Source organism: Mauremys reevesii, linkage group 6 (genome assembly GCF_016161935.1).
Source record: "Mauremys reevesii isolate NIE-2019 linkage group 6, ASM1616193v1, whole genome shotgun sequence".
Taxonomy (NCBI): Eukaryota; Metazoa; Chordata; order Testudines; family Geoemydidae; genus Mauremys; species Mauremys reevesii.
In genome coordinates this window covers 70,357,608-70,501,786 of record NC_052628.1, presented here as the reverse complement: position 1 = coordinate 70,501,786, position 144,179 = coordinate 70,357,608, and the positions used below count along the sequence as shown (strand labels likewise).

General features: G+C 41.0%; 3 long non-coding RNA genes across 3 annotated transcripts; all 3 read left to right on the top strand.

Moving 5' to 3' along the window:
* The first annotated feature begins 6,933 nt into the window (after positions 1-6,933).
* Positions 6,934-17,053, top strand: LOC120407665. The gene is made up of 3 exons (XR_005600171.1): positions 6,934-7,063; positions 12,035-12,119; positions 16,926-17,053. It is a non-coding gene; the product is annotated as an uncharacterized LOC120407665 (long non-coding RNA).
* An 8,013-nt stretch (positions 17,054-25,066) lies between these two features.
* Positions 25,067-39,211, top strand: LOC120408352. The gene is made up of 5 exons (XR_005600636.1): positions 25,067-25,798; positions 29,511-29,631; positions 30,121-30,192; positions 32,326-32,425; positions 39,184-39,211. It is a non-coding gene; the product is annotated as an uncharacterized LOC120408352 (long non-coding RNA).
* Positions 39,200-108,970, top strand: LOC120408353. Its single transcript, XR_005600637.1, has 4 exons — positions 39,200-39,333; positions 41,088-41,190; positions 42,045-42,151; positions 108,901-108,970. It is a non-coding gene; the product is annotated as an uncharacterized LOC120408353 (long non-coding RNA).
* Positions 108,971-144,179: the final 35,209 nt, after the last annotated feature.

The following is a 144,179-nucleotide window of genomic DNA, read 5'->3' as shown; positions in this document are numbered from 1 at the left end:
CTACTAAAAAAAAACAAAATGTAGACAGGTTGACTCATTTAGCGACCCAGCAGGATCTGATTGCTTTTCTAAGGTTAAATCCCAGAGAGATCTTTTTTCCTGTCACAAGACAAATACTATTGTAGGCATTGCTGTGATTGGAAATAACTGTTTTCTTACAAAGAAATGGATCACGGTTTGTTTGTTTGTTCTTTGCCAGTTGGGATTTTTCTTCATTTTTTTAAAACTCCTCAGAGCAATGACACGTTAATTAAAAAGATATTTACGACATCTTGTTCTTACTATGTCCTTGTTTTTCAAGAACTAAAGCCCTTAGATTTTTTAAGGAAATTAAGAGATTGCTTTATTCAGAGTTGGGGTTTTTTGGTTTGTTTTTTATTGGTCTTTCTTTTTGGTTGCTTGATTTCAGTTGCTTTGTCCCACTGGACAAACTGAACATGAACTCCATTTGAATTTGAAACATGTACAGCAGTGAACTATATGTACTTCAAATGTGCTAATAAGAAGTTACTCTTTGTTATGGTCTTTCCAGGAAACAATCGTGAAACAGAGATAGTAGGAAGTAAATCATTTTGCTTGTGGTGGTACAGTATACTCTTGTTTTCAGCAACACCTAATTAAAGCAACCACCTAATTATGAGCAACATTTCCCCTGGGAACATTGTCCCTACTGTGACTTGTCCACTCGGTAGCAGCAACATACCTGCCAATAAGAGCAACACTTGTGACGTTGTGACATCACATCTGGGGTGGAGATTGGGGGATATGTAGGGGTGTTGCCCCCCCAAACTGAATCTTTCTACTCCCCTCCTGACCCAGGCCCTTCAGCTCCAGGGCACACAACCCCATCCACTTGCCCTGCCTGACAGAGCCAGAGTGGAGACCATGTGTAGGGGGGGAGTTTGTGGGGAGGGTCTGGAAGAGAGGGATTTTTTTTGGGGGGAAAGCTGGGGTTGGGGGAGTAGCAGAGGCTTGGCAGGAAGGTTTCCTCCTCCGTTCCTCAGCATCTGGCTTGCAGACAGCAGGGGGTGGAGGGTTGCTATTTTGCAGTGTAGAGTATTGGGGAAACTGCACACTGAGCTGTTCTCTCCATCTTGGTTGCTGGTGGTGGGGTGTGGGTGTGCTGTTTTGCAGTGGGGGGTGAGATGAGGAAGCTCCCTCCCCAGAGCACTGACCTATTCCCTTCCCCCACCTCCTGTCTCTGGTCTCTGTGCTAGGAGCTGACCACCCTTCCATTGCAAGCCGTGCATGGTGCTCTTGCCAACCATCCATCCCTCGCCACAGTGGAGCATGAAGCTGCCAGCAGGAGCATCCTCAGCCTGTCCCTGGCTGTCAGGCTCGCTCAGCCATTTTGCTGACTGAGGGCTCCCCTGCCAAACCCAGAGTTCCCAAGTCCCATTACTCCCAAACTTGGGGTCCCCTCCCAGCTTCCCCTGCACAATGTGGCTTCCCAACCCTTTCCGAAACACTCTTAACTCCTTGAATGCTTTGGTCAGACAACACTCCCCATAACAGCAACAGCCGCTTAGGAGCAATACAGCAAAAGGTCACCGATATGCTGCTACTAAGGAGCATCTACTGTATTTAAACAGTGATTGAATCTCACAAAATAAAATGTTTAATTTTCTTACTTTCACTGATGTCTGAAGTGCAGAATAGAATTTCATTTGTATTTATGGGTTGCACTAATCAGCCCCCGCCATAAATCACAGAGAGGGATGGCAGACTTCACATGGCAGATTTCATAGTTTGTCACATATCAGTTGAAAAAGATAAAGAGCCACAAATAAGCTTGCTGGTGCAAAGGGTAAGGCACCTGCCCAACACGCTTAGGTTTGGGACCCTGTGGTGACTGATAATCATAGGTCTAGGAAGAAAAATACAGCCCATGTTTAGCAGATAGGGGACTGTACCTGGAAAGTAATTACTCAGAAAAAAGACTTAGGGATCATGAACTTGAGCTCCTCGTGTGATGCAGTGGCTCAAAGGGCTAAAGCAATCTGTACTGTGGAACCACTGAGACCCCTTTAACTCTGATGTCCAGGCTGTCTCTTACATGACTATGCTAGTGAACAGCAAACCCCTCCAGGCTCTGTTCACTCAGCCATCATTGTGTAGAGGCACACCCAGCAAAGTTAAATGCAGGATCTCACAGCCACTCATGAACTGTAAATAGGGAGACCCCTGCAACTTCTCCCAGCCTTGCACCCCAGAAATATGCGTCTTACACTGCTCAAGACTCCCTTGATCAGAGTAAGCTCATTAATTAGTTCACCATTCCATCAAAGAGAAATGGATATGCACCAGCCCTTGTTAACCAGAATAGATTCCCCAAGCACTTCAGCCAAAAATACACTGGTTTAGATTAAACATAAAAAAGATTTATCAACTATAGAAAGATAGATTTTTAAAGAGATTAAGTGGTATTGGCATAGAAGATCAGAATTCGTTATAAAAAGGAAATAAAAGATAAAATTACAGTGTAAGTCCTAAACTTTATCAAGCTAAGTCAAATGTGAAGTAAAAAGGTTTATCTTACCCCCAAACCTACAGCAGTTGGTGCTAACTAAAAAGCTTTTCCAGTTAGTATCACTCCCCCCAGTTCAAATGTTTCTTTGGTCACGCACTACCCGACGGATCGGTGGGTAGTAATTGATCTATTGGGGATCGATTTATCGTGTCTCGTCTAGACGCGATAAATCGATCCCCGAATCGATGCCCATACTGCACCTCGGCAGGAGGAGTAAGCGGAGTCGGCGGGGGAGCCGCGACAGTCAACTTGCCGCCGTGAGGACGGCCAGGTAAGTAGAACTAAGATACTTCGAATTCAGCTATGCGAATAGTGTAGCTGAAGTTGCATATCTTAGATTGATCCCCCCCAGTGTAGACCAGCCCTTTGTCTTTGTCTTCTAAGTGATCTTGTAGCCGTCAGTGTAGGTGGGGAAGGAGAGGTGGACTCACGATGTCACTGTCCCTTATTTTATACTGTATTCCAGATGGTGGAACAATCTTTGCTGTGTCATGGGGCTTGGCAGTTCCACTGCCTATCTGCCCAGCCAGCCATCCTTCATATGAATTGCAAATTGTGGCTTGCGCGATTTGTCTACGTGAGATTTGGCATGTAAGACCTCTGTGTGTACAGTTTCTTTGTCCTCTCTGAAAGGCTAGTCTGTGGGCATTTCCTAGACTCACAATATGTTTCAGTGACAAACATATAGCAAAATCTCATAACTACATATACAATGATGATACATTCAGGGCTTTGGAGCGGAGCCCAGAGCTGGAGCATGGAGCAGCTCCGGAGCAGTGGAGCTGCAGGTTTTTGCCTGGAGCTGGAGTGGAGCCGGAGCACAGCTCCAAAGCCCTGCATACATTTCTACAGGACAGTAATGGTCAACAGATTATGACTCTTCCAGCGATACCTCACAAGGCGTACTTTGCACAAAATTTATCATAATTTTGTAAAAGTGGTGACCATAATAATAGAGGTTGGCACACAATCCTTGGATGTATTAATGGGCATATTGAGCAGGAGTTGGAGGTGCACGCTGTACTGGGGAGAAAATTCATGTAATGATGTCCACCAATTAAAAAGGATGCTGCAAAATTGGAAAGTGTTTTAAATCATTCCTGTAGATGTTTTTTTTTATGTTAAAGAAGAGACCTAAGAAGCTCAAATCTGTTTAGCTTATCAAACAGAAGGTTAAAATATGACTTAATCATGATCTAGAAGTACCTATACAGGGAAACAATCCATACAAGTATGGACACTAAAGGTCTCTTTAATCTGGCAGAAGAGGATAAAATCTAATGATTGGAAGTTAACCCTAAAAACAGTTAAACAGGAAAGAAAAAAAATTATTAACACAGAGGGCAATTAACCATTGGAACAGCTTACTATGAGGTGTGATACATTTTCTGTCACTTGGAGTCCATAAATCTAAATGATATGTTGTAATTCAGCCACAAATAATTGTTACAGGAATTGCTATGTGAAGTTATATGAACAGTGAAGTTATATGACCAGGAGGTCAACCTAGGTTATCCTAAAAGGTTCTTTTGGTCCTTAAAATCTACAAATCTATAGAAGGCCAAAAGGCTGCAGAACTATCTATCTAATCTATGATATTGTTTGATGGTTAAAACTAGCCACTCATGTCTTACTTACCTAGATAAAGTTACTATATTCACCACAGGGAATAAATAGGAAATATTGAAGTAACCTTGGCAGGCTCTTAAGGGCATCCACTGAAAGCAAAGATTCTGCTCAGAGTGAATAGCGTTATTTTATTTATAACCTCATAAACAGAGAGGTTAAAGAGGGAATCATTGACAGACATTAACTCTGGTGGTGCTGCTGGTTTCTACCATAGTACCAACTGAGAAGCATGATTTACTAACTACATTAAGGCATAAAGGTCAGGTGAAAACATATATATTTTAAAGAATACCTGTCAGCATTTGCAAAAGATTTAGTGTTGTGAGGAGACTTGTGGCTCCAAGCTAACTCATGAAATCAAAGAGAACTGATAACAGGTTACTGTAAATTAAAGTTGATTTATAATCTATAACCTAGGTCAAAGCTAATGGGTCATACTGAAAATTGTATCCTTCAATATAGGTGCTTATTTATCTTTGAAATGAGTCGGTAAAGAATAAGAAAACATCAGGTTTACCTTGGATTTATAATGTGTAAAGCAAATTTTTAATAGTTAACAGTGAAAATATCCATAATCATACCCTATATTACTGCTGAAGAACTCAGGCTCAGGGGGAGAAAGAGACCGCAACAATAATCTGAGAGAATTGACATAGCAATTGTTTAGGAAAATGTTCAGATGCTGTAGGAAGAGTCCTGATTTGGTAACTAATATAAGATTGAGACAAATGTATGGCTCTGAGTGATTTTAACATCTGTCCCAACATCTGTGACAGTGCTGAATGTACCATCTACAGTGGGCTCCTCATACAATCTACAAGGGACTCCTTCAATAACATATGTTTTTTTTAAATTTGTGCTATATATCAGTGATCTAATCCTTTCATACTTTCTGCTGTGTTGTGTCTCTCACTGATTATTTCAGACATTTTGTGGAAAAAAAAATCTGTCAATCTCCCTTTCTCCACCTCCATAATCAGCAGCATTGTGCATGCACTTCTGGGAAGGAAAACTGGATCTGTAATCAAGAAGATTATCAGGATTCCCCTTCTGAAAAGTTCCTTGTATGGTATTGCCAACTCCAAACAATCTAAAATCATAAAGCAGGCCCCACAAAATCATAATATGGATTTAATAATCCAAAGACTTTTATAAATGTTGGGGCTTTTTAACGTGTGTTCTGGTTTTTAAATCTTTAGGATAGACTTGGTTCACATATTAAGGCTTTTCTTGACCTCCATGAAGACTGAACACTTAACAAAAAATCTGGATTATAACAAAGTCACTTGACTCCAGGAGCTGGGGCTTAAAGAAAAATTAAGGTTACTTACCTATAACTGAGGTTCTTTGAGATGCACTGGCCTGTGCAGCCAGAATGGGTAGAATTCTAGCAAGTAGTATGCTCCTTCCATGCCCTTCCTGTCAGTAAACATTGAGCATTCCAGGGGAGGGTATACTTCAGCCCATCTCAGTTTCTTCCCCTGCAACCTGAAGCCCTATGGTAAAAGTAAGACTCTGAGGTAGCAGGGAAAGGCAGGTGGGGAGTTTGTATATGCAGAATGCATCTCATAGAATTTTGGTTACAAGTAAGTAACCATCATTTTTCCTTTGAGCATCCTCTGCATATTCCCACTCATGGGCTAGATAATCCAGGATAGTGGGACTGCTGGAGGAAAGCTCTGCCAAATCTTATCTCATAGAGCTGGCAGGGACCCTGGAAAGATTATCAAGTCCAGCCCCTTGCCTTCACGAGCAGGACCAAGTACTGATTTTTGCCCCAGATTTCTAAGTGGCCCCCTCAAGGATTGAACGCCCAACCCTGGGTTTAGTAGGCCAAATGCTCAAGCCACTGAGCTATCCCTGCCACCGTCTAAGGTATAGTGTTTACTAAAGGTGTGATCAGAAATCCATATCGCTGCTTCTACATCTCTCTCTCTTAGAGGAATGTGCCTAAAAAAAAGCCATAGAAGCCACCTTCTATCTAGTAGAATATGTTCTAATTCCTTGAGGAAGGGACAACCCTTTCAATTTATAAATCTCATTAATACATAATCTAATACATCTTGAAAGCATTTACACATAAATAGCTTTTCTCTTCTTCTTTTCACAAGCAATGAACACTTTTGGGACTGTCTAAATTGCTTAGTCTTGTCTAAATTAAAGGCTAAAGTTTTTCTAATATCCAGTATGTAATTTAGTCTCTCCCTCCCGAGTAAGAGGTTTGGAGCAAAATTATAGATTGGTTTATGTGAAAATCAGAGACCAATTTTGGTAAAAACCTAGGGTGTGTACAAAGAACTTCTGTGTCTTTGTGAAAAACAGTAAATGGTAAATAGGATCTGCCATTAATGCATATATTTCACTTATACACCTTGCAGAAGTGATCATTATAAAAATACTGTCTTTATAGACAGATGAACAATTCCCCAAACATTCAAAAGGAGGTTTCATCAATTGTGATAGCACTAAATTCAGATGGCATAGGGCATTTTATTGGGAGATGGGTATAAGTTATTTAATGCCTTTTAAGACCCTCATAACTACATCATTAGTAAAAATTGATATGCCCTCCACAGGTACATGGTATGCTGATATGGTTGCTTTCTCAAGATATGCCAAATATTCTAATATATAAGCAATTGATGTTGTATATGGATCTATACAGAAATCCACAATATAAACCTTTTCCATATATGACTATAACATTTTCTTGTGAACTCTTTCCAGGAATGTAACAGTACATTCTACACCTGTAACGAACAACTTTGTTTTGTAGATGTTCTGGAATCCTATTTCCCATGCTGTTAAATGAAGAAACTGAAGATCTGAATGATAAACCATCCTGTGTTTTTGCAACAAGAAGTCTGGTACCAGTGGCAGAGGCTCCATTAGTTCTCTTGACAGGTGAATTAAGTCCGTATAGCATTGTTGTCTGGGGGGGCCATGCTGGCACTATTAAAATTACCCTGGCCTTGTCCTGTCTTACCTCATTTATCACTCTCTGAATGGGGGGAAATAGGGGAAATGCATACATTAAGCCCTGACCCCAGAATATTAGAAAGGTATCTGATACTGAATCCCTAGTTCTGCCGTCTCTCAAGCAAAATTTGTGACACTTACTGTTGTTGATGGATGCAAAAAGATCTATTATTGGATTCCCCCATAAATTGAAGAGGCATGTTACTACTTTGTCCTTCAAAAACTACTCATGCATCTGATATTTTGATTTTTTCAGATCTGCAAGGGTGTTTTATTCCTTGGCTACATAGATTACTATTGGGTGAATATTGTGTCTGTACACCAGTTCAAAAGGTTTTGTCTCCATGCATAATTTCAGGGAATCAGCCCCCCTTACTTGTTCTGATAATAGAATGCTGTTGTATTGTCTGTTACCACGTGAACTGCTCTGTGTTTGACCTGAGGTAGAAATGACTTTAGAGCCAGTCTGATTGCTCTCGGCTCTAATGTATTGATATGTAGGTTCTTTTCTTTTGGTAACCAATGAGTTGTGACGAACAAATTGTTATTCAGTATAGATGCAGAGGAGAAAAGTATTACTGATGGCAGAGGGGAATTGAAAAGTGAACCCCTCATTACACTGAGTGTTTGTTCACCTTGTTAGTGATGTTAATACTTGCTGTGGGATTACTATTTTGCGATGCATGCTGACTAAACCTGGTTTGTAATGTATGCTAACCAGTGTTGAAGATCTCTCATCTGAAGACAAGCATGTGGTGTCACTGATGTGGTTGATGCCAAAAGACACAGTGGGAGGAGAAAAAAGTGAACTGGTTGTTGTGGGGATTGAAGAAGGATATATATATATATATATACAGATGCTTTTATTTTTTATAAATCTCTCCTCCGGGAAAAAAACCTCTGGCCACAGTTGAATTGAATATGGCCCCTATAAACAGGATCCTCTGAGTTGAGTTTAGGAATGACTTTTCCTAATTTATTTGTAATCCAGTCTGGCAAATAAAGAACATATTTATTTGACATGTAATAAGATGTCTCCTCTGGACGATACTTTTATTAACCAGTGTTAACTGGAAGAGGGCTGAGACTGCAAGAGGGCTGCTGCTAGGAAAGCAGCAAGTCTTGGCTGATTGGGAAAGGCCAGGCCCCAATCAGGCCACAGCTGGTCCTATAAAAGGCCAGTGAGTCAGGAGCTGGCAGTCTCTCTCTGAGGGAGGGGCCTGGCTGCTGGGAAGCTCAGGGTGCCTAGGGTGAGGCAGGGCTGGGGAAAGGCTCCAGGCTGGCAACTCTCCAGGCTGCAGGGCCTTGTCCAAGGCCCCATAGAGGTACTGGGTTGCAGAGAGAGGCAGCAGGTCCAGACCCAACCTTGCTTATGATGAGTGGTTGACACTGTAGTCTGCCCCAGGTCATGGGGGCTAGTTGGTGACTGGCCTATGAGGTGGGGATAGGGAGTGGGGCTTTCCTTGGGTGGGAGACCCATAGAGACTGGTGGGGTATTGCCAGGGAGCAGCCCCAGGGTAAAGGGGCACCGGGGTCCAGGAGGCCTCTGATCTGCATCTCTTTCCTGATCCCAGTGACTTTATGATTCAGATGGAACTGGAGATAACAATCTCCTATGAAAAGGGAGTGTAAAGAAAACTTTGTCTGGAGATCCAGAAGGGATCTTGGGTGGTGGAAGTAGAGGAGAAATATTTACTTCTTTCTGCTGCTTCCTGGGGGAAGCAGTTATTGGGATCAGCTGTAACAAAACATCCAATAACTGAGCCAGTCATTTCTTCTGTGCAGATATCAGCTGAACTGGAGATAGAGCTAATCAATGAACCATTGCCTTAACTTATCTGTTGTGGTACTGTGCTGGTGGCAATTACAGAATCTTTATTAGTTCTTTTCATTGTCAGTTCCTGAGCTCTTGCTTTTGGAGCCCATTCATCTGGATCCAAAATGATCGGATCCAAAGAGGGATGTCTCCTGATCCTATCTTGAGGACCTGTATCCAAGCCAGGTTTCTTAAAGGTGTTTATCTTGTTAGCAGCTTTGCCCATTACTTTGGGGTATGCTCATTTATTAGGGTGGTGGTGGGGGGTCTGTACTTCTATCAATGTACTGCTTGTGTCACTTGTGTTCTCATAGGGAGCTCTACTTCTCCGTGCTGCAAGTTCCCTCTCAATGGAGCTATCCTGCAAGACCTAGGTTCCCTAGGGCTGTGTTCTTCCATCCCCAGAATCAGATGAATACACACATTAACAGAGTGAGTCTGAGAGGACCGGATTAATCAGCACTCCCCAGCTGACCCCTTATATATCACTGGAATCAGTAGGCTGGGTTGAGCAGCACCTCCAAGCTGTCACCCTCATATGCCTTGGGCACTGCACCAGAATAGAGCACGCCTGAGCAGGCTGGGTTGAGCAGCACTTCCAAGCTGCCACCCTCATAAATCCCAGGTTCAGCATGTCTCTATCCCCACTTTCATGTTACAATTGTTCTCGTAGAAACCCACTTAATGAGCAAACACCACAGGATTTTTGGGCACTGCAGGGATCTTTTAGTTTAGGTACAAGGAGCGTTGCTGCAGAGCGAATGAGGAAACCAAAAAAACACCCATGGAGGGGCGGAGGTGAGAGAGAGAGAAGCAACCAGATTAATCACGAACATTATTTATTGCCAGGTAATAACCATAGGGCAGCCAAACAAACAAAACAGTTATAATATCAAATCCAAATTAAACTTGATTATAAAAGTCAGGTTTAGAAGACTATAGCTGATCACATAAATCAGGGTCAGAAGGCTATACTTTGAGAGAGAGAGAGAGAGAGAGAGAGCTGGGTTCTCACCACTCCATGAAGCTTGAATGGATTGGGGGTCCCAGGTAGTGAGGGTAGCTGTGGGTCCGGCGTGCTGGAGACAAGCAGAGCCCCCAGCATGATCCTTCAGGAGAAGGTGAAGTCCCAATAGAACTGATGTAGATTTTGGATCCAGGCATCAGAACACTTACTTGAGCTTGGGTAGGGGTTTTTGTAGAGAAACAACAATGGTTCAAGGGAGAACACTAGATTTGTTTATGTGTAAACAAGGGAGTATACCAAAGTTGTTTTGTTCAAGCTAGACCATGGGAGCTGATCATTCCCAGTTTTGGGCGGTGTTCTTTGGAGGTTGCTCACAATGCAATTAGGGAGCTTCAGTATTTTGGATACTAATAAAGGATTTATTACTAGAATTGGTCTGATAACTACTGAACTGGCAGTGTGCAGGTGTGGGTTCATTAACATCTGGAGCAGAGACCCCCCTCCCCCAGCATGCAGTGCTTCCCTGCTTTTCTGGTCCCAGAGTTCTGTGTGAGATTCCGTTGCCTTGGAATCTCTGTTTTCCATTCTGTATGCTAGTGGAGATGCCTCCTTGTCCCATCTTTGATGCAAATGAGGCTATGGGAGTTTCCTTAATCCTGTCATTCTTATCCCAGGGGTTTAGGTGTGTCTCTCACTGCCTTTTCATTGCTTTTTGTAAGTCTATCTTCAAGCAGAGGCTAGGGGGGATCTTTCATGAGTCAGACAGGCTGGGTACTGTGCCCTGGTTCCCCCAAAAATAGAGCTGCTAGGGAACAATCTAGATGAGACTTTCTCTTGTGTACTGAGTCTTTGCAAAGAGGCTGACATCGACAATGACCAGACATTCAGAAGGCTACAGCTAGGGTCCTGAGCATGAATTGGGTTGGAAACAGGCTGATGCCATGGTCATCTTCTTCCCATTCTTACTTTTCTTGGATCCTGTAGTACTGGGCAACAAGGAGGATCTGTCCTCCTTCCTGGGTGGATCATTAGGAGCTAAAACGGGCCTCTGAGATCTGGCCAAGCTCTGTGATCTTTCCGTTGTGGATGGTGTCACTGACTGGGCCTCATGCAGTAAAATTGTCTGGAGTCTATTCTGTCTTTCGTTCTTCAGTCACATAATAAAAGTTGAGAAAATAGAGCTTTTGGAGGGAGCGTGCCCTTCTCCTAAACACGCCAGGCATCTAGCATTGTGCATCCAATGCTGGGAATGCTGCAAGATGATAAATTCTCTTTAATCCAGAATTTTTTGGTTCTGGTATCTTAATTAACTTCTGTAATTGACGCTACTAACTAACTTCTTAACATGGATTTGGAAGAATCCTGTAGCAACTTTCTAAACTGATCCACTGGTCACTGTTGACAGAACTGAGGTGGCTGGAGCATGATGCCCCTTTAATACCCTCACCCTGGGAAGCTCAATGTTCACTGATGGGAGAGGGTGGGGGGAGGCGCATGAGCACTCCATTGGCTACTAGTAGCCAGAATTCTACCATTCAGGCTGCACTGTTCGGAGCATTCCAAGAGTGGGACTATGCAGAGGTCACTCAAACGAGAACCACTAAATATTAGAAGACTTATAATGAAATTGAGAGGGTTGGCAATATTGCTTATACAGTCTCTTTCCATGGTGTTAGCTGCTCCTAAGAAAAAGAAGGATTCAATTTGGATAGGGCGAGCAGGATATTTGACTCTGATCACCTCTCCATGCTCACCGGGGTAGATGAATAAGACTTTCGAAATCATCCTCATCTGTTAGAATATGTCTAAGCTTGTTCCTGTTTTAGAAGTACTTGGCAAAAACAATAGCATATGTTATTTGAGCAGAAAGTATATAAGCATTCAGAAATCTGATATTAAGAATCAGATGTCTAGATACTGACCTCTATCACAGTAATGTTGTGAGAAGACAAATTTTATAGGCAAGAACAAATAATAGTACAATTTAAGTATTGTTTAAGGAGCAGACAAATGTAGTAATGTATAAGGAGGCTTGTGATTCATTAGTTGCTGAGCTTTTTAGAAATGCTAGCTGTGTTTATATTGGTCTTTTTTTCTTTTTTGCAAATCAAAGAAGAGAAGAGACATTCAGGAAGAAGGAGGGATCTGGTCATGACTATAACAGTGCCTTCAAGTGGTTTAGTTCTCACCATGCTCAGGTATTCTTATTTTTTCCCCTGTCCCTCTTTAAGCTACAGGACTTTTGCCTTTTGGATGCATAAGCTAGCAATTGCTCCTAGTAACTGTCCAATTCCATTTGCTTTAAACAATTATATTTTTATTAGCAATTTTACAGACATAGAAAAAAGCAGTCATTTAAAAGACTAAACACACCTGCATGTATACTATGGAAAGCATCACTAAAATGGCAAGAAACTTAATGGAATTTTAAAAAGTTACATGAATCCTGCATTTGCAGATAAATCCACTTTCTCTTGTTCTTTCAGCCTAAAACTGTTTCTCCTATTTGTATAACCCAGTGCATGTACATAATCCTTGGGTTTTATAGTCCTCTCTTTTCCATTATAGAAAGGAAGGATTAGATTTCCAAAACACCATGGAAGACAGATAGTCTAGTGGACAGAGTATTAGATTAGGAGTTGGGAGATGTGGGTGCTATTCTTAACTCTGCTAGTGGCCTGCTGGTGCCCATGGTTATGTCTCTTAACCTCTCTGTACCTCAGTTACATCTGTAAAATGGAGATAATGATACTGACCATCTTTGTAAAGTGCTTTGAGATCTACTGAAGAAAAGCTCTATATAAGAGATAGGTATTATCATTATTTCAATGGGATTTGTGTGTCAAAGCCAGTTAGACTCTTTTGAAAATTCCACCCCAAATCTTACTCTGTGTAGGATACTATTCTTTGGGCAGTAGACCCCGATATCACTAGCCCTTCTTTTCTCAGCCAAGACCAGGTAAGTTTCCAGTTAGTAATTTATTTTTTTTCCTTTTATTAGTTTATGCTAAAACTCTCCTGTTCCTTTCCTGTTTTAATGTATGTTTTTTCCTGAATGGTTTTAAAGGATTTTCATGACTTCAAACCAAGAAATAAACTTTTGATCAATTTCTAAGGGAGAAATTAATTTGCAGATTTAGCTGGATAGGGGTTTTGCATAAAAATATTAACTCCACATTTTTTTTCTTTGCCTGTCTTAAACACCAAACCAATTTATTTCCATTCAAGAGAAAAAGACCCTTATAAAGCACATACACAAAAATGGTAGAGATAATAATGGTTTATACAAAAGCCAATAGCACATACATCCAGTAATTGTCACATGAAAACTAAAATCGAAATACAATGATTTCCTTTGAGGGTTCTTTATCCAATACATTCTGCTGTCTCCCATCCTGTGATAATCTGTGGAAAGGTTGTGCAAATTATTCCAAAACACTAAATGGCCAAAAGAACCATTTGCTGATGTACAGAACCTGACATTTTGGGTAAGTTCTTAAGCTGCCTCCTATAGGAAGGTTGCCAGGTTGAGAAAGAAATGGATTTCATGGTAATCAATTCCCCCAGTTGATTTATTTGCAATCAGCCTGAAAACAGAATTTTCTTATTTTGATTTCCATTTTGAAGAAAAAAAAGAAAAATGAAGACTGAATAATATCTATAAGAAAAAGGCATGAGGGAGAATCCAGAATAAGGATAACTAGAATACTGTAGAGACATCCAAATATGCTTCAAAGTAGATACAACTTGTGTAACCCTTCTGTCAGGAGTTGTCAGTAGCAACAAGGGCTGGGTTCAAATGGTTGAGTCCTCTTAAAGTTAACTAACACTACAGGGTCAAACTCTCATCTAGAAACCTGGGAAAAACTAAATATCTTCTCTGGGTTACCTTAACAGGCAATACTTCCCCAATTGCAGCACTGCGTATGCATATAAACAAGGAAAGACTAGTAGGGGAGAAGGAAACACACCATCAACTTGGCAAAATACAGCAATTGTATAAGAAGCAAACCAAATGGAAATTAAGAAGAGTAGTCATGAGTAAAATGCCTGTAAGTTGCAGGGAAACTTTTTAAAAACACTGAAACAGAGGCTCAAACTATATATGTATGCCCCCAAATTAAAAAAAACAAACAAACCAGTAAGAGGACCAAAAAAAGCTTCCATATCTAAATAACAGTAAAAGATGCAGTTAGAGAGAGAGACGTCTTTTAAAAATTGGAAGTCAAGTCTTACTGAGGAAAATAAAAAGGAATATTAAACTGTTCTAGCAAGTTGAGTGTAAAAGTATAATTAAGCAGACCAAAAAAGAATGTGAAGAGCGACTAGTAAAAGACACAAACACTAACAGCAAAATTTTATTTAAGTTAATCAGAAGCAGGATGCCTGCCAAACGATCCGTATGACCACTGGATGACTGTGGTACTAAAGGAGCACTCAAGGAAATCAAGGCCCTTAAGGAGCAGCTAAATCAATTCTTTGCATTGGTCTTTACTGCAGAGGATTCCCACACCTCAGCCATTATTTTTAGGTAGCAAATATCCCTGACTGAGGTATCAGAGCAAGTTTTGGAACAAACTGATAAATTAAACAGTAATAAGTCACCAGGATCAGATGATATTCACCCATGAATTCTGAAGAAACTCAAATATTAAATTGTAAAACTACTAACCTTGGTATGTAACCTATCGTTTAAATCAGCCTCTATACCAGATGACTAGTGGATAGCTAATGGGAATTACAGGCTGGAAAGCCTATCTTCAGTACCAGGAAAATTGGTTGAAACTAAAGTAAAGAACAGAATCATCAGCCACATTAGATGAACATGATGTGTTGGGGAACAGTCAACAAGGCTTTTGTAAAGGGAAATCGTGCCTCACCGCTCTATTAGAATTCTTTGAAGGGGAGAAGTCAACAAACATGTGGACAAGGGTGATCCAGTTGATACAGTGTACTTGGACTTTCAGAAAGCCTTTGACATGGTCCCTCACGAAAAGCTCTTAAGAAAAGTAGGCAGTTACTGGTTTAAAATATAGGAAATAAAGGGTAGGAATAAATGGTCTGTTTTCACAGTGGGAGAAGTAACTAGTGGAGCCCCACAAGGATCTGTAATGGGACCAGTGGTGTTCAACATCTTAATAAATGATCTGGAAAAAGGTGAGGAGGCAAAATTTGCAGATGATACAAAGTTATTCAAGTCCAAAGTTGACTGCAAACAGTTACAAAGGGATCTCACAAAACTGGGTGACTGGGCAACAAAAATTAGCAGATGAAATTCAGTGTTGCAAAGTAATGCACACTGCAGAACATAATCCCAACTGTACACACAAAATGATGGGGACTAAATTAGCTGTTACCGCTAAAGAAAGATCTTGGAGTTATTGTGGATAGTTCTCTGAAAACACTCAATGTGCAGTGGCAGTCAAAAAAGCTAACAATGTTAGGAATAATTAGGAAAGGGTCTGATAATAAGGCAGAAAATATCATAATGCTGCTATATAAATCCATGGTGTGCCCACACCTTGAATATGGTGTGCAGTTCTGTTCCCCCCATCTCAGAAATGATAGAATAGGAAAAAGTACAGAAAAGAGCAATAAAATTATCAAGGATATGGAACAACTTCCATATGAGGAGAGATTAAAATGATTGAGATTGTTCACTTTAGCAAAGGGGCATCTGATAAAGGGCTATAAAATCATGAATGGTGTGGAGAAAGTGAATAAAGAAATTTATATAGCCCTTCACATAACACAAGAAGAAGGGGTCACCTAATGAAATTAAGTCAGCAGGTTTTAAAACAAACAAAAGGCAGTACTTCACACAACACACAGTCAACCTATAGAACTTGTTGATGGGACGTTGTGAAGGCCAAAAGTATAACTGGGTTTTAAAAAAAGAATTAGATAAGTTCATGGAGGATAGGTCCATCAGTGGTTGTTAGCTAAGATAGTTAGAGATGCAATGCTGGTCTCTGGGTGTCCCTACACCTCCAACTGCCAGAAGATGGGACTGGATGACATGAGATGGATCACTCGATACATTGCTCTGTTCTGTTTAATTCCTGTTGAAGCAGCTGGCAGTGGCCATAGTCAGAAGACAGGATACTGAGCTAGATAGACCATTGATCTGACCCAGTATGGCCATTCTTATGTTGTTCATCCCCACAGTGTCTTTGGCAGTAGTCTTTTAACTATTGTAAATGTTCAATAGGTGGATGAATGTCCCTTTAACACAACACTTCCCCACTCCCTCTCTCCACTATTACCCACTCATGGTTTGGTATCCATAGTTAGCATAGACCCAAGATGTCTCCAGTCCCTGTCTGATTCAAACCTGAGGCTCCATTACCAGTTCAATCATCTATAGTGATTTTAGCTTAATTGGTGCTGAGCCCTCATCAGTGGTCATTCAGCTCTGTTGCTGCCCTCTGTGACTTTATGATGAGCTGCCTTGCTGCTGCCTTTGCACCACTTCTCACCACAGTCATCTCTGCATGTTCACTTTGCAAAGTCTTCAGTGCAGGGGGGCAGTGACATATAGGATTGTTCAGCTGAGTCCTTGCCACAAAATAGGAATCCTTTCCCCCTTCTTTCAGTTCAGTTCCACTACCTTACCAATTTGGAGTTTGTATGCAGGTCTGATGACTCCCCAATTGTCTGGGTAGAAAGCTTATGCAAATAAACACTCTCTGTAGCCATATTTTCCCTGTTCACCAACAGATGGTGGCAGAGAGCTCCTTCCCCTGTGGAGTTTGTGTCCATCAACAGTAGAAGGTTTCCTACCCTCTAGAGCTTCAGGCTATATTGCTGAATTATGCTGCCCTCCACTGAGAGAATAACCTCCCACATTGTAAGTCACAGAAGTTAGAGACAGAAAATATCTTACTGTATCATTTAGACTGTACTCCTGTGAATGCTTGATTAAAGCAAGATCATGGCATACAAAAGTCTGGGGCAAATGCAGTTGCATAGAACTAACAGCCTCTTTCATGGCTTGCTGACAGGTCAGATCTCACAGGAAGCAACTAGCCAGTGACTAAACAGAGAATAGAGACTCCATTAGCATTTCAGGGATGAAACAGGTATTGAAGAGGTGAAACAAACTCTTTTGAAAGCCTGTGAGGTGAGTATGCTTCTTCAGCCTTTCTGCCACTTAATACAAGCAGTTCCAAATAAATGTAGCACATTTTTTTGCAGTACAGTGAGATCTGGCCAAATCTGAATGATTTCATATTTGTGTGGCTTATATAGGAAATGTGTAACTATTGATTGATATCATAATGTAGAGGACATCACGTCCAGGGCTGTAAGATGGCTAACTTAGCATAACTAATCAAGGCCTAGGTTATAGTGTCACAAGCTAGTGACCTTAAGACCTAAGGTTATGTATAGTAATAAATGTGTAATAAGTCAGTTTTTACTGGTATGAAGTGAGAAGCCACAAACATGGGTTACTGATATTTTAGGGTATTTTAAGGAATATGTACAACTGAAAGTCAAAAGTGTTAACCACTGTAATGCCACAGCAACTAGTTGATGTACATGCTAATGATTATGGAATAAATGATTAATTATCCTATCAGAATTGGGGATCCCAGAATAAGTGGGGGTGGCAGTTCAGATAAGGAAAAGGGGTTGGAAGCACCATGAATATTCATAAGATAAAGTGGGCATTAGTATGATGAATGTTTCCAGACATAAGTGTCTCAGGAGACATTAGGATGATGACCACTCAATCTCACCTTCTTTGGGGGACCTTGCAAAGGATTATGTGAGTAATGCAAATGCTGGATGTTCTGTATTACTTCTTTCTCCTTTGCCAGATTGCATTGCGTGTAGTTTGGCTTGGCTTGGAAATAAAGATAGTGTATAAAGACTGTATATAAACTGGTGTGTTTTTTCACCTGTGCACCCCAAGGTCATCATTGGAATGATGACCTTTTAACTGTAGCTAGTCTGGGAACTAAACCCTCTCACACCACTAAATTCTAGTTAAATTTGGGAACCATACCTTCAGGGTAATTTAAGAACTACAGATTAGGTTACATTTGTGTGAAGATGAACTTCTCTTTGTAAGTCACCCTGAAAACCAGGGTGGGTGCAAGGATGTTTTGCACCCTAGGCGAAACTTCCACCTTGCGCTCCCCCCGTTCTCCCCCTCCATCCTGAGGTGCCCCCTCCCCCTTGGCAGCTCCCCGGCCCGGGGAGCCGTGTGGCAGCTCCCTGCCCCAGCTCACCTCTACTCAGCCTCCACCCCGAGCACGCTGTCGCCGCTCCACTTCTCCTGCCTCCCAGGCTTGTGGTGCCAATCAGCTGTTTGGCACCGCAAGCCTGGGAGGGAGAGAAGCAGAGCGGGGTGGTGGCAGAGCAGAGGTGAGCTGGAGCGGGGAGCGGTTCCCCTGCGTGCCAACCCCCCCCCCTCTTACTTGCTGCAGGCGGCCCTCCCCGCGCCCCCCCTGCCCCAGGTCCCTCCGCCTAAATGCTGACGACGACCGGGGTGGCCGAAGATCCGGTCGCCACCGAAGGACCCAAAATGCCGCCCCCGAAATGCTAGTGCCCTAGGTGACTGCCTAGGTCGCCTAATGGGTTGCACCGGCCCTGCTGAAAACCAATGTATATTGTAGTCCAAAGCCATAAAAGCCTACAGTCAAATATAGGCTATTGTTTTTGGGTCTCAGTTTTTGAGTGCCCAATTTAAGAGTCTCTAAATGTCTTAAGTTAAACACCCCAAATAAAAAAATAAACAAATAAATACAATGAAAAAAAGAGAGAGAAAATTGGCCTTAATTTCTTTAAGGTGCAATCCAAGCTTTTTTCTGGATATTCAGTGCATTTCTATCAATTTATTGTGAACCATGAAAATTGCATTTATACACAGACAAACACTGAAGTCTTGCAACTAAATTTTATACTTGAACCTTATTGTTAGCCTTTGTGGCAGATGAGCTGTAGCCCATAAAATATCCTATAAAATACCCTTTATTAATAGAGTTGAGCAAAGGTAGCTTTACAAGAATATTATTAAGAAAAGCAAAGGCTTAACACCCAATTAAAAATGTTCAAGTTTTACCTCAAGTGAATAATTTATCATTTCAATAATAATCTGAGATAAAAAAAATCACATTTCTGGCAGTAGAATTTTCTCAACATAAAATCAAAGAAATCAGATGAGGAATGCATACTGCCTCCTTACAAAGATGGAGTGTCACTTCATTTTAAAGTCATTTGTTTCTCTTCCAAATAGAGCTAGTGGCTTTATTTATAGGATTGTAGCATGATTGCAAGCACATGACCCAAAGCTTCTATTTTATGTGTCTTGTATATCTTTTTTTCCCTCAAGGACTTCCTAAAAAGATATTGAATCTAATCCTACTAAATCAGAGCTTATTGGATTCATTGTTAGAATTTCATTTGAAATGTTAAAAATAAAAATCAATCAACGTGATCACAGGTAAGTGAAGATGTAGCATCAAAAAGATCTGTTTTGGCTGACAATACTCTTTATAACTTTTAGCTGATGCAAAATGCTCATTAAATGTTTTGCTTCAAGTCACATATGCTGCTTGTTTTTAATGAAGGAAATTAATCCTTATTGGTTAAATGTTGCACCATTTTGCTCTGATGATTCTTTTTTATCAAAACTGTGCCACTAAGAGAAAGTGATGAGAAAATTGGAACTGAAAGTCCTGTTTTTCAAATAAGGTTCATTTGAACCTAATTAATAAATACCACCACCATGAAGTAATTCACAGCAAACAGGGCTATACAGTTCATTTGCATCAAGTAAATTGGAACCAAGACATTTCCCCCACTCATATTCATGGAGTTTATTAATATTGGTTGGGTTAGGATATTCTTTGGCAGGAGTTGCTGAAGAGTTCCAATAGCTGCCCTGCAATGGTTGATTTATACAATAAATCAAATAAGCCTTAATTATATATGTGCACAATGAGAATTCCAGGCACGTTATGTGGTGGTCATACAGTAGCAAAAAAACTGGCAACTTTTACAGTGAAAATTTAGCAGACAATCAGTCTTTTCTTTTCTCTTTTCTTTTCTTCTTTTATTAATCTGACCAACATGAAAAATTGGAGTAGAACTTTTAAAAAATGCCAAAAGACATCTTTCTATAAATGTTTGAGTGTTTTTGTTTTTGTGTTGATACAATACACTATTTTTTGTCTCATGCTTTGCCTCTTATTTTGGCTCTTATAATGGATGAAGTTCAAAGGATCTAGTATATTGTTAGAGCACAGACTGTACTGATAGTAAAATCAGCTACATTAGATTTTTTTTTTAAAAAGGTACATGATGTCATCTTCCCTTTTAAGGTGCTCTATTAATACTAACTTTACTGGGTTTAAAGTAAAGTTAAGACTACTACAAAGAGATGTCTGTAAATGTAGTAAAACATAATGCTAGTTTTTACAAATATTCTATTCTAAACTGACATTTATTTTATTTCCTAAACTCTCTTTAAGACACAGAGCTGTAACGGGGTTGGTGACGGGATGGGCAGCACCACCCCAGTGGAAAATCTTTAGTTATTCAGCATGAGCCATGTACAGTAATGCCTCAGAGTTACGAACACCAGAGTTATGAACTGACCTGTCAACTACACACTTCCTTTTAAACTAGAAGTACACAATCAGGCAGCAGCAGAGACCAATAAACCCCCAACCAAACAAAAAACATCTCTCCCCCAATGCAGTACAGTACTGTGTTAAATCTGAACTACTAAAAAAAAGGGGAACTTTAAAAAAAATATTTGACAAGGTAAGGAAACTGTTTCTGTGCTTGTTTCATTTAAATTAAGATGATTAAAAGCAGCATTTTTCTACTGCATAGTAAAGTTTAAAAGCTGTATTAAGTCAATGTTCAATCGTTAACCTTTGAAAGAACAACCATATGTTTTGTTCAAAGTTACAAACATTTCAGAGTTATGAACAACCTCCATTTCCAAGGCGTTTGTACTTCTGGGGTTCTACTGTATTATGACTTCTACGGTGCTGGGGAGCATGAGTACTATGCTGAGCACAAAGTAGAATCCTCTGTCTGGTTCACATGGCAAGGTGGTGATTTTAACCCTTAGAAGTCTGCAACTTTATGCTTTCTAAGTATCCTCTCATTTAGGGGCAAATCCTGCTCTACCTTCCGTTGGTGCAGAAAGCCTGAACACAGAAGACACAATTGATTCCAATGCATGAAGTAGAGGACAGCAGCCTTGTAGCATGCTGCAGAACACAGGTCCATGTGAATTCCCAAGGCCCCAAAAGAGATTTGGGGATAGCCTGATGGATCTATAACTATAGTGGAGCAGTATCTTGACTTGTAATAGCAGCATGTAGTAGCTCCACTGTCTGGTCTGAGTGGATGTATGCTTTGCCTCCAGTCACTGGGACTTCCTTACTCCAGAGCCTGTTTGCTTAGATTGTACAATGGGTACAGGATTAGGCCTTTTTTTCTAGTTTTGTAATTTTCATTGACACAGTAAAGATCAAAGGGACAGCTAATACCAAATTTTCAAAACTGTTCAGGGACAAATTTAAGAGACCATTTTTGGATAAGTAATTTTGGGCAACCCCCAAACTCATATTTGCATGAGCAAATTCGATTTGTATGCTCAACTATAAGGGTTTTTGGGGTGCACAAAAGTGTACATAAGAAGAATTATGATTACAAGCTGGAGCACAGGTTGAGGCCATTTTGAAAATTTGGCTGTAGTGTGTGTCCAAAGAAAGATTAAGATTACTCTCCGAAGCTGTACTTGACATAGGCAAGGGGTTAAAGAAAGCTTCCCAACTACTACACTTTTCTACTTTTAACACCTCACCTGCACTTCTTCATTCCATGGACGAAAAATCTAATAAATCTCACTACTCCACTTTGGCAGTGCCTGAAAATCAAACTGGAGAACTGACTGGAACATGGCCAGTTCCACTCAGAGGATTACTTTAAAAATTGTGAGCATTTCCCTCTCCCCAGATTTATACAATCTACCTACTGTATGTTGTGAGATTGTGACATATTATAGTACATAAATGTAATCATTTACTAGGAATGTATGTACTTTGTCACATGGCCAGGACATAGGGTTTTTTTTTAGTCCTTAACACCCAATAATTCAGTCAATGGCACATCTTGTTCATTTTTGAAAAAGAAAATTTGGTAAGAAATCATTTTTTGTATAATACATTAGATTCACCAATCATCCGTATTTTATTCTTTAATGATGTTCAGTGGAGGAGCATGTGGTTGCAATTGGCAGCAAAAATGCAAACATAGAGTAGGAAGCAATTGCAGACCCTGCCTAAACATAACAAAAGTACATAGTATCCTAGACATGGCGCATACCACCATTCATCTTCAAATGCTAAATATACAAGGCAGTACGAGAAACATATTTATGCAGCTATGATTGCGATCACTTTTTCATTTCCCCAAATCCTGCTTGGCAAGCTCCATAAACCAGACTTTCCAGAAAAACTACAATCATCACCTGGTTTATGATCAGTGTAATGTCTAATCTGATTCTGAGCTATTGAAGTAGACTTGTACACTTGGACAAGAACGTGGACATTAAATTTCATCTACTCTGTTGTCTGATAATAATATAATGCTGCTTCATTAAGAAAAGTTAATGTCAATAGGTGAAAATTGAAGCCTTGTAATCTTATTAAGCCTCTTTACATCAAAGAGATTCCATGACAGGCATATATAGCTTGATGCTGTGCTCAATTTCCTCTGCTGGTGGATAGCAGAAGTAGGTGGAACTGGAGTGGGGTTGTGGTGGAAGAGCAGCAGTTCCACTGCACATTTCTCCCTGTTCCCGAGCCATACTTTGAGGAGCCAGGAGAAGACGTTCTGATGGTGTGTTCTAAGGGAGCAGCTGCCCTAATCAGCATGCTTACCTCATGAACTTGTACACATCTAAGTGTCAAGTTTCAGAGTAGCAGCTGTGTTAGTCTGTACCCGCAAAAAGAACAGGAGTACTTGTGGCACCTTAGAGACTAACACATTTATTTGAGCATAAGCTTTCGTGGGCTACAGCCCACTTCTTCAGGTGCATAGAGTGGAGGATATAGTAAGAAGATATATATACACATACAGAGAACATGAAAAGGTGGAAGTTGCCATACCAACTCTAAGAGGCTAATTAATTAAGATGAGCTATTATAAGCAGGGGGAAAAAAAAACTTGTGTAGTGATAATCAAGATGGCCCATTTCAGACAGTTGACAAGAAAGTGTGAGGATACTTAACATGGGGAAATAGATTCAATTTGTGTAATGACCTAACCACTCCCAGTCTCTATTCAAGCCCAAGCTAAGGTGCCACAAGTACTCCTGTTCTTTTTGCAGATCTAAGTGTGTAGCCCTGGGCCAAGTTAGCACAGTTCCAAGCAGCAATAACTCCCATTCTCTTACTTGCACCTCCTCAGGGTTAAGGTAGCTTTGCACATGCATTAGGAGGGAAGGCAGTAGGCTGCCAGATGGCAGGGAAGCACCACACTTTGGGTCCCTAATGATTTGAGGGGCTTGTTGCCTATCTGCTTGGCATCTTCCCTTCCCTTACAGGAGAACAAGAAACAGGAACTCTCCAAGGTCTTCTATGGACTTTTCCCCTCTCACATTTTTTTTCTGTGGAAGAAGAAAATTGGAATCATAATCAGGGATGATAATATTCTGTTTGTGAGTTACTGGACTTCAGAGCAGGTGAAAAATAAATAATTTAGGCTCTTGTTTTCTTCTGCAGTGGAACTCGACTGGAGCATCAGATCATGGGATGTGTAGGAGCTCACCACCTCTTGAAAATCAGACCACTTTATTTAGGAGAATAAATATGGATGTAGTAGCTTAGCTTTAGGCACCCAGGTTGAACATTTTGGCCTAAATGTTTATTTTTAGATATTTTGTTTGTTTTTTGGGAGGAGTTTACCTATAAGATAATTTCTTCAATGATCTGAAATACTGTAGCAAATTTCAAACTCGACCCACAGTCATAATGATAACACATAGCACTTCTCTGGAGTTTTCATCGGAAGCACTATGCATAGGTGGTTACATATTATTTTTATTGCAGAGATGGCGAAACTAAGGAACAGTGACTTTTGCAAAGTCACACACAGTAAAAGAACCAGACTCCAAGTCTTGCATTTTAATCACTAGCTTATTCTTCTAAAATTGCTTAATGACTGTGGTGCAAATGTACCTAGTATATTGTAATAATTTTCTGGGTGTCATAATACCAAAAAGTCACAGTTATAGGGGCTGTTGTTTGGCCACTTACTGGCTCCACTTGGCAGACATAATGGGGTTAATGAAGTTGGTTCTTTTCCCTCCTGAAATTGTTGCCAGATTATACATTAGTTCTGCTGGTCTATAGTGGGGAAGATCCCACCCCAGTCAGGAAAGCTCCTCCGGGCATAATTAACCTCAGCCTGGCGCATCTGTGAGGCATGTCAAGTCTGGAGTTGGGCAGACCCTTTAAAAGGAGGATTCTTGTTCAGTCCAGGGTGGCACTCAGAGGGAAGTGGAGGTAGAGAACAGAAAGGCGAGGGGCTGCTTACCCAGAAAGCTTTTGAAGAGGCTTTGTAGCCTGGGCCCTCTGGAGAGGTAGATGGACCATCTTTATTTTGTTTTTCTTCTCGGTAGAGAAGGACACTCAGCCTGGGCGCCTGAGGCTATATCTACACTCCAAAAAACATGCCCCCCTCTCAAAAAAAAACAAAAAACCAACAACCCTGCATCAGTTAGTCTGAGAGCCTGTATCAACTGAGGAGGGATTGTGGGGCTTGTGCTACAGAGTTAAAAGTAGATGTTCCTGCTTGGGTTGGGGCCTAGGCTTTGAAACCTGGTGAGATGAGAGGGTCTCAGAGCCTGGGAACCAGCCCAAGCAAGCACATCTACACTTCTATTTTTAGCCTTGTAGAGTGAGCTTGTGATGCATGGACTAGTCACAGAGGGCCCCGCTGGAAGCCTCAAGTTCTGCCACACCCATCCCAGGAAAGGAGCAGTAGAGGAGTCCTCCAAGCAGCCAAGAAAGGCTGTGGGGGAAGCAGCTAATCAGGGGGAGGCTGCAAGGGGCTAGCCAATCAGAGGGTTGCAGGCTTATATAAAAAAAGCTGCAGTGGAGCCCCAAATCAGTTGCTGCTTGGAACCTGAGCAATGAACCTGAGTCTAGTGGGCTGAAGGGCTGAATCAACAACTCATTTCTGGCAGGGTGCCAGAACAGACAAAAGTGGGCACAAAGTCTCCCATGAGGAAGCCGTGGGGGAATGGCCGCCTACCAGGGCCAGGAGTGCTTAAAGACTCTGGTAGACTAGCACCCTGGAAGGGGTCTGAGTTATGTTTCATAGAAATTGTGTGTGATTTGGCTGGAAGACTGAGTCACTAGAAACTGCCAGATAGGGTTACCCTAGACTGAAAGAGGTGCAGACACATGCCCAAACAAGTGTGTGCTCATGAGAAGTAGGTACCATTCCCTTCCAGAGTCACACAAACTTTAGTCAGTTGACCCAGACTCATTGCTGTGGGTTTTGTGTTTTTTGCAGTGTAGGCGTAACTTCAGACACTCGGGGATTAGGAACCAAGCTCTTCACAGAAATGACCTTTTGCCTTGTGAGGAATGGTGGGATGAGCCTGGACTGTTTTGTGTGCTGCAGGATTATTGTTTGCCTTTTCCTTTGTGTTGGATTTCATTCATGCCCAGTAGGTGGGAAAACCTCCTTAAGATGTACAGATGGGAGCCTTCACCCAGCACTCCAAACTACCACTGCAGCAACACCTACAGCCATAGTGGGATGTCTGGGGCAAGTGAGGTGCCCACCTGCACCTCAAGGGGGTGCCCTAGAGACATAACCTGAGGACATTTTTGAGGTGAGAGAACCTGGATTACATTCCCATTGAGAGCATAATGATGGATATTTGGGAAGCCAGTGTTGATTTTTTTTTCATTATTTTTGTTTTTAACCCTTTCTAAGGGACTGATATTATTTCTTCTATGTTAGAAGTGTGATTTGTAGCAGTGGATGATTAAATTTCCCTCCCTGTAATGCTTTTTAATGGCAAAATATACATTAAGATAGAGTTAAGGTTGCTTGATGGTATGTCATCCCTTTGCAGAACTTGAGCAAAACTAAAACTTCTGAAAACCAGGAAATGCAGGATTAAGGTCACCCATGCGGCGAGGTACACTAGCAGAATTGTGGGGTGCAGGAAGTTGAGGTGCTACTGGAAGAGCTTGGAGTATAAGAAAGTTGGGATTCACTGTCAGTGCTCTGGGGTGAACTTGCAGAATTGGGGCTGCAAGGTGGTTGAAGTATAGGGAGTTGGGGTGCTCTGGCAATGCTGGGGGTGCAGGAGAGTTGGGGTGCACTGGCAGGACTGGGGGTGCAGTCTGTGGGGGGCTGGGTACGCTAGGTGGCTGAGGTGCACTGGGAGGTACAGGGGGTTGAGGACAGGGTGGTTGGGGCCCACTGGCAGAGCTGTGGGGAGAAGGGGGTTGGGGTCCACTAGCAGAGCAGGCGACGTGTGGCATTATTTAGGGTACAATCTGGAGTGCTGAACAGCTGTATCCCCTCAATTCTCTAATATGGGTGCCTTTACATTGCTTTGCTCTGAGAGCAACCACTCCTGCCCTTGCTCATACACAGCTGGCATAAGTCAGAATTGGTTACAAGAAATAAAAGATAAAACACAAACTAATACCTAACTTAACAAGCAAGTGAATGTAAAGCAAAAAGCTTTCTCTCATCACATGCTTATAGCAGTCTGGATGGATTCCTTCAGCCAGGACCCCTCCCACAGTTCAATGATGCTTCCTTTGTCTTTCAAACATTGTTGATGCCATGAGTGGAAATGATTGGGGAGAGGTGATTTCAGGCCTCCATTCCTCATTTTTATATCTCTTCCTCCTCTTTGAGAATCAGCTCCAGCTGGGGTTCAGGTGAAAGCCAGTCTGTTTACATGGGAACTTGCAGGTATTCCATTGCCGAAATGTAAATTTCTGACTCGCACCCTTCTTCCTGCCAAAGAATGCCTGCTTACCCAGGTGATAGTTCATTTGATTTTGTTGACACCTGCTGAGCGTCAGTTTGCCTTTTGTCTCTGAGGAACTGGCTAGTGCCTGCTTTTCTAAATGTGGAGGATGTCTCAGTAAAGTTGTATGGTAGAATCTTATAATTTTACATACAATGTTGCCACTCATATTTTACAAGGACAATGACTAGCCAATATTGTGTTTTCAAATGATACCTCACAAGGCATACTTTCTGCAAAACTTATCATAGTCTTGTAAAAAGGTTAAACATAAGGGTACAGACTATCACAGGGGGGGTTGGGTGCAGGAGGGATGGATTGCACTGGCAGAGTTAGTTAGTACCTCTCAGTTTAACAGTACAAGGCAGCAGAATTAAACTGTTTTTTTTTGGGGGGGGCTTTTGTACTTGAGAACCCCTGGGTCAAATCACCCCAACTTTGGTTCATTAACGCTACCCCACACTTCCCTGAGGTATACCAAATTTCAAAGCAATCTAATTAACTGTTCAGATTTTAGAGTACTTACAAGAATTGAGTTTTAAAGCATATAAAATGGGAGTAATGGAAACCCACTAGCCGTTTTTCTGTATTGGCTCATGCACATTGTAAAATGTTCATTTTCTTGAATACCTTTCTCAGTTTGGGTCCTCCAAAATGTGGTGAGTGCCGTGCATACCTTGGGAAAAACTCAACAGATTGAGACCGTTTTGATCCATAGCTCATCAATAGCATGATCTCTGGGCAAGTAAATAAACCACCTAGGAACTTTAAAAAAAATCTATTTCAGGATTTATATCTCTGGAACCCATGGCATAAATGACTCCAAATTTATCTAGCCCTATCCTATGCCTGCCTGAGGCAAACCAAATTTCAAAGAAATCCTAATAAACATCTCTGTGTTAGAAGACTTAAATGTTAACCTTTAAACAGATGTCATAATGCAACCTCAACTATAGTAGCACCCCCATGCCACTATAATAAAAGTCACAAAAGTAATTATCTGTATCAAGTGGTGACAGAGCCCTCTTTAGGCAATTTAACACATTATATATTTTCTCAAGTATTGTTATGTGGTATCAAGCTGGGCTTAAAGGAAGAAGGGAATGTTTTTTTTTCCCTCCAGTTACCTTTCTTCTTTTAAACTGAGGGCATGTCTACATGATGCTATGATGTGCACTTGAGGAGTTTGATTTCTAAACCATGCTAATGTGTTGTGTATTAAGAGGTCTGTGTAGACCCTGTTGGTTTGCACTAAAAATTCCCTAGTGTGCTTTAATGTAGTACTGTTTCAAACTGCTTTGTTAAAGTGCATAGGAATTTGCAGTGCACACCAGCAGAGTCTACACAGACCAATTAATGTGCAACATGCTAGAGCACTTTAGAAATCGCACCCCCACAGCATGCATTGCAACACTGGGTAGATAAAGCCTCACTATAGAAAAATGTGTAGTTTCAGACTTTACCCCACTAAAGTGATGGGATAATATGGAGGCATTTTCTTGTTCTCTATCACTGTTGCATAACCTTCTGGCAGAGCAGTTGTAGGTGCAGTTAATGTTGCAGATAGGAGTCCTTTCCTCTTTTTTTTTTTACCTTCAGCATCTAAAGCATGACGATACAATGTTGCTGGCTTTTCATACTTTAGAATCATGCTTTGATTTACTTGCATATAAACTAGTGTGGCAGAGCTCTGACCTTGCCCCCGTGGGTCCTGCGCTTCTAGGCAGTATATGCTAGCCTCAGTGGCTCACTGTGACCCTCCACGTAGCCCTTCTCTCTCTAGGGCCAGGGTTACAGTCTACTGAGCCCTTTTCATCATAAGCCAACAAGGAGGTTGGTGAGAGAACTCCCACAGTCTCTGTTGTCCCTGGGGGCTTATTCAGAACAGTTTAGCCTCGTGTCCTGACAGGGGCCTGACTTCCCCTCCCAGGAGATGTTCCTGTAGTGGTGGGTTGGGGGGAACCCGGTCCCGCTCTCTACTCTGGGATCCGGCCCAGGGACCCTAATGGTAGCAGCTGTTGGCAGCCAACCTTTCACTGCCAGAGTTGCTACATTTCCCTGGGCCACTTCCCCACAGCTGTCCGGCTTCTCCCTTCTTCACCCTTCCCTTAGGGCTCCCTTAATGATGGTTTGAGGGTGTCTTCATTAACCAGCCCTTCAGCCGCAGTTCCTCTCCTCTGGCTCCCTGGCTCTTCTCTGCCTGGCTGGAGTGAGCCCTTTTTATAGTACCAGTGGGGCCTTAATTAGAGTCAGGTGATCATATTAGCTTAATGGCCTCACCTGACTCTTTGCAGGTTAATTAGAGTCAGGTGTTCTCATTAGCCTGGAGCAGCCCCTTCTCTGGTCAGTCAGGGAACAGAAAACTGTTAATCCAGTGGCCAGTATATCTGCCTTCTGCTATTCTGTTGTACCCAACTGGCCTGGGTCTATCACACTAGATATTGTGGTTATATTCTGTTCAACCTAGATTTTTAGGGTACGTCCAGACTACTCACCAGATGGGCAGGTAGCGATTGATCTATTGGGGATTGATCTATTGCATCTCATCTAGACGTGATAGATCGATCCCCAAATGCGCTCCCATCGGCTTTGGAACTCCACCAGGGTGAGTGGCGGTAGTGGAGTAGATGGGGAGAGCCGCGGCCGTCGATCCTGCACTGTGAGGATGGGAGGTAAGTCGAAATAAGATACGTTGACTTCAGCTATGCTATTCCGGTAGACCAGGCCTTATACTCTGCTCACCACTATAACATCTGAGCACTCGAAAGAGTAGAAAATTTCAAAAAGAAGGATATACCTGTGGCAATGGTTCTAAGATGTGATGTTTAGAAGCTGGGAGAAAAAAGCTAATGAATTTCATAGAACAGTTACAATCTGATAGCTCTAAGACTAGTACAGATGTGACGTTAGATGATAATGCTAATATCAGGGAGAATGGTAGGTTTATCTGAATGTTTAGATGGCACAGATCATCTCCTATCGTGTTAGAAGCTGTGGGAAGGGATACATGAGGAGGAAACATCCATCCACAAGACCATCTCCCCCTCAACCCTATGGGACCATACCCCAAACATATTGGATACCATAGATCTGTGAGAGGCCAGGGCTGTTTGTGTGTGCTACATGTTTGTCCCCGTCTGTCCCTTCTTTTTTCCTAGCAGACCTGCACTATCAGGGACTTCCAGCTGGCTACCATGGCCCCCAGGACCTCTGAAGATGGCTATGTGGAAAAGGTAATATAGTCTGGAGCCACATTAATTTTTGCAAGCTAATGTACGGGACCTGAGGGTGCCCCACATTTGTTTCTCTGCCCCCAATCTGTGGCCTGCTCTGTTTCCAATTCTTCCCTTAGCACAGGCTCTGGACCACATGGAGGAAATCTGCTGGGTGCAGGTAGGGAGGCAAGACAGTGCCTTGGAAGGTGCTAAGCCTCCTTCCCCATGGAATGGAAGAAGCCACGTATGAAGGACTCCTCCATGACCAGGTCTACTGAAGTACAATATAGCATATAACTGGGAAATCTTCTTTGAGGAGTGTTCATTTAAACTGTCAAATTCTCTGAAACCTTTTTCTGGTTCTGCTGTTTTATGTCATACTTTGCTATTGACTTTCATTTCAGTAATGCATAAAGATAGAGTTAATAAGTGAAGTGTGAGAGGTGAAGGTAACTTGACATATCTAAGTAAAAATACTTTACATATTTCCAGATGTATCTAAGGCAACACAGATTCACAGGAAAAAAATGGCATTGCTCATATCAGAGTTCACATCTACTATAATGGCACCTGTGCATTTTCTGGTAAGCTTAGATTGTTTGCAGGTGGGAAGCAGTTACTTTTTTTCAGTTATGATTCTACAAAAGCTTTCTCACAACACAACTGAATAATGTAGAGGAGAAGTTCAGTAAAGAAGGTTTAGATGTATCTGAGGATAACCTTCTGGCAGAACTATTCTTCCTGACATTTAGCGGTCAGTTTGTTCTATGCTGTGGTATTTTATTTTATACCAAACTTGAAAGCATTTTGCAGACACCCTCTGCTACTGTGGATTTATTCTTCTCTTTTCTCTTTGTCTGTAGACTGTCTTTTAGAATATTTGGTTTTTGTTTTCTGTTTTTATAGATGCAGTCCAAAGTGATCTGTGGACTTCATCAGGGCTAATGATTATTCATATTGTATATTTTTTCTGTTAACTTTTTTTTACTGATCAGTCTCTATAAATAAGATATTATTGGTGATAAACTTTGAAAATTAATAATGTTTTACCTTACAAAAAGAGGCCATGTTTATACTGGCAAAAGAACAGCTTAAAGTATAGTCTCAGTACAGGAACTAATTGATGAACGTTACTTATCATTTTGTGGGAGCCCTTAAACGACTCCCTTTAAAAATCTCTCTTAATAAAAAAAAATAGTCAAACTTCAGTTTTTACATCATTTGTAATGTTTTGTGAATAATTTCCAGCTCGTGAAATATACATCAAGACTTATCAAGGATGTGTTTAGACAATATCTAAATCTTTTAAAAATTGTATTCAGCAAACATGACACAGTTTATTAAGGAAAAACACTATATCTACATTGGTGGTTAAGACAAAAAAATAAAAATAAAATAAATACAAAAACAGTGGGATATTTATGCATAATGAAGAAAGGAATATTGTACAAAAGAGAGTGGAGTTGCCATGTTCAGCAGAGACCTGGAAAGTAAGAAAAACAGAAGTGGCTGGCAGGGCATTTTCCATGAGTGCCCCTCAGCTGTAGAGATCTCGCCTCCCCTTGTGTTGACTATTATGGCATGTTGCAAAAAGCATTTCCTCTCCCTAGATTTTGAAGAGGAAGGACAATTATGAGAGTGACTAGTAGTAGAAGAGGTAGAACATTATTTTACATTTGATTTTTCCTAGGTTGGGGAATAGATGGAATTCTAGAACTGTAGTAACAATGAAGGGATTTCTTTATAGTATTTATAAGTGATGGCAAGGGTGCTTAGAGGGGGGTGCTCTTATATAATGAGTAATGATACCAGTCAGTGTACTGTCCTAGCCTCTTCCTGCAGACTTGTAAACAATACCACTGAGAGAATGTATAATGGGATGAGCATAAAGCATCCTGGATACATTTAAATAAATGTCCTGATTTATGCAAAATGATCACTAACAGATTTCCAATGCTTAAGTCATACAGCTAAAAGTTCTAGATTCTCCATTTACCAGCTCTTTGTTGGATAGCTTCTCACACCTACTATTGTTATGAAGAACAAAATGTTCCAGTCACTTTTTTTTTTAATTTGGCTTTTGAAAAACAAGACAGACAATGAGATGGTCTCCTGATGGTATCTGAAAATCATATAATTTATTCTCTATAGGCAGTGGACTTCCTGAGCCCAATTCTGATCTCAGTGACACTGTATTTATATCACTGCACCTCCATTGACTTCAGTGGAGTTACTCCTGATTTAAACCAGTGTAAGTAAGTATGAACAAAATCTGGGTTCATAGATATTTTTCTTATAGTGGTCTCTTGGCTCTGTCAGTTCTTTTTTTAAGCATGTTCTATCCAATAGCGAAGAAGGCATCACAATGCTCCTTAGAAAGTACTTTTTGCTCCATAATTCTACTTTCAGAGAAAGTTTGATTGAAGAATAAGGACCTGATCCTGCCTAAACAACCTATAAAGTTCTCATTGACTTCAAAGGGAGCAGAATCACATTCACAGTCAGTAGGCTAAAAATAAATTATTTTATAAAATGCCATCCCTAGGCCCTGCTGGAATTCCCTGAGGCTGAAAGAATCTCCAGCTGCTGCCTTAAAACAGCTTGAAGTCTTCTTTGTGCTGCAGGAGTACTACAAAGGGGACATCAGAAGGACTAGAGTTTGAGCCTACTAACTGCAGACATTGACCCAGAGAGAAGCTGAAAGCTTTTCAATAAGGAAAAATGAAACCGGAATTATAATATACCTTCCAGTTGCTGTCTTTGAATTTAAACTAATGAAGCAAATTGTGGTCAAATGGTTGGGGTTTTACGTTTTTGTTATAGGACTTAAAATAATAGCAATGTAAAAATAGCCCAAGGAGGAAGAGAAAAGAGACAATTAAAATATTCTTATAATTTATGGAGCTATAATAGGTCTATTAATATTATAATATAATATTATTATCACATTATAATTAACCAATTTTTAAACAGTAAATTGCTGACCTTTATCTCGCAAAGACAGAGGCATAAACAGAAAACTTACCCTATTGGCTTTTCAGGTTGCTTTGGGCTCTAAATAAAATTTAAAAAGTATAACAATGAACCTCCCCTAGCAAAACAACAAAAAACACCCCCAGAAACAAACCCAGAAAACAGCCCCCAAACAAAGCAAGTTTAATTTTCCTGCGAGTGTGCATTTGATAATAGCATTAGCTTCTAAATGTCAGATTTGTGGCTGGTCCCTTTGTGGCCCTGCCAAATCATTAGGTCACCTGGGCTTTGCCTCTGGCTTTTTTCACATAAACAGTCTGGGAAAAACTAAAGCATCAGAAAGTTTAATATCACTAAAAACAGTGACAAACATCAATGATATAGATTTGGCTTGAAAAACAGAAATGAAGGACCAACTGTCAAGAGCAAAAGAATGATTGCTGTGCGCGCTCTGCATGCCTGTTTCATTATAAATTGGCTGACTTCGAAATGAATGATTTTTTTAAAATCCTCCACAATTAACAGTTTCTCAGCTTTCAGAACAGACCTCTTCTTTTTTTTTTATTAAGAATTTTATGGCTGAGAATATCGGTCCATTAAAGAAGAGGTAGCCAGCCTTGCTCTGCAGGTTGGCATTTTCATCTTGAAACAATTGCGATTTAATGAGCAAGAAAAGAGCACTTTGAGAGTCGGTGTTTATTTTTATGCAGTATGACTATCCTAGTGGTTGCAAGACAATGTTTTTAATGTACAATTTAAAATGTTTTATATCAAATTTAACTCAAAATGGACACATTTAATTAAATCTGCAAGACTTTCCTTCTAATCCCATTAAATTCCATTATAAAAATACCAGCCTATAGCTTAAAGTGTTAAAGTTGTGTCTCTAATAGTTGTGCAGTTTTTTTTAATGCCAAGTCCAATTTAAAACAAAACATAGCTTGTCTTCCTATTTTTAAATCCCACATCTGTGTTGGAGAATTAAAATATTAGGATTGGACCCAAGACTGCAAGCTTTCTGTCTGCAGAAGTTTCTGTTACCAGCAGTTCTCATTATTTCATCCAGCAGAAAGAGGAACAAAGCCAAAATCACATGTAAGTGGAAAGTACCAGGAAAAGGGACTGATTTTTAAGGGCACTGTACAGAATGGGCTAAATCCAGCTCACTTGATTTGTCTGAATAATCCCACTAGTCAGTTAGCCAAATCCTGATATCCCCTACTCAGACAAAAATCCAATTAAAGTCTATTAGAGTTTTGCTTAAGAAAGGGCTTTGTATACATTAAGGACCCAATTGGACCAGCAGGGCCGGCCCACAACATTTTGGCACCTGAGGCGGGGAGCTCAAATGATGCCCCCATGCTCCCTTGCTTGGGCCAAAACTTTGAAAGGTCTCAATTCTGCCTTCTTCCTGCTCTATTCCTCTCATGGTACTGCTCTGCTACCTACCCCAATACAGGAGAACTAATAACTTAAAATGCCTTGTTCAAAAATTTTAAGTAATGCCTAACTTTCAAATGCCTGAACAGCAAATGTAACTTTTCTTGTCTGCATAGTAAATACTGGCATTTTTATCTGTTTGAATAATCAAAGTGGTGCTTTCTGTGCCTTCTTGGTTGCAAAGATTTGAACTGCTTCCTGAAGGTCCACAGTCTGTGCCAGCTCATGCTCTATTGAGATGGTTGCAAGGCCGACCAGCCTCTCCTGTGTCATTGTGGAGCATAGATGTGTTTTTATTAACTTCAGCTTGGAGAATGTGCATGGTTACATCCATTTGAGATGGAGATATGGATGCTGCAGGAGCTGCCATGTCACCTGCACTCTGACTAACTGGAAGATCGGGCATCTCCTCACCACTCCCATCCTCACTGGGGCCAGAAGGTTCACTGTGAACATTTGTGTCTATGTATCTCAGGAGAGCTCCTTCCTGCTTAGATAGAAAAGCTTCCTTTGTTTTCTTTCTTTTTCTGAATGCTGCCCCAGAGGGGCATTTTCTTTTTTCACTCATGACTGCTGTTCTGTGCCAGCTATAGTGGCACTCAACACTCAGTTGAAGGGGACAAATAAGCAGGCTGGTAGCAGGGCCTGACTGAAGGAAGATATCAGCGTCTTAAGGGCCTAACTGGCTCCTACTACTTCAGCCTGGTCTCCTCAAGTGGGTTCAGGGAAGCAACAGGAAACAGTCAGCTCCCTGAGAAACTGGTGTTAATCAGTCCAAGTTCCTAGGGTGCTAGAGAGGTAAATAAGAGGCTCCTCCTCCTCTCTCTCCCTGCAGCTCCTGCTGCTTTCTGTTATTCCCTCTCACCTTTTCTCCTGCCTGCCTGTTATGTCTCTTGTGCTCTCCCTCCTCCAGCACAGCACTCCACCATCTCTGTGCATTTAGAGCAGAGAGAATACATATGCACCAGCAGCAGACACAATTTTCTACACTCTGGGTCCTAGTGGTGCCCGGCCCCCCCCAACAGTCTGGCACCTGAGGTGGCCACCTCAGTTTGCCTCATGGTAAGGCCAGTCCTGGAGACCAGTCTCATGAGAAAGACAGAGGTTCAACACATTATCTAGCAGCACTCATTCTGATACACTGACATCTTTTGGTCAATTAAAAAAAAATTACATCATGTCCATTTATTCTTCTATTTACAAAGACCAGAAATCAAGTTGCTTTTCAACAATAAAATAGTCCATACTATATTTGAAAATGAATTTTAAAATTCTTGTGAGTTGACTTATCCAAGCGGATAGTCACCATCTGGACCTCTCAATAAAAAAATATGCATTGAGCAACAAAACAAAATTCTAAATACATAGCTACATGTGTGCAATCTCAAAAGTTTGTTAGACCACAATCATCTTTTGGTTAAAAAGCATCAAGTTAAAATAATGTCATTTGTTCCTAGAGGTATGTCCAGTACTTATGTACTTTGCCATTCTTACTTGAGGTATGAAAGCTCCTTCTATCCAAACAAATAGGACGCCACAGTCCTATGCAAACCCATAAGTGACTGGGTATATTATTGCATTATTGTTCATACTCTGAAGTGAGATAATGTGGTTTCATTCATGAGACATTATCCAAATGTTAAACTCTCACAGTTGGCCTTTCTGAAAATGAAGTGTAAAATGTTCTCCAGATGTCCAACATAACTATTAGAAAAATACCCCAGTTCAGTGCTGAGATATTTTTGGCATTTTTTTAAATTAAAACTATGTTGTGACTGAGATGCAAAGAATGTGTTCCCGTTGGCCTCAGAGGGTACGTCTACATTTTAATAAAACACCCATGGCTGGACCATGCCAGCTGACCAGCGTCTGATGCTTGGGCTGAGGGGTTATAAAATTGCAGTGTAGACCAGCGGTCCCCAACGCGGTGCCCACGGGCACCATGGCGCCTGCCGGGGCATCTATGTGCACCTGCGTACTGGCCCGCGAACAAGCATCTGCCGAAAAGCGGCATCATCAAGAGGCATCGCTGCTGAAATGCCACCGAAAAGTGGCATCACCAAGAGGCATCGCTGCCGAAATGTGACTGATTTTCAGTGGCATTTAGGCGGCGACGCCTCTTGATCTTGTCGCTTCTTGGCGGCATTTCAGCAGATGCTTGTCCGCTGGCCACGGTCCTCAGTGGCTCGTTGTCCAGCGCCTGCCACCCAGAAAAGGTTGGGGACCACTGGTGTAGACATTCCAGTTCCAGAGGCTGGGCTCTAGCCCAAGCCTGAACGTCTACACTGTGATTTTATAGCCCCACATCCTGAGCCTTGTGAGCCCAAGTCAGCTGACACGGTCCAGCTGCAGGTGGTTTATTTCTGGGTAGATATACCCATACATTTTAAGGCCAGTGGGGAATTTAGATCTTCTAGTCTGACCTCCTGTATATCTGTGTGTCTGTCTATGCAGGCAAGACCAAGACATGTTGTTATATAGTCAGAGTACTACCCTGCTATAATTAGAGCTGGGTGAATTTGCTTAGGCAAATAATAAATAGTAACTGTTTCAACATTTCATCTTGAAACAATTTCATTTAGAAATTTAGTTAATTTTGAAAAAGAGTGAAAAACACCCAAAATCAACCTGAAACAAAATGAAAAAAACAAATAAAAATTGTTTTGGTTTAAACTGAATCAAATACATTTTTTTTGTTTGAATTTTTCATTTTGGTGAGAAACTGAAAAAAAATTGTTTCAGTTCAAACCAATCCATTTTTCCCCCTGAATTTTTTGGTTTGGCCCCCAAACAAAAAAATAAATTATTTGCTCAATTGTAGTTATAATACAATACTCCAATACAGTAACATTGCATGCTTCCTGGACTATTTATAATGTATTGGAAATGACCCAGCTGATTCCAGGGCGTTACTGTGAGAACTGAAGTGCATCAGTTCATTTGGTGGCATGCTACATGCACTACAAGCTTGGAGACAAGTGTTGTAGGAGTTCTAGCCACTATGCTCCACAGACTCTTGGTGGGTTCCCATGAATGGTCACACAGTCCTAGTACATAAAATAAAATTCTTTACTTGGGCTGGTAGGAAAGAGAAGGTGCAAATACCTTAGCTACAAGTTTCAGAGGTTAGAGAAGATGATCAAAGTAGTAGATCTAATTCAGCCACAAGAGGGCAATCCAATAGCTGGGTACAAGAGTAACTCTGTCCCATGAAAGCGACAAAGAGTCCTGTGGCACCTTATAGACTAACAGACTTATTGGAGCATGAGCTTTCGTGGATGAATACCCACTTCGTCAGACGCATGTAGTGGAAATTTCCAGAGGTAGGTATAAATATTCAGGCAAGAATAAGTCTAGAGATAATGAGGTTAGTTCAATCAGGGAGGATGAGGCCCTCCTTTAGCGGTTGAGGTGTGAACACCAAGGGAGGAGAAACTGCTTTTGTAGTTGGCTAACCATTCACATGGTATTTCTTAGTTTAGTTCCTGGAATGCCTCTCCATCTCATCATGAGAGGGTAATTTAAGTACTGATCTCTAGATACCCCCAGCCAGAATTCAATCCTGTGGTCTATTTGAGGACTCCCCTGTCTTGTCCTTCTGTCATCCACCAGTATGTGGCTTTCTTGCTTGCAGATTGTTCTTGTATTCTGGTATGGTTGTTTTCTTAATTTACGATAGAGGTTACTTTGAATGAATATGGCTAGTCTTTATGTACAGAAAACATAACATGTCATCCAATCAGCGAACAGAAAAAATGACCACCTGTCAATAATAATTAACCAGAACAGCATGAATTGCAAATATTCCAAATGAAATGTTTGTGAATGATCTGCAGGCAAACAAACAAACAATCCATCCTCCACCCCCCCCGCAAAAATAAATGTGGGACAATTTATGAATATTTTGAAGCAAAACCATAATGCACAAATTTTATGATCTGTTTGCAGACAATCTGCACAGAGGGTAAAAGATGACATTCTTTAACAAAATTATTTCTTGTGAATTATTTGCACAGCTGTGTCCAAGACTGGTGAAGGGATGAAGAACTACTTATCAGCACAATGCTTTTCAGGGGTGTTGGGATTCCATGTACACCTTAAAATGTATTAATGCCTCGAATGGTTTTACTCCTCAACACTGTCCAGGACAGAACACATTTTCTTTTAGATCCTCTGTGGCAAGCTGGGACCCCCACACCCACACCATATGACTATAACTGGGATAAAAAAGAACTAGATAAATTCATGGAGGATAGGTCCATCAATGGCTATTAGCCAGGATGGGCAGGGATGGTGTCCCTAACCTCTGTTTGCCAGAAGCTGGGAATGAGTGAAAGGGAATGGATCACTTGATGATTACCTGTTCTGTTCATTCCCTCTGGGGCACCTGGCATTGGCCACTGTCAGAAGACAGGCTACTGGGCTAGATGGACTTTTAGTCTGACCCAGTATGGCTGTTCTTATGAAAAAAATATCTAACTTGTTGGCAATGAACAGAAAGCTATAAATTGTTTTAATTCAATTCTGAATGTTAATGCTTTGTATAATGTGTAATGCTTAAGATTTTGGCATGGTTTTTTTTATTAAAAACCACAGGCAGGACCTGGGCAATAAATAAATCATGGAAGCCTCAGCCTGGTGGTACGGGGCTGACTGCCTGAGCCCCGTCGCAGTGCAGCGGACTGACTGCTTGAGCTAGAGCCCTGCTGCTGAATACAGCTGAAGCCAAAGCCAGAAGTCACTGAGGTCTGTTAAAGTCTCAGAATCTGTGACTTCCATGACAAAATGGTATCCTTAATAATATGGTTTTACTGCTACCACCATTCTTGGCTTTTTTTCTTTCTGTGCTCTTCACAGAACCCTCCCCCTTGGCAATGAGATGGTTGTGCCTCAAAGTGTCTTCCCTGTATTAAACCAGGATGAATCTCAAATGTAGTGTAGAGGACCAAAGCAAACCTCAGCACTCTACTTTGGACCTACATAAGCCCGAGTTCAATCAAGCACATGAGCATGTACTTTCAGCATAGGAGTAGTTCCATTGGCTTCAGGTCTTACATACGTGCTTGGCTGGAATGGGGCAATATAATCTGTGGGCAGGGACTGCACATAGACTCATAGACTTTAAAGACAAAAGACTCCATCTTGATAATCTAATCTGACCTCCTGTAAATCGCAGGCCACAGAACGTCACCCGCCTACCCTTGTAATAGACCCATAATCTCTGGCTGAGTTAATTAAGTCCCCAAATCATGATTTAAAGACTTCAAGTTACAGAGAATCCACCATTTACACTAGTTTAATCTTGCAAGTGACCACGTGACCCATGCTTCAAAGGAAGGCCAAAAAATCCGAGGCTCTCTGTCAATATGACCTGGGGGGAAATTCCTTCCTGACCCCAATGATCAGTTAGACCCTGAGCATACGGGCAAGACCTACCAGCCAGACACCTGGGAAAGAATTATCTGTAGTAAATCAGAGCCCCCCATTTAGAGTCCTATCACTGGCAGTTGAGGAAATTCGCTACTAGCAGTCACATAGTGAATGCACCTCATGGAATGTTGCAGATGACTATGATGGAGGCAGGCAAAGCAAGGCCATGGATCCATATGTATGTGGATATAGTGGTCTTGGTACTCCACTAACTGTTGTAGTGGGGCTAGAATAGCAGCAATGAGTGTGGGGTGGGGGTGGAGACCCCACAGTCTGGTCCTAGATCAAAGGAGGATTTCATCTTCCCAGACCCTCCATACTCCCTCCACAAAGAACTCAAGTTATTTCAGTTTTATGCCCGAGAAGGGAATTTCACCTTTAATAAATAAACTAATATGTTATTTCAACAAATACATTGTATGTCCACTGGATTCAAGGATTATCAATAAATGTGCTTATTTGTTGCAGGAGTGAAATTACAACACAGCACTACACTATTAATAATTGTTGTTATAAAAACTTTATGTTGTGCTGTAAAGTTATATGGTGCTTTCCCCAGGTCCAAAGAACTTGCATATGTGCTTATAATTGCCTTTCTTGACAAAACCCTCAAGGCAGGTGCTGTTCAAAGAAAGTTGTTTTTTTAAAGAGTTTAAGGAAGGCTGATTGAAATGCTTATGGAAAGAAGAATGTGCTGATACTATGTTTAAAATGAACAAAGGGAGGCAGATTTGATGGTACTGGGCAGAAAAGGCCAGTTCCCCAGGGGTATAATTAATAAAGGCCTTGATAATTTGCTGTCTCCAGTCTGAACTTAGGGATATTTAGTAAATGAGTAGCTGAGGGCCACGAAATGTGAGATGGCATATAAGGAGAATAAAGATCAGTTAAATAAGAGTGGCTTTAACCATGAAGGACCTTGTAGGTTAAAGGCAATCTTTTTTATATCATTTTGGGACTTTATGGGAATCAGTGTAATGGTTCACAAGAAATAGGTGAAATATGATAACACTTTGTGTTGGTGACTAACCTTGTCTCAGCATTTTGAACCATTTAATTTTTTTTTTCAGGACAAGTTCAGGTACACCATCTGGTATGGGTGATAATCAGTATATGGGGTGAGAAAAGCATGAACAAGCAAAGTCAGCAGGAGAAGGCAAGGATTCCAGTCAGGTAATATTTCTCAAATGACAAAAAAAGATATTTTCCCTCTCTGATTCCAGACAACAGTTGGGAATTCAAGGTGACACTGAGTCTTTCTTAGTAAATGCTGAGGCTGTTACTGGAAATTGGGCTAGGAGTGTGTCATCATGCAAGCCTTTGAGTAGAAGTACCCAGACTCAGCTTTAAAACCTGTATCACATTTTAAAAAATCGTTTTCTTTGTGTAAGAGAAGCATTGAGCACTGGCAGAATCTGTGGGCATGACTTCATAGAATCTTTCCTAGAGCTTTTCAATTAATTGCGCTATATCACCCCTCTCCAGAAGTTTCGTATCTCTCTGCATAAATACTTTACATGAAAAAGTATTACTCTAGTGTTACTACATTTCAAAAAGAAGTGGCAGGCAAACAGTCTACATTGTCTATGCCTGCATGGTAAGATGTGTGCGGGGCAATTTATAAATGCTTAAAATACTACTGATGATAGATAATTTCATTTACAGTATATTGTAAAACCAAAGCAAACCAGACACCCAAAACAGCAATGCAGATTTGTGTTTTTGTTTTTATTAACAGATTTCTGCCTGCAAATCATGTTTCTGTCCATGCTATAAAGTTAATATCCAGATTATGATCAATATTCTTGGTGTTAGAATAAAAGTTGGTGTTAGAATAAAACTCAGGGATTCAGTGTGAATTGTATGTACTTAGTACCTCTCAGGCTTTTAATCATTAGCCTGTGCATCTGTAAGTAACTAAAATAAATTGATGCTGGTACTTTTTGCTTTACCTGCATGTCCTGAAATGAGTCAAATTTTGATTACACCTCATTAATCTCTCTTCTTCTTTCTTTCTGGATCTCCAGAAGCCCATCATTTCTATTCAGCTGCAGTTTTGCATTAGTGAACACTGGATGGGCCAGTAGAAAATGAGCTTCTGCTCTGAAAAGTGGCTCCATAAGAACAGCATAGAGTGAGTTCTACATTTATTGCCTCTAAAGTGATTTTCATACCAATGTGTTCTGTTTACAAGTGAAATATATTTTTTCTGACTGCCTGTCCTGCAATCTCAACTAGGGATTTGAGATGTGTGACTGATTGGAACTTAGTAAATCATTGTGTTTGGTACTATAAAAGGAAGAACAAAATCCACCTAATTCCTTCATTGTAATATAAACTTATTTATGTCAATGGGATAAGTAGATATGACTGAATATTAACAGGAAACAGCTCTGTGGAGTACAATGGAGATATTTTTGCATTGTCATTTTTCAGTGTAATACCTGCGTAAGTTATGTTTAAACCTAACATTTCATTTTAAATTGGTACTTAATGGCAAATTAGGTGGCGGTTTGTATGAAAAGCAAGCTACATGCTGTTCTATTTTTTAAAAAAAGTCTGAATTCTCCCATTTACTTTAGTAACTTATCAGATCTAGGTATGTCAATGAAGTGGAAGACTTGCAATGCAATAAGAAAGCATGTTCTTGTAATATTTCAGGCCAATTGGAACCTGGAAATACCTGGTCTTGTGATTTTCTAGCCCTATTTTGCAGACTTAAGAAGTTGGAAGTGTTCAGATGTGGTTTGAAAAGAAACTTTGCATGCTTAGCCACTTCAAATCTTTTTGATATTGACTCAGAATGAAGCCTGAGTTTGCAGTCATCATTATTGCTTATTTATTTCTTACGCAGCACTATCAGTATAAGACATGTAAGACCATAGAAAGAGTTGGCTTGTTTGTGGCTGTCCTGCTGTCACTGTGCACCAGCCAGGATAGAGTGGCTGCCAAACAACTGCCCCGCCCTCCCACCCAGGAATCGCCCCAGCGCACAAAACCTTTCCCACTAGGGGGGAGATGTTGCGGGGAGATGGTTGGGAGATGTCCAGGTAATCTCCATGCTGGATTTTAACATTGGGAGGGAAGAAAACAAAGTAAGAAAGGATACAGCCATGGGTATGAGAATGGACATAAGGAGGAAGGGTAGTGTAGATACCAGTCTAAAAGGTGATACTGGTGGTAGAATGTCTGTGCCTAATCGGGTAAAGAACATGAGCGAAGCCAAACAGCAAAAATTAAGATGTTTGTACATGAATGTGAGGAGTCTAGGTAACAAAATGGAGGAACTAGAGTTACAGGTGCAGGAAGTGAAACCAGATATTATAGGGATAACAGAAACATGGTGGAATAGTAGTCATGACTGGAGTACAGGTATTGAAGGGTATGTGCTGTTTAGGAAAGACAGAAATAAAGGCAAAGGTGGTGGAGTCACATTGTATATCAATGATGAGGTAGATTATAAAGAAATAAGAAGTGATGGAATGGATAAGACAAAGTCTGTCTGGGCAAAAATCACATTGGGGAAGAAAGCTACTAGAGCCTCCCCTAGGATAGTGCTTGGGGTGTGCTATAGACGGCCGGGATTTGATGTGAATATGGATAGAGACCTCTTTAATGTTTTTAATGAAGTAAATACTAATGGGAATTGTGTGATCATGGGAGACTTTAACTTCTCATATATAGACTGGAGGACAAGTGCTAGTAATAATAGTAGGGCTCAGATTTTCCTGGATGCAATAGCTGATGGATTTCTTCACAAGTAGTTGCTGAAGCAACAAGAGGGGATGCCATTTTAGATTTGTTTTTGGTGTATAGTGAAGACCTCATAGAAGAAATAGTTCTAGGGGACAACCTTGGTTCAAGCGATCATGAGCTAATTCAGTTTAAACTAAATGGAAGGATAAACAAAAATAGATCTGTGACTAGGGTTTTTGATTTCAAAAGGGCTAACTTAAAAAATTAAGGAAATTAGGGAAGTGGATAGGACTGAAGAACTTGTGGATCTGAAGGTGGGCGGGGGAGGGGGAGGCCTGGAATTACTTCAAGTCAAAGTTGCAGAAACTATCAGAAGCCTGCATCCCAAGAAAGGGGAAAAAAATCATAGGCAGGAGTTGTAGACCAAGCTGTATGAGCAAGCATCTCAGAGTGGTGATTAAGAAAAAGCAGAAAGCCTACAAGGAGTGGAAGATGGTAAACCATGATTTGAGGACTTCAATGGCTCAGACATAGGTTGGGGTTTGTTGAAGGAGTGGTTGGGTGAGATTCTGTGGCCTGTGTTGTGCAGGACATCAGACTAGATGATCATAATGGTCCCTTCTGACCTTAAAGTCTATGACTCTAAGCCTATGGGCATCTCCCCAGGGAATAGCCCCATCTCCCCACAAGCATCTCTGGGAGCGTGAGATACATTCTGGAATAGAAGATGTGGTCATGGCTGTCGTATACTTACAACTTCTCCTCTGCCACAAAACCCATAAGAGCTATGGGCATTCAGGCACATGTTAAGATAGCCCAGCATTCCAAGGATTAGCAGGGAACAAGCTGCTCCACCCTGTTCCCCAACTGTTGTTGGAACTCTACACTGACTCAGGGAAACATTCCATCCTATGTCCTTGTTCTAAAGATCTGGCAAGCTAAATAATACTTCAATGGGAGTTCTATCTGAGGAAGGCCTGCAGGCTCTGACCCACTGTATAGTACACTCTGTACTATGGAATATGTAACACACATACAGGCCCACTATAATGTATGAGGGACTGCTGAGTAAACAATAAAATACTGGTAAGTCTATCTCTAATAATAATGTGTTCTTCTAACCTGCCAGTCCCTGTAAAAATATACCCAGGAATGGTGAAACTTGCTGTGACTATGTAGTACCCCTTAAATGATGCATCTTATGTGCACCAGCAGATAGTTTATTTATCAAATTAAGTAGTTTCCTCAGTCAAGTATAAAATCAGAAAATACCTGGGCTTATGCACAAAATCCAGAAAGAAACACACCTTCTGCATCTTTAAACAGAAGAGACCTTCTCCCCCAAATAAATTTCTCATCCAAATAGTACTCACACCACTCAAGCAAAAGTCTGCAAGAAGAAAGTGGACATGCCACCATGTCCCAATTATTTTTGCCATTTAACTGTCTTTCTGTCATTTGCTGCTATTTATATTCCATGGATAACAAGATCAGACAGACTATGTAGACTGTATAAGCATTAAAATAGGGGGAAAGATCAGTTTTTTTCATTACTGGTATCTTAATTCTATCTTGTAAATCTTCATTGTATGTCTGTATTGGAGAGGCAGGGTGCACAGGCTTGTCATCCCTAGGCAAGGGAGCTCAGTACTGTTCCCTGGATGGTCAGGATGGCATGGAAGTTGGCATGGAAGAGCTCCACAGCAGCTCTGTAGTCAGATCCTATTTATCATGCCTCTGCATCCTGATCCCTTAATTTCCTTAGTGCAGAGGGACTACTGTAATCTCATTGGAGAAACCTTTGGGGATGGAAGAAAACAGCTGGAGGGTTTGGGACATTTGGAAGAGCTGCAGAATGCAATGCTGTGCCCTGATGTTCCTCTGAGTACACCACAGAAGAGGACATGAGGGATGTGGTGGGGAGGAGGCACCTCGATCACTCATCACCCAGTTGCTTGCCAGTTGGGCTCCAGCAGAGATGTTTGTGAGCTCTACATGACAGAAAAAAATGTTACAAAGGGCGTAGGGAGAGGAGCAGCTTAGGACCAGTGGGGTGAAGCCTACCCAGATATGTAAGTGTGAATTTGGTCATGTGGGAATACACGTACATTATTAGTATCTATGTATGTAAAGAGTATTTCTGCAGTAACATTTCTAGGGAGGTGGAGAATTCTAAAGCTCAGAGGACGATGGATCACTTTCCACACAATTCTCCAGCTCTGGGCATGAAAGACAAAAACCACAGCAATCACAGAATGATTTTATTATGTCTTATTTTTAATACAAGTGCTTGGTGTTTATTTAAAGAACATGGATCTTGGGGCAGAGCTTGAAAGATAAAAAGAGAAAGGTGCTGCTGATTACAAACCCTGGTCTGCCTATGTAGGAGAGAAAAATGCAGTGCTGAATACTTACCATTGATTTTGGACTTAAACTCCTTTAAGCTGCACCATTTTATCTGCCAGCTGTAGAGATAATGACAACAAAGAAAGAAGATCATTCACACAGGGTATGAAATGGGCCTATGTGGAAAAACCCAGCAAATTCCTTTGATAAAGGAGTGCCATAGATCTTAGTAGTTTTACACAAGACAAATTAAAAGTGGACTTTTAATCTGAGACAAATTTATAATATGAAACTGGTGTGGTGAAGTAAATGTTACATTATAAATGAATGATGTATACAATGAATTATAAATGAATTACTCTGTTCAATTATAAAGAATTTATGTAGACTATCACAGCTAGAAAGAAGAGGAGATTGCTCACCTTCTATTTTTAAGAGCTTTTCAGTTTTCCCAGGAGTAATGAAGTAAGTAGAGCACCTGAACCACAAAAAGACTACTTAGTTTTATTGCACCGCTACTTTTTGTTCTTCATTCTCTGAAAAATACTTCATTTACGAGCTTCCTCCACTGATCATTTATCAGAACGTACTGTGCAGGCCTCATCATAACATCCAGGGGGTACTGTTAGAGCAGTCTTTGCACACGTTAGTGGTGGCTGTGGAGGTGGAGTTTACCTTCCTTTGGAGGACTAGTTGCAAGCTGCTCTGGCCTTTTAGTTAGTCCTAGGCTAATGATCAGCAAGTAGCCCTATAAGGAGCATTAGGAATTTTAAAAACATGGTTTAATTTTTATGAGCCAGAACTACTTGCTAAAATACACAGACTCAGCGTTCCTCCTTAGGAATTGATTTTGACTTCCTCCTTTAGAGGAGACTTTCTTATCTGGCCAAGAATATTGGCTTCCCCTGTATCCTCTGCTATATAGAGGGTGGATCAGTGAATCTCTATGGTGCTAGACCAAGCTTCTACTCAGCTTTAACTCCCATCTGTGTGGTGTCATAGATTAAGCGCTCTGTTTCATGCTGGGGTGCTCTCGATTACCTGTTCCTCTGTGGAGGGGAACCACAACAAAATTGCTTTCCTGTTCACAGGGGCTGGTGGGAACAACTTGATTTTGGCCTATAATTGAGAATCTAGCAAACTAGGAAAGGTTAGTTAGTTCCTCATCTCCTCCTCCTCCTCCTCAATCACCCTCAATTGCTTCAAAAAAATTTCTAGAACCTTCTTGTTGTGCTTTGCCTTATTAATGTAAATATATTATCAACACTGTAAAATGTTTGGTGTGAACAGCTCCAGAACTATATAAACAGTTCACATTGAAGCTGAAATTACAATTATTATTGTATCTTGGACTTCAGTGAAGCTAAACTGATGTCCACCAGCTGAGGATCTGGCCCTTAATTTAGTATAGAATCACATATGGAAACTATGAATGAAGCTGAAAGAGACCCAGTTCGTGATTTGAATTGGACATAGGTGTATCAGTATTATTTGCCACGTGAAAACAAACAGTAAGAAAAGGTTTAAGGTATAGATTCACAAAGTGTGCTTTCTGGGCCAGTCCACAGAGGACTTGCTGGCAGATGATGGAGAAATGGATGCTCATGCTTCTCCTTCTTACCAGTTGAAACAAAACAGGCAGAGACCACAGGAAGAGCAAAAATAGACAGTTGTGAGTAACTTGTTTCAAAACACTTTGAGCTGCATACAACTTAAATCAAACTTTCCTAATATTACTTTTCTATGTAAAATTGCTGTAGTTGCCACAGGGAAATTATGCTGTCATGAATGTGGTCCATACCTTCTTGAGGTGGTCCAGGAGATAATCTCTCTATTATTAAGTAGAGCACACTATAGTCTACGTTTTAAAGAATTGCCACGTTGATACCCAGATATCAAGCTAAAATATTTGGAGATCAAATAGTTGTGGGAATACTAGTGGTTGTAAAATTGCCATGGTCGGCAGACTAAGGGGTTAGGATTGGCCCTGTTAGACAGAAAGTGGGTGTCATTTTTCTATATAAATTGACAGAAGGTTAAATCTGTATTTAAGAAAAGTAACCTTGAAAATTTGCTCTCAAATACCATATCTTACAAACTGTAGTTCATGGCATGCAGGTAATCTTGAAAGCAAAGAAAAGTGCTACTCTTAATTTTTTCAAACAGCCATGTGCTCTAAAAGAGTAAAAAAGCAGAAGAGCTTAGAAGGCTGGATAATGTGAATGCTATACAGAAAGTATATCGTTCAGAAAAAAAAACTGCACCAGATAAATCAACCAGTAAACCAGATGAAACCTATTGCTCATGTAGTAATAATGTAATGATTGTCTAGGTCCTGGAAATACATCAGATGTTTCCAAATCAGGAAAACCATTCATGAAACTGAATGATGGACTAGTGTACCGGATAGCATTAACAAATGAAAGATCCAGAGTTTGTCACAATAAATACCCATTTAATTTTATATCACTATATGAGACTACCATGTGGGATAGCTTTGGCAACAGATGTTTTCCAGTAATTAGTGCACGCTATTTTGTTCACTGTTCTCCAAACATTTATGCAGTGTGTGTTGATTGCACCAATATTTAAGGAATTGCTTTTCTTCATGCAAATGATGGTATTTGAAACTAGGACTGAGCATGCACATACAACTACTACACTGTTTAGCATGGCAAGTTTGGTGAATAATAATAGAACATGGGAGACCAGTGAATTCAGTTTATGGATTTGGAAGATACTATAGGAAGGCCTGGTAGCAATGCTAATTATTAAATATTGCTTGACATTTCCCATTATAAGACTTGTTTTCAGTTGCTTATAACTTTGCCAAACTCTAACTATTTGGGGCTGAATATTTTACACGCTGTCTGTCTCAAGCTGAATAATTTTTGGAAAATTAAGATTTTCCAACTCAGATTTTTCAACTCAAAAGTTTCCAAGAATGGATCCATGTTAAAATACATTGTTTGACACATGCTAAAAAGATCTGGCGACCTTTTTGGGGGAAATTCTAGCTCCCCCATGCTTTGGAGAAAGGACTTGAAATTTGACAGGGTGAGGCCTTTGTGTCAGGGATGTATCTTTTTCTTGCTCTGTGAAAATATGCCGAAACCTGGCCAAGTTATGAGTACTGGCAAAACTTAATTTCAGCATTCCCTAACTTTAAGTGATTGACTTTGCAACCTTCATAATGTTGTTCCACTGTAGGATTTATGCGTATAATAATAAATATTGCATATGATATATGCCATTTAACACAGCAGTTCCTCAACCCAATCATACCAGAGCCCAGGCATTGAGGCAATTAACAGAGCTGGTCTCAGATTTTCCAATGGAAGCTTTTTCTATCTGAAAATGCTGATTTGTTAAAAAGACCTGAGCATTTTCAGCTTATGGGAGTGGAATATTTTGTTTTACCATTTCAAAACAAATTTTCATTTCATTTTTTAAAATTGTATATAATATAAAATAAAGGGTGAAATTCAAATGAAATTTCATTTAAAAATATCAAATATTTTGATCGAACCAAGATGATTTTATTCAGGAGCTTTGTTTCAGAGAAGGTTTAAATTTTTTTTGTTTTCATTCCATTTTGTAGTAGCAAAACTGTCAAAATCATGACATTTTCCAAAAAACAGAAAATCTCGACATGGCTGTTCATGTGCATGCGTGTATAATTGGTGAAAATATAAAAAGAGAATATGGATTGTTCAGAACATTAAATGTATGCCGCACTGTCTCTTTCGGTCAGGACAGAACCTATATATTTTAAAACTAGGGTCAGGTATTTAGACAAAAATAATGATTTCTTCTAAAAAAAAAAAAAAAAAAAGAGAAATTAAAAAACTTAAAATGTCCTAAAATTCTTTAGATCTCATTTACTCTTCTCTTTATCTCAATCTCTTCCCCCTTTCTTCCCACAAATGTGCTCCACCCTCTCTCTGAAGTATCAAAGCCCAAATAAATTTTCCAGGCACTGCTTTTTTTTTTTAATAGAAGTTAGGATATCCAATCAGGGAATACAAATAACATCATATGACTTAGGTGCCCAGTAAAGTAAATCAAATAGGAAAAATGAATATCAATCTCTCAAATGAACACATAGCGTAAAGAGTTTGCAAGAAAACACTAGGCTGAAATTTCTTTGCACAAAATATTATTTGTACAATTTTAAACAAGCTAACACATTAATCATAATTATGATTGGTTTCACAGGCAATTCTTTAGGGCTAAATTTGATGGATATATAGTTTGAAGCCAGTGAGCTGCAATGCTGGTATTGGTCTCGATAACATTTTTGCAGAAAAGCTCTCTGCACCGTCTAACCCTGCTCACTGTGCTATACAGGATAATTTTCTTTCACATATACAGTGGTGATATGCTTCAGCTAGTCGTCATTGGCAAAAAGCTTTAGAGTAAAAAGCATGTTCTCAAATATTTTGCAATTTTGCACTTTTCATGGGAATAACAATAATATTTTTACTATTTTTCTTGTTAAAGTTGATGGTCTGTTTTGTGCTTTTATTTCTTGCCAGATTTGCTTTATATATTACCAAGGTATTAAAAAAAACACCTGTTAGAAATTAGAAATTTTCTTTAAAAATGATAGCAGTTGGACTAGTGTACCAGATAGTATTTGATTTAGGATTGATGGGCACTAATGTTAAAGTATTTGCATTACTTGCAATCTGATAAGCATTCAAAATCTTAAAGCCAGAAGGGACCATTATGACCATCTAATCTGACCTCCTGCATAACACACGCCGTAGAACTGTCTAATCCCTGTATCAAATCCATAACTTCTGGTTGAGATACAGCATAACTTTAAGAAAAAGAAAGTCACAATTTAAAGACTTCAAATGATGGAGAATCTACCACATCCCTAGATAGCTTGCTCCAGTGGTTAATTACCCTCATTATTAAAAAATTGCCTCTTATTTCTAAATTGAATTAGTTTATCTTCAACTTCTAGACATTAGATCTTTTTATGCTTTTTTCTGATAAACTAAAGAGAGCCCTTTAATATCAGAAATCTTCTCCCCACGTAAGTACTTCTAGTTGTGATTTGAGTCATCTCTTAAACTTCTCTTGTATAAACTAAAAAGATTGAGCTCCTTTTAGTCTTTCGCTGTAAAGCAGGTTTTCGAAACATTGAATCATTCTTGTAAACCTTTTCTGGACCCTTTCTAATTTGTCTACATCCTTTTAAAAGTCTAGACACCAGAAATGGATAGAGTATTCCAGTTCTGAGTCCAGCCTCACTAATCCTACATCCTACAGATTATCACCTGTATAGTCTTATTCAACACCTCTCTGCTACTCCTGAGGGAATTGTGCAACAAAAAAATTCTGTGCAAAAAATTAAAAATTATGCGCACAATATTTTAAAATTCTGCAAGATTCTGCAAATTTTATTTATCAATAAATAAATGTGGCTCCAGCATGGCAGTGGGGAGCACAGGCCACTGGCTGTATTAAGGTGGGAGATCACCCTGAAGCCCAGTACAGTGAGGCTGCACTTGATCCTGACACATTTCAAGGTCTGGGCCTGCCCCAGAAACACCCTGGGGCCCTGCCCTTCTGCGTCAGGTGAACCAGGTGTGGGTGGCCAGGCTCAGCCCAGCAGGATCCAAATGTGGAGGGGCTTGGTGTGAGGTGAGAGGTTTCTGTTTGGGGCAATCTGGGTGTGGGCAGCTTAGTGGGAGATCTGGATGCACAGGGGACCATTGGGAAGTTCTGGGTGCAAGGGCAATGGGACTCTGCAGGAGATCCAGATTAAGGTGGTTGGGGCTGAACAGGGGGGTCTGGGTGTGGGGAGATGGGACTCAGTGGAGGGGTGGGTCTGCGTGTGCACGGCTCAGTGGGAGGGTCCAGGTGCTCGGGGAGCAGGGTTTGATGGAGTGGGGGTCCAGGTGCTGTTGGTTGGGGCTCAATGGGGTGGGGCTCTGAGTGTAGGGGGCTTGTCAGAGGGGTCCAGGTGTAGGGGGGTATTGCATGTCAGGGTGAGGTTTCAATGTGCCTGCTTAATGGGCAAGCCCCAGCTGCTGTCGAGGGGATGCTGCATGCCGGGATCCCGCTTCCTCCATGGTTCCCCTATCCCCTTTTCTTCTCCATCCCCTTCCCTTCACTCCCACATTCCCCTCCCCCTGCCCTATTACATCCTCTTCCTTCCCCAATGCCTCTTCCCCCCACCCCTTCACCCCCCTTCCCTCATTTCCCCAGCCCCACCACGGGCACTCACTGTTGCACAGAAAACAGGAAGGTTTCCCAGCACATAGAAGGGGAGCATGACTGGTACTAGGACCCAGGAGGTGGTGTTCAGCTGCAGAGTCAGCAGAGCTGAGAGGCAGCCTCCTTCAGCTGGGCAGCTCTGCACTTGCAGAAACTGGGGGTGGGGAGAGGGGTGGGCAAGCAGCATGTAACCCCAAGTGTCCACCCATACCTCGCCTCTGTTTGGGGGGGGGGAATTCCCTCCCCCAAAAAACTGCACCTATAGTCATCCCCCCCTCCCCACGTGGCTTAAAATGGCAGGCTGCCAGTGGATTACCCTGATGGGCTGCATGTGGCCCGCAGGCCACAGGTTGCCCACCACTGATCTAGAGAGACCCTACTGAGGACTGACATTGCAGAGTCACCCTGGATGGGGAGCAGTTCCTGTTCAGTATGGCTAGCCCTGTCTGTTACATTATGAGAATAAAACACAATGCTGAACACTTCACACTCATAGTGAAGTTTCTGTTGTCTTCATAATTGTGCTGTAACCGCAGAAGAGGAGCCTGGGCCAAATCTTCAGTTGGTGAGCCAGGCAAATTTATGCCAGCTGAGGACCTGGCTTACTAGCTTTTGCACTTATAATTATTGGGATAGTAACAACTATTAAAATGTAGATTGAAGGGTGAGATGCTTGTACTCTGCAGTATGGGCTAAATTGTGCCTTAAAGGTACAGCCCTGTGACAGAGGTGTATGGAGAGAGGTGTGTGTCACTGTGAGTTCCAGGAGGAATTCTGTCAGACTCAACAAGATTGTCGACCTGCTGATTCTGATAGAAATGTACACTGCAGCTGGAGCATGCAATGTGTGCTTCCCTCTGTGCTTGGTCAACTCTGCTGGGAGTCATGAAGGAAAAGGCAGATCACTGGTCCCTGTAACAGAGTCTTCGGTGATTCCTCCCTCAGAGGGTGAGAGAACCTGACCATAACCAGTTATCTACACTGGGTGGTCCCAGAACAGGCCCCACTTCCTTACTATTTGCAATGGGAGGCTCTGCCGTTTGTGGGCCTTAAATCTCTTCAGATGTGGGGTCAAAATGAAAGTCACAAACTCCAAGGCATGTGAGGATACTCCCTCCCTTTGGCCTCTGCAAAGTGGTGGTAGTAGGGAGTCTAACCAGTAAGCTGCTGAGTCAGACTCAGCCTGTCCATCTTATCCTGGGAGTCCACTGTACTCTCCTCAGGGTTGGGGTGAGGGTCTGACTAAGAGTTCCCTTTGCTGTTTCAGGAGTCACTCCTGCAGTTTGCTGCTTAGGGCAATACTGCTCCTCCCTCCCCTGCCAACTACAGCTTCCTCCCTTTTAAAGAACTCCTCCCTATCATATGTGTTTGGCAGGGTAGGGGTAGTCCTACCACCAGGGCTTCTCTGGCACCTTTCTCATCTGTGTGGAGTCCGTACATCTGTCACAATCCCCTCTGGGGAAACTGGCACTCTCAAAGGGGAGACTAGCTTATGGGCCCTTACAACACCTTTCCTTTGACTTCAGTGGACTTTGGATCAGGCCATTGGTGCAATTTCAATGCTCCTTGGCTACAGTGTGATTGGCTGCTGTGCAAATACATAGGTGAGAAGAAAATTCCTTGTGTCCTTTCTCAGCTTTGCACATCTACATAGGATTAAACAAAATCTGGTGCTAGATCTCTAGCAATCTGTCTACAAACAACAGTGGGTCTAATAAGAGGATCCAAGAACTTTCTGTTGGTCTTTTCCTTCAGTTAATGAATAGCAGACTTTGAGTTGGTCTCAGGAGCCAAGTTGACATATCCAAGCTAAGAGAACATTTCAAAGTACCAGCAAACCTAATGTAAAGAAAGAATCTCATAGCTCACCACAGCTAATATAAAGCAGGGAAGAGTCTAAGGTCTTGCTTTTTGAATGAAACATATGGTAATGCAGTCTGTTTGTCACTGGGCTTTTTGAGTTACAGTTGTCTTGATAGCAGGTGGATTTTAGCTTCCAGGTTTATTAAAAAATGTAATGATTTTTTTCACCGTAGAGAGGGATATTGCATAAATATGTTAGTAAGTGCTGTTTGGCTATCAAACACAGCACAATGTTTAGAAGAGAAGGTATAATCACAGCATGTAGTAGAATACAAACATGGAATATACGCCCACCCTTTTTGCACTTTATTTAGCCGTCAGACATCATAGCATAGTTTATTCACATGTGTAATATGTATTGTAAGACGTGACTTTCTTATCGTATGAAGCCTTGTCTGTATTCTATTAAGAAACCATTGAAAATTCTAGGGCACATCTTCAGCTGATGTACATTAGCATACCCCCACTGACATCAATAGAGCTACACCAATTTAGACCAGCTGAGGATCTGGCCCACTATATCTCAGTTTAACCTTTTGATACAATGTAGGCATTATTTAAGTTTTTTTGAAATCTAGCTTAACCAATCTATTGCAGTATGCAGTATTTACGGCACACACCAATGGCTGTAGCTCCATTGACTTAACTAGAATTGCACTAATTTACACCAGTTGGGAATTTGGACTACTATATTTAAATATAACAGTGTGCACTCTCTGTTTTATAATAAATTTAGCAAGTGATCCTCAGTAAGGTCGAGGGTACAAGCAACATTCCTGTTGTTATACCAAACAACTTGGACAGTTGGTAGTGCATAAATTAATCCACAATCACTTCACTGAGAAGTGTTTGTTGTATCCCCAAGAGTCTGAAACTTTAGCAGTTGCAGGAATACCAAATGCATAATAAAGATGTAGTGACTGAAAAGACACTGCAAGACATCCATGTATCAGATCTCTTCATATAGGAGGCTGTGGAAATTACATTGTCTGTTATGGTCTGTTGAGCTTCATTTATAAGTATTCTCTCCCTTTTGAGGATCACATTTTTGGAAAAAAGTGAACAAGGCTTGTCTCTAAAGTGTAGGGATTCCAAGTCAGGGGAAATGCAATTAGTAGTGATGTACTTACCGTTTAGAAGCAATGGAAAATATATGAGAAACAAACTACAAAATAGCACACCCCCATGACTTTTCCTGCTTAAAACTAAAATAATAACAATGTTTAGGAAAATTTATGTAATTTATGCAGCATCCAGTGAAAATAACCAGATGGCAAACAAGTATATTCTATACATATTGTCATTCAAGTATGTTGATCCCACATCTTGGCTGCCAGGGTATGCCAATGGTGGCATAAATATGTCATTGATAATTTGTCAGTTTGCCCTACTAATGACAGAAACTGTGACTATCAAAATAATTAAGATGATTTCTTAAATAATATCTGTCAATTAGGCACGTTTTGATGGATCTCTTTGATAATGAACAAATAAAGCATTGTTGGCAAATATTCTATTAAATGTTTTATTGGCGGCATCAATTAATTGAAATACAGTCTAAGCAGGTTAAATGAACTGCTCAGGAACACTCCCTCCCACTCCCACTCCCCTGTTCAGCTCCCTTCATTATCAGAATGAAATTTTGCTTTCAAAAGGACTTAAGATGCAGTACTGGTTTCTGTTTTTATTTTTATTTTTTCTGAATGCCTAAAATTCTGGGTCAGAAACCCCTCTAGTACTGTCTTTAATCTAACGAAAAAACTACAAAGATGTTATGTGACCTTGTCAGAAAACCTCCCCAGCCTTTCAGATTTACTTTCTTCTGTTAGGTGAAATGAAGTATTGTAGAATGAGCAAAGAATGAAACACATAAGACTAGATTCACCCCTGGTGTTACATGATTGGTTTCAGTTTGTCCCACGCTTTATTTCATGCTTCAAGATTGCAGAGTGAATCAAGAAAGGGAGGGTGGGGCAGGACTGAAAAGAAAACAAAGAATGTTCAGTGCACACAACAGAATAAAAGTGCTCAAAGTCACCTTGTTGTAATGAAGAAACTGAAAACATTTTACTTGATTTAGTCTTTGATCATTTTGGCAACTCTGTGAACCAATCCAATCCAACATAGTTACATTTTATGTAAGAGAACTATGGTATAACCTCTGCTGGAACCAGATTAGGAAACAAAGTTTAATACTTTTTTATTTATAGATATTATAATTTTAAGTAAAACAAACTTAACTAAGCATAATAATATGCTGAGCTGGGAAGAAAACACCCAGACTGCAAATAAATATACTTAGCAAGATATTTGTATCTTGCATCAGAAATATCAGGTTGAAATATCACTCTACTGCCCCTGTGAAAAGAATGTTTGCCTTCTTAAACTTTATTTAACTATTAGATTTTATTAGATGCAATATTACATTCTGACAGTTCTATGGTTAAACTGTTGTTCTGATGCCACTTAAGGCTGTGGAGTGGTGCTAAATTCTCAAACAACAGTATAAAACTGTTTGGAAAACATGAGCTCAAGTCAATTTTCTGCAGGTAAGATTTTAGCGTTATTTTCATTAAAAATGTAGTAGTTGCTTTCTCTAGGAAGGTCTGGGGGAACTAGTGCATTATCTTTTCATTTCTTAGAAGAGGAGTTCAAAATACTGATCAGGGTCCATCACAGGTTTGGCAGTTCAGATAAATATCCAAATGTTCATATGTGTATCCAAACTGCCACAGAAACTTCAGAATGTTTGTTTTTCTCTCCTATTCAGTTTTTTACTCCCTAACATATGTCCTTCCACCCACTACAATCACCTCCTCTTATGGACCTAGTTATCTTCCTCTCCTTCAAAAGCTCCCTCAAGCTTATTTCTTATATCCCTGGCCTTTCTGGGAGTTACCACCAGCCGTTACCTCTTAAGATGTCTACCTTTTAAGAACTACTATAGGGCCCACTATTTAGAATCCTCTCTACTGTGGCTTAGGTGTTCACACTTCAAATCTTATAATCTCTCACATTTTCTGGGGCAGAAAACTCCACAGTACTTTGAGCAAGTTAAATGACGTAAGGTTTAAAGTCAAGGCAACTGAGAGATATAAAATGGAAGTTCAGCAAAGAGGCTGAACATTGCTACTGATCTCAAAGGTATAGAGCAGTGTGGGAGATCAGTTAAGAGAGGGCATAAATATGCTGTGCAGGAAGGGAGGAGATTCTTGGGAACTAGCAGCAGGTTAGAGTGGTCTCAACATGGAAAAGTGGCAGAAGAAACCTGGAGGCCAGGCTCGAGGAACCCAGAAATGTTAAGGAACAAAAGAGGTCAAGTTATGTATGTTGTTGTAGGAGTAGAGAATCTTCATCCATGCCTTTCCAAAACTTAAAAAGCTTTTGGACACCTAGTTCAGATCCTGGCTTAGATCTCAAAGGCAAATGAGTTGGGAATTTTTTTTAATTGATTTGCAGAATGCAGTACAATAGAAAAAATACAATAGAAGGCTCCCTTAGTATGCCAGCCTCAGATACAGATAATCAATACAAATTAGTTAAGAATTAGTACTTTCCACTCATACCTGTAAATAAGCACAGTAGGGTTCATGATAGCTGTCTAGAAAGTGATATCCTCCTTGCGATGACTTGGCAATACTAGAGTTGTTAGTCAGGGTCTCCCAGTGTGGAGCCATATAGATATATCTACATTGCAATTAAAACTCCATGGCAGTTCCTAGAGCCTGGACTTCAGCCTGAGCCTGGACATCTACACCGCAGTTAAACAGACCCTTAGCCCGAGCCCTGTGAGCCTGAGTCAGCTGGCACAGGCCAGCCTCAAATTTTAATTGCAATAGAGACATACTCCAATGTAGGTTCTTCGTTGTGTGAGACGATCATATGTAAAGAAAGGGAATAGACTGAATATGAAAAGTCTAAAGGGGAAGAAATGGTATCCAGCAACAGCCTACAACTGGGGTGAAATTGGCCCCAATTGATGCCAGTGGCCAAACTCACATTTTTTTCAGTGAGTTCAAATATTTCACCTACTATGCTTAAAAGCAAGACAGAACTCCATACCCTATATACATGGTTGTAAAATACATATTGGGGGAGAAATTGATTTTTCACAAGCATTGAAAAGCCCCGATGTTCCCAGAACAGAAAATCATGATAAAAATGTCAATTTTAAATTCCCACACTGGAGAGGATGGGATTAAGGATCGGGCCCAGACATCTCTACCCTGCCACACCTGCAATGCATGCACAGGGTGGAGAGAGAGCTTAAAAGGGGAACAGTGTAGCTCATGTGGAGGCAACCAGTGTAGGTGAGCCAGACCTATACTCTGAAGCTTTGCAAAAGTAGCCCTGTAAGTGGCACAGCTGCTGGGGCCCCTGACTATTTATGGTCTGCCCGACCAACTGAGAGAAAAGGAACTCTGGACATTTGCAAGGTTGGAGATGACTTCGTTGATGTCTTTGCTGTTCCTTTTAGCTTGGGAAGGTTGGTAGGAAGTCATCTGGGGAGGCAGCTGCATATCACAGTAGGATGCAAGACTCATCTTCCTATCTCTGGGCCTTGGATTGGAAGCCAGTGGAGCGGATAGACAACTGCAGGTTATCAACAGGGAGTGGCAAGACAAAAGAGTACCTGTCATACCCTCACCTGACCACAATTCACACAATTATTCAGTCCTTTCTAAATGTCTGGTGTGAAATTAACTGAAAGCATTGTACTAGAAGGTGGGTGCACAACTGACTGAAAAACTAAAGAGTAGTTATCAATGGTTCACTATCAAACTGTGAGGATGTATCTAGTGGGGTTCCACAGAGGTATGTCCAGGGTCTAGCCAATATTTTCATTAATGACTTCAGTAAGACAGTGGGGAGTATGCTTATAAATTTGCAGATGACACCATGCTGGGAGTGGTTGCAAACACTTTGGGGGATAGGATTAGAATTCAAAGTGACATTGATAAATTGGAGCATTAGTCTGAAATCAACAAGATGAAATTCAATAAAGGCAAATGTGAGGTACTATCCCCAAAGGAAAAAAAAATAAAATGGGGAATAACTATCTATGTAGTAGTACTGATGGAAAGGATCTGGGAGTTATGGTGGATAAAAATTGAATATGAGCCAGTAATGTGATGCAATTGCAGAAAAAGCTAATATTCTGGAGTATATTAACAGAAGTATCATATGTAAAATATGGGAGGTGATTCTTCCACTTATATGGCACTGGTGAGGACTCAGCTGGTGTATTGTGTCCAGTTTTGGGCCCCAGACTTTAAGAAAGAGGAGGACAACTGGAGAGAGTGTCCAGAGGAGAGCAACAAAAATGACAAAAGGTTTAGAAAACCTGACCTGTGAGGAAAGGTTAAAACTGGGTATGTTTAGTCTTGTGAAAAGAAGACTGAGGGACGGGGGGAATCTTCAAATATGTTAAGGGCTGTTATAAAGAGGATGGTGAATCACTTGTTCTCCCTGTCCACTGAGGGTAGGACAAGTAGTAGTGGGTTTGATCTACAACAATGGAGATTTAGGTTAGATAGTGGGGAAAAAACTTTCTAGCTATAAAGATAGTTAAACTCTGGAATAGGCTTCCAAAGGAGTTTGTGGAATCCCCATCACTGGAGGTTTTTACTAACAGGTTTGACAGACACCTGTCAGGCATGGTCTAGGGCAGTGGTCCCCAACGCGGTGCCCGTGGGCGCCATGGCACCCACTGAGGTATCTTTCTGCACCCGCGTACTGGCTGGCAGACAAGCATCCGCCAAAATGCCACCAAAAAGCGGCAACGTCAAGAGGTGTCGCCGCCGAAATGCCACCGAAAAGCAGCAGGATCAAGAGGCATCGCTGCCAAAATGCCGCCGAAAAGCATCACCATCAAGAGGCATAGCTGCCAAAATGCCGCTGATTTTTGGCGGCATTTCAGTTGCGACACCTCTTGATGACGCTGCTTCTTGGCGGCATTTCGGCAAATGCTTGTCCGCTGGCCACGGTCCTTGGTGGCTAATCATCCGGCACCCGCCAGATGAAAAAGGTTGGGGACCACTGGTCTAGGGTATACTTGTTTCTGCTTCAGCATGAGGGTATGGCCTAGTTGACCTCTCAAGGTCCCTTTCAGCCCTACTTTTCTATGATTCTATAATTCTGTGAATTCTGTTATGATCTGAGATACCAGGAGAACTTCTCCAATTTAGCAGTAAACGCAGCCAAAATGGATAAAAAGAGGAAAAATCTGTATAAGACAAAATCTCAGAGAGAAAATGGAATCCCAGATTGATGAAGCAAACTTTAAAATATTTACAAACATGTAAATGAGAGATGAGTAACTCATTTTTTCTCTGATGAACAATTTTAGCTTTGGCATTTGTAACCTTAAACTACAATAGATCAATTAATCACTTGTTTTATTTGGCTGACATAATGTGGTGGTTTGCTGAAAGTTCCTATCATTCACTGTATTGTCCTCCCCCGCCCCCCACGATAAAAGCCAGTTATTTAAACTCTACTGATCCCAACAAAATCGAAAAAAAATCAGCAAATAAAACTGGAAGACATTTTACTTGGAATATTTATAATAAGCTGTATTTGGTTCCAATGAAACAGAGGCACTCAGCTTCCAAGAATCACTGGGAGGTAAGGATGAATTTTTCTATAGTGTTTTTCTGTGAACTAGGGCTGTTAAAAGGCATAGGAGTGGAAATGCACAGTGGGGAATGCAAGATGAAGAGCAAAAATGTCTATTCTAGAAAAGCATATGCAGTACATTAATCAAAGCTTACTGTGATTATCACAGTAACCTCTTTCTAAGAAAGTAAAAAAGATGAGTACAGTAGTTTGCTTTTTAAACAAAAATTCTTGGAGAGGGCAAATGTCAGGTGGTAGAGGGAAGATTAATTTTTTTGAAATATTTTAATAGAAAAAATACCTTACTAGGTTTTTTTCTTTCTTTCAAAATATGTTTTTTTTAAATTTCTTGTGTGTTGCATATTTCTTTGTTCCTATGCACATATAATTTATCTGTAGCATTGAATGTTTAAAGTATGTTGAGTGATTTCTCTCATTAATGTTTTCTGTTTACATTTTAAAGTTTTCCTTTGAACTGCAGACAAAATGAAATGGCCTTGTGTAAATACTTAAGGTATTTCATATTGCAGGAAATATCCTTGTAACTATTATTATTGTTTAAGTAAACTTGTAAGAGTTTTCACTTTTTTTAGTGTGAGATGTTCATCAACTTCACAGCAAAATCTTAGTATGTCAGCTGAAATATGCAGTCCAGGTAATACTTCATAGACCAGTGCTTGATCTGACATGATAATTGGGCCTATACCATCTTGTAAGGCATGTGAGAACAAAATTTAAATCAAGCAACAATTCATTCTTGTATATGAGAGTGATATGTCAAGTAAAAAATAGAGAAGTACAGTTGGTGACAGACTTAAGATCAGACCCATAAAGCCATTTTGAAGATATTCAGTTGCAGTTCTAATGCAAAGTGTTAGTGGATGCTTGTCAGCTCTGTATTTGCACATTACTTAATGGTACTTTTGGAATTACCCCCTAGGCTGTGTAGTTGCTGACAAAAGTAAAACTAAAACATAAAATAAACATAAAAGGAAATTAAATCCTTCTTTTGTAAACCTTCAAAATGGGTCACAACTGGCACTATTGTGGGAAATTTCCCAAGAGGCAAATGTCCTTCCCATTGGCATGAAGAGTTTTGACTACTAGAAGCTAGTAGGATTTAACACAAAAAAACCCAAACAACCTAAAAACTCACATAGCCAGTAAATATTGTCCTTGGTAAAGATACTGGGATAAACATATGTATATATTTATAATGCTGCTTGAGGTATTGTGTTGTAAGGTTAACGAGAGTGCCATGGTGTCTAGAACCTTTGTGGAGGAGTCAAATTATTATTCTCTAAATAAATTTACAAACATGAAAACCAACAGAAGACAGTTTTGGCAGTGTAACTACCCCAGTAGAACTGTATAGAGCATTATGGAACACTTGGGAGCAAAGGAAAGTCTGCTATTAACACATAATTAGGTTTGGCAGAGTTCAATTTTTTGTAGTAATTTTGATGGTTAATATAGATGTTTATTTACCTTTTTTTCTGATGTTTATCAATTTTAATATTTTTTCCACAGTGGGGCTGCAGGGTGTTCCTTGCCTGGCAAAGGACTGGTGACACTGGATCCCTGCAGGTACAAAGTGCAGGGAAGGCTGCAGTCCTGGTGAGGCAGTTCAGAGACCCCCAGCCAGGACTGCAAGAACGAGGATGAGCCCTTTGCAATGGGGGAGACCCTCCCACTGCTGAACAGCTCCTGTGGATCCCAGTAGGTGCAAGGGAGGCTGCACGCTTTATCAATGGATATTTTTCCTATCTATTTCTATATGCCAGGGAAATCAACCTTTACCGAGTCCTGTCGAGCTTACAGATAACTGAATAAAACATTCAAGTAAAAGGCGGCTCACTCCAGTGACCATGTGATTAGGCTTTAGAGCAGAAAGCCACACTGGAATGAATAGGGCTTTCTGTTTAAAAATCAATGACGTGACAGGCCTTCCTATTTAATAGGAAGAAGAGAAAATGTAATGCACTGTTCTTAGGTTAAAAAAAAAACTATTCCTCCACCGCACCAAAACCCCATCAGTTCCATACTTTTCCTTCCCCTCCCCCACCCAAAACACATTAAAAATTCATTAGCTCCCTACTCAATCCCTTAACCAAAAACCTCCTCCATCTTCTGGCTCAATACCTCCCATGCCACCATTCTCCCCTCTGCCCCAGTACTTCATTAGCATCTCTAGCTGGCTCCCCTTGCCTATAGCTGTTCTTCATGGTAACATCAGTAGTGGCATCCTGCAGCCTGTGCTGGCAGCAGTGGCGTCAGGCAAGTCATCCCTGTGGTGTCTAGTTGTGGGGTTGTTTGTCAGACAGGTCGTGGGTTCCAGCTGGTGATTGCCTGGGTGGTTGGTTAGGGAATGACAATCCCCTTTAACTCTTGAAGTAGATATATCTTCCCTGACTGTTGGAGGTCTCTCACAGCTGGTGTGGAAGATAGAAGAATGGAACCTGACAGAGTGTAGGAACAAGTCTCCAAGCTCTCTCCTAGGACAAGTTAGCTCTTCTGGCACTAGGCTGGGGCTGGGTAGGCAGGTTCTGTAAGGGAGAAAGGCAAGTGAAAGTTTCTACAGTACTTCCACCCAGTGTAGCAGTAGCCTGTCCCTATATCCTCTCCTCTTACAGTGCTGGAAGAGTTGGCAGGGGAAGGGATGGTTGCAGGGGAGTATGTGATGTATCACCCACAGGCACCTAAATACACAATGTAATCAGTTTCTGTCCAGTTATTGCAGCACAACACATGGGCTGGACTAGGGATTGTGGGTTAGTGTGCTAACTCTGAGATACATTCCAAACACAACCCAATTGTTTTACATGAAAAGGATGTATCTTCAGGTCCTTCCCAGTCACTGCTGCAGAAGTGGAGCCCAGCTGCATATTCCTTTCAGTCTAAAGATTCTATTTGCATTGCTTTGTGTTGTCCAGATTATCATCACAAAGACAAAGTCCTTTTCAAAAGAAAAAAAAATTAAAAACAGTGGAGATTCTTCTTCAGTTGTTCCAAAGGCTGCTCTATTAATGAGCGGCTTGCATGACTCCTCTCCAGTATTCAACAGATTTCAGGCCATTTGATTTAGTAAAATTCACTACTTCTATTTAAGTTTAAGGAAAGCCTGGAACTACCTCAAAATCATGGTAGTTTCTGGAGCTGATCGTAACTAAAACCTTGGAGGAAGAAAACATCTTATCTTGGTGTCAGGGTGTCCACTCATCACTAGGGATGCCTCCTCATGGCCACTCTGGGGCTGAGCTCTTCCAGGTCCAGCATCTCCTTCCACTGCTCACTGTGTACCCTGCTGTCTCTCTCTTACTCTCTGCAACTTGGAGTGCTCTTTCTTCGTGGCTTGGCCCTCCAGACAGTTCACTATAGTCCTCCTCTTTCAGGGTATCACAGTCTTTCCTCACAAATGGTCCCAGGCAGTCTTCTCATTCATTGCACCAATGGTGTCACTTCCCCAGCGGCTAGTAGGGGAATCCAGAACTGCCCTTTCTTCAGGTTCCAGCTCAGGGGCCCTCTAATCAGCGGTCAAGGTTTATACCATCTTAAACCTTGCTTCCTTTTCCCTGGCTCCCCCACAATCTGGGTTTGATAGTCCAAACTTCCTCCTCCTAGGGAATAATTGCAGACTAAATTCCTTAGCCCCCAACACACCTCCCTCTCCCCAGGAATCAACTATAAATAAATAAATGTAAAAAAAATCTGGCCAGCTAGTTCCTTGGGGGAAATTATGTGGGCCCAGATCTTCAAGGGTACTTACGAGACTGATTCCCATTAAATTAGGTAACTCTCCTCCCCCCTACCTCTGCATATGATCTAGACATTTTCAGCTGTTCATTACAGTATACGTTCTAGAATAAATGAATTGCTACAAATATCATTCCACACAGTCATACCTACTATTAAGAAAAAATAAGCTGATACAAAATACTAAGTAGCATGTGTACAATCTTTGAAAGTGGTCTTTTGTTCACAGAAATGCAGATATTCGAAGAACTATTTAACCATTTTCTTCACTGTAAATGTGTACCCCTCTGAAAATATCTCTATGAAAGTGGGTTCTCAGTGGAAAGGTTCAGAGTGCATTAAAGAAGACACAATTTTGATAATACCAGTAATTTCAGAAGGTGTGACTAGAAAGTTTATGATGCTCTTGGCAATAGCTAAAGAAGCAAAAAATGATGTTATAAAGAGTTTAACCGTAGTAGGTTTTGCCTAATCTAAGGTGAAAATGTGTAGAATTAAACAATTCTATCTTTTCCAAACTTTTTTTTTTATTATTACTAAAGTTTTAGAGCATTTTGCAGGATTTATATTCTCTGCCACTTTCTGTTCCATGATGGGTTGAATGGATCAGCAGTCAGGCTTTGTTGTACATTAGCACACCATATATTTCTAGACCAATCAAGGCTATTTTGTAATATTAATAAATCTTGACTCATAAACTAGAAAGCTAATACTAAAAGAGCAAGTACAATAAAAAACAAATGACAATGGAAACTTCCGTCGATAATGCTACCTGTCTGTGTAAAAATACCATGATTTATCTTACTATTAGAACTCTTGACTATAATTGTGCATGTGGCAAGCCACTAAGAAGATATATTTTAAATAGAATCTCCATACATTAACTTGGAATAAATATGGATGGTGCCTTAAAAAGAAAAGTGGCATGCCAAATGCTCACTTTAGACATGAGGACCTGGGTGTGATTATTCTTTACTAAAGTAAGGAAAAATTTGAGTCATACTTTCTAGAACCTTTAAATACCTTTAATTATTGCTTCCTTGAAGTCTATTTGAAATTTCCTTTGCAGCTGTGCATCATGACAGGGTTTTTCAAAAGAATTCACAGGTTACACCAACATTTTTTTTATGGTAGACGGTGATTTCAGAGATGGCATTGTAAGTATTTAGTCACCAAGAGGACTCTAAAGAGACTTCTTGGCATGACAAAGATGTAAAAATAGAGCAGTTTAAAAACAAATTTGTGAAAGAATAATGGTGCACTTTGAGGAAAGTTAAAGGCTAGCACTTTACAGTTAATATCTTAAAATAATTGTTATAGCTTTGAAGAAGATATCAGTACCAGTGGATTTCCAACAACTCAAAGTACTTGGGAACCACATTTTCCTGAGTGACTTACAAGATTCTTTTCAGAGGGATGTCAGACTATTATTATTAACTACTTTTATTACAGTAGTGTGTAAGAGCCCCAGTCATAGACCAGGACTGTATTGTATTAGGTGCAATACAAAACACAGACCAAAAAGAGTCCTGACTTCAAGGAGCTTACAATCTAAGAAAAAGACAAGAGACAACAGATGGATACAGACAGACGGACAGGCAGTATGAGGAAACAATGAGACAATAGCAAACACCATGATTGGCAAAGACCTCAGCAGCCTGACTATTGTCAATTTATTTGTAGGCTTCAAGAAAAAGGAGACCTTTAAGGAGAGTTTTGAGGGACAATAATGCAGATATTTACAGCGAGCTCCTCCCAAGTGGGAGGGGCAGTATGGAAGAAAGATGCTTGTTTGAAAAATTAATAAGTGGATGATGGATGCGGGCATCAGAGATTGGAGGTAGGAGTTGACATCTTAATAGTGAATTAGAGATGATAGGTAGGATGAGGATAGGCCATGAAGAGCTTTGAAAGTGAAGGCAAGTAGCTGGGTGAGAGTTTTGTCATCCTCTACATAGGCCAGATGCTATAGAGGGATGAGACACATACTTTGCCAGTGGGTTTCACAGTTATTTGCTGACAGCAGGGGAATATTAAGAATATTGAGTTCCATTCCAGGTTACATATAATTTATTTAACGTTAAGCTACTGCTCACCAGTGTTATCTCTCCTTTACCATACTGTCCATTTCAGTGTTTGAAGATAAGTGACAAATGGCAGGGATATTCTGGCCCTAGTCCAGGGGCAGGCTATTGCTAAAGGAATTGTGTGGTTGGGGTTGTACTGGGGTGCAAAAAAACTGGATTGGTTAGGGAAGAGCAAGGACATGAAGAAAGCAGACATGGAGTGACCTGCACCTTACACATCTTTGATCAGAACTTTCTCTTTGCTGGTGAAGCAGAGGTGTTTTGATATGGACTAAGAGATACAGCCTAGCTTTCATCACTGTTCTGATTAGAAAACTGAGGAATTCAAAGAGAGACACACTATATTTTAGGGCACTCAAAATATGAGAACAAGAAGACCCATAGACAGACAATATATACATGGGTGTGCACTAGGAATGTATATATTATGCTGAGAGCTCAAAATTGTGATATTAACATTACCTATAGGCCAAAAAAGAGTCTATTTGAAAATCTGCTTTTGTATGTAACTGAAAGAAACAGACTTTATATATTATATGTTTTTGTTTTTAAGTGTAGATATTTGTTTGCTAAGCAGTTGCATAGTAGTTCCTCTCTTGAAGCTGACTATGAGATATTAATTAAAACTACAGTTCAAGGTTTAAATATAACAGCCCTGGGTTGATGTGGTGTAATGCTTTCTGACAAGAAAGAACTCTGGCCAGTGCCCCAGAAATGACTGTTCGGCTGATGTGAAGGAAGGGGAGTGTAACAATAGTGATACATATTTTTCTTGGTATCTCAGATACCAAGAAGTAACATTGCCACCATACGCACATTTTCCTTCTGTAGGAAAAAGCTCTAGTGCCACCTACAAAAAACGTGCAATTTGCTATGATTCCTTTTTCTTGTATTTTTCAGTAGCTATGTTTTTACTGCTCCTGTGGTATCTTGCTGTGTGAAAGAATGGTAATTACATCTAATTAGAAAAGATTAAAATGCTATGACTCAGAAAAATAATGAAACTTGATTATGTTTTATATAAGGCATAAAATCCCAAACCTGCATTTTATACTTGAAATTAGTTTATAACTTGATCAGCAACTAAATGGCAGAGATTTGAATGTTCATCACAGTGCTTATTTTCCTAAAAGTGTTTTAACAGCCATTCCTGAGCCTAATTATTAGAGCAAAACTTCCTTTATCAAAGGGAAAGTAGAGTTTCACTTTTATTACCTTAATTTGCTTTTTTATATATATTTTATGACAGCTTTTTGTGGTAATATAGATTAAATGCATTAGATTAGATCAGATTAGATGCATCCGATGAAGTGTGTATTCACCCACGAAAGCTCATGCTCCAAAACTTCTGTTAGTCTATAAGGTGCCACAGGACTCTTTGCTGCTTTTACAGATCCAGACTAACACGGCTACCCCTCTGATAGATTAAATGGCTGTGTTGAGGTGAAGGATGACTACTGGAAATCAGCTTTGATAAATTAAAATATAATGTATTTTTTTAATCTGCCCTGTAATAGCACCTTTTTAACTTAAGGACCTTTTTATAAATGTTATCATCAGAAAGCTGAAAGGCAAAATGCTCATTATTTTAGAATTAGTTCTTTCACACTGTTGCTGTAGCAGAAATGTTCATTTCAGTTACAGTCCAGTTCAGTAAGATACTTGCTGCTTGCCAGCTGTGCACTCAAACAGTGTATGCAGTTTTAGAGGAGGGCAGAGGCAGACATTCAACACAAATAGATTTTTGCATTAACATCATATCAGAGATTGGCTAGATGGAGAGGATAAGAAAGGCCTATATAAAACATCATCAGGATTAAGGAGTAACTCTTGAATGTGGAAAATAGATACATATCTCAGAATCCAAGTAAATTTTGACCAGAAGGGTAAAGCTTTTAAGCTGTCCAATCACATGATGATGATACAGACGGTATACTAGATATGCCATGAAAACTATCTGAGTCATCTGTCTAAGGCCCTATGTACACTGGCAAGTTTCTGCGCAGTAAAGCAGATTTCTGCGCTGTAACTCCCATGGTGTACACACTGCCAAGCCACTTTGTGTGCAGAAACTGCGCAGTTGTAGCACTTTAAAAAAAACACTCCAACGAGAGGCGTAGAGCTTTCTGCGCTGGGGCACTGTGGTGCCAGTGTAGACACCCTGGTGATTACAGCACTGCAGCTGGGTTCCCTGAGGTATCCCACAATGCCTCTTCTTACCTCTCTGGTCATCAGTTTGAACTCTACTGCCCTGCCCTCAGGTGACCAACCATCATCTCTGACCCATAAATTCCTTTGGAAATTTGAAAGTCCTCTTCCTGTTTGCTCGGTAATGCGTGCAGTGGTCTCAGCACATCTTTCCAGGTGGCCATGCCTGCTCCATGCACCAGGTGATCCCCCGCTTAGAGCAATGCTGAGATGCTGGACCTCATCAGCATTTGAGGAGAGGAGGCTGTCCAATCTCACTTGCGCCCAGCCATAGGAATTATGATACCTATGGACAGATTTCATGATGCATGACAGAAGGGCCATGACCAGGACACATTGCAGTGCAGGGTCAAAGTGAAGAAGCTGCAGTACGCCTACCACAAGGCGTGGGAGGCAAACCACCGCACTAGTGCTGGGCCCACGAGCTGCCGGTTCTACAAAGAGCTGGATGCGATACTCGGCAGCAACCCTACCTCCAATGCGAAGGCCCCTGTGGATACTTCATTGGCTCGCGTACCAGTCGAGAGTGGACTGAGCCAGGAGGAGGAAACTCTCATGGTGATACTGGGCAATCTGCTGTGACAGGTTCTTCAGCAGAGCTGCTTTGTTTCTTGCCCCATTAATGGTAACTTTCCCACGCCACTGTGCCATCACCGGGGGCGGGGTGGGAACCATTGCTGCACACAGGCAAACCACATAGGGGCCAGGGTGGAAGCCACAGGCTTGGAGAAGTCCCTCCCTTGATTCCCTGCTCACTCTCTGCAGCGAGATATCTTCCATAATGATCACAGCCTGTGGAAAGTGTTGGGACAGGAATGATTATCAGGCCCCCCACTACAGTGCTGACTCTCCCCAAGAACCACGTGCCCAGTGTACAGCAGGGTCTGGGAAGAGTGATTTACCCTGCCCCTGTGGCTACTCACCATTTTGGGTGTCCTTTGGCTCATGTGCTTGCATGAGGTTAGCCAGTTAATGACAGGTGTGTGAGTACTGGCTGTGTTTTAAAGCACTGAATCAGTGTTGTCTGTGTTGCAAACAATACTGCTTCTGTAAAATGTTGCATTTAAACTTCACAGAGATGAACTTTGAAACCCAGCCTCCCTCTTTGTTATCTGCGGCAGAACAGCTGCACAGAATTAGAAAGTGGCCAAGAAGAACTAAGGAGGACTTTCTGTGTGAGGTTATGATTCACTCCGCTGCTAAGAAACAGGAATTGAAGGAGTGGTGGGACAGTGAGACGAGGGACTGAAAGAAGAATGTGGCATGTCAGAATGAAGCCATGGAGTGGTTTTTAACAGTTATGGAGCGCCAAGCAGACACACTCCAGGCAATACTAGCTCTGCAAACCGAGTAGCTCCATGCCCACCCTCTCCTGCAACCGCTGTTGCAAAACTCTTTCCTACTCACCCCCCAGACACCGCCAGCACACTTTTATCAACCTCCTGGCTCCAGTCTCTACCCACAGCATTCCACTCCTCCCTCCTCACAGTCCAGCACTGTGGACTCCCACTACCCACTGCACTCAACACCTGTCCCTCTGCAGTTTGGCCCTGCTGAAGTACAGTACCTGCTGCATTGTACTCCAAAGGAGAAGGTTGGGTATGATCCCTGGACACAAACAAATCTTTAGCCATCCTGGGACCCTTCCTCCTCCTGGGACCTTCTCTTCCACCATTCCTATCCCTGCTAATGTATTTTTTCATTTGACTCTCTCCTCTGGTTGTTGTCTTTTAATAAAAGAATTGTTTTGTTTTGAAAGCAATCTTTATTCTATTAAGTGAAAGCAGAAAGAGCACTGCAAAGCAACATACAATTATGTTAACCCCCCTTACTGCATCATGTACACTAATCCTTCCTAGCATTACAAGCACTGCAATCCCAAGCATAGCAACAAATATTAGTGGCTTTCAGCTTCAAATTGCTGCCTCAAGGCATCCCTGATCCTTATGGCCCCATGCTATGCCCCTCTAGTAGCCCTGGTCTCTGGCTGCTCAAACTTAGCCTCCAGGCACTGTGAGCCTCTGTGGTCCAGCCCTAACTGAAGCTTTCACCCTTCCCTTCAGAATATTCAGGAGTGTACAGCATGCGGCTAGAAGCATAGGAATATTGTCATCACAAACCATTGAAAGATGGTGCCAAATGCGGACGGAAGCACGGGGACTGCTACGATGTGAAGCAATGCATCACGGGTCATTGGAACAGGAGCCAGGATGCCCCACGACCCCCTCTGCCTTCCCACAAGTCCTAGCGGCAGAAGAGAAAGAGGTGCTCTGTGGGATAGCTGCCCAGAGTGCACCGCTCCAAATACCACTGCAAGTACCGCAAGTGTGAACATGCTATTGCGCAGGTAGCTGACAGCATGAACACACAACAGCGGTTTCCCTTCAGCGCTCTGTGAGTGGTGCTGTAACTTCCGGTGCTGTAACTTGGCCATGTAGATGTGCCCTAATAGTCAGATACCACCCCTTGGAGAGCATCTCTTGTATCTTGGCAGATTGTATGTTATATGTGAGTTGCAATCATACCCTAAATGTCTATGACTGGATTATTTAGATAATGAGAACAAACAAACTTTTTGCACTTTATTAATATAAATATATTCCAAGGGCTTTCTTAGTTACATGTCCTTCCATGTATAATTTGGCAATTTTACTTAAGATAATTATATTTTATATACCAGTCTGCTGTGTATAACTTTCAATAGCAATTATGCATAAATATTATTTCAGTGCCATGAATATTCTGTAAGAACACAAGATTTGAGAGACAGTGAACATTTTTAGTAGTAGTAATTAATTTGAAGTGGCATTTATATGCTTGTATTTTCCCTGATAGATTTTTATGGTTAGTTCCATTGATGATAAACTTTATGTACTGAACTGTGTGAGAGTGGGAAACATTAAAGGGACAATGCGTTATTAGTCCCACATGAGAAAACATGTGGGGTCAAATTCCCAAAAAGCTCAAGACCAGATTTTCAAGTGGTCAGAGAGAGAGAATGATTCTATAATGTAGGGGTTGGGTGGAAGACCTATGTTCCAATCCCCCACTCCAATGCCTATTTTATTATTTATACACAGTGGTACAGCTTCAACAGAAGATGTGGAGAGAGACCTTCCCCAAAATTTCCCATAGTTGAGTGGGTATAGTGCTCTTTTTGGAAAAGGGGAAACCCAAGTTTTAATTCAACACGTGAATGAGGGAATTCCACACGTGTCTCTCACATCCTGGGTGAGTGCTTTAACCACTGGGCTAAAATTTTATAAGGGGCCACCACCACCTTCTCTTCTTCCTCTGGCCATTTTGTGCATGTTTAGATGTGCCTTGAGCTTACCTACTGAATCAGGCCCACAAGAAAAGATAGGTGGGGAAATGCCTAGTTTGTGAATCCTATGGGGGCTTAGAAGTCAAGCTGCTGGGTGGTGTCAGAACTGAGGCAGCTATGTGCATACATACTCAGCCACTAAACTTTAGGGACAGTTATTTGCAGCAGTTGAGGATCTGGACCGGAGAGTCTGAACCCATGACTAATGAAGTCAATGGAAAGACACTCTTTGCCTCTTGGATACAGTATGGGTAGGTTTGAACTTTTTTCTCTGTACTGCTCTTCTAGTGGTTGAAAATCCTTATTTGAAACCCGTCCTTATTTCAGACCTTGAGTAGGGATATACTATAGATTGATAGATTGTATTGATGGTTTTATGATGTGCGACCAATGAGGACAATGAAAGCAGAAAACTTTTCAGTGATAAGAAGTGATAACGGGCAAAACTCCCATTGACTTTGATGGTCCATGAGCTATTTTTCTAAATGTGGGTAGCAGTCTTCTGCAGCTTTCCTCTGATGTCTGACCACCACAGTTACACTGCATCATCTGAAGCCCATTGGGTAGCTCCAATTTACAAGCTTCTTACAAGTAATTTAAGATTTAATTTTGCCTATGATGAAATCTTATGACTGAGAGAACTCAATATATTTCACTTACATATTAATATGTTAAGTAAACAAAAGAGTAACTTACTCTGACTTCCCTCAGCCCTTATGATATGGATTTCTAGTGTGTATCTCAGAGCATTAATAACTTAAAATGCTCCCTACTTATGTTGGCATTGCTGATAATTAGATGTCACTGTTCCAATTTATCCAAAATAGCAGTGAACTGATGACTATTCAGAATAAACCATTAATGTCAGGCATCAACAAGCATTTTTAACAAAGGCTTAAGAAATATTTCTTGTTAATAAATGTCACTAAATTGTTACAGCTGTGAAGCACTCTTCCGGGCTTAAAAGGCAGTGTCTTGAGAGCTCCAGCTACACTGTAGCTTGTAAAAGAGTCTATATTATATAAAACTTTCCTGCCCTTCCCTGTCAACAGATTTTATAAGAGTGATGCATTTTGATAACAAGGTGCACGCTATCATTGAGGTGAGGATGTGCAGATTTTCTCTCTCAAGCGGCCTGGTCTTGTGTGTGTATAGAGCTGGAACCAATTATGAGTGCACGCTACTTGATCCATCAGGCCAATGAGTCAATCTTTGAGGCTCCTTGAAGAATGAAGAGTAACCAGAGAAAGAGTGAGAGTTGTTTGAGTGCTCATGTACATGGGCAAATACTCAGGTAATGAGACTAAGATGTTGCATTGAGGAATATATACTATAATAGTGACCTTCTCCATTTCTACTGGATGTTATTAATGGAAAACAATGGAGGGAAGAGGGTTAGTCTGGCAGACAAATCTCTATTTACAAAAACATATATTTTTCCTGGGCAAAATCCTGAAAGATGCACAGCACTTCAAGTCAATGTGAGATTTAATTGTTCAGCGCTTGTTAAGATTTGATCTCCATTGTGCCCCGCACAACAAGATGTTGTGTACTCTCAACTCCATTTGAAGTTACTGCCTTGGGCCACCCCAGGAGCCCTCAGCACTTTGTAAGATCAGGCCAGTTATTTGGAATATGTCTTGCCCTTAAACTTTGAGGTCAGTGTACGTATGCCACAAGCAAGGAGTATTAGAGTTTTACTTTGACAGTGGTGGAAATCTTACTCTGTTCTAAAGATCAGAGCTTTTGTTCCCAAAAATAAAATGAAAAACAGATTTTTTCCCCCAGTTGTTAAAATACTTACTCAGACATTACATCCCACAAAAAGAAATCTTCTTCTATAGTCCTACTATAATCCTTCAATGGCATATTTTACCTGTGATAGGGTTTCTTCAGCAATTTAAGGAATGTATTAAATTATTCTCTTCTTGACTTACAATGTAATGGATATTTAGCATCTTTAAACCATAACTTTTATTCTAATATTAAAAATTGAAATAGTGTTTTTACTTACAAACCTTAAATTAAAATAGTCTTTTTCCTTGGTTACTTTACAAACATGCCTAATGACACTATTATGCAGAGTTGAATGAACTGGTTTTAAATTAGAAATGCTTGCAATAGTGCCTGAAACATGCAAGAGTCCTTGGATTGGGGGTTTCATTAAAAAAAAAAAACAAAAAGCCATGTTTGTTGGCAGAAGAGCTGGGAGAATGCTATACACATTCATCTGACTGTTAATTCAAATACAAAAAATCAGTTTCACTTTGATTGGTTTGCATCCCCTTTGATTTTCCTGAATATTATAGTGAGCGAGTTTCCTGGGTGAAATATTTGCAAAAATATATTTTAACTACAAATTGGAAAGCATTAACAGAAGGTGAATTTCAAATTGTGTATGAGTATATGCACTGGAAACCTGAGTGTAAGACTTCCATGTATCCAATTAGAAACATCCCATGGAATCTATCTGGCTAATCATAACTAATCCATAAAGCTCAAATTTTGAATATCAAATACTCAAAGAACTCTTCATAAACAATCTATGGTGTCAAATGTTCAAATATTTCAATGAAATTATTTAGCATATAATTTTGATTAATAAATACATTCAAGAAGACTGTTAGCTATGCACATACAATTCACACATACACACAAATTAATCCAATCAATTATTCACTGCTGATTACTCACTTAGATCACTAACTTCATGGTGAATTTGGGTCAGTTTAGAGCTTGAAACAATGTTATGAAAAATGTGTAGATACCTTGCTCTGTGCCTACAGTGTGGCAAAGTGCTAAATTAAGACACAGAATGACTGTACTTTGTCAGTGAGGTTCCACTTTCACATCAGGCCTCTGTTAGTGTATGCTCCCATAGAATGCCTTGACAAGGAAGGAAGAGGGCCAGTGCTGACCTTTTGAAGTAGAATAGATTGTGGCAGAAGAAAATAGAGCAGCAGGTTGGGGAACAAGCATCAGAAACACGAGGCGGCAACAACAGATCTATAATCTTGCTTCTGAGTGGCCCTGCTGTTGGCTTGCTGGAAAACGTTGGCTGGGTCCTTTTGTGCTTCAGCACTCTTTGCCCTTTTGCTGCTGCAGCTGAGTTAGAATGGAATGTGGCTTCTATTATCTGAGTCGGAGTGGTTCAATTTGTGGAATTCAAAAGAGAGGAAGGGGAGCCAGAAATATCCTCCAGGATTTTTTTTTTTGGGAGGGGAGGGGGGAAATATCTGATATAAGGTGCAATCTTGTCCATTCCAAAGACAAACATTTGCCAGAAGTATTTTAATGATCCCTAAGGTTAAGTCAGACCTAGCAAGGGTGATTTAACACTATTGAGGGAAGGAGTTGGCTCTCCATCAGAGGTAGAAAAATAACCCCAAAGCTCCCTTCAGTTTGGTGATGAAATTTTAACAAGGGGCTCCAAAAATCCTCAGAGTCTCTCTTTTTTTCTGCTCAGCCATCCCCTGGTTTTTGACTGTCATCTTGGTGTATAGATAAACGTCTGTTCTCAGTGTGGTTTATGAGAGCCCAAGATAGCCAACATTTTCACATCAATATCCAGGCTAGACCTCTGTAACAGAGCAAACATGGCACATGTTATCTTAGTGACATCAGGTGGGGAAGAACTGCACTTCTTAGGTTTCTGCTTTGGGCCTCTTAAAAGCGTTCTACATCATGTACTCCTGGCTGCTGATGCATGTTGCCTGTAGGAGGCATGAGTGTTAGAGTTACCACTACATTGAGCCTTTCTGCTGTGAATCTTAGCGTCATCAACCTTTTGGAAAACCTGGATACTCCATATTTTGAATACGTGTGAAAAGGGATTTGACAGTGTACCCTGGCTGCCATGGGGCAATGAGTAAGCCAGTTTCTCCTACTAGCACACTGCTTTTCAGGTGGCATTCCTCTACCTTGGCAACCCCTTGCCTCTTCTCCATCTCATCATCACTCATGGACTCTGTCAACACCTACACCAGGCACAAATGAATGATTATCAGAAATACACTACACTTCCAATTCTAGAACATCAGCACGATCTTCCGTGTGGACAACCTACTCCCCAGACACCCATTCTGGTTACCTTCTCTGCCCCATTACACTGGATATTCAAGCAGCACCCTAAGGTCTGCAAACAGAAATGGCTGGTTTAAGAGGTGTTTACAGATGATGTATGTATTCTGCAGCTTCCCACATCCAACAGCTGTATCCCATCTCATGGAATCATTTATTTCTTTTCTTTGCTGTTGGTCATGTACTGCTTCAGTATATGTAGAATTGCCATTATCAAACAAAAAAACCCTCTTTGATGGGTAATATTTCTCAGGGCATTGTGTTCCAAATATAAAAGTGTAAAAAAAATACTTTAATTATAATGTCAAATAGATTAAAATCTGATCAAAGACTATATAGATAAAGGGGATTAACATGGCTATGGCCTACACTTTTTACTTAAGTGTCAAGCTTCAATCACATAACACATACACTATAGATCTGTATGAACTGGACAGGCAAAAGGGAACAACTTCTCAGATCTCAGAGCATGGTTACCCTGGGGATATGTTATACTACAGTGTGATGAAGAAATATAAAATAATACCAAACAGAGGAAAATGCAACCATTCCCTGTCTGTATAAATCATGAGATAAAATAAGGCAAAATAACCTTGAGGAGTGCAGGCGTCTCTGATCTTTCTCAGAGCTTCTGCTGCCTGTGGGTTTCCCTTGTAAAACTGTAAAACCTTCCATTAATTTTGATTATTAATAACAAATCAGTTCCCAGGTACACTAATAAATGATAAACAATTCCCAGCATATTTATTGTTGTACTGAAAGGGTAGAAAAAGAAAAGATATGATGTTTACAGACAGAGGTCTAACTACTAAACAGAGTAAAAATGGTGTCTGCTACGTCTCCTGGATACATGGGGCTGACTCTGTCATTTGGAGAACCAGAAACAGTACCCATATGACTTAATTTGTTTGGCCAGTCCCAATCAGATTAGTTCAGAACTCAAAAATACACTGCACTAAGCTGCCTTGACCTTCTTCTGTATATCCAGACAGCGGAAAAACCCTCAACTAGTGGGAAAAAATGGTCTTGCACTGAGAATTTCATCACAATTACACTGAAAAGGAGTAATATCTTCATTTTTGCAGCAAATATTTTGCACAGTTCTAAGTAAGGTTTAAAATGGGGTCTGCTGCACAAGCTCAGCAATTTTAATCAGGAAATTCATTACACATCCTTTTTCATTTACAATGGTCTGGGGTCTGCACTGGCACAATAGCGAGTAGTAAGTTGCTGTGCTCCAATGCAAATGTGTGGGCATAAGCTTCAGTAAGATTGAATACTAGCCATAGTTCTGCTGACTGCATGGAATTAAATCTTAAAATGGCCGCATGCCTGCTCCCCTACTCTCAAGAGCATGGGGCTAGTTACAGAAGTGAAGTCGTAGAATCAAATAAACATATTTGATGAGCTATTGGTTTAATAGTAGTATTAAACATACAAATAACCCACTTGGATAATTGCTTTCTCCTTTGTCTGTGGTCTATCTTCTCACCATGAGTAACTTTTGTGGCTGTGCAGCAGCATTCTCCTAGATGAAGGATCAAGTTCTAACATGCTTCCCTGGCTCAGACATAAAATACTACATTCCTACTCTGTTCAGGATCAAGCACAATAGAGTAAGATAATGTATTTTTTCTAGTACACAAACTCCCATCAATGCAGTATAATGTCAATAATTCACAGATTAATGGTCACTAAGAGTACACAGAAATATTAGTTATGCTCTCTGACCCTATGCATTCATAGATATGCATTATAGTGTCCATTAAGAACATTTGATGAATTACAATAATGATTATTGTTAAATCCTATGAATAAAAATCATTGACTTTTTTCAATTAATGTTTTAACTTAATTTACAAAAAGAAAGCAAGGAAATTCACAGGGCAAGTTCCAACTCGAAGCTTGACTTATCTCATTGTGTCTTCACAGATACTCTGTTCATATGTGTGATTTTTGCATTCCACGATGTGTCCCTGACAAAAATCAGAAACCATTGATTATAGGAAACAATGGCAACTGGAAGTGCCACTTGCATCAGATGACTAAGATTTGTGGTTATGCAGTATAGGGTCCCAATCTAGCAAATCTCTTAAACTCATGGTTAACATTAAGCACATGCTTAAGTGCTTTGCTGGATCAGGGCCTAAGATAAGAGTAGTTACATATCATGATTCAGGACATAAGCTGATTTCCATAAGGGCCATGAAGGAAATTTATCCTTCATGTAGAGAACTTGTAACCTGGGGTTTTGCTGAACCCAAAACTCTTGGTAACTTTACTCTTTGCGGGGTGGTGGCAGGAAATAAATCAATGGGGACACGGCTGTCCAGCTGATAGATAGTTGATGCAAGGCAAACAAAAGTGCTTTCACTCAAAGATTCTACTTCATCTAGTCTCCAGCACTTACACACATCCGCAACAGGTTAGTAGAGCACCCAAAATTTCCCCCCAGATTCATATTTGCTCAGAGTCTTGAGGAGGTCTCGAGTGGTTAACTGTAGATGTCCAGTGGCCAGCCATCTGTCTGCAGGGGAACTTGAGTGGTGTCCAACTGTCAGGAGTGGCTCCAGGCCACAGCACGCCAAGCGCGTGCTTGGGGCGGCATGCCGTGGGGGGCGCTGTGCCGGTCACCGGGAGGGCGGCAGGCGGCTCCAGTGGACCTCCCACAGGCATGCCTGCGGAGGGTCCGCTGGTCCCGTGGCTCCGGTGGAGCATCCGCAGGCACGCTTGCGGGAGGTCCACCGGAGCCACGGGACTGGCGACCGGCAGAGCGCCCCCCGCGGTGTGCTGCCGTGCTTGGGGCAGCGAAATGGCTAGAGCCGCCCCTGCCAAGTGTCCATCGAGCTCAGATTTCTTCCTCTTTTTATACCCAATTTGTTAGTATTATGTAGCTTGTTCATCAAAAAACAAACAAAGAAAAACAAACAAACCTCAGCAACAGCTGAGCAGAACCTAAGTTAAGTGTGGAGTTTTCCAACCTGTAGTTTTCCCACCTGCAGTGTGGAATTTTCTATCAGTTAACCAGCTGTATCTCACATAGCAATAGTTAACTATTGCCAGACTTTTCATCTTGTACAACTGCATGCTTCAAAAAGGTCAAGTGAGGAGGGCATAGGGTCATGTTTATTCCTTGTGGTCACTCACTTCCTGCCTCCCCTCCTGGCCTGTTAGTTGTGCTAATGTTTCAGAAAGGCCCTTTAGCTGCTTTTTGCAATAAGTATAACAATTGATATTCTGGCTGCAGGCAATGGTCTAGGTATGTTACTGGTTTAACAAAATTTCCCCCTTACAAACTGAATTATGATAAATGCATTTACAGGGATTATCTCCTTCCCCCTCAATATCAGGCATTGGCTTCTGTTGTAGACAAGATATCACACCTAATTGGACAGATAGATTGAAATAGTAGGGAAATCCTATATTAGTAATAAAATAAAACGTGTCACCATGTTGTATGGTATGCAACCATTTATTGAATAACCCAATCAAGAGTTATTAGACTTTGGCTATACATAATCATAATGGGGCTATGCTAAAAATAAGATACATTTGAGATAGGAAAGAGCTAATAGGTTATCTAGGTAAGTGGTTCTCAAACTGCTGTCCATGAATCACCGGTGGCCCGCAGAAATTTAGTCCAGCTCACTGACAGTGTAGAATTGCTCCTTGTATTATTTATTTATATTTACATACCCACATTTAAAAGAAAGCTTCAATCCATATACTCTAGGTCAGTGGTGAGCAACCTGCGACCCGTCAGGGTAATCCGCTGGCAGGCTGCAAGAGAGTTTGTTTACATTGACCATCTGCAGGCATGGCCACCCTCAGCTCCCAGTTCATCGTTCCCGGCCCATGGGAGCTGCAGGAAGTGGCATGGACTGCAGGGATGTGCTGACTGCTGCTTTCCACAGCTCCCATTGGCTGGGAACGGCGAACTGCAGCCACTGGGAGCTGCGAGTGGCCGTACCTGCTGACGCTTAGGTAAAACAAAGCGTGTCTCGTGGCCTGCCTGAACAAGCCATGAACCAAGTTTGGGAACCTCTGCCCTAAATAATTCTTCTTTGTATCCTTGCAGTGGGCTTTCATTCCCCCTTTTTTCACCCTAACATATTTAATTGTTTTAATATTTCCTAATAAGTCAATTGTTCTGGTCACTGAGTTGCTGATGCTGCTTTTTTTCTGAATTCCCTCCAGTTTATTAACCACTTTCTGGTATTGAGGTTTATACAACTGAATGCACAATTCTAGGACACAAATTTCTTAAAGGGAAGCCATTGAAAATGTGAGGAATTGTCCTTAGATTGTGGCAATTCAAAATATAATAGAAAACGATTGAATCATAGAAAACCATCCCTCTGTTATTTTACCAAAATGAAGTACTTCGTAAAATATTCAATTATTGGTCAACAGATAGGGAACATTTTCATAAATAAACTTAGGAAAAACAGTATTTTTATATCATTTAAGTTGACATACTGCTAGAAAGAGTTATTGCTTGTTAGTACATTGTGCCTGAAAAGTCAATTTCCCTTTTATAGACAAATGGAAAGTAAATCACTTTATGCCACTCTACTGAGAGCAAGGAAACATTTAAAATAATGCTATCAATACAACACAATACTTTTCACTTCCATCAATTCGGATGCCACATTGGTTACTACGTTATTGTTTTGTAATCTCTAAAATGAAATGATTGACACATGAATTATCTTTAATTTGACCCAAGAAAAATTTGAAAATGATAGGCTGATCTAATAGATTTATCTTCAGAATAGCAGAATGCGTCTAAAAATAATCTTTAATCATGCCTTTTTCTGTGCTTTTCAATGTGCTAAGAACATTGTGACTTATTATTGTGCTATGAATTATGCTTAAATGTAACATTAATGAAGCATGCAGATTTGCCATCAAAACTGACAGAAATGTAGGTGCCCACTGTCTATGAAATACATTTTTAATATATCAAGCTAATTTTATATACTTTTTGCCATTGAAAAGGCAACATTTAAAACAGTTTTTATACAGTGGTGCCTCAGCTCTTGAAATATTTTTCTGATTTTTGTAAGTAACTGTGGTACATTAGGTCCCAGTTCTGTGACAGGATCTGTGGGGCAGATCCATGTGTTCCTATTGGATTATTGGGACCTTCATTCCCACAGCACGTCTGCTGTTTGTAGCTGTTGAAAATTTACTGACAGCCATATCATATCTGACTGTACAGTTTTCCAGTAATAATAGTCTGCACACAAAACTGTTTATAAAATTGTTAAAGTCCCATTCTTTTGGATTTTTTTTTGGAGGTGTGTATCATGTCACAGGGATTGAGAGGACGAGGGTGCTGTTGACTTTGGTTAACATTTTAACACTTTAGCTCCATCTGCTTCAAACTAATGCAGTTTTCTGAGTGAAGAAGCAAACTATACGGCCCCACAGGTCTAGAATCCAGGCCTGCCAGGCAGCTAACATCTCCATGGTGTTACTGAGTGGCAGGTATAATCAGCTTACACCCACTGCCCATGTGGACAGAACATGGGAAGACCCACCTCAAAGGGTCTGACAGGCAGCAGCCTCATGGCTCCTGATTGGCTCTCCACCTATATAAACCTAAAGGGCATTTCAGGAAGTGTCCAGGCAACAATGAGGATCTTCTGTGGTTGCCATGACCATTCCTGCTCCTGAACTCCTGGCTTTGACATCAACTTGATTTGAACGACCTGACTCAGACTTTAACTGTTGGTATTGACCCTGACCTGGAATCGGACTACACATTACTCGCAGCCTCAGGTTTGCCCCTGCTCTGATTCTTAGTCCTGACTGCCCTTGTTGGGATGTGAACAAAAACTTAAACAACAACTCATAAATAAATAAATATATTTTCTAAGCACATTGAGATAAAGTATCTGGATGAAGTACAACCTGCTTCTGATTATACAGCATGTAAGGATTTAAGGGATCAGATCACCACAAATTTGTGTTTTCAAGTTACACTCTTAAATCAGCTTTTAAATAGATTTATGTTGCCTGTGGATATGAAGCAGTAGAGTAAAACTAAACCTTTCTGATTTCCAAATCAGCATTTAAAGTATTATAATTCACATTTAATGAAGAAAAACGGCAAAATAAGCATCCACAAGCATTTAAGTAGAGATTTTATGCACATAAAGTTTTTATCCTCTGCTAAAAGCTCCTTTACCTTATCTTTTTATTATATGCTGAGGCAAAATGTTGGAGTTGGATACTGTTAGCATGCTATTAAATTATAGAAAGAATGAATATTAGGAATACATTTTAGTCTATTTAACTAAGGCATGGCTGGAGATTTTCCGGAGTTGTACAAATCATTTTCCTTTTAAAGGAAGAAAGTACTTTATTGCAAGTAGAGCAAGAAACAATAATGAGACCATATGTCCCTGACATGGGATTATAAAGAATAGATTTTGCCAGACAAACCTGATTTTTTTTGATTGAATTAGTAGGTGAAATGAAAGAAGATAAGATATACAATAGTTGGATTTTAGTGGGCATTCGATAGTGTGAAATCCCTCTCTCAGAGCTGATTTGGATCAACTTGGATATGATCATAATATACATTGCAGCCTTACTAAAAAGACTATAAATAAAAGTTAATGACAAATGAAGTATTGGGGAGTGGTGTCTGATGGGGAATGACTGGGATCTGAATTAGTTCAGTCTTATTTAAAAATGTTCCGTAGTGATCTAAAAGAGAGGTGAAGACAACATACTGAAAATTAGAGATGATAATAAATGGGGAGGAATTGCGAGTACCAGCAAAGACAGAGGCTTGTGACTGCTTATAATTCTTCCAAAATAATTCCCTAATACGTGCATCCCAATTTTGACCACATGCTATCATCCCACACATCCATTACACTGTGGTTCCCATGAATTGTGGGTCCCTGGCCCATTTGCCATTGGGGGTTAAAATCCCACAGTTCCGCTGGGGTCCCTTGTGCCCCCATAGTGGGGAAATTGAACCCGCCCTGAGGGGAAAAAATGCGCCCCGGATCGAACCGTGCGCCCGCCGCCCTAAATCTGCGTGCGACGCTCTCTGGCGCTGCGAGCATCGCGCTCGCACACTGCGCGCCACCAGCGGTGGCCAACATGGCCTCAACACGTTAGCTCTGTCTTCCACCGCTTTATCAATCTGCTCTCGCGCAGGCGTCGCGGAGAGTGCGGAGAGGGGGAGGAGGCATCAGAGCTCTGAAGGAGCGCACCTCTGGAGAGAGTGGCACTCATCATGAGTCTGGGGGTCATCAGAAAGCAGGGGTGGAAGAATGGTGGGTGCGGGCAAGTTCATGGGCCCGGAACCTGTGCTGCACTGGTGTGGAACAAGTGCACTGCTGTGTGAGAATGGAGTCGACACAGCTGCTGTTGCTGGATGCACCTGCGACTTTGTGACTGAGTGCCCCTGCCCTGCTGAAGCTGAGGGCCAAGGCAGCACCCTGCCCTGAAGCGCTGGAGCCGTGCTCCTGCGAACAGCTGCGCCCCACAAACTTGCCACGTAGCCTGAGCTGGCGGTCAAACACCACCGTGGGGGATGCTGAAGCATTCTGTCGTGGCTACGCCTGCTCCCAAGAGCTAATCGCGTCGCTGAGGCTCGTGCTGCGGGTGAGGTCATCATGGATGGCTTCATCATATGATGGGATAACTGGTCTGGGGCTTCCCGCGGGGCGTGGGGACTATACTGGGGGATGGGGCTACTAGATGGGACCCCACCACCAGAGGGGGCTTAGCAACGGAGGCCAGCGAGTTTCTGGCCAGGTGGGGTGCCAAGTGGTGTGGAGCGTAGGGTGGTGGACTGTGTCGGAAGGGCGGGCATCAAAGCAGGACTGGACGCGTGTGGTTGGTCGCCTCTTGTCTGTAACAACAGGCAGGGGTTTTCTTGCCCACCACAAAACCCGGGGATACGGACATAAGATGCCTACAGTGGGCCTGCCCGGCCCTACAGCCCACCCGCCCTGCCTGCTCATGATTCTCCCTGGCTCAGCGCCCAACCGACGCGCAACAGGACACTGCTCAAGGACCCAAGCAAAGTGCGCTCAGCACTGCAGAATCGGAGTGGAGGCCGGATCGGAAAGGACATCGGACATCAGGAGAGCCGTGACTCGCTGCTTATCGCTGAGAATATTGTGCTTTGCTTTGGCCGCTGAGTTGCTGAGACATAATCTGGAGAGGGGGGGAGCGCATCTGAGGGCCGCCTGGGGTTGAGATGAATCATGAGGGCTGCTGTGCTGATCAGCCAGACCAGCGAAATGCTATCAGGAGGCTTTAAGAGGGCTGATGTGGCAGAGAGTTTGGCCCTGTGACTGTCACTTGAGGAACAGGAGCCTGATGATTTTCCCAGTTTGATTTCTAGAACCTGTTCAAAAGAAACTTTTTTCGTTTTAAGTTTTAAAACATGTTTTGTTACTGTTTTTTTTAATTTTTGTTTTATTTGTTCTGACATGTTATGTATCTGTCTAAGGTGTCACTTGATGGGTGTGCTTGCATGTGCGGTTTGGGGTGTGGGTTACTGGGGGGGGGGTGGGTTTGGGGGTAGGGGGTAGTGGTGGGGAAGGGGGTGTGTGGGGGGGGGTGGTGAGGGGGGTGGGAGAAGGGGGAGTATTGGGCTTTGATGAGGTGATGAGGGGGGTGGGGGGGCGGAGGTGCATGTGAAGGAACCCTGCCTTGGGGGAAGGGATATCTGCCAGGCACCTGGGGCGGCAAGCACCACCCTGAAAGCCACGGCAGCCCATCACAAGCAGACACCTGACTGCCCCTGTGTGCCCCTGCTGCAGGTGACTGTGTGGCCCTGCACTGCCTGTGCAGTGTGCCCTGTGCCTGCACTGTGCCCTTACCCACAGCAGCAACAGTGAAGTCCCACAGAACACCAACACCACACAACCACAGAAAACACACCAGAAAACACCACGGAAATAAACACATGTAACACCAAACTTGGAGTTGGGACTGGTGTTGGCTGTAAAGAGAAAGAGCTTGACTGGAAAGAGGACTGCTTGTGGTAAACATTATCGCTTTGCTTACGTGCATGTGTGTGTGCTGACGGGGTGCCCTGGTGCCTACACAGCCTCACTTTGGCCTAGGGCCCTCCACTTTGTCAGGCAGGGTGAGGGGGACAGTGGGGTTGGGGTTGGGGGGCGCGGGGCTCTGATTGGGCAGCTGCACTGGGCAGCGCATCCTGAGCGGAGCGTGTCCGTTTGCGGAGCGCGTCCGCCAAGCAGCTCCCTCATTCTTCCGCCTGCTGCCCTATCCTCCGCTGCCAGGTCTTCCTGCCGCCACTGCTGCTCCTGCAGGCTCTTGTCTCTGCTGCTGACACTCTCTGCTCCTGGCTGGAGCTGCTCTCTCCTGCTGGATGAGCTCCCTGGCCATGTTTTCTGTCTTTTCTTCCTTGTCTTTCCTTTCTGCAGCCTTTGGGCGGGCAGCAGTCCAGGGGGGCAAGCTGTGGAGTGATGTGAAAGGAGGAAAAAGCAGGTGAACAACATGTTGTTCAAGAACAGTAAACAACAGATACAACAGTCTAACAGTCACACCAGAACCAGAACAACAAAGAGGAAGACAGAAGATGAAGTCTCAAGATCTCTCAACTCTCGTGGAGCGCCGGAATACGCTCATTGCACGCGCACTGAGACGCGATTGCGAGCTCTGATAGCAAAAGCTGCCTGTTACAGTACAGAGTGATTTGACAGTAGTGCTTGCTTGCAGTTGCTAGTGGCAATGTGCAGCTGCTCAAGATGTGCAAGAAATGCAGCAGAATATGAAAGCAGAAAAAGGCAGTGAACGGGAAAAAGCTTCTTCTCTGCTCCTCTGTCTTTTCCTTCTGAGGCCTGCCACAAGTGTATGTTATTCTGTAAAAAGGTTAAGCGAATGCAAAACTAAAAGTCTGTAAACATTCTTAAGCAAAGTAAGTAAAAATAAAGTAAAAAACAAATAAAATGTAAAGTAAAAAAGTTTAAGTAAAAGTCTAGTACAGTATAGTAAAGTCACTAATGCACAATAGTAACCATACACTAACATCACTAATTAGATGCAGCACTTCATCAACGCACACAGAGCGCCACAGGCGAGGCCAGCCCTGCAAGAGAGGGAAGCCTACGCTGCCATGCATGCTGCGCCTCTCTCGGAGCTGCCATCTACCTGATGATGGATGGGATGGAAGCTGAGGACCGAGCGGACAAGCAGGCAAAAGAAGACTCCCTCTTGCACCTAGCCCAGCTCTTCTCTCTGAGCTTCCTTTTGATTCTTTGAGGCTTCTCTTTTTTGATATCTCCTTTGCTGCTGTGCTGAATTGCTGTTTGTTGTATTTAGTTTCATTTTTAAATGTTTATATATTTATTTTATTTTATTTTTATTTTTAAAAAATAAAAAAATCCCTGTTTGTAGCACTTACCGTGTGACTTCTCCCCTGATTCTTCCCTGATTCCTTAGTCCTGCTAACGGGGGGGGGGATCTAGTGAGATGAGGGTGATGAAGAGAGGCTGTCTGGGAAGGCGGGCGGAGTGGGGGGTCGCTGTCGCTGGCCCCGTCCTCTAGACCTCCCCTTCTCCCATCGTGAATCAGGGGGGGGAGGGCTCGGGTCCACACTATCGCCCTCTCGAGTCACCACACTCACTGGGGGGCCACCTGTGACAGCACCACCACTGGTGGCGTGCAGTGCAGAAGTGCGGCTCTGGGCTGCGGCGCCTGCCCGTTTGCTGCTCTGACTTTTTTGATACCCTCCTTGTCTTAGGTCCTTTTTTTCACTGCACGCTGTCCGGCTGTATCCTATGTCTTTCATTTTCATGGCTTAGAGACCTTCTCTTTCTCTTCCGCCTTGTTGAGCGGCTGGAGCGAGACAGACTCACTCGCTCCACACAGCGATCAGATCATCGACTTCGATCCAGGAGTCCATGGGGGGACCTCTTTCATTTTCTGGGATTGCTGGATTCCTCCTCTGCTGGCTCTGCATGCTTGCAAGGTGCTGCGTGCTCGCCCGATGTGCAACCAGCGCGTCAGATTCAAACGCCCCAGACAGGAAAATGAATTCAAATTTTCGGTCATTGTCATTTGGCTGGTGGCAGGTGGCAAGCTCGACTGGACTGCTGTCTGTCAAGTCCAGAAGTGCACTGTGGGATAGCTCTGGGCGAGCGGGCGAGCATTAGCATCCACACCCAGCCCAGCCAGCCAGGTGCAGCCAGTGCGTTACTCCACCTGCCCTGGTGGGGTGGAGACCAAAAACTAAAGAAAGAGCCCCAGTTCGAATTAAATGCTTTTGTGTGGTGGGGGTTTGTTGTTGTTAGTTCGAATTAACGCTGATAAATTCGAATTAAAGTCCTAGTGTAGACCAGGCCAGAGAGAGAATGTAAAGGAACCTTGAGCGATTAGAAATGTGGAGAGCAAAGTGTCACTTTGGAGAAGTGGAAGTTAATACATATGGAAGAAAACAATGGGCATGTAGAGAGAGAATTGCAATATTTGATTGAACATATTGAATTGGAGGAAGAAACCTGGAGGTCAACAATGCTGATAGGTTGCACTAGGGGTGATAGACTGGATATTAGACATGGGTTTGCAATGCAATCGATTGTAAAAAGAGAAATTCAGAGCAGCATCTTATCATAGGATATGTCAGGGCTCAGCATAGTCCCTCTCAACATGGCTGTACATCTGGTTACCAGAAGGTATTGATTAATTAGATATTAAAATAAGCAACTAAAGAGAAAAAGAAACGATTGAAATATCGACTGGTTAATAAAAATGATTAGATGACTACTGGGACTGATTTATGAGGAAAGACTGAAAGAGTTCAATATGTGTAGGTTAGGTAAGGGATTACTATGAGGGTGGGGGAACATAATAGTTTACAACTATTGGCAGGATATAAATGCTAGAGCAGGAGAAGAATTATTTAGGTTTAGTAAAAAGGGCATAAGTAGGAGTAAAAATTGAAATCAAGGAAGAGAAAAATTAGGCTGAAAAGCATGAAACACTTCTGGCAGGGGGATGCGTTAGATTGTCAAACTGTATGAAAAGGCGCAGGGGAAGTCTTGTTGCTTTGAAACAGTTACGACTAGATTTGGAAGAATACTGGTAATTGTACAATAGGGGATAATTCTGCATAGGCCATGACGTGATATTCTGACTGTAAATTTGTGTACTTTTGTGAAAACTCACTTAGATTTGCTACCTGTATAATTGGACTCAGTGAGTCTCTTTGCACCAGAGGTCATCCTACCCACAGTGGCAGGTGGAGACTTAAAAGTGAAAATTCAGATGAGCCAGACTTATTTGGACATTTTGAGTAGTAATATGCCTCCTCAGGATTCTATCACAATAAAAGTGGGTAAAAAATACAACAAAAACAAATAATGCTAGTAGGCTATGGAACTTTTCATCTAAAGATCTAAAGTACCACTAGAACTGTGCAGTGAATGGAAATTCTGTTTCATGATGGATTTCAGCATTTGTCCTCATTCTGATTAGGAATGAGACTGGTAATTTAAAAATTCTCTCAAAAAATATTCAGGGAAAAGATAATTTCTTGTTTATCAAATAATTTTGTTTGGATTTTGTCTTTTAAAATTTTAGATTACAATATTTAATGAAAGTTTTAAAATGAAAAAAATAATTTTGAAATGAAAATTGTAAACATTTTTGTTTTGAAAATGTCAAAATGGAATGTACTGACATTCTTGGCACTTCTTTTTATTTTTCTCGAAAACAAAACTTCAGTGAAATCAACACAGTTTGCACAGTGTATTGACTTCAGCAGAACTGCATTCTTAAAAGGAAAACCATTCTGTCAGCGTTTTTCTGAAGAGCTCTAGACAAGAGTTTGAACTCATCCCAGCCTGCAGTAACTGAAATTCATTGTCTGGTGGCTTTTTGTCGTCCCATATGAAATGAAGTAGTTCCTAATGTACAAGAACAAACAAAACCACAATTAAAAATGGGAGTACTTGTTACTTCTATTGGCCTTTAAGCAGAAAGGCTAAATACTGAATAGATTTGGAGACTGAAATACCCTTTCATCCCTAGATGGGGTCTCTGCTGAATTTGGTTTGAGGTGTTTTGGTGGGACAGAATTAGGAAGTTTCACTGCTGCAATCCATATGGCATCTGTTGTGTAGATCATACTATATCAAAACTTTACTTTTCAATTACCAAATTCATTTGCAATGTAGGAATGGGTGTAAGGTTAAAAAAATTCCATGCATCTGTGGTCCTGGACCCCTACTGTATACACTGTGGGTGTGCATAAAATACCATATGATGAAGTGAACACCAGGGGGAAAATACACCCCCTGATTTCAGATCTTTTCCTTTCATGGGATTCTTGTTTCTTTACTTTGGGAGCTCCACCTACTAAACTGAAGACTTTAAGGCCATTAGCAAGAGGAATAGTATCTACTCTTCAGGCAAAGAAATTAATTCTAATTAAGTGGTAATCACTTTTTATTCCAGGCACTGAACACTGGAATGTTGAAATCACTGATGTTTATCATTCAAGATAATAGATAAAATGGACATCTTTACAGAAATGTAGACTAATTTTTTAACATAGTATAATTAAATTTATGTAATTATGAACCAGAATGCCAAAGTTATAGACCATTATAGATATAACATAGATTTCATGTAACATGATGTACATTTTTCTGTTAATACTTTTCTTTACCAGAAGTGTCTGATCTTGAGCAAGCAGTATGTTGATTTACAAGAATCTTACTCTGAACAAAATACATGTAAATTTCAAATTATTTCCTGCCAAAAACTCAGATAAGGAAACTAATACGTGAAGGTGATTGTGGGGAATCCAATAAGAGATGTCAGAACATCTGTTTTACCAAATGAATTAGCCTTGTCAGTATCCCTTTAATAAAGAGTTATTGATGTTAGAGTAAAAGATTGTTGCTGTTATTGCTACATCTTTAAAAAAGTGAATGGGTGCATGAGTGGAGGGGGGAGGGTAATAGACAATCAGGTAACGGTTGTTGATGTTAACATCTAAACACTTTGGGCCAATTTTTTAGAAGAATATTTCAAATCCATGAGCAAACAGGTGCCTGTCACTGTATGTCTACTTATATGTGCACAATTAGTGAAACTGCATGTGCAAATTGGATGACTGTGTGTGAAATCATATGAAATCACTCAGACTGAACACACCATTTTGGTAATAGCACTCCAAATATAGACACACATTTAGAGGCAGACCTCTAGTTTTCTTTTGTATATTTAGTCCTGCATGTGGCTATTGCAATAATCAAGTTTCTCACAAAATTCCCTGTTTGTTTCTAATTCAGGAACTACCAGATTCATTATTTCCAATCCGAAAGTGCACGTTCTAGAATTCAGTATGTTGTCTAAGGTTATTCAAATAAAACACAGTCACCATCAAGTATGAGGGGAATTTTTTGACTTTTGTGCACATTAAAGGCGTTTGCAGCAATTCTTGTTAATGACCTCTGGCAGAACTGATAAGAGGCTGATTGCTCACTACAGTATTTCAGATCCTCTATCTACTAAGACAGCCCTGCTAAGAATAAGGGGGAATTAGTTATTCCTTTTCCTTTCTGATCCTTGCAAGGGCTGCTAAACTATGTATGAAAGGATGCTGTTTCATAACTAAAGAGGAGTTGGAGTCCATTACCTTTCCATTTTTCCTAATTTTCCTTATGAAAATGCCTCTGTAAATGTACTGCACTCTATGTCTAACTCTGCTGCTGTTTAAATTTTACAATCATAAAACTTTTACAATACCATCTTAAAGGCACTAGTCCCTTCCCTGTTGTGTTTTTTCTTTAATATGGGCATTTTTACTGCCACCTTTTCCAACCAAAATTTATCTGCTCTGTAAGCCTTCAAAACAAAATATTTCTTGTATAACATTTTCTCCAGCAAATCAATTGATACTAATTCTTAGCATTTGTCTTCTTTTACAAATATTAACTAATAAAATCAAGATTCATGATGGCATGTTGAATATTATGTTCTCAGATGCAGGAGCATATAGATAGCCACAACCCTCTTTGTGACAGAATCTTATCTTTTCTGCTATGGGTTGATGTTGCTGTGACACAGATCACCGTGATATGGCAGAGAAAAAAATTACGTAAACTTCACACTAAAGAATCCTACAGAAATCTAGGGAATACTTGAATGCTTTCTGCAGAGATGGGGGAGCTTTCCCCACCCACTCATATGTTAGGGAGTAGTGAAGCAAGAAGAGATGGCAATATGTTAGATAAGCTCACTAAATACTACCAGTTATACCAAGGCTTTGAAGCCATAACGATAGACCATGCAAATAAAGAAAATAAAGAAAACCCAAACAGTCCCCCATACATTGAATATTTTGCACTGTCTGGGTATGTCTGCATTACAATTAAAAACCCATGGCTGGCCCATGCCAGGTGACTCGGGCTCCTGGGCTTGGGCTAAGGAGCTGTTTAATTGCGGTGAAGATGCTCAGACTCTAGGGTCCTACAGCTTGGGCTGCAGCCCTAGTCAGAATGTTGCATTGCAATTTAACAGTCCCTAAGCCTGAGTTTGCTGGCATGGGACAGCCGTACGGTCTAATTGCAGTGTAGACATACCATCTCAGCTCAGTTTTGCCTTGAATTTATAGACACACACAAAACTATGTTAAAGAAACATCATTAAGGCTTCAAATTAAAGTACTCATTAGTGAGCAAATATTGTTGTGCGTATGCATGATACAATCTTAAATTACATGATCACATACTATTTTCCCCAGCACCACTGCCTCATTCAGTACATCGGGATGGAGGTTGTTCACCAAATGGGCAGCTAGTCAATGGTTTGTTTTCTTGTTGTTCTATATGTTTATTGCTCTAAGCCAATAATAGTATTCAGGAAAAGTGTTCTGTATGATGCCAGTCTCTGGGAAGCTGTCTCATGCAGTGATTTATATTCACCTTACACAGAAGGTGTGCTCCCAAAGTTACACATTTCAGTGGGTATTATTTATATGATGATATTACAAGTTACACATCTCTTTCCACGTTACTAAAATCCAACTCATCAGTTTGTCCCAGTTCCCTACTTGTTCTGTTCTTTCCTTATCTCTGCTTTGGATACTAGCATTCCCAGTACTAGTCCATGCAGGTACTTCTCTGGCTTGTACTAAGACATAGAATGAATGTATCTTGATTTTTTACAAGTTTCCTGTCTGCTTATGCCAACTGTTTACTTCAGTGAATGCAAGGCATTATGGGATACTTAGCATAAATGAACAGGATTTTTTGTCAAAGGTCTGTGTAATGGTATAGGCCAGTTTAGGCTAAATCAATGTTACAATATTTGTGCTTAATGCATGTTAATATATATATATATATATATATATATATATATAGCATATATTAATCAACAATAAGGAACACACCATCAGTGACCACCTATGAAAGTGTGGTTTAAGTGACTTGCCCGGAATTATTCAATAACTGTGTGGCAGGGTCAGAGATGGATGCAAAATCTTCAGGGACGAATATGACTAATTTAATCATGACACCATCCTTTCTCATCCTTCCATCCCCTATCTCATTCACTACACACCTTCCGCCTTCTCCAATAAATAAAGCACACATAGGACAGACAACAGTCTCTTTCGCTACTGAACCATGATTCATTCCTCAAGCAGGGCCATGCTGTGCTCTGAATGAGGGGTCCTGTGGAAAAACCGGTATGTGATCATGTAATTAAAGATTATCTCACGCATATGCACAAAGGGACAGAATTAAGCTCCACGGGCTGGTGAAGAGCAGAAGTGAAGCCATAGTCCTGACATCTTCCTGACCCTTCTGGGATAGTTTGCATCCTAGGGATTGTTACCTACTCAGTGCCCATCCGTGACCTAATCCTTAAGCATTCATCATGCAAAAGCAAACCACAGTCTTGCCCTCTCTATTCAGGGGTGGTGTGTGTGTGTAACTAAAAATTAGGGTGTATGGTATTAAAAATAAGAGGACAGGAGACATACCAAAAAGGAATGCACCTTTGTCCTCCATTCAATCAATAGAATAGCAAAGCATGCAGACTACTACACAGGACACAAGGATGCAATGTCTGATATGTTGGGTGCAATCTCTGATAACTGGTGCCTGAGCAGTCACATGCTAATGTTAAGCAGACACTGTCACATACTCCACTGGACAAGTGTGATGAATAATAGCAATGAGTAATACCTCACACTCATATAACACCTGTCATCTGAGAATTTCAAAATTTCAAATTGCATTACAAACATTTAGTTATTTAAGCCTCACTACACCCTGGGCGGTAGATAAGTAGTATTTTACCTTGTGACAGACAGTTAGCTATGGAACAGGACTTGTAAGATAGTGTTACATTTCTATATATCTACTTCTAACAGTTTATATATTCTCCATGGCGCAAATCTTGGCCTTGAATCTGCAGGTGTGGAGAATCCCTTGGCAATGTAGTTCTCATGCACAAGGGAGAAGCAATGTCTCAGAAGAAATACGCCCTCGAATGGTGCAGAGTCCAGCTCTATGCGGGTGCTGAGGGCACATGAAGGGTTTGACCACTAGGCGGCCTTGGGGAAGGATTCCTCTCTCCCTTTCCCTTGCATATCTCCCCACTATCCAGCCAAGATTCTTGGCGCGTGTGCCAGGGTTTCCCCCAATATTGATAAACTGTATTGGGCCCACTAACTCCCAAAGAGGGAAAGTGGGCCAGAACAACTGCCAAGGTTTGGAAGCAGTAGCAGCTCCAATCTTAACAGGTGTCAGAGATGGGAGGTGGATTCATCCTGGCCTAATGTGAGCCTGCTGACCTTAGATTCCCTGATGACTGATGAAGCACTCTTACAAATCGTAAGCTTGCTAGGTGTCTGGTTTTCAACAGGAACACCTGCTTGAAAAGGGACCCTCCCGAGCACAGTGAAAATGCGCGAGTGAGTGAGGGTGGGGGGACAGCGAGCGATGTGGGGAGGGGAGATGGAGTGAGTGGGGCAGGGCCTCAGAGAAGGGGTGGGGAAAGCACTCCCCTAAGAAAAGGGTAGTAGCCCCTTTGCTTGAGACAATTTATTTAGAAGATATACTGTTGGGAACAATCATGCACTGGCGGGGTAAGGGTATAGCAGATAACATAGGAGGTCTTTCCTATATTTACTTCTTGTTATTGCCTTGGAATGCTGGATACAAACATGGTACTTCTCTTGTTGGTAGATAAAAAAAAAAGTGAAGGTATCAAATTAACCACTATGCTTTGTCTGATAGCACCTGATTTGTCCTGGGGGCACTCAGAATGTATTTTAGTTTAATTTAGAAATATACCATTAAACTGCCTCAGACTTGACATCAGCAAAATTTAGGCTCCAATTAAATTTCCATACATGCATGATTAGTATGGAAAACACAGCCACTTTCCTGAAAGTAAGTGGTTTATTTAAATAATGTTCTGCACCATTTTCCCTTTCATGCTCTGTAAGGCCTGTGGAAAAGGATACGATGGGAAACCAGCTAGTTTCTAATCTGCCTTTTTGGTAGATTTATGGAGCATAGAAGGCTTTTGAAAGGATGAAGAACACTTACCTAGGAAGTGGGGAGGAAAATCCTAATTTTAACAATTGTAACTTTCTAGAGCACAGCCACAAGAATAGAAGACATTCAGCTGATGGCCTTAGCTTGAAAGCATACAGCCTTTCTTTTCTTTTCTTTTCTTTTCTTTTCTTTTCTTTTCTTTTCTTTTCTTTTCCAGAGTGCTCAGCTCTAATTAGGTTCCACACAGGCTATCTGCCCATCTACGGAAATGATGATCAAACAAACTTAGAAGTATGAGAAAATTAAAGAGGAGTTAACAAAAAGCTGTCTCCAATCCATAGAAGTCTATTTTTAAAGAAATGCTCATACATTTTCATTTTAATTCCAGGATTGTCATTATAGCTTAGATATGGTGTAGGAAATAGCAAATAATAAACTGGGAAGCAAACCCTATAAAGCAAAGAAAGCTATTTATTATGTGGGGGTGGCTGCATGATTTGTGTACTGTTTGGGTCAGGGCATGTATAGATCCAAGACGCTCTATATGCATATATGAAGAATGTGGGAAGAGTTTAGGGTGGGAACCCTGTGTGGATAACATACCTGGCCCTCCTCCAGAGGCCAATCTAGAAGGCTAGGAGATAAACTTCTGAATATAGCTGGGCAAATTTTTCATAATTGAACCCCAGACTGGATAGGAGTGAAAATGAGCCAGTTTTCAAGTGAACCTGTCCTAAATTTTGGGTGGTGGAGTGGGGTTTTAGGCTTTTGGGATGTTTTGGGTACTGGGGAGATTTTGGGATAATTGGAGCATTTATACTGCTTGGTAAATTTGTACTCTGCACCGTTGGTTTAGTTGCTGTAAAGTATAGTTTAAAACTGTAGAAAAGTGCATATAAGGTGTATGAAGTAGATGACAAAGGGTAATTAACTTTAAAAGGTACACACTGGAGCACTAAGTTGTGCATTGAGTTATTGCAATAACCGTGTATTGCTAGAGAGCTGGGCTTAAGTTACCAGTGTGAATTAATTTGTTTATCTTAACCTTGATCCCATTTTTCACATTCTAAAACCATAATGCACCTGATAATCTCTGTTTAAAAGATGACCAGGAGTGGAAAAGCAAGAGTTTTGCAAGTGAGCTCAGTACTGAAGTATATTGGCAGAACAATATCAAGAAGCTATCACAAAGCCTGCTAGCACTGGTTAGGATTTCTAGTGCAGGGCCTCTGGGCAGGAATGAATTTCATCCCTTGACAGAACATACAGTTCTTAGAGAAGTTAAAGGGAGTTCCAGGTGCTCAAAAGCTGTCAGGATTCAGCTTTATCAAATTGTACAAGGCAAGTAGTTTGAAACATCTTGCACACTACTGATGTAAATTAGATGTCATGAACAGAGCTGGAGCTGTAATTTATCTGACTTTTTGCGGCTAATTTAGAAAGTTGGGAACAAGATGGAAATTAAATGGACTAAATAAATATTTTTTTCACCTTTTATTGTGGATGTATTTTTCTTTTGATGAATCGGAAGACCTGTGGGTACCATGAGTAATTATAATCATTTTGACTTCAAACCACTTTAGTTTTGATTTATGGCTTCTAAGGCACTCTGCAATTTCAGCAACAATGGCATAGTTTTTTAAAATAGCTGTTTATGCAGAGTGTTATTATATCTCAGTATTTGGAATTGATCATCACAAAACTAACTAGCCAGACAATTATTAATTAAATCATTACAAGGAAACATTTATCATACGATTGACTATCTGGGCAATTAAGATTTAAATGAATTGTGATTCTGCATAAAATGATGTATTTTTTCTCATTTGAAAAACATATGGATGGGATTCTACGTTGTGCTAGATTTGCCAGCTCTGTCAGTCTTCTAAATACCAGTTACTTGGTTTGCAGAGCCAATTTATAAAAGTTTGTTTTGCTGATTTCCTTTATAGTCTATGCCAGTGATAATCAATTAGATCTACCTGCAGGCCAATTTGAGAATTTTACGACAAGAGGTGGGCCATTTGCCCAGAAGGCTGACAAAAAAATAACAACAAAACCCCCTTCAGCTGCCAATAAATAAAGACCTTGATTGCAACATAAGAATTAATGTTTCTATCTTTCAATAAAGTTTGGAAATCAACATTATTACCTGTGTTTGTGACAATCTCTAATGGGAGCAGTGACACTAACAATATCTGGCAAGCTTTTTGAAAAGTGGTTTGTAGGAGGCCAGGGCAAGGGGTGAAGATGCTCATCTGTCAGGTGATTGTGGTGTTGATTTTTTTGTAATGTTCATGGTAGAAGGCTCAGATTTGCAGAGGTACATTGATCTGTTAGATGGCTAGATCCTGGTTAATCTGAAACCAGTCAGCGTATTGAGTCCTGAAATCACAAAATTCCACTTCTCTGAATTTTGCCTACAAAACATCTGCGCTCTGGACCCTTACAATTTCTAATTGAAAGGTACCTTCATCAATTGAATCAAGAATATTCTTTGTTTCAAAAGGGCAAGGTCCATCAGCAGAGCCAACAAATGGCTCACGAACAAATAAAAGCAAATCCTTTGGAATTTTAAAATTCTCAAATCATATTTTAAAATTTTTGATCAGATTGTTTAAGAATTCTTGATCATTTTCTCCGAGTTTCATCTGAAGGAACAACACACAATGTGGGAAAGTGCAACATCTTTCCCATTAAGTCTGTCTGAAAGATTTCAAGATTCCTCTGAAAGGCACACACTTTTTCAAACAGATCCCTGACACTGCTTGCACAGTCTTGGAGCTGCAAGTTGAGGGATTTCAAGTGTCCAGTAATATCACACAGAAAAGTTACCTATAACATAGAGGGAACATCATTCATCAATTCCAGGTACTCTCAAACCTTGTTGGTCTTGGATTTGAAAGAAAAGCTATTTCTTTTTGAAGCACACAAAAATCTGTCTAATGCGCATCCCCTACTTAACCAGCGAATAGTCCTTGTGTTGCAAGGTCACTGTATTCAGTTGAAATGTCTCGTAAAAGAGCTTTAAAAAGATGACATTGCAAGCTAGAAGATGAGCTTATATAGTTCACTAATCTCCTCACAATACCCATCAGTATTTTTTTTCCAAGTCCTCAGATGACATACCACACAGGACAGTCTGGTGAATGATGTAGTGAAGTGTTTTTAATGAAGAGTGTATCTCTGCCAGACGTGAAGCAAAGCCCTTCTCTTTCCCCGTCATGGATTGACCTCCATCTGTAACAAGCAAATTTACTTTCTGCAGATCTAAACCAGTTTTTGCAAAAAAGCCTTTTACCTTTTCAAAAATGATCTCTCCTATGGTGCAGGTTTCTAATAGTATTAAGCCCAAAAAATTTTCCTTGAAAATTTCACCATCAGAAAATCTAACAAACAGCAATAGCTGGGCAGTGTTACATAAATCACTTGATTTGTCCACTGCAAGAGACACGTATTTGGCATTTTTTTAAAATCGGGTAGCAGTGCTGACAAACAATCCTCATAAATTACCTCCAGTCTTCACACTGCTCTGGAATCAGACACGGGAACTTGCTTCACACGGTTCACAATGTCGTCTTAGTTTTTATCTCCAGTGAAAAGGTCCTCCAGCATTTCCGATGTGCGCTCCTTTATGAGCTCAGCATCCAGGAAAGGCTTTTACTTTTTAGCTAGGACCAACATTACCCAAAGAGAAGCAGCTGTTGCTTTTTTCTGATGTTGTGAAAATGACATTTGAAGTGTGATACGAAGACTTCAGATTTTTCAGTTGTGTCACGTCTTGCAACACTGCCAGGAGGACAGGCCGTGTTGAAGTTACTGTTCTTTGATTCAAAATGGTGCTTCACATTGATGACCTTACAGATGGATGCAGTAGTTTGGCATATTAAACACGTAGGTTTTGCTTTTAAATGAGGTGGCATAACAAAAAGAAAATCTACAGTCCTGTCTGGGTTAAAAGCTCGGTTTTTGCTCTCAACTTTGTGATGTTTACTCGCACTCACATTCACTAATGAAAAATGGGTGGCAATCTAGTAAGCAGTGCTTAATTTGTGCTGGAGCTTGCCAGGGCTCAGCCTCTAGGCTTGACAGTTCATAGCCCTGGCACCTCTGAGCTCCTAGCCAGCAGCTGCTTCCCAGCCACCCGGCTCTGAAGGCAGGTGCTGCCACCAGCAGCAGCGCAGAAGTATGGGTAGTAATGCCACACCATGCCAGCCTTACTTCTGCACTGCTGCTGGTGGTGATACTGCCTTCAGAGCTATATGCCCAGCCAGCAGCTGCTGCTCTCCAGCCACCCAGCCACTCCTGAGCCCTAACATCTCTTACATTACAAATCAAGCACTACCAGTAAGTTACTTACTAAGGAAGTCATAGGCAAATGATAGGCAGAACATCACTGTTTATATATTTAATTATAAACATTTTTAAGGTGAGCTGGTTGGCCCTGCAGGGGCCTTGGTGGGCCACATTATGCCAGCGGGCTGCCTGTTGTATATCACTCTTGTATGCTATGCTTCCAATGCTCCTCGTCAAAGGCCAGACTGGGTCTTGGTGTCACACCTGTGCACAGCCTGAATATATAGGCAGGTGGTGAAGAGGTTGGAATTCTCCTATCAACACTGGCTGAAAAAAACCCTCACAGCTTCTCTGTGACTGGTACTGCCATCTCAGAACTAAAGCAGTATCTGTGGCTTGTTACTCACTCTCTAGATCCAAGAGAAACTCAATGGATCCTTACAGCCATGGCCATGGCCATCCTCTGTCCTTCCCAGGGTTTCCATAGACTTGCTTAGAAGACTGCTGCATAGCTGCACATGTGACATGCTGTCCTCTGTGTAGTATCTCTGCATCCTGCCTCTCCTCATACAGAAGAGCTTCAATGCTTCTGCTGCTGTGATGAAACATCTGCACCACACTGACCCTGATAGGCTTAAAACCCAGCCAGGAAAGCTGCAAGGAAACAGCCAATTAGGGTGGTGGCTGCAGCCAATTAGGGCGGTGGCTGGACCAGCCACTCAGGGCCCAGACAGCCCATATAAAAGGGAGCTGCAGACCAGAGCACATCAGTCTGCTGCAGGAAGCTCAAGGGAGGAACCTGGCTTCCTAAAGGGCTGCAGAAACTAGCACCATGAACAGGACTGCCAGGACTTGCAGGCCCGAGGCCCTGGGAAGAGAGTGAAGGAGCCAGAGGCAGGCGCTGAAGATGCTAGGGCCATGGGGAAGTGGCCCAGGGAATCGAGACAGACTGGTGGTGAAAGAAAGGAGGGGCAGTGGGAAGCTGGTGTTTACAGGATCCCTGGACTGGGACCCAGAGTAGTGGGCAGGTCTGGGTCTTCCCCCCACACAACTTGCCACTGAAGAAGCAGGCAGGCTATGGAGCGAGGAACGGCTAGACTGTTGCAGAGAAGTCCCCTGGAAGGGGGGAACTCGGAGAGTGACAAGGCCGGAGGGCTGTGCCACGAAGCAGAGGCAGTGAAGACTGGAACTGTGGTGGGTCTGTGGGCAGAGACAAGGATGGGAGAGCCACCACCACTGGAAGGCACACCTGCTGACCAGAGCTAATTCCCGAAATGGCCAGCAGGAGGCGCCAGTGTGGTGAGTGACCCTGTGACAGCTGTCTTCAGGGTCTTTCAAAGCTTTTGCTTGGGCTGGCAGATTTAGCCCAAATGGAAGAAATGTGGCCTAATGCAGAGATTCCCAAAATTTGGTTAGAGTGCGTCAGATGCTCAGAGGAGAGCTTGCTGGTGGCATATTATGACTAGAAAATAGTCTCCAGTGAAATGAGAGTGAGATGGTAAGCAGTCTAGATATGAACAGTATCAATTAACAGCTAGATGATATCTTTATTGAATGTGAGCCTCAGAGTACTGACTCCCCCTTCCAGTACTGGGGAAATCCAGGAAAATAATATAAGTGAAATACTTGAGGGCAAATCAGGCTCCCTCCTTCATGTGTGTAGGGGGCTCACTAGTGGAAGAACCTGTGCAATGATGGTTACGAGGTTAGTGCACCCTCCTAGTCGTAGTAGATCCAAACCTTGAAGGAGCTCCCTAAAAGATCACACATAGGGGATTTACAAGCGGAGTAGGGGTTGGCTGGAAGATAGATCCTCCAATTCTTTCCCTGCAGGGGCTGTGGAGGCTCTTACAGCCATTAGTTTGAAGTAGCCTCTGCAGGGTGGCTTTACTCCCATGCTGTTATCACTGGGAAGGATTTCTTTCCCCACAGAGATCCTAGGTATCAAAGGCTAGGTGCCTAAATACCTTTCAAAATCTAGGCCCTTGTCCAATTCTTGGACTGGGCACCAGGGAGAAGATTTTGTCCTTAATTTGGAAATGGGGTGGTCTAGATAGTCACAGATTCACAAAGGTATTTAGATGCCAACTCCTATTGATTTCAAGGAGAGTTAGGTGCCTAAATACCTTTGAATCCCACGTGTGTGTGTGTGTTTAAACAGCACCCAGGTTGGCTAACTCTTCTCAGGCCATATTTCTTTATTTATTAAAGGAAGCATGCAGCTCATTAATTAGTTTAAAGTAAGACTGATTAATGTGACATTCCAGGGAGAAAACTTTGGACAAACCTAAAATTAATCCGGTGGCACCTTAAAGACTAACATAAGCTTTTGTGGGTAAAAAACCCACTTCCTCGGATGCAGGGAGTGAAAATTACAGATGCAGGCATTATATATGAAGAGGAGCAAAGAGTCCTGTTGTTGCCTGATTTGGGGAGGGTTAGTAGGGACAGTGGAATTTATCCACTTAATTTAGTTTTATTTAATAATTAATTTTCTAATTAATTAAGAATGTTAGTAATAATTAATAGATATTAATAATATGGGTATGGCTCACCAATATGTGTGATCAGAAGATAAAAGTTCGTCTTGAATCAGGCTTCACAGAATTTAATACAAGGAGATTGGGGTATAACAGGAATTTACACTGAGACAAAGTTTAGTCAAACAAGACCTTTTATTTAAAACCAATAAAACAAGAAGTAAATGTAAAATGTTAAAAGCAGTTTGATTACAAAGTTACAAAATATCACAGTTCTTTAAGAGATATGATATGATATTACACAGTTCTGAATGCACTCTGCAGCAAAAAGGGTGTTGTTCACACCTATTGATAGAGGAAGTTATAAAGAGACTGGTTATGAGTAAAACTCTCTTTTTAACCTAAATGCTCTAGCAAAAATAAGAATTTGTTCATACTCACAACTTTGAAAAGAATTAATACTACGACTAGTATTGACAGCTTTCGTAGGAGAAAGAGGTTTCGAAGCAGGTTGAGACGACAAGGAAACAGAGAGATGTATCGCCTGCCCTAATGGAGGATTACCACCCTTTTTATAGGGAGAAATCCTTCCTCCTATGCCCAAATTTGTCTTTCCCCCATGGAAAGGTGAGGGTACCTGTTTTCATAGGCTGACCTTTGTGTACGTATTAAATGACAACTATCTACGTATCTTGTGGTGTACTTGTTAGGTCCTTTTGCACCTAACTAGGTGAAAGGTTAGCAGATATTCGAAAAGTCCCTAGACAATTTGCGTAGGTTTGTTTCCTATTATCACTTTTCTGAGTAAGGGTCTTAAAGGTTGCTTTCAGCATCACAGAGGAAATAGGCCAGGATGTCTGGTCTAGAAGCTTCTAGGTATCTTCATTACAACTTATTGCAAATTCTATTAATCTATGCAGCCTACACACTTTTATCAAAAAGACATTTTATACAGACCAACAGATTAATCCTCAGGGCTACACTGTGGCACCTTATAGACTAACAGAAGTTTTGGAGCATGAGCTTTCGTGGGTGAATGACATGACATGCATAACTTCTGTTAGTCTATAAGGTGCCACAGGACTCTTTGCTCCTTTTACAGATCCAGACTAACACGGCTACTCCTCTGATACTATATATGAAGAGTTATTATATATGAGTTACCTCACAAGTGGAGAAACAGTGTTGACAGGGCCAATTCGATCAGGGTGGATGTAGTCCACTCCCAATAATTGATGAGGAGGTGTCAATTCCTGGAGAGGCAAAGCCACTCCCAGTTCCTATTCAAGTACAAATTAATGGTGTTAAATTTGCAAATGAATTTTAGTTCTGCAGTTTTAAAACTACAATACCCACCTAGGGAAGTGAGGAAACAGATTGACAGAAGTCACCTACTACAGCAGTGGTTCTCAAAGCCAGTCCACCGCTTGTTTCAGGAAAGCTCCTGGTGGGCCAGGCCGGTTTGTTTACCTGCCGCGTCTGCAGGTTCGGCCGATCACAGCTTCCACTGGCTACGGTTTGCCACTCCAGGCCAATGGGGGCTGCGGGAAGGGAGGCTAGCATATCCCTCAGCCCTCACCACTTTCCGCAGCCCCCATTGGCATGGAGCAGCGAACCGCAGCCAGTGGGAGCTGCAATCGGCCGAACCTGAGGACATGGCAAGTAAACAAACTGGCGCAGCCTGCCGGGGCTTTCCCTGAACAAGCGGCGGACCGGCTTTGAGAACCACTGTACTACAGGAAAGGCCCAACAAGGAAATAACAGAACACCACTGGCCATCACATACAGCCCCCAGCTAAAACCTCTCCAGCACATCATCAATGATCTACAACCTCTCCTGGAAAATGATCTCTCACTCTCACAGACCTTGGGAGGCAGGCCAGTCCTTGCTCCCCAACTGAAGCAAATACCAGCAACTACACACCACACCATGAAAACACTAACCCAGGAACCAAGCCCTGTAACAAACCTCGTTGCCTAGTTTGTCCCCATATCTACTCTAGCGTCACCGTCAGAGGCCCCAACCACATCAGCCACTCCATCAGGGGCTCATTCACCTGCACATCTACTAATGTGATATATGCCAGCATGTGCCTGCAATGCCCCTCTGCCATGTACGTTGGCCAAACTGGACAGTCTCTACGTAAAAGAATAAATGGACACAAATCGGACATCAGGAATGGTAACATGCAAAAGCCAGTAGGAGAACACTTCAATCTTCCTGGACATTCTATAACAGATTTAAAAGTAGCCATACTTGAACAAAAAAACTTCAGAAACAAACTTAAAAGAGAAATTGCAGAACTAAAATTCATTTGCAAATTTAACACCATTAATTTGGGCTTGAATAGAGACTGGGAGTGGCTGGATCACTACAAAAGCAGCTTTGCCTGTCCTGGAATTGACACCTCCTCATCAATTATTGGGAGTGGGCCACATTCACCCTGTCAACACTGGCTCTCCACTTGTGAGGTAACTCCCTTCTCTTCATGTGTCAATATATAATGCCTGCATCTGTAATTTTCACTCCATGCATCTGAAGAAGTGGGTTTTTACCCATGAAAGCTTCTGCCCAAATAAATCTGTTAGTCTTTAAGGTGCCACTGGACTCATTGGTTTTGTACATACAGACTAACACAGCTACCCCCTGATACCTAAAATTAGTGATATTTAATAATTTTATGCTCCTTATTAGACACTGGCAAGGGTGGCAGAGACACTTTTCCCTCAACAGAACACTGTTATTAAGCTGATCTTGCAATTGTCTCTGATTAGGTGATCCACTGCATCTACATGTGTCCCCATGAAATCAGTGGGGCTCTATGTAGGATTGGGGCCTTGATTAGTTTGCAGGTAGGAAGCTACTGGGCAGCGTCTGGTAGCAAGATTTACCCTGTGGCTACGTTTGTTATTTTTCTTGCATTTTTTAAGAGACTTTGGCAGTTCTGCACTTTTATGATAAGTGTCTCAAATTGGACTTTTCACACCTGGTGCATTTTCAAATTGTTTCAACCATTATCTCCTTGTAATTATTTTAAATATGTTTTTATCCTCTAGTTCCTAGATCTCTGCCTGTGAAGCAAGAGGTGGTGTCAGGTACATGCTAACTTTCCGATGCCAGCAGCGCATTACCATTTTGAGACAGCTTCCATTACATTATATTTTTTTCAACAAACTGCTAAATTATCTGTATTGTCTCTTTGTTACAAACCACAAAGAAATGAATATAATTCTCTTTGACTCTTATTAAAAACTGAAGAATGATGATAATGGTTTATAAGTACTTGTACTATAGCCTAACACATCACTTATGTAATTGCACTGTATGCTTTTCATTCTTGTTTTGATTAGGAGGTGACTAGGCACTGCTCAGATTTGTAGTACTTAGAGCAATAAATTGGACTTGTGTTGATGTCTTGGAAAAATAAATCAGATTGCTTTTTCTTGAGCTCTGACTATGTAATATCCATTGCATCCATGTTTAAAAAGTATCCATGGACTTGTTTTAAGATCATGGGAGATAGAAGCATGAACAATATGATAGAGACATGAGCAATGCTTGCCAGGAGACCATATGCACTACACATAACTTACCTGATATCAAGTTTTGTTGCAAACACAACATCAGATGAGACTCTTCAAAGGGTTAATTAGCTTTCTGAATGACTTTGTGCCTGGTTTTGAGTGAAGCTGTAATAATCTATGTGTTTAGGATTGAAATAATGACAAATTCATGGTTTTGCATAGTTTTGAGGCAAAACGCAGTGAAACTCCATAGTTTAGATGTAGTTGCCGGATATATTTCAATCTGAAATTCAAAGTGAAACTTGGGGGTCTGTACCCATGAGACCTGCAAATAAGAATGTTTGCATAAACTCCAGTGGGGTGAAATTTCTGAGTTTCACAAAGGCTGTGCTAACGAGTAAAAGTAAAATCAATGTTATATTTTTCTTAGGTCTTGGTGGCTGTATATCTTTGACTTTTCTAATCTGCTTGCCTATATTTTTAGAAGGGATTTAGCTTTCATGCTTCAGGATATAAACCTACCTACTATGCGGGGTGGGGATTTAGGGGGAAGAAACTTGTCCTATAGGGAGGTTATTCCATAATTCTCCACTATGGGGTTTCTCTCTGACGCATCTGATACTAGCTGCTGCCAGAGACAAGATAATGGGCTAGATTGGCCACTAGTCTGATTCAGTAAGCAATTCCTATGCTCCTCTTTTGTAGTCATGTTTCTCTACAGCCAAGTCCTCACCTCTCTGATCTGCTCTCTGGTTGTTTGTATTCATATCCTAGGCCTGGGCTGGCTGGATGTAAAGGGTTATCTGCAGTCCACACCTGGGCTATCACCATTCTACGTCTAGTCTACTGTTGATGTGTGTAATCTCTTACTAGCTTATTGTGACATTCCCATTTTTGCAGCTGCTGTGTACCCAGACATGTAGGAATGCCAGCATCAACAATAAATTGTGCTTATGGCCGAACCTTCCCACTTGTGTCCAAATCATGTAGTTTGCCTGGGCACTGGAATAAGGAATATTCCTCTGTTGGGGCTGAGAGGAAGGAATTAACCTCATGGACTGGGAGCACCAGTGGATCTGCCGTGTGTGATCATGATATCTGCATCCCCATTCTGAGGAGAAGGGAATGAATGGGGAATCTACATTGCATCAGATCCATCTGCCCCACCTGATTCTCCCCTGAACCATTCTGGCCCATCCCAAACATCATTGTCCACAGGAGATTGACGGCCTGTGTGGGTCCCACAAAATCTTTCCTCCTTGTTCTCAGTGGGACCAGGTTGTTTTTGCCAGTTCTGAGACAGAGCTCAATACTGGAGGACGGTGTAGGGTTTGCCCATTAGACTGTAAGCAACTTCAGGGAAAGGTCCTCATCTCTTTTCTTTTGTATATAGCACCAAGTTCAAGATCTGCCCTGACTAAGGATGGTGATATGAATGGTAATGCAATTGTACACCCAATATTACACATGTTCTCCCTTTTCCAAAAAATGAGTTACACTAAAAGTAGATATAACAAAGTAAATTCTACAAAGGAGAGATATAAAGAGAACCAGTGACAGAGTGAGAATAAGCTAATACTTTAACAAGCAAGTAGATGATGTCCACCTCTCTTTTAATGTCCAGTGACATCAGAGTATATCATCTTTTCACTATACAGCAAATGCCTGACCTCTAGCAAAATAGGGAATTCTTATCATGGGCCTGATTCTAACCTACCTTTCACTAGTTTTACAGTTTGGAAACTCCATTACCTTCAACAAAGTTACTTGTGGCGTAAGCAGAGTCTGAATGAACTCTCCCCTGACATCTGGGTGCTCAGCATGATGGGATTGCTTGCCCAACTAGTCACTTTTGGCAGGTGTGGGATCCCCAGTCTCCTTGTTATTGGGGCAGAGTAACAAAAGATTGTTATCCTTGTTGTGTGAATGAAGGGCAGCAGAAATGTACTTGGCATTTCCCGATTGAGGGACTCACCCTCAACCAAATGGCACTTGCTAGGCAGGGGACATGAGTTCCAAAGCCCAGTGAGCTGAGAGACAGTGGGGGTAGGTACTTGTACCTGGTGGTGTGGACCTTGCCTACGGGCCCCAGATGCCATTTGACCCTTCTTCTCTCTCCACTGTGTAATAAGAGAGCTAATTTAGACTCAATTGAGAGTCTTGTTGCATGCTGCAGAGCTGAAATCACTGATACTCAGGTCTAAGTATTAGACCTGCTTTGGGACAGTGTCTCTGATGCAAGAGACTGCTCAGTGTGCATCAGCAGTGAGGATCCCCCACTAACAACTGAAATCACTGAGAACTGAAATCACTGAGAGCTGTGTTAAGTGGGGGGCCCTCAAGACATCTTGGTGCAGCCAGCAGGGCAGCTGGCAGGAAGGCATGGCAAGTGGCCAGCAGGGTGGCTGGTGGAGAGGTGTGGGTGGCTGGTGGAGAGGTGTGGCCAGCAGGGCAGCTGGCAGAGAATGCCAGAGCAGAGCCCCCCAGAAAGGGGCGGTGAGTGAGTGCCCGAGCAATGGAGCGAGTGAAGTGCCTCCTTACCCACCCCTAACCCCAGGGTTGGAGGTGAACTCTGCAGATGCATGTCTGAATTCTGGGTCTGCACTATCCAAGGACAGCAACTATGAGTGGGATACAGTGAAGGGATAGGGACTTTTGGGTTGCTGGACTTAAGAAACTGAGAGGAAAAGGACACTGCCCACCTTACTTGGTGGTGGGTCTTTTGATCAAGGTTTACATTTATAAACTCTGTTTGCAGTGTTTCCCCAAATTAATGCTGCATTATTTCCCTCCTTTTATTAAAAGTTTTTGCTACACTCAGACTCTGTGCTTGTGAGAGGGGAAGTATTGCCTCTTAGAGGCACCCAGGGGGTGGTGTGTAATTGTGGTGGTGGTGTGGGCTCGAGCTGGTTTTGTGTTGTATTGTTGAAAAGGAACTTCTAGATACTGAACCCAACCCTTGTTGCTGCCAACTCTGCCTGGCAGAAGGGTTACACCGGTATATACCCTATATAAACAGTTTTGTAAGCTGTTTCCTCTTATTATCCTTCCATGTATACCTCTGATTAGTGTGTGATCTGGCTGAATCCATAATCTTTGCACTGAATTAGTGAGGGTAAATAACTGATGAGTCAATTTGTTTCCAACAAATAGTAGCTAACCATATACATTGTGTAGTGGGAATGGAATATTCAGACATTGATCTTATATGAAAATGCATAATTTTATGACATACTGTAACCAATACAATACTTGTCATTCAATTAATAATGTAGATATCATAACAGCTAACATCAAGCTAAGGTTATAAAGATATATTGATACAATACAAAACTAATAGGCCCAAGGCTGCAAACAAGGTCACTGCAATGTATTTATTATATTCACATTGAATTTTGAAGCAGAATTTTTCATCCCTTGGTTTTATTTTGATAAAAAAAAAAACTTTTGTCACTGTTTTTTTCCAAAGTTCCAGGAAATAATATCATCCACTATTTCATTAGGAGGAACACAGTGCAGGAATCTGTCAGGCTATATGTCTGCTTGAGGTTGTATTGATCTGACAGCCCTGGGCAATTCTTCTCTGGTAATAGATAATGTTGATCCTTAAATGGTCATTAAGTTCTCTGTCCTTAGAGGTCATGTAGTTCTGAGAGCATCCCAGGACAAAGTCTCTCAGTTATTTGAAGTGGTCATTATCATGTAACTATATTGAGTAGGTCTGTTTCAGACACGTTGGTTACAGCTCATGTTGGTGAGCTGTGAAGAAAAGGGGTTTAGACCAAAAAGATCTTGCTTGTACATTGATTTGTGCTTTCACATTTATTTTTACTTTTACCATGCAGAAGCTTGTTTCCTGGAGCTTGATGTTACATCCATGATCTACAACAAACAAGCATTTGTACTACAGAAAGGTTTGTTGGATCTGCTATTCTGAGGATAAAAATGTCAGATCATTGAAATACTAGTATAGTTCCTCTCTGCAGGGCAGGATCCCAGGCTCCCTGAAAGGGTGAGCGAAAGGGTGAGCATCCCTTGCAAACTGTGAAGTCCCCTCTCCACAGAGGCTCCTTCTGTAAAGAAGGGTTTGATGACGGAGAGTCAATGAATCCACGACTATATGGATTCATCTGCTGTTCCCTAATCCCATGTAATAGGGGTGTATGGGCTACAGAAGTGACTGCAGCACTGATACTGCAGGAGCGGCCATGGAGTGCTCTTTTTGCTTCCCCCTACAGCATGGGGAGGGGGAACTGTTACCTGCAAACTCAAGCTCTCCTGTGCCATGGCCTTTCACATAGGCTTGGGAGAGGGGAAGGATTTACTTCTTTAGTGAATTGGGATCTCAGGGCCTACTCCTGTAAGATGCAGTGTTCCCTCAACTTCCATGGACTTCACATGGCTCCAGAGTTAAGTGGGGTTGAAGACACTCATCACCTTACAGGATCAGGTCCTTAATGAGGTGTTTTTGTTTTGGTTTTTTTAAGATCTCATTTTAGTTCACCTTTAAACTAGACACAAGTTTAAATAAATATCAGTGCAGTCTGTTTTCAGGTTTCCCTCGACATGGTTTTCTATCTCTTTAAAAATATTCTGGCAGTTCTTTATGACTGTATTAAGCAAACCCTTCAGGGCAATAGACAAGACAAGATATTATTCTGAGATTAAGGGAGGAAAATGAGAAAAAGGACAGATATGCACAGGGGGAGCTAACAAAAGGGAAGCTGGAGAGGAGGAGGATCATACTTTAGTTTCCCCTGCTAGAAAAAAAAGAAGCACCCATTGTGTGCTTTGAGACAGTGATTATCTCAAGACACTGATTCTTTCAGACACTAATCTGCTGCTTTACTTGCCTTTTCTCCATGTGCTTGGAAAAGAAAAATAAAAGAGCATTAATATCCATAATGGTTAAGATCCATACCAAAGGGACCATTAACTAATCTGTGTTAAAAGATTTGTTGGATAAATTTTATTTCCCAAACACCCTGTGAACTGATTATTTACTCATTCCTATTACTTTCATTTTTTTTCTAGGGATTTGACAGGTATTGTGTAAATGAAATGTATCCTGGACTGAGACTCAGTGTACTATCACTTTGATTCTATGTAGCCAAGGATTAGGATTTTGAAATGCTGATGTCTGGGTCTTGGCTACTAACAGACAAGATTGTCAGCTGCCCAATGTCAAGGATAACTGCCTCTTCCTGAGAGGTGTAGACTGAAGAGCCAGAGTTAGGTCCTCACACCAGGAGATCTCTAACTACAGGACCCAAAGCAGGTCAGTCTGGAATCATTATTATTATTATAATTAAGCCTCTCTCAATGTAAAAATCCTCAAAACTGAATGGTAGTTCAGAAAGAATAAGGCAATTATTAAGTGACAGAGAAATGATTTCTTATAATCTGACATATCTCACTGACACCTATTACTTTTGAATGTAATAAGATTTTTTTCTCTTCAGTTGAACATGAAGTTAAATGAACTATTGTGTCTTTCCTTGTATTATTGTATACTTAATTAACTTGTTCAATGAACTATTATAAGTTACAGGTAACAGTTCCTGATGTGCCACTCATATGACATTATAATGTGTGCAATATTAATTTTAGACATTTATTATATTTCTCATTAATATGCAATAGGCAGCCCAAGGTCTGAAACAAACACATGCACTCTGTCTCTAAAAAACACGAATGTGCATGTGTGCACCCCCACCCCCCCACGTTTAATGACAGAGCCCATCACCTCTTGCTGTGAGGAATTTATCCTCTTATTTTTCCAAAAGATCATCCACATCCAGAATGGCCTTATAGCCCACCCAGAGCAATCAGCTGAAAACAGGTCCAGAAGGACAATTCTTTTTTTTTCAAGTATTTAGCCCATTCATGCAAAAAATAGTCAAGGAAGCCATGAGGGCAATGGAGGTTATTGCCCATGACTATGACCCCTATCCTTGTTGGAGAACAGGGAATATTTGGGGCCCCTGCTATCAAAGGCTGTTACCACTTCTTGATGAGTGGAGTTAACCACCCATTCTGAAACATGCAACAGTCTAACTAATATTAATGCAGCACGGAGATGTTATCAAAAGACAGTCCCCCTGACTGTCTGCTACCAGGATCCTGAATCCCTTTCAGTCAGGCTTCAGGCTAGAGCACAGAATAGAGAGAGCACCTGTTGCTCTTGTGGATAATATCCTATCCACAAAGAACAAGGAAATACAACCATACTCATCTTAATGGAGCTATCTAGGCATTTGCTACTGTAGACTGCACTCCAAGAGGCTGCAAAGATGAATAGAAATTACTTGAAATGGTTCAAGTGCCTACACACAACTGATCACAGAAAGTTATGGGCAACTCTTCTTCCACCTCCAAATCCCCACAATGCCCAGTCATCTCCCCCATATTATTCAGCATCTATTATTATTTCCATTGAGAGACCTGTGAGACAACCTAGGGTGAAATGCCAGCAGTACACTGAAGTCTTCCAGCTATACTTCTCCTTTTGACAGAAGAAAATGGCACTGTGTCCCACTCTTCTCATTGCCTAGACAAAATCAGTACCTGGCTAAGAAGTAGTTAGCTAACAGCAAGACAGAGGTGATGCTAGTAGGGAAAAGGAAACTCTTTGAATAAATTAACTTTCTCTATAACATTCTCTCTCTACAGAGGGCATCTGCCCTCAGATTTTTAATTCATTCTGTAGTATTGGCGTCCTTCTGAGCAATTGGACAGAAGAATATCATCCTATTGGACAAGGGCCTGGCCACGATGATCCAAGCATTTGAGGCCTCTAGCTTTATTATTGCAACACATTATGTCTAGAAATAGAGTCACATCCTGAAAAGACTCCAGCTGGTACTAAATGCAACAGCCAACCCATCTACTTAGCTGCCCAAGTTGCCATGATGAATACATCAACCTGGTACTCTGTTCTCTGCACTCACAACCAATTAAATTAATATTCTTAATTAAGGCCTCTGCCATCATTTTCAAAACTTCCCATGGGATTTGCTTCTAGCTAAATGAGAGTTTGTCTTCCCTCCCTGGTCATGACCTCTCATGACAGCTACATTCCACTGGTTCAATGATATGATTGATTAACTGGGTAGCTCATAAGCACAGGAGACAGACTTTGATAGAAGCTGATCCTAGACAGTGGAACATATTCCTGCAAAAAGTAAGAATGACCAGATAATGAAATGAAAAATTCATTTCTGAGTTATTTCATTTAGTTCTCCTTTGACAAGTTTTCCAACCCCACACATACACACCCCCACACTTGCAGAAGCACACACTCATATATGCATGCATACATGCACCTTTCTCCCTGTCCCCCATACATACACACATCCCAGCCAGGGGTGAAAGTAAAATTGAAAACTTACAGGTACAGGGGCTGGCTCCGTCCCCCCAGAAGGGGAAGGGCCTTGGGAGGAAGGGGCAGGTCTGGGGGTCAGAGACCCCCAGCCAGCCCTTCCAGGCTGCCTCGCTTGCGTTGCCCGGGGCTCCAGCAGCAATTTAAAGGGCCCAGGGCTTCAGCCGCTGCTGCTGCTACCACAGCAGTGGCTGGAGCCCCAGGCACTTTTAAATCACTGGCTCTGGGGCAGCTGCTCCTTTTCTGCCCCCGCCCCCACATTGGCTGCATGAGGGGGCAAAAGGGCAGTGACGATAAAGCGCTGCCACGGCAGTGACATAGCAGGGTACTTAAAGCACTGCTGTGGCAGCGCTTTAAAGTAAGGCGGTAGGGGCCGGTACGGGCGGTCACTTTTTACCGGTACACTGTACTGGCCCGTACCGCCTTACTTTCACCCCTGATCCCAGCTATAAATGAATCAACCTACTTCAACAGGCTGAGAAGGAAGGAAAAGGTTGCTAGACTGTTACTCTTATTCCTAATTTGAAATATTTGAGAGATTGTTAGAGTGATAATGATAGTATACATAAGTAGATACTTACTTAACAACTTGTATATCATATTCACATCCATATCTGGTTTGTGCATGGAAAATCTTGGGCCACATGTTGTACATTTATGAAAAAACTAACAAATGGCAAATTATACATGCAAAATTAAGTGATGTTGTAATGTGAATGTCGTATCATATTTCTCTATTGTTCACTTAGTTAAAGTGTGATCATATGGAAGTCTGTTTCTAGGAGAAACAATGTCTTATTAATAGGTTATATAAAACTCATAGGACACTGCACTGATTGCTCTTTTGTCAGTAAAAAAAAAGTTAGGTCAGGGGAAAAAACAAAAATTTCAATTACATTTATAGCAGCAGCTGAAGGGGAACAAAATCAATGAAAGGAGCATACTTATTAGAGACCTGCAGTTGCCATAAAACTGAAACTAAATCACACTGACAGTGTCTGAACTTCAGATAAATTGCTTTGAATTCAGAATGGGAGCCTGGAGAAATAATGGAAATGATATTGCAGTTGCTGAAGAAAAGGATAGAACTTTTTATATCCATTGCTTCTTTGGATCTTGTAGCTATTGTAGAGATCAAACACTGATTTATCTGCATTATTTTTTGTATAGGGACTCCTATTGTTTCTCTAGCAGATAAACACCATTGTCAATCACCCTGGCATCTAATAGTAAGAGAATTATGCTGTTTTGAGGGAGGAGAGGTTCCTTGTGGGTAGACAAACCAAGGTGACCTGCCGCATTTACTGAAGAGAGGGAGGAGGCAGAGAAATAGGTATGCTGAGATGGCCAGTTAAACTTACTCTTGCCTACAATAATTGTCCAGCCCAACAGTTCATTTTTTGTGATGTTCTGATGTTAGTCCCTGTAGAATGAAATCTTGTGTAGTTTCTCATTAGTGTTCTTCACCCAGTACAACTGAGCTCTCTGGACTCACTGAATTTGTGTTATGGTTTGACTCATGCTCCAAACTTTTATGAAATTGTAGCTTTTGCCTTTGTTAATTAATGGTCTAAATTCCACATTGTGCCTCTTGAGAAATGCCTCACAAAAACTGTAACCCAGGGGCCCTTATGAGATCTGTGTGCTTTTCTTGATTCTGGGCTCCTGTGGGGCTGAAATGGCTCCCAGGGTAAGTTAGAGAATCTTTCCCTGAGTGACCTATAGGCTGTATAGCAGCCCAGAATTTACTTTCTCATCCTACTCAGAGCTGTAGGCATACTCCCTCCTGCCCCTATACTGAAGCTTGTAAGGGGGATGGAGTGAGGAGGCAGCATGGAACCACTTACATTAGTCCTACACTGCTCTTGAACTGGGACAAACTCTCCACTGGTTCCTTGTAGCTCCTGTATGGTCTGTAGGGCCACCACAGTGGCATACAGGGGCCAGAGTATCAACATTAATGCACCAATATTGTGTTGTTTCTCCAAACAAATTACAGTCACACTAGGTAATTTAAAATATGTCATAATTGTTATAAGTGTAATTCTTTTCAGCTCTATTCCACTTTTTATCAGAAGCTCTCACAGACCTTTACAGATACTAAGACTCACAGTATGTCTATGTGGTAGATACTGGTAAGAATTATCCCCATTTTACAGATGTGGAAACTAATGTGTAGAGACATTAATGCACAGAGAAGTTATCTAATAATTCCTGGGGATTCAGTGGCTGATCTAATGCAGGAGATAAGGAATCTTGACTCCCAGTCTCCTCCTCCTACCAATATACAATGACATAGATGCTACAGGAAAAGTATCTCCAGGAAGAAAAAAATTGGTTGCAAATTGCAGCATAACTTTCTGAAGAGGCTTTCAACCCATGAACATTTGGGACTATAAAGTCTCTTCATGAATTAGATGCATACATTGCATGCGATTTTTTTAATAGCTTTTATTTTAAAACAAAAGATGTAAATATTCTAGCCTTGATTCTAGCTAGTGCAGTTCCATTTTGTGTGTGTGTGTGTGTGTGTGTGTGTACTGTGAGTAGAGGAGAAATGAAACAGGAAGCCTGTCCTCGTACTTCATGCCTCATTCCCTCTGTTGTGCATTGCATAGGTGTGTTCAGAGATGTGTGGGGAGGTAGATGCCAATCCCTTTCCCAATACTGTTTGTAACCATGGAAAGAAGTCACATTCTTCCACGCCTCCATTTCAGCCTTAGCCTTACTGAATCAATGGCAGACCATCCAGTGTAGTTTAGCCCTTTTTCATATTGCTGTCTATAGCACATCTGCATTGTGAAACTGATTCCACATAAACTGTCCTATGGTATTGATGATTTTGCAGGAGAAATGTATCAGGGCAACAAGCTTCATCTCTGTTAATTCCCACACTTCCTGCAAGTTTTTGCCATAGCCAAAAGGGAGTTCAGCTTTTCAACAAGCAGAAACTGAGTCTTTTACCATCTGATTCTAGTCAAATTAATAGATAATGTATGTAAAAGTATTGATGTAAAAATGGGTTATGGAGATATTACAGGGATAGTACACTATCTCACAGGACCGGTTTATGCATATGCATTTATAGATTATTTTTATACATTTTCCTTTTGTAGAATGGTTGATAATTTTTTTCATCTACTCTGTGCACTGGTTAGCACTGGGTAAGTCCCCCACTGTGAATTTAGATACCTGTGAATTTGAATTAGATGTGTACATGTTCATGGGAGGTAATTTCTTCATATAAATGATGCAATCATTTCTCAGAGAGCAGAACTATGCATGGTTGGTGTATAGATAAATGATGACTTGGCTACTATGAGCTTGTTAGAAAACTGTGTGTGTGAGTTTGCATATGAATGTATATGTATGCACATACATTGATCAATTTACTGTAAAAATTGCAGATTGCAAGTTTTCGTTATACTACAGAAAAAAAATGCTTTTTTCACTAAATGGTTAACCATGCTAAAATAGTCAAAAGTTTTTCATTGGAATGATTTTAGATTCACTGTCTTACATCACTTTGATTCTTTGATTTTTTTTTTTTTTTTGCCAGATCTTGAGCTGTGTTCCGATATAAGTTTCCGGTCCTGTATGCCAAACATGACATTTCAACTAGTCCAACTCTAAATTCTGGAAAAAAGTCTCCTTCAGTAATTATATACCGACAAGCTTTAAATTTTTGTTTTATGTCTTGTTTATGTGATTTAAAATTCCTCTGTACACTTACAAATGAGTTTCAATGGTAACATATTTCATCAAATTTTCTAAGCAGAAATATATTTGTTCCCTTTAAAAGAAAACAGTTCAAATCGTGAAAAGAATTATTATTCAGATGCATATTCTATTAGCCAATACAAAACATTTGCTTAATTTTTTACAAATTGCTTTGATGGGTGATAGGATAGATGTTTGCCTTGAAAGTGTTCAAACCTCCCCACAATTGCCAAGATCAGTGTTCAGACTGGGGGTGGAGGAAATGTTATCCCCATAGGATTGTTTGTATCTTCCCCCCCCTCCACTTTCCCCAGCCCCCCTCTTTTCAATATTGTTTCCATTTATCATTTGGCAGCCACAGACAGTCCCATTTGTTGGTATTCCCACTTATGCCCCCACACTATGGCTGTGCACTAAAGAGCACAACCACTGAAGCTATCCAAGAGTAGTTTTTACTAGGCACTGATCCTAGACTGAGAGCCATTTGTTCTTGTTAACCCCACATGGACTGAAGAAATGCTTGAGTTTGTTTCCCATCTGGAAGGTATTGCTGAGATGGAGTCTCAAAGTTAAGCATATTAGGATCCATTGAAAAAAAAGTATTCAGATCTCTAACCATCCGAAAATTTACTTGACTTCTGGGGCTCATAAGCTCCAGCATGGATTCACCCACCCACCCCCATCATTCCCAAGGGCCTGTAGCAATTTCATGATTCTGTTCTTGAAAAGGAGAGGGATGTGTGGCTCACTAAGGCTAAAATGGGCATTATTGGCAGGCACTGTTGGATTATAGATCAACCCCAATGACTAAATGCACCAGGGTGGCTGTTAGAATCTCTGCAGTGCCCCAGTAGTGGAGGCAACTGGAGGCTGAAATAAACCCTAAAGCTCTGTTGGGCCTATTCGATAAAATGGTTTGGGCATGTAAGGAAATCTAGTAAATCAAAATGTCTTCAGTACAGGAGGAATCTACAAGATACTCTTTGCTCCACCTAGCCATATACTATTAATTCCATTTTACTATCATTTTAATAATTTATTCAATGAATAACAGTAAAATGTATCAGCTACATTATTAATGTCTTTCATAAACCTTTTTTAAAGTATTCAACTAGTTCTACTTTTCTACAGTAAAATTTTTGCACAGTTGAACTGTCATTGTGGTGTTTCTAATTTAAACATTGACATGGTGTGCTAGAGCGGGACAATCTTCCAGATTTCCAGGAGTCCCTTTATTAATTCTGCCACCAAACTGAATTAAGGAGGATTGAAATGATTTCCTAGCCTCTGACAGTTCACCTTTCTCCAGACACTGCTATATTGTTCCTCCCAGAGAGAATTCATCCACTAGGGTTCATAAACACTTCTGAAGAGCAAGGTTTTTTTGCCTGTGAAATGGAACATATTGCACCAGATGGCTGGTATTTCTAAAAAATGTCCCACAGGAGGGATCCCTCTTACAGCACTATAAGATCTTCATACCAGCCCCCACTATGAACTGTGCAGTTTGAATGCTGCTATGCTATTAAAATACTCAGTATAATTGTAATGAACAAAGTGTAAACATTTCCAGCGAAGGGCAGCTAAGTGTAAGCTTGTTGCCTCCTTCAATGGTCATCAGAAGGAGTCTCAGTTTCATTGGGAAAACAAATGAACAGAATCTCTCTCATTGCTCATCCGACAAGAAAAATGCAGCCTTGGTGTTTGAGATTTATCACTGGCTAAGAGGATTTTTTTTTATGGGAGCCTCTTGTTAAAGTATTGGCAGCACATCACTGGTATGCTGGATACTCCACTAAAACACTGAAATACCTTCCAAGAAAGGAGAGGAATGGTTTGTCACTATGAAAGTATAAGATTGAGGATTTAACAAGGCGTATGTCTGAGTGACCTTTAGGGCTCAATCAGCTTAATCAGAAACCACTTGAGAGGATAGAGCTGCAGCATAATGTTCTTGTAGGGAGGACCCGAGATGAATGTCTAATAGCTGTATACTACAGAACCTGCATAACATTTGCACAGCATTTATTCACAAACAGATAAGTACTTTATTGCTCTCACTGTACATTTTTCTCCAAAGACTTTAACTAAAGGAGGGAATTATCCACACGTTTTAATACTTGACTTGGAGTAGAAGTGATTGAACCAAATGAACACTTTCATGCTCCTTTCAAATAGGGTCAGCTGGAAAACACTTTTGAATAATCCTATATTCCTTTTCCCAGAGCTCCAGGAGTCAGAGATCTAACCATGCTGTAAGGCAGGTACGGGGGCCAGGTTCTCCTGCTGCTAGTTTCTCATCTGCTCCACCCCAGTACAATGAAAACCTGAAAAGAGGTGAAAGGAACTGGTGTTGGTGGACTGGCCTCCCTGCCCCCGGATTTAACTTTTTGGATAGTTGCTGGAAGCGTAAAAAGAGAGGATTTATTTCTACAAGGTTCTTGAAATCCAGATGAGCATTGGGCTGTTAAGTCATCTTGTATTTGCAAGTGAGATTCTGCTGCTCAGAGGCAACACATATGAATACTGATTTGGTAAAACAGCTCCTTGAGAAAAGCAGATGGTCAGTAAGTATATGGAAGAAAAAAAGATTGGCAGATAAAATATATACGTATAAAAACACATCTAACTAACAATCACTTACATCATATTAAAATCTTACTGATAAATGTATACATTATCATCCAGTGTTCTCTTTCTCTGTCTCTGTCTCTGTATATTGCACATATAAAAATAAGATTAAAAGAACATTTATGTTGCAAAATAAAGAGTTCTGAAGTTAAAAAAAATGCCAGACTTAAGGCAACTTTATTTCAGATCCCTTATGCACATGCTTATGATATGGTCTTTATTTACATGATCACATATTATTTTATCCATGGGACCCCGACTCATTCAGTGCACAGGTGCTGACCTAATGAGCAGCTATTCAATATTTTGTATAATCTTTATTGTTCAATATGTGGCCTCCGTGCCTTAATTACTATGCATTATTCAACCCTGCCCTGAAGATGTAACTATTGGTTTCCTTAGGGTCTTGTCTACGGCATTAATCACTATAATATCCAACTACTTCACAAACTTAAATTAATTTTCGCAATATTCCTGTGTGGTGAGGGCTCTTATTATCCCCATTTTACAGAAGGCAAACAGAGGTACAGTATTAAGGTAACAAATATCTATTGCTTTTGGATGCCCAATTTAGGCCAACTAGAACCAGATTTTTTAGAGTACCTGTCATTATATACCACTCAAAGCATTGTTCCTATTGACTTCAATAGTCCCAGTAAGTTTATCTTTAAAACTTAAATATACAGAATAGTTTTTTGTAATATGTGTGGCACATATGGATATCTGGGTTCAATTCCCATATCTGCCACTCGCCCACTGGCAGTCTCTTGATGTCTCTAGCCTCAGTTTCCCCACCTGTAAAGTGGAAATGATAAGACTTCTCTTTGTCTTGTCTTTTAAGATTACAGGTTCTTCAGGGCAGAGAACATTTTACTATGTTTGTACAGTGCCTAGCACAAGGGTGGGGGGAGACTCAGTATTCGTTGTGGGCTCTAGGAACTACTGTGTTGCACACAGGAAGATTTAATATTGATACATATGTGCAGGAGTATGGCCAGATTCTCAGCTGCTGTCAACTGGTGTTGCTCTGTAGAAGTAAATGGAGCTGATAAGTCTGCTAAGGATCTGGCCTATAAATGTTACTTGACATGATTTTGAATTTTTCACCCTAAGTTTAGCAAGACACTATACATGCTAAGTTTGGAGGGCTTTATTTGGCCATGTTATCGAGTGGCTGATGAGTAGGAGAAGTCTTAATGTATATACTTTTCACTCGCCATAATTCGCACATCACTGGAGGGGTTTTGCTCACAATAAATAAAATAAATAAAATGTACTTATAGGCAGAGACAAAGCATGGAAAATTTCAGCCTGAAAGATTAATTTTTTCAGAAAGTTATTAGCATATAAAAAGTCTCAAGATAACTTAAATATAGTAGTTGCCTCTTGGCAACTACTGTAATAAAAGAAAGCCATCATGAAGAGTACATTTCCACTTAGTCTGAATAGGAAAGGCCTGTAGTCAACATTCTTCTTTTTTATGATTTAACATTTTTCTTTTATTTATTTCAAAAGCCAATTTTACATTTCATTAGGTACAACAATATACCATCAATATACCATCAGTCTCATGTACAGTTTACAAGCACAAGCAATAATATATAGCACAAAAAGGTAACACACACAGTAAAGAAGGTAACAAGAGCAAACCACCTTACACCGAGTAATCTGTGCACACCATAGGGATACCATGCCTGTACCCGTCAAGATAAAGCAGAAAATATGTTTATAAATAAAATCATTTCTCAGATGAATTCCAGAGAGAACAACCATGCAAAGATTCATTGTCTGTTTTATGACAATGATCCAAACTTTGCCACTTGACGTTTGGGCTTGCTGTTTTGTCTATGAAAAGTGAACCATCAAGATATGTCTATCCCACTGAGTAACCATGTGATTTTATTTTTCCCTCATCCTCCCCAACCCCATCTGACTATCTTGTTCTTCTTTTTCCCCTTATCCCATCATCTGGGAGAGGATAATTGTGCAAGCATCCACCATCTTCATCTGTCCAAGATAGCACTAAAGTCCCCCTGCTTACCATCTTCTTTGATGCAATCCATTCATCAGTTCCTTGGCTTTCCTCAGGTTCTCCTTCCTACCAACCTCTCCTGCCATGCTGTCTTCATCAGTTCCTCTTCATTCACCATGTGTACATGTCTGAACCAGTGAAGTCATGCTTCCTAGATTTTGTCAGCCACATCCAGCCTTTGCCTTCCCTCTCATCTGTCTGTCTGTCTCATTTATCCTATCATGTATAATTAAGGGCTTGCCTACACTACTGCTTAAGTCAACGTAACTTATGCCACTTGGGTGTGAAAAAAATCACACCCCTGAACAACATAGGTTACATCGACTTCAAGTGCTGTCTACACTGTGCTGCGTCAGTAGGAGACATGCTTCCACCAACATAGCTTCCACTTTCTTTGAGGTGGAGGAATTACATTGATGGGAAAGCGCTCTCCCATTGACATAGCGCGTCTTCACCAGATGGGCTACATGAGCACAGCTGCATTGGCGGTAGGGAAGACAAACCCTAAGATAATACACATTTCAGGACAAAGTCTGTATATTTTCTTATTTTTATGAGGCATCTAGTACATTTTGGAATTTAATAAGTCCCATTGGACTGTGTGAGCACATATCTATTTACCATTTTACTACTATTGGAAAGTATTCTATAGTACAGAAGTTTTTCCATCGATGGCAGACACGTACATTGTAGATTGTGATAACAACACATTTTATTTGTTCTGCTTCTCACTGCCAAAATATTCCAGGCACCTCATGCAAAATATAACCCATGGCTAATACTCAGTACTGGCAATCTTTACTATCACTAAAAGGATATAGTGCCAAAAATGTTAGAGAGTAAACAGACTTTAAGCTGTGTTTAAGAGAAGGAAAGCCCTTGATATTGGGACTGGTTGGAAGACTGGGCATTCCAGAGGCCAGATCAAACCATCAGTTATCAGTTTTCCCCAACTTCAAAGTAGTTCTAGTGGACTTGGCTAAATGTATTGCTCAGAATCCTAATCGGCTGCTGAAGAGGATAATCATTTTCCTGTCTGTTGGGAAATAACGGAGATGTTTTCTCATTTAAACATGTATGTAAGCTTAAAAACAATAGCAAGGACACTAACACTGCCATAGCACAAAAAGATTGCTAATAATTGAATCCATGGCATTGGGATTACTGAACATCCTCTCTTTGACAGTTTGGAGACTAGAAACACTCATCTTTTTAGTTTTCTCACAAAATGACTCATAACAGAGAGGCACCCCATGGAATTATACTAAAATAAATGGATCTGAATTTATGGGGATGTATCTCATAATCCAGATGTAATGTTTCAATTACTTGTTTAGTCACAGTGATCAAATTCCAGAAAATTTTCTATACTAATTTTCAGCGCACAGCCTATCCCTGATTTTCCCACTTCTTTCTAAATTGTTACATGAGAAGTGGTGTTTTTGATGCACATTCTATTCCTTTTACATGCAAAAAAGTCAACCTCACTCAAGAACCACCAGTATTATTTTTGTGCATTTTGGCCATAAATGCTTTTCTGAATCAGGTCAGAACACTTGGTGACTCTTGAGTCAAGTTGACTTTCAGATTTGAAAACAATGAAATTTATGAGTCTCTTTAGTCACACTGAATAGTACTTTACTCCATAAGTAATCCTATTGACATCAATGGAGTTACTCTTCATGTTTGGGTACAATTCAGGGTAAATAAGCCTATCACAAACTGACCTTTAAGCATGTGATTAACTCAAAAATAGTTTGGAAGGGGCCCCTTTCCGTAACTTCTTTAATATTAAATCTATGATGATGATCATTTTTCTTTTCAGAATAGGGACTTTGGACCAGTTTTTCAAAGGTATTTTGGTGCCTAAAGATGCAGATAGCGCCAAGTGGAATTTTCTTAGATGCCTAAGCAGGTTAGACGTGTAACCTACATGGATACTTATGGAAATCATACTAGTTCTATCTGCACCGTTAGGTTTGTAATACCTTTGAAAATCTGGCTCTTTCCTTCCTTGTTAGGGAAAATATTTGTTCTTTACTAATTGAAACAGATACTATTCTCTGATTTCGACTAGTTAGGGAAGTGGATTGGACTAACATATTTAGGGATCTAAAGGCGGAAGACGCCTGGGGTTACTTCAGGTTGAAGTTGCAGGAGCTGTCAGAGGCCTGTATCCCGAGAAAGGGAAAACGGTTCGTAGGTAGCAGTTTTAGACCGAGCTGGATGATCAAGCATCTCAGAGGGATGATTAAGAAAAAACAGAAAGCGTACAAGGACTGGAAAATGGGAGGGATCAGCAAAGAAACCTACCTTATTGAGGTCAGAGGGTGTAGGGAAGCAGTGAGAAAGGCAAAGAGCCGGGTGGAGATGGACCTAGCGAAGGGGATTAAAACCAATAGCAAAAGGTTTTTTAGCCATATAAATAGGAAGAAAACCAAGAAGGAAGAAGTGGGACCGCTTAAAACTTTAAACGGAGTAGAGATTAGGGATAATCTTGGCATGGCACAATATCTAAACGAATATTTTGCCTCGGTCTTTAATGAGGCTAATGAAGGGCTAAGGAATAGTGGTAGCGGGACTGATGGGAATGAAGATATGGGGGTAGACATTACGGTAGCTGAGGTAGAAGCCAAACTTGAACAGCTTAACGGAAGTAAATCAGGGGGCCCGGATAATCTTCATCCTAGAATATTAAGGGAATTGGCGAGTGAAATTGCAAGCCCGTTAGCGATGATTTTTAATAAATCTCTAAACTCGGGGGTTGTACCGTTTGACTGGAGATTAGCTAATATAGTTCCTATATTCAAGAAGGGGAAAAAAAGTGACCCGGGTAACTACAGGCCTGTTAGTTTAACATCTGTAGTATGCAAAGTCATGGAAAAAATTATAAAGGAGAGAGTGGTTACGGACCTTGAGGCCGATGGCAAATGGGACAAATTACAGCATGGTTTTACGAAAGGTAGATCGTGCCAAACCAACCTGATCTCCTTCTTTGAGAAAGTAACAGATTTTTTAGACAAGGGAAATGCGGTGGATCTAATATATCTTGATTTCAGTAAGGCGTTTGATACGGTACCACATGAGGAATTACTGGTTAAATTGGAAAAGATGGGGATCAAAATGAAAATCCAGAGGTGGATAAGGAGCTGGTTAAAGGGGAGACTGCAGAGGGTCGTATTGAAGGGTGATCTGTCGGGTTGGAGGGGGGTTACCAGTGGAGTTCCTCAAGGTTCGGTTTTGGGTCCGATTTTATTTAATCTATTTATCGCTGACCTCGGAACCAAATGTAGGAGTGGGCTGATAAAGTTTGTGGATGACACCAAGTTGGGAGGTCATTGCCAATTCGGAAAAGGATCGGGATATCCTCCAGGGAGATTTGGATGACCTTGTAAACTGGAGTATTAGTAACAGAATGAAATTCAATAATGAGAAGTGTAAGGTTATGCATTTAGGGATGACTAACAAGAATTTTAGTTATAAGCTGGGGACGCACCAGTTGGAAGTAACGGAGGAGGAGAAGGACCTAGGAGTCCTGGTTGATCGTAGGATGACTATGAGTAGGCAATGTGATGTGGCCGTTAAAAAAGCTAATGCGGTCTTGGGATGCATTAGGCGAGGTATTTCTAGTAGAGATAAGGAGGTGCTAGTCCCGTTATATAAGGCGTTGGTGAGACCTCATTTGGAGTATTGTGTGCAGTTTTGGTCTTCCATGTTTAAGAAGGATGAATTCAAACTGGAACGGGTACAAAGAAGGGCCACTAGAATGATCCGAGGAATGAAAAGCCTGTCATATGAAAGGAGACTTGAGGAGCTCGGTTTGTTTTCCTTAACCAAAAGAAGGATAAGAGGAGATACGATTGCACTCTTTAAATATATCAGAGGGATAAATACCAGGGAAGGAGAGGAATTATTTCAGCTCAGTGCTAATGTGGACACGAGGACAAACGGATATAAATTGTCAGTCAGGAAATTTAGGCTTGAAATTAGACGAAGGTTTCTAACCATCAGAGCAGTGCAATTCTGGAACAGCCTACTGAGGGAAACAGTGGGGGTGAAGGACCTCCATGAATTTAAGATTAAGCTGGATAAGTTTATGGAGGGGATGGTATGATAGGATAACAGGTTTAGTCAATAGGTCAATAACGTGCCACACTGGTAATTAGTACAAAGGGTCAATGTTGGGATATTGTTAGCCTTTTCCAGAGGATCTGGCTGGAGAGTCTTGCCCACATGCTCGGGGTTCAGCTGATTGCCATATTTGGGGTTGGGAAGGAATTTTCCTCCAGGGTAGATTGGCAGTGGCCCTGGAGGTTTTTCGCCTTCCTCCGAAGAATGGGGCAGGGGTCGCTTGCTGGTGGATTATCTGCTACTTGAAGTCTTTAAATCATGATTTGGAGCATTCAGCAGCAGAGTCAAGGGAGTGAATTAGTTCAGGAGTGGGTGGATCGGCTTATGTGGCCTGCATCTTGCAGGAGGTCAGACTAGATGATCATAATGGTCCCTTCTGATCTTGAATTCTATGATTCTGTGATTCTCTTCTGGTCACGAAGAGGCCATTACTGCAGCAAGAAGATATGCTGGATGGCCTGTTATGTTTTTTGCTGATAATATCTAATGTGTTCTATTTTATGTCTAGTTGTAACAAAGTGTATTGGCCTGGAGTAAAGAAACATAAATAAATAACAGCAAAAAGAAAAGGAATTCCACATTCAACTAAAGAAAAATAACAGCAAGTTTATTTTAACACAGATCTAATTAGTTAATTTCAAAATTAAATGAAGAGAATGATAGCATAGTAAAGAATCAAAATGTCAGGCAACTTGATTAGCAATAGAATTTCTAGACATAATGGACTAGAACCTTGGACCTCCCATCAGGTTGCTTTGCATAGCTGAGGCAGGAAAAAGGTTGCTGGAGAACTGCATTAAGGAGGCAGCTGATCCCCTACCTCAGGGAAATTATCGCAGAGCCAGCTACTCTACATTCCTCTGTTAAAGGAGGTGAGAATGGCATGCCAGGGGAAGGTCAGAACAGAATGTGGTGCTCTTCTTGATTCTTGGCTAATGAAGTAGGACTGCTATAGACCAGAGCTGCTCTAAATTATGCTGGGGGCCATTCTGGCCCCAGCTGGCCCAGCAACAAGGGAGAGAAAAGGTGGATTAAAGCCGCTTTCCTTCCTCAGCAGCACTGAGTGTAAACTTGGTTCTGCTGAGGATTAAGACTTATCTTAAATAAAATGAAGCAAAATACTTTCCAAAGTCATAGGCACTAGAGTGCATCCATAGCTCAGAAAACAATCAGCCGTTGACTCCCTGCTGTAGTCTTGTTTTAAATATGTCAGAAATGGGCATTGAAATAAGACCTGGCAGCTTCACTGTTATAATAAGACAAACCCATAATGAACCAAAGCACACAACACTGCTTTTGCCATCTGCAGAGCTTCCAAACCTCTTGTAATTTTATAGCAATGGGCTGCCAAAGCCTTTGAAAGCCAAAACTTAAATAGAAAACATGCACACACAAAAAAGAAGCTAAAAAGAGAGAATATTGCAAATAATAATTAGAAAACTCACAACAAAAGAATAAAATGATGCACAAAATTCAACAGTGACAAATAAAAGCAAGATTGCCCAACAATGTTACGAGGTAAGAATAGTGGCAGAGGGAGATAAATGGGACTTACAGAAAAGAGACAAGGCTCTATATAATACAAACTGGTGTTACACAGAAAGTCTTCCAAAGCAGAATTATGCTAGCCTGCTATAAAACTTTTAAACCTTTCCTGCTGTGTGTTGCTCCTTCCTCTTTCCCAATACTTTGTCAAGAGAGATGAATCATGGTGTACTTATTCCACCTAAAATAAGCCTTGAATTTTAAAGCTGCAGTACTCTTGTACTTTTTTTTCTTGTCAGATGGGAAGATATTTTCCTACAGAGATTAATGTGCAAACCAAACTCAAGAATTAATAGCTGAATATGTCATCTTGAGAAAAATGTAAATAACCAGCAAGGTAAATGCATCTATGTAACCTCACAGGCTAATGATTTTAGTCCTGCTTTTAATTTTAAATAAGCAGCAAGCAGATGAGTAATACTAAAATATAGGACTAGCTCAATGACCGTGCTACATTAAGGTATGAATTTATCTCTAATACAAGCACAGGATAATTGGAGGTGAAAGGTGAGCTGATGTTATAAAGTGGTGCGTCCTGTGTGACTGAGAATAAATGCTGTGGAGAGAGAAGTGCTGGGAGGGATTACAGTGTCAACATGTGAAGAGCAAATGAAATCAAGGTGTTATATTAAACTTGTGATGAAAACAGAAAATAAAAGTTAGCAATAATATTTTGATCATGAAACCAACTTCATATAAAAGAAAAGATACCAGGCCTAATTCTCAGGTCACTGCTCTGGCAGTGTAAAGGGACCTTACAGAGGGTGTAATTGTAATTTACTCATATCTTTGTAAGGCCCTTTTATAATACCGGAGTGGAATAAAGGGGCCTTAGTGTAAATGCAAATCAGGTCCAATAAAAAAGTATTTTAGAGGCAGAGACCATGTCTTCAAATATGCTTGTACAGTGTCTAGCACCATGGAGCCCTTATCCTGATTGTTATTATAATATTGTACAGTTACTTAATGTTAATAATTAATTAAACCCATCTGATGCCCACAGAAACACACAATAAAACTAAGGGGCATGAAGGACCCAATTCTATGACTTGCTGAGACCTCCTCAACTCCCCCAAATCAGTGATAGTGGAGCGGGCTCTGCACGTCACAGAAGAGACTCAGCCGCTGGCAGCCCATTACTCTGTCAGCTAATGATAGTGTTACAAGGAAACAAGCACTTTTATTGACTTGCAGGCCTTGGATCACACCCCACATATTCCCATTGGCCTTGCCTCAGGTAGTACCTATAAAGCCGAAGGAATGAGAGCGATTTGTTTTCCCCCTGCCCTGCTCCAGTCTGTTGCTTAGTGTGAGCTGTAGCTCATGGAGAGGGATGGCACTCTGTTGTGTTGCCCCACAGCAACCCAGAAGGAAGAATGTGACTCAGGAAAACCCACCACCTCAGAGAGTAGGAGTTTCCCTGCTGCTTTGAGGGAAGAGTAAACTTTGATATACTCATCTTGACACCCTGGTATAACTAAACTGCTGGATGTGTAGACAGGAAATGGGGGAGGATGTGAGTCAAAGCTTCATTCACTCTCCACCCACATACACGAAGGACATATAATGGCTCTGAGGAACTTACTTCCCCTCTTTTGCTGGAAGCAGTGATGTACCTTATGGCTCCTCTACTTTCTTGTACTGGTGTGCCAGATAAGCCATACTCTGGCTGTATGAAATCAGTCCAAAACAAGCCTGAGTCTGACTCTAAAAATCTGTACCAAGCTACAGGAAACCTATGTACTTTGCAATGCAGAAAACTACAAAGCAGGGTTATCTCAATGTATATGGTCTAATATCAGAGAACTTTTCAGAAATAAAATGAGGGTAATGGCCTGACTTTGTGTGGCCTCCCTTACCCTCAGACCTGAAAGTCAGAGTGCCTGACTTTCAGGATGTCAAGGCCTGAGCACCCATTTTTGAATACATATTCATATGCTAGCTTTGCATAAGCAGGACTGTAGTGCCACATAGGCAACGGGGATTGATCCAGAGTACATTCTACTCTATGAAAGTTAGACTAGTGGACATTCTCAATCGTGATATTTAATATGTCAGTATACCTCTTAATCATAAAGGCCACATGTGCTGTTTCTGTCTGAAAATAATTGTACAAGGAATTATGGATTATTTCCATGGACTTTCATGTGTCTGTTTGCATATTTTGTAAGTAAACTTGTGTGTAAAGAACTGGGCAGGAGAGGGTGTGACAAACAAAACTTCCTTGTGCATGAGACCTTTAAACAAAATGCATTTCTTCAGTTCAACTCCGAATGTGTACATGCAGATTAGTCATTTGGTATTTAAATTTAACTAACATGGCAATCAATGTAAAGGTTCCAGACATTTGAGATTTTTATTAATGTTTATTTCCTACTGCCCATCTGGTGTGCATGCCAGAGAAGGTGATGTTCTAAAAGCTGAATGAGTGAAGTAAAAGAAAGTAGATTTACTGTACTCTCTGTATTTGAGAGTTGGGCTCTCCTTTCTAGCTTTCCTGGGGTTGACTTGTGTTTTCAAGATGAGTGTAAATTTGAATCTCTATGATGATAAACAAGATGATTAAATAATAGTCTACAGAAGTTCAACTATTCTTTACTGTCCAGTTATACTAAGATCTACGATTGAATGTTAGTTTTCTTCAATACCAGGTATTAGCAGAAATTTCTTGTTATTGTGCTTAGATTGACCCCAAGGTCCTAAGTGCCTCCTGGGATGTGCTGAGTCCCCACAACCCCTGCTGAGACCAATAATAGAGTTGAAGGCACTCAGCACCTTGCAGGATTTTGCCCTAGATGGAGTTCTCATGAAACTAATTATTGTTTAACAGTAATTTTACAATGGAGTCTCAGCAGCAGCAAGCAGGATGTGAATTCCATGACACCGTTAAGTTTCTATTCATCCTAGGAGCAGAAAGCTACCACAGCACCAACCTATTGGGCTCACTTGTGGCTTTTCGATAGAAGAAGGTGTGATGCAGAGTTGTATTATCCAGGGGAGTGAGTGTATTGCATAATCCCTTATGAAATCCCACTGTAATAACTTTATACTATCTAGTGTTTGGACCAAAGAGAAGCAGAGAAGCTGTGAGGAGGGGACATGGATTTTAGTTGGAATTCTCTGAGTCTCTGCATAAGTGCAGAGGGTAAGGGAGGTCAACTCAGCTGCAAGCACCCAAAAACATCCAGAAATAGAGCGTGGCAGTTACTGGACATGTTCAGTAGCTGTTTCTGAATCTGTACTGGAAGTTTCTGAATCTGTATATGAGGTTTTCATTGTGATCAATCCACCTGGAGGTCATGCTCAGTCACTTTCTAAGAGCTTAGCCAATCAGAGCATTGGGGGGTGGGGGTGAAGGTTATAAGTACAGGAGTTAAAGCGTGCTCTGTGGACTTAGTGGCTGATCCACACAGGACCAAGAGATGTCTCTGTTGTGAGGGCTGGGTTGCTATATGGGTGAGTGTTATGCCAGCTTTACTAACTAGGGAAGCACTCCACTGGGATTCATGTTTGGTCCACCATGGTGTGTCTTATGGATCAAGAGGGAGAGCTGGGAGGGGAGTAATTATTACCTCTAGAGGTAACAGAGCCTGTGGAACTTACATTTTGCTATCAGCCAACTGCTCTAAACTGGGATTCTGGCACAGTTAAAGAGAATTGGGCAGTGCTTAGTGAGGTGAGGCGTTTGTAAATTCTTGCCTGACTTAGCTGCAGTCATGAGGGGAAGATAGTTCTCTGTAGACTGAGAGCTTTGTAGAGGTCCAGGGAATGGATATTAATATGCTGATCCTGATACCACTTTGGATACAGGCTACATATGAAATCCTGCTAGCTGTGGAGATCCCTAGACTACTCGTTTGCTGACAAGATTCTGAAGTGTTTAAAAGGACTGGAATGCCGCCATTTTTCTCAAGCTCTGAAGAGTCCAGGTGGCACACATTACATATTATGGCCACACTATAAATACTGAGAGATCATCTCCAAAAGAAGCTCATGGGGAAATTTGATGTGTGTGCACTAATGTACAGACATGTAGATGTTATGTTGGCAGGGGCGGCTCTACAAAGTAGGCTGCCCCAAGCAGCGCGGAGCGCTGCGCCGCCCTTCCCCAGTCCCGCGGCGGGTCCCCTCTTCCCGCGGCTCCGGCATCCTGGGGAGGGCGGCATTTGGCTCCGGTGGAGCTCCCGCCGGCATGCCTGCGGCAGGTCCACGGAGCCGGGACGAGCGGACCTGCGCGAGTCATGCCTGCGGGAGCTCAACCGGAGCCGCGGGAAGACGGGACCCGCCGCAGGCATGACTGCGGCAGGTCCGCTCGTCCCGGGCTCCGGTGGACCTGCCGCAGGCATGCCGGCGGGAGCTCCACCGGGGCCAAATGCCGCCCTCCCCAGGATGCCGCCCCAAGCGGGCGCTTGGCCCGCTGGTGCCTAGAGCCGCCCCTGTATGTTGGGAGTGAAGTGCACAAGAGGAAAGATGTGGCTTTAGGGCTCAGATCCAGAAAGGTACTTAAGTGTTTGTCTGAAAGGTTGGAGAGATGTGCTTCTCTTCACTTAGGATTTTAAACTGTGGTCTCCAGCTCTCCTGGAATTGGGTGCCTAAGCCAGATTAGCCCTTTCTCATAGCAAAAACAGAGAGCACACATAGAGGAAATCTTTTCACATGATGCCAAAGTAGTCACACTGCCCTATGCCCTAAAAGGCATTGTACCACCTACAGATCCTGCCGCCTACCAAAGGATGTGGTTTAAAGCCATAGTTTAGCTCCAAGTATTTAGAAACTCTCTCATTATTAGCTTTCACAAGTACTGTTCTTTATACAGTTCTTTGCATTGTTACCCCAGTTAAAAAAATTGTTCAGATAAACTTAACCAAGTCAAGACAAATATCTGTGGTCTTTGTTCATTCCTGCAAATGTTTATACATTTTATATATAAAAAATTTAAACAGAATTTTTTGAAAGGAAACCCGCATTTAATTCTACAGGCAAAATTCCTCTTGTGAGGGCACATTGTTCTGGTAATGTCATTTCCTCCTCTGGACTTTTGTTTCTGCAACAATCCCACATACTTTGGAATTTTATATTGTATTATCTATGCAACAATTATACACTTTCATGAAGGAAACACCCACTTAGAATAGTTTCATAGTGAAATCCTGAAGCCAGCCAGCTTCACTGAAAACCTTTGGTACAAAGGCTATTATATGAAATACATCCATAAAATATTAATGACCTATGCTTCCATTCTCAAGCAGCAGGTGCATGCACTTTCAAACAGCTCACTTGCCATCTCTCATAGAGACTGAAGCAACACGAGTGCTTCTGCACATTATAATTATGTAAACAATGTTTTTTACAGTTAAATTACAACACAGACGACAGTGGGATCCCCCGAATATTAATAATAACATTTCTTCCTGATCTAAAACTAAGTAGCACTCACTTTCACTACAAACTAACCAAAGTGTCAATATAGGATCTTTGCTTAATGCAAGAAAAATGAATATACAGTACAGCGGGTTTACGGATTTCAGATTAGTTATATTCTTGTTCATTATAAATGCATTGTGGTAAAACTTGACTTACAGGATGATAACCATTATTGTTCTGAGAGTTGATTAAGTATTGTGTATCTGGTTATGAGTAGTAAAAACTAGAATTAAAGACGGTTTGATATTTGGACAATAGAATGCAATACCATATATTTTAAGAAGAAACTCTTTAGGCAGGATCATAATTTTCATACAAGTAGAGTATTTGCAACAGTAACGATGTTGCTGGATTATCAGTTAAGGTTGTGCCTAGCAGTGCTTTCGCACTATGGCAAATCCTTTGTATATATAGAGGCAGTAGGCCTCTCCCTCTGGTTCAGCCAAATTGCAGAGAACAAGTCAGGTGGTGGTGGGCAAAGGGGACTTTAAGATCACCTTTTCTAGTGGTATGCTGTGCATGATCGTCTCCAGTGGTGGTCTAGAGCAGCATTGACACAGCTGTAGTTTACAGTGGGCTGCAACAGCCACAAGGCCTGACAACGAGCTGGAGATTGGTGTGCAATAGGGGAATCCTCATAAATCTTCCTTTCTTCTAGTCATGCACTCTACAACTTGCTGTGCTAGGAACAGGGAAGATGAGTGATCTAAGAGCCCATTTGTGAGCACTACACCAGGGGGAGGACCACCCATACCCCCTAAGTAATTCTCCCCAGGACTGTTAAACTGGTTTGTGGTCAGATTATGCAGATGCAGCACTAAATGGCCTCCTGGGAGGATCTAACCCAGGATATCACTTTCTGAGACAGAAAATATAAATTGAACTGAGTGGGACATCCCAGGAAAAAGGTTCAACCCCAGGAAAGCGGGTTTCACCTTAATCAAGCTAAATGTGGAGCTGAGGAATGAAATCTTGAAGTCCTGAACTGGTATACCTGGTGCTGATCATCTGCATGGCTGCTACTGCAGGATGGGAGTAGCAGACACAACTTGGATACCCCACATGTGGACTGGAGGGTCACTGTAGTGAGCAGCATGGAAACTGCCTCCCCCATTACAGCCCCTCCCTCCTCTGATCCCCACATAGAATTACCATTAACCATTCCTGAACAGGTTCTCAGCCCCATGCAATGTACTTGAAGTGGTTGGATTGTGTCTCAGCTCTTGAGCATGCACACTAGTGGCAGGGATGTTATACCTACTTAGCTGCCTATGGCATTACATGGTGGTTTAAGAAAGATCAGGATTTTTAAACAAATCTTATCTCTGACTAATCCAAAGAGTTTACAGTTTCTAAGGTTTTTCTAAGCAGTTTTTACAAGACTTCTTATTCTCACTCAGATTCAGGGGGGAAAATGTCCGCATTTATTTTACTGCTACATCAATTAAAGAGTAAGGAAAAGAGTCAAACAATGTAAGGTGAAATAATCCATGTAATAACAACACACGGGGTTTGATTCTCATTTACTTTAAGGCCCCTTTCCACCACGCTAGCAGTATAAATGTATCTTAACATGAATGTAAATTAGTTGCATCCACTTTAGGGCCCCTTTACACTGCCAGAGCATAAATGAGAATGTCCATACTGACCATACAACATTTACTCTAAATATGTGTATTGTAGGTTATGATTTGATTTTTCTTTTTGGCAATCAACTAACAATGTTCTCTAAACACAAGGGGCTGAAATGATCCCTGGTGTAACTCCACTGACTTTGTAGAGTCAAACCATGGAACAACTCGGCCTGAGGAATCTTATCCAACAGGAAACCAAAATTACTACTTTTGGTGTGGGTGGCATATTTCAAGAGCAACTTCATGTAAGGTGGGTGGGCTGGAGAAATGGACCCATCCCATAACAACCACCCAGATGCCTTTGGCATCTAATGTAGGACACATTACTACAGTATGTTTCACATTTTCATCAGTTTTGACAAGCTGGCAATTATATCATTGGTTTCAGAGTAGGAGGCATCGGGCTTTCCAATCTTATGAGGGTTTGAATGCAACTCCAGAATGAGAACTGGAGAATTGCTGTCCTTCACCTTCTCATGCAAACTCCTTAGATATGGTCAAGGAATTAAAATGAGTGGTTTAAAAGCTCTCAGTGCAGGGAATAAGCAGAATTCATACTTTTGAATTTCATACTTCTAATTAAATGTTATCTATAACACACACACACAAGCATACAGTGGCTTCTCTTAAAAGTTTGCCTTTACTGTTGTAACCATTAGCACATTTACAGGGGGCCAGACTTTTGGCTGTCTGATGTGTGCATGGATGGGAGTAAGGATGTGCCTTGCACACCCTTTTACTTTTTAGCACTGGCTACTCGTATCATAGCAGCTCAAGAGGAAGGACAACCTCCCTTCACATGTAGGCAGGGGAAGGGAGTGGGTGGAGTGCTCATTCTGCACTGGCACACCAGAGAAAGTAATCTCTACTGGGAGTTGGATTGGCTCACGTTGCTTGCCCTTCCCATAGCAAGGAGGGGGAACCGGATGGTGACTCTGGAGCAATGCAGCTAACTGCTGTCCCTTGCTCCGAGCTTGTGGCAAAGCCATAATTTAGCCTCTATAATTTGAATAATTCTGCATTCTAAGTATGAGGAATACAGAGAATGCCATAAGAACTGTAAATAATGGCAAAAACAATAAATGGAAGCTTTAAAAGTGCCCATTGTAGTACCTACTTAATCCCTGGGGAAATTCTACTGAAGTCAATGGAGTTACACTAGGGAAGAATTTGGCCCATGATTTTAAAAATAGAGTAGATGGCACAAATTAATTGTACACCAAATGCTTTTAAACCATGTTAGATAAGTTACATAGTAAAAGCTAATCTTATTACAGAACAATGGTATCACAAGAAGTACATCATATCAAATTTAATTTTGTTCCTCTGTGTCTGATTTAGGTGTCCATTATCTCCAATGTCTGTCTTAGAGAAATACAGTGGAAGCTAAAAACATTCCCAATTGCATCTGCTGCTTCAGTTTACTCTTGATTTTGCAGGGGATTTTGATAACTAAAAGTGAACAAGTATAATCAATAAGCAGCTTTCATGATGTCACTTTCATACAGAACTCCTCCCTCCATTAGAATAAAGAAAGAAAATGTACAAAGACTGAAATGAATGAACAGCTGAAAAATGCCAGTGGTTTGGAAAAACTCAGCTCATATAAGCTATCTTTTGGCCAATCTCCTTATAAACTTGGATACAGAAGGAAAATGTTTAAGGAAGATAAATATAGAGGATACTGGAATTTATCTATTTGAGATAAGATGACCTTTTCCCTGATGAAGGAGGAAACCATGAGTAGATAATGTGGAAGTGCGTGAGAACACTATCAATTCTAAATTCTTAGGGTAGTTATTATAGTAGTAAGGTACATATTTAATGTCCATATCTTTTATAGTGGCTCTTGAATTTAAACATACTTACTGTTGTAGCTGCTTTGATCACTTCTCTTTGCCATGGTTGCCCTGTTCTGAATTGGTTCTTTAAAGGTCATCCTTCTTTCCACTGAATGGGAGAAGAAACACAAAGAAAGGAAGCAGAACAGAAAGATCTGAGATGTGGGAAAATGGAAGATGATTACAGCAGGAAGGAGAATTTTAAAAAAATATATTGTTATATTTTAACAGTTAACTGACATACTTGCATTGAGAATACTAAGATATTGAAGGCTAGGTGCTATCCTGGGCATTCATACTAAGGGTGAAATCCTAACTCCATTGCGGTTAATGGGAGTTTTGCCACTAATTTCAAGTGGTTCAAGATTTCACTGTAGGTTTCTAACATACATGGGAGTTTCCGATGTGGCTGGAGGAAGGATGGTCCAGTGGATAGGGTGATAGTTTAGAGCTCAGGAGACCAAGATTCATTTCCCTGCTTGGCTTTCTGTGGCTTTCTGTGTCGATTTAGGCAAGTTACTTAGTTTCTCTGGGCTAGATTTACAAAGAGGCTTAGGCATGTAACTTAGACTTACGCACCTAAATCCAAAATTTACATACCAGTAGCAGTCACAAAATTCCTTGCTCAGCTGCCACCTATCCCTGGAGGCACCTTAAGTCTCTCAGTGGCTAAGTTTCTGCTGTGAAAGTGCCCTAGGTGCCTATGTTTTGGCATCTGGGCATGCACATAGCTGCATCAGTCCTGACCCCACTCAGCAGTCACTGCCTTTCTCATACCTAAGTTTCCATGGGATTTTCAAACTAGGCGTTGTCCTGCCTATCTTACTTGTGGGACCCAAGAGGGTACATATGTGCTCCTTTATCCCAGTAATTAGGGCATGGACCCAGGATATGTGAGATCTTGGGTTAATTCCTCCATCTGTCTGATGGGGAGAAGGATTTTGAATAGATGCCTCCTACCTCTCAAGTGAGTGCCTATTGGACTACAGAGTCATTCTCACTGGCCCAATGCATATTTAAGTATTTTGTACAAAGTGGCTTCATCAGGAGAAATTGAGAGAGATCCATACCAGAATGTTCTGTAAGAGAGGCTGCCTGCCTTCTTCTTGTCCTTTTGCTACTGGGCCCTTTTGTGCTCCTTTTGGCGGCCACCTTTCTTTCAAGAAGTGTCTTAGATATCTGACCCCAGGTGGATTGTTGTGGATTCCAAATAAAGACAGGCACCTCTCTCCAGCTTGAACTTCGGTATTGAATTTCCTGAGAGGGACAGGGCTTAGAACACTACATAAATCCAAGCCTGAATGAACAAAATATTTTTATTTCAAAATGCAATGGCAGCCTACTATTTACTGACCACTGCTGTCAGGCACCTCCAGAGCAATGACGGCTTGCTGAAGTCAGCCCTCACATCAGTATCAGCCTACTACTGTCTCCTCACTGCTTCATATAATGAGTTCCACAGAAAGGGCAACAGAATTAGGAGAAGATGATGACATGAGCTTCTGTGACAGACTGCCATCAACCTGTCAATAATTCATGTGTAGCACAGAGTACTAGTCTGGGTAGGAAGCAGTTGTGAGAATGATACGAGCCTTGTCTCTCTGAGCTCAAATGGAAGGCAGAAATTAAATTGGAGTATGGATAACACTTCCAGCCAGGATAATCGACATAAGAAAACCTGAAAAAGAGATCTGTGTCACTCAAAAACGTGTCTCTTTTACCATTAGAAGTGGTCCAATAAAAGATATTACTTCACCCACCTTGTCTCTTTAAGAAAACATGGTTGGTTGGTTAAAGCCACCTTTGTCCCCACTTTTCCTACTTCACTGGATAAAGCACAGCTTGAGTGAACTGGAGATCTGGCCCTAATATAAATATGTGTTTAGATTTCTCTTGTGTCTACAGCACCTAGCACATTGGGGGCCCAATCTGTTAGTGGGGCCAGTGATAGGGTCTATCAGGTCTTCTGTCCCCTGCTGGAATCATCAGTGCCCTAAAACCCTTTGCCTAGGGAAACACCGCACACCCCCCATCCCGCGATCAGGCCTGGGTACCAACAAGACTTAGCCCTCCATGGGACTAAAAGGGCCAGGAAGACATGCTAACCAATTAAGATAAGTTAAGATGACTTGACTGCTTCCTCTTGAGAGAGTTCTGGGTCGACCTCCTCAGTACTGGCCTGGAACTCTGACCAGTCAGGGCCTTTGTTTAAGCGCTGGGATCAGGTGGTCACTTTTTTGTTTGGTTACAAGTTTAAAGGCAAGTTTAAAGTTTAATTAATTATTAAAGGACTGAGGCAGAGCTAATTGTATGAGTCATCTTGCTCTGAGTGGGCTCCCACAGGACCAGTAGGTGCCACTGCAAAATAAAAATATTAATATACAATAATATAACAATATATATTATATTTTGTGATTAGAACTATTAAAGATTTTCATAACAAATATTCATTTCTTCAGTAAAATCATAAAAATAACCTGCATATATGCAACTTCATTGGCTTTTCTGTACAACTTCTAAATAAATTTAAATTAAATGGGGGGGGGGGGGAGCGGGGAGGAAGAGAGCAGCAGCGACATGTAATTTTCTTCTAAGCATCCTGAATAGGGAGTTAAATATTGGACCACAGACAGTCTCATAGCATCTCAAATTGTTTTGGGAAATAGAAGATAAAATGATCAGTTTAAATTAAAAAAAGACATTGGGATAACAGGGAAGAAAAAGAAAGGTTGCACTTCTGTGAAAAAATGATGTGTGACAAAAAATGGAAGAGTTGGTTAGTTATTAGCTGGAGAACTAATCAAATAAAAATGCTACAGGAAGAAAAACTACAGTTGTGAAAATACAGACAGTGGGGTGCCTGCTGATACCTGAAGTTCTGCAATATTAAATTGTGTCTCAGAGATATTCATCATACTTCCACCACTGGAAGAAGGCAGACACAGCTTATTAAGAAATGCTGTTTAGAACATAGCTATCCTATTACATGTGAATCATCCTCCATTCTGTGTATGTATACATTCAATAAACCAGAGGTATCTCTTGAAGAAATAGGCCTTTCCCAAAGAACAGATTTACCCTGTCCCCACATACACCTTTAGGGAAATTCACATCTGGTCTCTTGCACTGTTGCTTAGGCTAGTCCTACTACTACAGCATGACATTGTTTTTCTATGGACTATCATAATGTGTGTGTTTCCTGTAAAGGTTGTACTGTTGAGACATTCTTGTTGAAAGTTTCTAGAATTATAAATAATTAAGTATGCCAAAAAAAAAAAAAGCCATATCCAATGTATTATAACCAAATGGAAAGGTTGTTCTCAGTAAAGAGTAGGTTAGTAGAGGACCTGGGGAGGAAAGTATGTAAATATTTTTAAAGAAACTTAAGAGATGCAATAATTGACATTTTCTCAGTCTCCAGATTTTGCCATAAGAAAGCCTTCAGTAGAAATCCTACTGAGAAATAGATGCTGCATCTCAGCTGTACTTTCCTGAGTGTTTAAAAAGAAAGAAAAAAATGAAAAGCTGAAGGCAAGGACATGCTGCAAAACCTTGATTTCAGCAACATAGTCCTTTTAAAGTGTTAGTTGATTATCTTAAGAAAACATTAAGCAGTTTACTTTCATGAATTTCAGGTTACAAGCTATACAGTAGCCAGGTGATCAAGTCTCGTGATATAAAGTCATAATGCAGTATTAGAGTATTGTAAGTAGTCATGGGTGAACCTCAAAATGTTTTTTTTCTGATTTGGATGAACATTCAAGGTTATACTTACTTGAACTAATTAGGTAAGAAATCTCAAAAATAAAACCACCCGCAAAACCCCCAAACTTTCCCATGTGACTTTTGGTATTTTCGAGTTCTTGATGGACTGGAAATGCTGCAATCATAGACATTTTTGTGATATTTCATTAATTTCACTTCCAACCCCAAATCAGGAAATGTAGAGGCACATGAAAAGGAAACAAAGGAAAAATTCAATGTGACTTTTTGGTGCCTCAAAAGAGGTTCTAACTTTGGGTGAAGGTACAGGTCAGTCCTTATTTTATCTCAAATGTTCTGTCCTTTCCAATACGGAAGGCTTATGTCAGCATTAGTTTGCTTAATGTGTTTAAGTGATGCATGGCCATGAGGTAGTCACCTGCTTTTAGATAGAGATGCAGAGCACAAAACATGTGGTGATGGTCTAAGTGATTTAGCTGCTGCAAAAATGTGGATTCTGGGGCCTTCAAGTCTTTCCCACATGAGTAATTCTGATTCAGCAGTGAACCTCAAAATCTTTTTTTTCATTTGGATGAACAGTCAAGATTATACTTATTTGGACTAATTAGGTAGGAAATCTCACAATAAATAAATAAATAAATAAATAAACAAAATAAAACCACCCAAGCTTTCCCATGTGACTTCTGGTATTTCCTAGTTCTTGATGGACTGGAAATGCTGCAATCATAGACATTTTTGTGATATTTCATTAATTTCACAATTAATTACATTAAGGTAACAAAGGAGTTGCATGCAACAAAGGAGTACTGATGTGGGTTAGGCTGTAAAATCAGAACCTTCATCTATATCCAGTATAAACTGCTGCAGTGCTAGGAAGACCTGACAGACTGATTACAGTACGTCATTTTAGTTCAAGAAGTACTTACTGCTCAGAACACAAAGAGCCTCAGGTGTTAGGTTTTTCTCTGGGTCACTAAAAATAACTTAAGTCTATTGATCACCAGTTGGTAACCAGAAAATGCTACTACAGTATAAAATGTTTCCATCCCCAGCAATTGTTCAACCGTCAGCAAGTTGGATCTTTTCCACAATGCATCTAGATGATTTTTTCCAGTGTTTCAAGGAACTGGTTTACATTTCATCAAATTCTTAATGAGTTATATTTAAATTAAATGGAGTCCATGTTAGTCAAAAACGCAGTTGTTTATCAGAACATAGGAAGGAAGGAAGTGCCGTACAGTGACAGAAAGTATACTATTTAGTCCTGTTGTCAAGAGAGAGCAGTCTCATAGGCTTCAGAGGAATGTGAAAGTTGCCTGGAAGCAGGCCGCTCTACAGAGAATGGCAGATTCATGGAATTGCCAAAAGAGACATTGAGGGAGCAAAAACAGAAGCTGGAGGAGATCCTGGAGATTATCACAAAAGTTCAAGGAGGATAAGATGTTGAGGAGGATATGACTGACAGTGATGAAAATGGTGGAGTATAGAGCTGGTTGGGAAAATGCTGATTTGTCAAACCTGACGTTTTATGAAAACATATTGAGCTCAACAAACTTGTGACAAACTGCAGGCAGGGTTCCAACAGTACCTCAAGCTGGGGCTTTGAGGACTTCCAGGCTCTCTGCCATGGAGCCAGAAGCCTCAAAGTACTGGAGTGGGCTTCTGCAGCTCTGGGCAACCCTACCTTGTGGGCTGCCTCTAGCCAGGGTCCCAAGGGCTTTCAGACGCTTTGGCCAGCTGGCTCACTGGGCTGCCTGACTCTGGAAGCCTGGTGAGCCAGCTGTCATGAAGCCTCAGATCCTGAAAGCCCTGACAGTTGCTAACTGAAATTGACGTGATTCTTATCATGCCAGTTTCAGTTAGCAACCGATGAGGTCCCAGGGAGAATCTTTCCTTTTAGTAATGCCATGTGTTGATGTTTCCTTTTTTTTTTTTTAATTTATCATTCGCAGGAAATTCTGAAGTATTGAAATTTCCTATGGACTCAGAATATTGAGTTGTGCCCAGGTGTAGTGGAATAGTCAAAGAAAATGAAGATGAAGTACAGAACCTGAGATTTGGCCAGGAAGAGTTTAGCAGAAACCTTGGTGAGATCAGTTTGAGTGCAGTGCAAAGGGTGGAATGCAGGTTGGACAGAATCCAAGGTAATGTTGAAGGAGACAAACCTAATTTCCCATAGTGTTAAGTTGGATGCAATACATCACTGTGCTTTGGCTCCTTTCTTACTTTCTTGTGGTGCAAAACAGCTGTAAAGCTGCCATAAATTGGGCACTGAGAATTCCCTCAGCATGGGGGAATCTGTGGCTGATGTAGAGCTGGCATGGCTGGCTCTTGCACCTCTTGTTGGCCTCCAGATAAGTAGAGGAGAGGGATGGGGCAAGCCTGAAATGTGTTTCAGCGATGCCCAGTTGGAATTTTGGTGCCTAGGTGACTGTTACAAACTGAGATATTGTAGCATGGCCATGGGGCTATTGTAATCTACACCAAGGCCTGCCCTGTGGGTCAGAGGAGTGCAGAATTGGTGTATGGGATCAGAGATGTCAATGATAAATTGGTTCCCAAATTGCTTCGGTGATTTTGAAAACCCTACTAGGTGTCTATCTACCTCTTTATGTGCCTAAATACATTTGAAAATCTGGCCAAAGTCTTAGGGGTTATTCAGGATCAAAGGTGCTAAATGTAAATGATAAATGTAAGATAGAAGCTGTGGTAGAGATGGGTCCAAGCCAAAACCCCAAATCCAAATATCTTCAAACTTTGGAGTGTCTGAAATCCAGATCTTGACTTTATGTAGCCCCACATCTAATGAATAGTCTGAAGACTGTTTCAATATAGGAAACAGAAATAAAGTGAAACTCTCTTAAAATGTTATAATGTGAATATTATATTTAAACACATTCTTCTTTTCTTATAGCAAGCAAACAATTGTATCACTGTGGAATTCCTGAGATATTTTTTGTTCTTTGCAAAAAACATTTTTCTTTCAGTGGAACTTTGTATTGCTAATGCAATTAAATGGAAACCAGCTGAGCAAGCCACCTTCCTCTGAATGTACTGCCTTTCATTAGACCCCGATCTATTTTAATTGATTAAGCTTCTGTTGCTTTCACTGTAATGTTGGCAAATAATGTTCAGTGTGCTCTGAAGTCTATAGAGTGACTTAAGGTGCAGAGAACCAATCTGCATTAACTTTAGATTTATTGGCTTGACAGCTGAAATAATACTTTAAAATATTAAATATCTTTATTCCTGTATTACATTTAACTATAGCATTTAGAATACTTATGAACTAAATATATTTTCACTCTGTAGCACAAGTTATCCAGCCTCGTCATCGTGTTTTTTGTTTGTTTGTTTTTACATTATAACAGTGAATTTAGTAATAGTAACACGTGGACTGACAACCTTGGATACTGAAATCTTTCCTTTATTCACGCAAGAGGTAAGCTTCTGCTACTGAAAGTTCCCCAGCCTTGTTCTGGAGAGACAAGGGAGAGAGTGTAGTTTGTTCTTGATATATATTTAGTTAACTGCCCCTAGTGCCTGTTGTGGTATTGCTTAAAGTTATCTATTAATAGTTATCATTCTAACACACACACACACGCAAATTCAATGTTAAAACTCTGAGTTAAATTTACAAAAGCAAAAACAAAAATCTGAGCAGGATAAAAATCTTATCTTACCTCCCCCCAATAGTCAAAGTACTTATTGGACAAGTTTCAATGTTGTGGTATGTTTCACATGTCTGCAATGAGATCTAATTGTCTTCCCAAATTCTCAGACAAAACGTGGCACTATAAAATTTTTGAACGTAAAACAGAGAGGAAAGTGAAAACCTCCTTAGATGATACAGATCTTAAAATAAAATAAAGAAACAGTTGAGCAAGCTGTATGTAAAGAATTGGCTTTGTGTCAGTAATAATATTGCTCTCTAATGGTTGGCCCCTAGGAAGAATATGAACATAGAAATTTATGAATTACCATACTGCATCAGGCCAGGTCTAGCTAGTTTCATATTCTGTTACTGACAATGGCCATTACCAGATGCTTCAGAGGACGGTGCAAGAAGAGGACCATTTCCTTCAACACCCCTCCCCCCCACCGATAGGAGGTTGGATTAGTGGACAATGACTTAGAAATTCTATTAAAGCTAATGTTAAAAAAATTATATAATACATAGGTTGGGAAAAGAGTGTCTGAACATCTGGGTATAGTGCTTAGATTATCCACAAATACTGTCAGCTGTTATGGGAGCTCGCCTTTAGATCGAGTTGTAGAGGCCTGCATTCTTTCAGCTGAAGAATCCGGATCTAGTCCTAGCTCTGTGTGTGTGAGGTAATACATAATAAAAACTGCATCTATTGTAAGCAGCACATAAATTATTTACCTTATTGTTACAAAATGGCTTGGTATCTGAGTGCTTAACTATCAAATTACATCTTTTTTATCTTTTCAAGGTCTAAATTTTACAGTCCTTGATGGCATGAAAAATGTTAAGAGGCAGGATCTGTACAATGTTACCTGTTTATGTGCAGTGCCCATACAAATTTACCACAACACTACAAAACAGGAGGGTTTTGTGAGCCTTGTGAGATCAGATGGAGGGTAATCAGGGCAGACATTGATGAAGGTAACGGAGGTCTGCATGTGGGATGGCATTTGCACCGAGTGCAGCTTTGATGGGTTTGATTAAGATTTGGACAGTAGATGAACTTTTGGTGTTACCGAAATTGAAGTGCAACACTTTTTGGAACTTTGCCCATTGCAGTTATTCAAATTAAAATTTACTCCAGGCTGAACTTAATACCCAGTATTAAGTACTTAATATTGCATCACTGATATCAATGAAAGCTTTGACATTGACTTCAGAAGGAACAGGATTGATGCCTTAATATTTGAGGGCTGAAGGCTATTTGAGGGCCAACATATAGTTGGACAAAATAGCTTGGTGAATGCTTCTGACCCTGATTCATGTACAAGGGGGTTGTGTATTGGAAAATAATCTCTTTGTGTGTGCTGCATTGAGATCCAGATCTCAGCTACTGGGAGCATTTGTTTTAAA